We start from the raw sequence: 139,851 nt of genomic DNA, 5'->3' as shown, positions 1-139,851 counted from the left end.
GGCAGTTCTGTACTCAGTTGTGCCACCGGCATTGAACCCCCTCATCTACAGCATGAGAAACAAGGAGCTTAAGAGTGCTGTTAGGAAAGTGATTGCATGGATATTTCTGATTAGTGATAAATTTAAATGATCTACACAAATGACTTCCCTTGCAGGCCTGCTCCTTGTTTATCATTATTGAAGTTTTTATCCTCAGTATCATTTGCATTTACTAATTTCTTAGAAATATGTTTCTTTATTCTTCGGCCACCTACTGCGGAATGAAACTGTTCTGTTTACTCTCGAGGCTTTATAATATGTGTATAACAGCAGGCCAGAGTAAACTCTGTGATAGCGTCTGCCTAATAAAATTGCATCTCCCCAGTGCTCTTCTTGAAGACTTGGTTCTTCTTTCAAAGCTGGTGCCAAGACCAGGGCTGAGCAGCTGCTCCCCGAAAAGCCTGTTGCTCCACGGATAAGGCAAAGAAAAAGCTCATTTTGTGAGCTGTGAGAGACCGAGGGTAGGATTTAGGAGTAAGCTGTTGGTGTCTGATGACAGCAGAAATGGTGAACAGTCACTGAGGTACACAGCCGTGACTGTCCCACAACCGTCAGGGCAGAGGACATCGTCCAGGAAATTAATGGGGAGCTGCCTGAAGCTGCCACAACCATGGAACCCAGTGAGAGGGTTTGGCAGCAGTGATCCCAACCCAGCTGGGTCTACTTCTCACCCTGTGCAGCTGTGTCTGTTTGCTTCTGTCCTGCAGTTCCTAGGGCCAGCACGCATCCTTGAGACAGTTTCCCCCAAGCTATCTGTTGGCCCTTACCTCAAAAGTCACCACCGGACGAGGCTTCTCAGCTCACGTACACCTGAAGGACTGGAGTGAAGCTGTGATCACAGAAAGAGCAAGCCCTTGGATCCTTGCAACATCCTTGGATCTCTGCATGGCTGGAAGCCTCTGCAAGCCCCATGGGAAAAGAGAGCCTACTGAGAACATCCTGATGCTCCATATACCATCCCCTCAGGCCATCAAGAAAGGTCCCTCAGCCCTAAGATCCAGCCCAGCTTCTTGTTGCATCAGCAACCAGGAGAAATTGCCCCAGAATACCCAACACTCTTGCGCTAGCAAGCAAATACGCCCATGTGTGTACATAAACACACCGTCTTGTACACACACACAAACGTGCACACACGGATACAGCTGAGCACACACAAACCGGTTCAACTGGGAACAGCATTTGCCCAGGGTAGGCAGTGACTGGAGCCTCACAAAGGGAGAGATCAGTCAAGCTGGAGTCACCCACAGGGACAGTACCGAATTAAGATGTCCACAGGCAAAAGATGACTCTGCAGCTCCTGTGGGATTCAGTGGGAGACAGCATGCACGAGGAAGGGAAGACACACAGGGACTGATGCTGTATAACCTGCCAGGCACCTAAGCACCGCACAGCCATTTTTTCCCCTCTCCCCTCACAGCAGGATGAATGAGAGAATTGAAAAAGGTAAAAGTGTGAGAACTCGGGGGTTCAGATGGGTAACAACTTCATAAGAAAGAAGACAAAGAAATAAACCAACAAATATAAGGGGAAAAACAAATACGAAAAAAACCACCTTCTTCTCGTATTTATAGGCATTGGTGAGATCCCTTCAGACCCTCCTCTGCTCTAGGCTAAAAACGTCCCTTATCACCCTGAGCCCGTGTAGAAACAAGCAAAACAAGGTCCCTATTTAGAGTCTGTTTTCTGGTGAGTGTGTTTGACAGCAACTGCGCAAGAAGACCCAAGCCCTCAGGTGCTATCCCGAGCAGCTTCCCTTCACGTGATGCAAATGCTGTGGCAAAGACTTATCCCTTGCTCGTCCCCGCCTGCAGTCACAGGACTGCCACCCAGCAGCACTGTGCCCAAGCTCCAGGAGCAATCGGGCCCAACCCAACACAAGGCCCAGGAGGAGAGCGCGGAAGTGAGAGCAGAGGAAAGAAGCAGCACCGGTTGCCGGGCGCCGATTGGCTGCCAGAGCCGCCAGGCAAAGGGAGCCCCACCCCCTGCCGGCTGCCTGGGGCTCGCTGCCATGGCAACCGTGCGACCGCCTGACCAGGCAGGGCGGGCGCCGCCATCTTAGGGGTCGTGGGCGGGCTGGGGGCGTCTCGGGGCCTGAGGGGGGGACCCGGCCCGTGTGCCCGGGGCGCCCCTGCCCGCCCCTGCCTTTGCTCGCTCCCTGTGCCTCACCGCCTTGTCTTCCCTTTTCTTTGCGGTGTCGAATGCACGAGAAGCCCGACAGGCTCGGGAAGGCGGCCAGTCACTTGCACAAGAAGCAATAGGGCTGGATGCTCCTGAAATGCTGCTTGTTGCTGGCCGGGGCGGCACCCTGCCACAGTCATGGTGCCAGCCTGGCAGCTTTGTGCCTGGGTATCACTGTGAGATCAGGCTAACAGGATGAAGGCTTTGTTCCTCATCCCTTCTGCTGAGAGAGGGGTTTTGCCTCTCGGCAGCAGCTATCCCCAGGCTCTCAGCATATTTAAGCAAACTAAATGCAGCTACAGCCTCTTCTTTGTCTGAGACCTGATCTCAGCTGATGAGGAAGGAATGGGACCAGCAAACCCTTTCTGGCTGCAGCAGCTCAGGCCCGGCTGCCCTGGCCCTGGGGCAGGAGGAGCTGCCTGAAGACCCCCAGGGATGGCACGGAGGGGCTGCAGGCCTCCCAGGGGCTGGCTTGTGCCTCGGATGTCCCATCTGTGGGGCTGAGCCCTCTGTGCCCCCAGGAGCTGCCGTGCCCTTCAGAGGGACTGGGGCTGTGGTGGCAGTGCCCAGAGCCCTGCAGCAGCCTGCTCCGGACACTGCCCTGGGGCCAGCCCAGCATGAGAAGCTGGGCTGGGCTGGGCAGAGGGCAGGGAGGTGGGCAGAGGGCAGGAAGGTGGGAGTGCCTCCACAGCAGAAAGGGATCCCTCAGCCTCTGTCAGACACCCCTTCTGCCTCTCCCCTCATCCAGACCCTGCAGCCATGCGGTGCCACGTGCACCCACCCTTCCAACCTGTGATGAGTTTTAGGCCTTGGCGGTAACCAAGGTCATGCCCGCTTTAGGAGGAATCAAAGGGTGTCAGAGGCAAGCCCAGGACTCAGGGACCGGGCTCCTGGACATGTCCTGACATCACTCAAGAGCTACTCGAGTGCCCCAGGACGGGAACGGAGCCGGCACACACTTACTCAGGCTGGAGTCTCTCCAGCTTGGCTGCTGCTCCCAACTCCTCTGCTGGGGCAGGGTTCTCAGCCTTCCTCCACCTCTTCCTGACCTCCTTGCTCCTGGGCTGGGCTGGAGGACGGGGAGTCCAAGCATGTTGGCTGTTGAATCGCTGCAAGGAGAAGACGCTCTCATCAAACAGGACTGGACACACAGGTGCTGTTTCCCAGAGGACCTCTTGAAAGGGCCCTGCAACAGGACCTGGGAACCAGGCGACTCGGCGCTGCCAGCCCACGTCTGGCTGCTGCTTTTATCCCTCCCTTTCTGCTGACAACCTCTCCCTCACAGGGAGGAGCAGGCAAAGCCCTGCCCTGCGGCCTGGTGCCCGTCCTGCTCCCACCACCCTGGGACCTGCCGCCCTCGGAGCCCTGGCGGAGAGGATCGCTGCTGTTCTCAGCGCTGTTGATCACTGCCAGTAGCTGGGGTATCTGTTGGTCCTCCCCCTCAGACCAGGCTTCCCATGCAGCCATTTCTGCCCGGGCTTGCTCTTGTAGCTTTCGGTACGTGGGCCATGAGCTGTCTGTTTGGTCCCACTGTGAAGACAGGTTCCAGACCTCCTGGAGGAAAAAAAAACAAAACAAAAACACAACAGCAGACAGGATTGGTCTCAGCTGTCCCTCAGGCCTAACCCGCACTCCTGCCCCCTCGCCTCAGCCGGTCTGTCAGCAGTGCTTCGACCCTCCAGGATGAGGGGCCCTGAAGCTAGGCCAGGCTCCTCAACTCGTGACAAACACAGCTGAACAGCCCGCGGTGACCAAAGCCCTCTGCCATCAATGACCCAGAAAGGCCTTGTTCCTTTTCCATGGCCCCTGGTCAAAATGAAGTGGCTCATGGCAACACGGGAGGCAGTAAGAGGCAGGGAAGGTGTGCGGGACGCCACCTTCTGTCTCCTGAGGAAGAGATGAAGGAGGTAACAAACGTGGAAATGAACGCATCCCAAGGGACCTGCTCGGGATCGCTCCACACAAAGAGGCTTTTGCACAGGCCCAAACAGCACGGTCATTGCAGCAAGGCAGAGCAGGTACCTGCAGCGCTCTCCTGGAGGCTTCAGGAGCAGGGAGCGCAGTGGTGGTTGTAAGGAATGGTCCAGCAATTCGTGCCACTAAGGGATTTGAAGGGTTAACATTGAGGCCTGGGTTTAGGTGATAAGAGAACAAAGGGATTTCTTCAGAGAAAACCTGCTGACTCTGCACGGACGTGCAGTAACTTCTGACAGCCGGCCAAGAGACCACTAGATAAGGAGGAAGAATATGAGCCTCCCCGTCTGAGCGGCCCCCAAGAGACTAACAGAGACTGATAAGCAGGCGCACCTGGGAGGACTTTGGATTCGGGAAACCAATTATAATAACCCTGCCTCTTCTAGAAGTAGTAATGAATATGTATTAGCCTAGGAGCATAAAAACCAGCCGCCTTACGTAACAGGTGTGCGTCCTGGTGGAGCAGAGACTCCCGGCGCACCCAGCGCTGTTTGCTCGCCTCTATTCGTTTAATAAATTGTAAACTTTGATTGTAATCCTATTTGGGACTCAGTCATTTATAACAGTGGTGGACTTGGCTCGAGGAGCTGTTTCCTGCCTGTCTGCCTTCTTCGTCCCGGGGGAGCTGCCCGGACACGGGGGGAGCACACTGCAAACAGACACCAGGAGGAGGCTGCATGAGCCCAGGGGAATTCAGTCTCCAGTCCAAGCTCGCAAGCTGCGTCAGCCTCTGCAGCAGACGGCAGTTCCACAACGAGCGGGCGTATTGGACTGGCTGTGTTCACTTCAGCAGAGACAGAGAGAGCCAAACGCGAAGCTGTGGCACCACCTGCCTTCAGGAAGGCTCGGGATGCCCGCATCCAGGCCCTTTTTGGTGGAAGAAGGAGAGGAGCAGTGTCTTGCGCAAGGACAGGAGCCGAGAGACACCATTATGGCCCACCCGGGCTTTACTTCAGCTTCTCCTCTGTGGCCCTGAAACACGGTGCGCTCATGGGTGGAAAACAGGTTATTGCTGCGGAGCCAGTAGCATCAGAGAAAGCCGTCAGGTAAGGAGGGCAGTCATGCCATCTCCCTACCTCAGCACTCTCTTGTGCCTGCCACAACGTTTGGGATAGCGTTTGAAAAAAATGCCTGAAAGAAACTTTCCCAGGAAGCCTCCCGCTGGGTCAGCCAAGGGCTGCGGAGGAAATGCACTCACCTTGGGAACATCTGGATCCCACGAGCGGTGGTCTCGCCACTGAAGGCGGTCAGATGTGCCGGCCACATTCTCTGCAAAGAGACACAGACCTGCTGGAGGGTTTCTGAGGCGGTTTTCTCACGGCTCTCATTGACAGGAAGCAAACCTGTCTCCCAAGCCAAAAGAAAGCCTTCTCTCCAAAGCCCTCCTCCAAAGCCTCTTCCATGAACCTTTGTTCTGCTCTGGAGGAGCTGCATGGCAGAATATGGAGGCTGTACAGTAACACTGCCAGGCTTTTTGCAGGGGCAAGCGCCCAGATGCTCAGAAGAAACTCTCTTTGTTAACGGAGAAAGCAGCTAAGGGGGCAAGCGAGGGGAAGGGCATTTGACTGGCCTGCCATGTCCGGGCTGGCCAACAGCGGTCGGATTCCTCACCCTTCACTAGGATTCCCAAAGAAATTGAAGTAGCCCTCAAAACCTCACCAACTTACACTGTGGAGCAGTGCAACAAGGCCCGCAGTGCTCTCCAGACGTTTGACACAGTCCAGATAAAACTTCATGCACGGGAAACCATCTTCGCACGTCAGAACACCAATGTCCCTGAAGGCAAAGGGGACGTGCTCCTTGCTCCTCAGGAGGAAGCAGTACAAGAGGATGGTCTCTTGCACACAGTTCTTCACCACGTGCAGTGGGAAGGAGGTGGCTCGCGATAGCTGCACGCAGTTCAGCGGCTCGATCTTGACACCATCTGCAAGGAGAAGCAACATCCTCACTGCCACAGCAAGCCCAAGTTGCTTGCAACATTCAGAACAAGTTCCCAGAGAAAGGGTCGCTCAGACGAACTGCTCCTGGGGCACAGTTTCTTTTGGGGGAACTCAAGCTGTACCCTGACCGTCGGAGACAATCCTCTACTTCTCCCAGGCCTTTCCAAAGAGCAGGGAGAACAAACCGTTGCGGACATGGGGCAGGAAGAGGGGGGCTGCTGCCTTCTCACCAGGGAGGATCTCAGTGGGACAGTAGATCTCCTCCAGCCACAACTCATCGATGTCCAGCTGGAAGAAAGGTCTTTGAATCAAGAGCAGCTCTTCTTTGCCATGGAACTGCTCTCGGACAACACCAAAGGTCCCGAGTCCCGCAACCCAAACGCCCTGCACACAGAAAAGACAGAAAGGCCGAGGAGGGAGTTCTTGAGAGACGGGAAAAGGGATGACTGTCAGAGCAGGGGGACACTGCTCTGTGCCCTGCCCGCTCCTCAGGGACAATGGGGCAAGGTGGGGCACTTTGGAAAGCTTTGCAAAAGAGCCGCATCCTCTGTTTCTTTCGTCACCCCCCCTCACAGGATTTGCCAACATCCCTTGGCTAGAGAAGCGCCCGGAGGTTTCCAGCACACGGATTAGGCCTGGGACTGACTGCCAGCAACTGTCCTAGGCACGGAGCCAGGATATTCCCCCATCTCTCTGCTCGCCCTCCCCACTCAGGCCGCAGGGAAGAGTGAAGCCCTAGGGTGTGCCAAACACCTGAGAGGCAGAGCACATCTGGCCTTGGTTTCTCTCCCAGCTGGCCAAGAAGCTGCTCCGGGCACCCCGGGCAGTCTCAGAGCACTGCCACGGTGCTCGGGCAGGGATTGCTCTGCAGGGCCCAGGACACCAGCCCACCTTACTCCGCTTCAGCTCTTCCAGAATGTACTCGGATACGGAGTACCGAGGCCCCCTCGGGACCCTGGGGTCCCCTCTAGTCCTTGACTAGAGGTGTGGTGCTGAGACCTTGTCCAGGTCCCTTGAGAAAGGCTGGGCATTGACAGATTGGCAGTGGATTCATCTGGTCTCAGCAGCATCTGGCTTCTTTTCAGGGTAACATAAATGTGATTGCCCTCCATCTACAAAAGCTCAGGCAGCTGGGGACAAGTCCAGCCAGCTCCCTCACTCTGCTCTGAGCCACAGGGAATCCCTTTGCCTCTCAGGTCTCACAACCATTCCCTGTGAGTGCAGCAGAAATGCTCAGGATTTCTGACTTCAGAGAACACTGTGTGGGCATGAAGAGGGGGAAGAGAATGTGTATAAAACATTGCCCCTAAAACTCCTTTCTGCCAACTACATTATGTAGCAGCGGAATGCAGATGTTAACATGCTGACATGAAGATGATCAGCATGCTGGAGCACCTCTCCTTCGAAGAAAGGCTGAGAGAGCTGGGGCTGAGCAGGGTGACCTCACTGCAGCTTTTCCGCATTTAAAGGGGTCTTCTAAAAATATGGAGAGCTATTTTTTTGATCAATCAAATCATGACAGGATCAGGGGAATGTTTTTAAACTAAAAGCGGGGAGATTTAGATTAGAGATTAGGAGGAAATTCTTCACTCAGAGGGAGGCGAGGTACTGAAACATATTGCCCAGATAGGCTGGGCATTCATTTCATCTGACAAAATCTGAAAATAAAACCTTGCCCTCCTGCTATGTTCCTGTGTACTCCCTGCACTGGGTCAGGACTGATTCCCTCGCGAGACCAGCAGCAGAGGCCCCTGCTCCTCATCGCACACTGAACCTTAAAAATGAAGCTCATGTCATGGAGCTAAATGAAAGATTCCAGCAGAGAAACAAAAAGCATTGGAGTATGGCAGGGGGAGGTCTACAAGGAATGGCATAGGGTTCACTCAGAGAAACCTGTCCTAACTTTTCATTGCCTTTTACTACATGTACAGATCTCCATACCCAACAGGCATCAGATGTCCAACAGCAGCTCCATCAGCGAGTTCCTCCTCCTGCCATTCGCAGACACGCGGGAGCTGCAGCTCCTGCACTTCGCGCTCTTCCTGGCCATCTACCTGGCTGCCCTCCTGGGCAACGGCCTCATCCTCACCGCCGCAGCCTGCGACCACCGCCTCCACACCCCCATGTACTTCTTCCTCCTCGACCTCGCCCTCCTCGACCTGGGCTGCATCTCCACCACTCTCCCCAAAGCCGTGGTCAATTCCCTCTGGGACACCAGGGCCATTTCCTACACAGGATGTGCTGCCCAGGTCTTTTTCTTTTTCTTTTTGTTTTCAGCAGAGTGTTATCTTCTCACTGTCATGTCCTACGACCGCTACGTTGCCATCTGCAAGCCCCTGCACTACGGGAGCCTCCTGGGCAGCAGAGCTTGTGCCCAGATGGCAGCAGCTGCCTGGGGCAGTGGCTTTCTCCATGCTGTGCTGCACACTGCTAATGCATTTTCTCTGACACTTTGCCAAGGCAATGCTGTGGACCAGTTCTTCTGTGAAGTTCCAAAGATCCTCAAGCTCTCCTGCTCAAACTCCTACCTCAGGGAAGTTTGGATAATTATGGTTGGATTCTGTTTAGCGTCTGGCTGTTTCGTTTTCATCGTGCTGTCCTATGTGCAGATTTTCAGGGCTGTACTGAGGATGCCCTCTGAGCAGGGACAGCTCAAAGCCTTTTCCACGTGCCTCCCTCACCTGGCCGTGGCCTCCCTGTTTCTCAGCATGACCATATTTGCCTACCTGAAGTCCCCCTCCATCTCACCATCTCTGGACCTGGTGGTGGCAGTTCTGTACTCAGTTGTGCCACCGGCATTGAACCCCCTCATCTACAGCATGAGAAACAAGGAGCTTAAGAGTGCTGTTAGGAAAGTGATTGCATGGATATTTCTGATTAGTGATAAATTTAAATGATCTACACAAATGACTTCCCTTGCAGGCCTGCTCCTTGTTTATCATTATTGAAGTTTTTATCCTCAGTATCATTTGCATTTACTAATTTCTTAGAAATATGTTTCTTTATTCTTCGGCCACCTACTGCGGAATGAAACTGTTCTGTTTACTCTCGAGGCTTTATAATATGTGTATAACAGCAGGCCAGAGTAAACTCTGTGATAGCGTCTGCCTAATAAAATTGCATCTCCCCAGTGCTCTTCTTGAAGACTTGGTTCTTCTTTCAAAGCTGGTGCCAAGACCAGGGCTGAGCAGCTGCTCCCCGAAAAGCCTGTTGCTCCACGGATAAGGCAAAGAAAAAGCTCATTTTGTGAGCTGTGAGAGACCGAGGGTAGGATTTAGGAGTAAGCTGTTGGTGTCTGATGACAGCAGAAATGGTGAACAGTCACTGAGGTACACAGCCGTGACTGTCCCACAACCGTCAGGGCAGAGGACATCGTCCAGGAAATTAATGGGGAGCTGCCTGAAGCTGCCACAACCATGGAACCCAGTGAGAGGGTTTGGCAGCAGTGATCCCAACCCAGCTGGGTCTACTTCTCACCCTGTGCAGCTGTGTCTGTTTGCTTCTGTCCTGCAGTTCCTAGGGCCAGCACGCATCCTTGAGACAGTTTCCCCCAAGCTATCTGTTGGCCCTTACCTCAAAAGTCACCACCGGACGAGGCTTCTCAGCTCACGTACACCTGAAGGACTGGAGTGAAGCTGTGATCACAGAAAGAGCAAGCCCTTGGATCCTTGCAACATCCTTGGATCTCTGCATGGCTGGAAGCCTCTGCAAGCCCCATGGGAAAAGAGAGCCTACTGAGAACATCCTGATGCTCCATATACCATCCCCTCAGGCCATCAAGAAAGGTCCCTCAGCCCTAAGATCCAGCCCAGCTTCTTGTTGCATCAGCAACCAGGAGAAATTGCCCCAGAATACCCAACACTCTTGCGCTAGCAAGCAAATACGCCCATGTGTGTACATAAACACACCGTCTTGTACACACACACAAACGTGCACACACGGATACAGCTGAGCACACACAAACCGGTTCAACTGGGAACAGCATTTGCCCAGGGTAGGCAGTGACTGGAGCCTCACAAAGGGAGAGATCAGTCAAGCTGGAGTCACCCACAGGGACAGTACCGAATTAAGATGTCCACAGGCAAAAGATGACTCTGCAGCTCCTGTGGGATTCAGTGGGAGACAGCATGCACGAGGAAGGGAAGACACACAGGGACTGATGCTGTATAACCTGCCAGGCACCTAAGCACCGCACAGCCATTTTTTCCCCTCTCCCCTCACAGCAGGATGAATGAGAGAATTGAAAAAGGTAAAAGTGTGAGAACTCGGGGGTTCAGATGGGTAACAACTTCATAAGAAAGAAGACAAAGAAATAAACCAACAAATATAAGGGGAAAAACAAATACGAGAAAAACCACCTTCTTCTCGTATTTATAGGCATTGGTGAGATCCCTTCAGACCCTCCTCTGCTCTAGGCTAAAAACGTCCCTTATCAGCTTGAGCCCGTGTAGAAACAAGCAAAACAAGGTCCCTATTTAGAGTCTGTTTTCTGGTGAGTGTGTTTGACAGCAACTGCGCAAGAAGACCCAAGCCCTCAGGTGCTATCCCGAGCAGCTTCCCTTCACGTGATGCAAATGCTGTGGCAAAGACTCATCCCTTGCTCGTCCCCGCCTGCAGTCACAGGACTGCCACCCAGCAGCACTGTGCCCAAGCTCCAGGAGCAATCGGGCCCAACCCAACACAAGGCCCAGGAGGAGAGCGCGGAAGTGAGAGCAGAGGAAAGAAGCAGCACCGGTTGCCGGGCGCCGATTGGCTGCCAGAGCCGCCAGGCAAAGGGAGCCCCACCCCCTGCCGGCTGCCTGGGGCTCGCTGCCATGGCAACCGTGCGACCGCCTGACCAGGCAGGGCGGGCGCCGCCATCTTAGGGGTCGTGGGCGGGCTGGGGGCGTCTCGGGGCCTGAGGGGGGGACCCGGCCCGTGTGCCCGGGGCGCCCCTGCCCGCCCCTGCCCGCCCCTGCCCGCCCCTGCCTTTGCTCGCTCCCTGTGCCTCACCGCCTTGTCTTCCCTTTTCTTTGCGGTGTCGAATGCACGAGAAGCCCGACAGGCTCGGGAAGGCGGCCAGTCACTTGCACAAGAAGCAATAGGGCTGGATGCTCCTGAAATGCTGCTTGTTGCTGGCCGGGGCGGCACCCTGCCACAGTCATGGTGCCAGCCTGGCAGCTTTGTGCCTGGGTATCACTGTGAGATCAGGCTAACAGGATGAAGGCTTTGTTCCTCATCCCTTCTGCTGAGAGAGGGGTTTTGCCTCTCGGCAGCAGCTATCCCCAGGCTCTCAGCATATTTAAGCAAACTAAATGCAGCTACAGCCTCTTCTTTGTCTGAGACCTGATCTCAGCTGATGAGGAAGGAATGGGACCAGCAAACCCTTTCTGGCTGCAGCAGCTCAGGCCCGGCTGCCCTGGCCCTGGGGCAGGAGGAGCTGCCTGAAGACCCCCAGGGATGGCACGGAGGGGCTGCAGGCCTCCCAGGGGCTGGCTTGTGCCTCGGATGTCCCATCTGTGGGGCTGAGCCCTCTGTGCCCCCAGGAGCTGCCGTGCCCTTCAGAGGGACTGGGGCTGTGGTGGCAGTGCCCAGAGCCCTGCAGCAGCCTGCTCCGGACACTGCCCTGGGGCCAGCCCAGCATGAGAAGCTGGGCTGGGCTGGGCAGAGGGCAGGGAGGTGGGCAGAGGGCAGGAAGGTGGGAGTGCCTCCACAGCAGAAAGGGATCCCTCAGCCTCTGTCAGACACCCCTTCTGCCTCTCCCCTCATCCAGACCCTGCAGCCATGCGGTGCCACGTGCACCCACCCTTCCAACCTGTGATGAGTTTTAGGCCTTGGCGGTAACCAAGGTCATGCCCGCTTTAGGAGGAATCAAAGGGTGTCAGAGGCAAGCCCAGGACTCAGGGACCGGGCTCCTGGACATGTCCTGACATCACTCAAGAGCTACTCGAGTGCCCCAGGACGGGAACGGAGCCGGCACACACTTACTCAGGCTGGAGTCTCTCCAGCTTGGCTGCTGCTCCCAACTCCTCTGCTGGGGCAGGGTTCTCAGCCTTCCTCCACCTCTTCCTGACCTCCTTGCTCCTGGGCTGGGCTGGAGGACGGGGAGTCCAAGCATGTTGGCTGTTGAATCGCTGCAAGGAGAAGACGCTCTCATCAAACAGGACTGGACACACAGGTGCTGTTTCCCAGAGGACCTCTTGAAAGGGCCCTGCAACAGGACCTGGGAACCAGGCGACTCGGCGCTGCCAGCCCACGTCTGGCTGCTGCTTTTATCCCTCCCTTTCTGCTGACAACCTCTCCCTCACAGGGAGGAGCAGGCAAAGCCCTGCCCTGCGGCCTGGTGCCCGTCCTGCTCCCACCACCCTGGGACCTGCCGCCCTCGGAGCCCTGGCGGAGAGGATCGCTGCTGTTCTCAGCGCTGTTGATCACTGCCAGTAGCTGGGGTATCTGTTGGTCCTCCCCCTCAGACCAGGCTTCCCATGCAGCCATTTCTGCCCGGGCTTGCTCTTGTAGCTTTCGGTACGTGGGCCATGAGCTGTCTGTTTGGTCCCACTGTGAAGACAGGTTCCAGACCTCCTGGAGGAAAAAAAAACAAAACAAAAACACAACAGCAGACAGGATTGGTCTCAGCTGTCCCTCAGGCCTAACCCGCACTCCTGCCCCCTCGCCTCAGCCGGTCTGTCAGCAGTGCTTCGACCCTCCAGGATGAGGGGCCCTGAAGCTAGGCCAGGCTCCTCAACTCGTGACAAACACAGCTGAACAGCCCGCGGTGACCAAAGCCCTCTGCCATCAATGACCCAGAAAGGCCTTGTTCCTTTTCCATGGCCCCTGGTCAAAATGAAGTGGCTCATGGCAACACGGGAGGCAGTAAGAGGCAGGGAAGGTGTGCGGGACGCCACCTTCTGTCTCCTGAGGAAGAGATGAAGGAGGTAACAAACGTGGAAATGAACGCATCCCAAGGGACCTGCTCGGGATCGCTCCACACAAAGAGGCTTTTGCACAGGCCCAAACAGCACGGTCATTGCAGCAAGGCAGAGCAGGTACCTGCAGCGCTCTCCTGGAGGCTTCAGGAGCAGGGAGCGCAGTGGTGGTTGTAAGGAATGGTCCAGCAATTCGTGCCACTAAGGGATTTGAAGGGTTAACATTGAGGCCTGGGTTTAGGTGATAAGAGAACAAAGGGATTTCTTCAGAGAAAACCTGCTGACTCTGCACGGACGTGCAGTAACTTCTGACAGCCGGCCAAGAGACCACTAGATAAGGAGGAAGAATATGAGCCTCCCCGTCTGAGCGGCCCCCAAGAGACTAACAGAGACTGATAAGCAGGCGCACCTGGGAGGACTTTGGATTCGGGAAACCAATTATAATAACCCTGCCTCTTCTAGAAGTAGTAATGAATATGTATTAGCCTAGGAGCATAAAAACCAGCCGCCTTACGTAACAGGTGTGCGTCCTGGTGGAGCAGAGACTCCCGGCGCACCCAGCGCTGTTTGCTCGCCTCTATTCGTTTAATAAATTGTAAACTTTGATTGTAATCCTATTTGGGACTCAGTCATTTATAACAGTGGTGGACTTGGCTCGAGGAGCTGTTTCCTGCCTGTCTGCCTTCTTCGTCCCGGGGGAGCTGCCCGGACACGGGGGGAGCACACTGCAAACAGACACCAGGAGGAGGCTGCATGAGCCCAGGGGAATTCAGTCTCCAGTCCAAGCTCGCAAGCTGCGTCAGCCTCTGCAGCAGACGGCAGTTCCACAACGAGCGGGCGTATTGGACTGGCTGTGTTCACTTCAGCAGAGACAGAGAGAGCCAAACGCGAAGCTGTGGCACCACCTGCCTTCAGGAAGGCTCGGGATGCCCGCATCCAGGCCCTTTTTGGTGGAAGAAGGAGAGGAGCAGTGTCTTGCGCAAGGACAGGAGCCGAGAGACACCATTATGGCCCACCCGGGCTTTACTTCAGCTTCTCCTCTGTGGCCCTGAAACACGGTGCGCTCATGGGTGGAAAACAGGTTATCGCTGCGGAGCCAGTAGCATCAGAGAAAGCCGTCAGGTAAGGAGGGCAGTCATGCCATCTCCCTACCTCAGCACTCTCTTGTGCCTGCCACAACGTTTGGGATAGCGTTTGAAAAAAATGCCTGAAAGAAACTTTCCCAGGAAGCCTCCCGCTGGGTCAGCCAAGGGCTGCGGAGGAAATGCACTCACCTTGGGAACATCTGGATCCCACGAGCGGTGGTCTCGCCACTGAAGGCGGTCAGATGTGCCGGCCACATTCTCTGCAAAGAGACACAGACCTGCTGGAGGGTTTCTGAGGCGGTTTTCTCACGGCTCTCATTGACAGGAAGCAAACCTGTCTCCCAAGCCAAAAGAAAGCCTTCTCTCCAAAGCCCTCCTCCAAAGCCTCTTCCATGAACCTTTGTTCTGCTCTGGAGGAGCTGCATGGCAGAATATGGAGGCTGTACAGTAACACTGCCAGGCTTTTTGCAGGGGCAAGCGCCCAGATGCTCAGAAGAAACTCTCTTTGTTAACGGAGAAAGCAGCTAAGGGGGCAAGCGAGGGGAAGGGCATTTGACTGGCCTGCCATGTCCGGGCTGGCCAACAGCGGTCGGATTCCTCACCCTTCACTAGGATTCCCAAAGAAATTGAAGTAGCCCTCAAAACCTCACCAACTTACACTGTGGAGCAGTGCAACAAGGCCCGCAGTGCTCTCCAGACGTTTGACACAGTCCAGATAAAACTTCATGCACGGGAAACCATCTTCGCACGTCAGAACACCAATGTCCCTGAAGGCAAAGGGGACGTGCTCCTTGCTCCTCAGGAGGAAGCAGTACAAGAGGATGGTCTCTTGCACACAGTTCTTCACCACGTGCAGTGGGAAGGAGGTGGCTCGCGATAGCTGCACGCAGTTCAGCGGCTCGATCTTGACACCATCTGCAAGGAGAAGCAACATCCTCACTGCCACAGCAAGCCCAAGTTGCTTGCAACATTCAGAACAAGTTCCCAGAGAAAGGGTCGCTCAGAGGAACTGCTCCTGGGGCACAGTTTCTTTTGGGGGAACTCAAGCTGTACCCTGACCGTCGGAGACAATCCTCTACTTCTCCCAGGCCTTTCCAAAGAGCAGGGAGAACAAACCGTTGCGGACATGGGGCAGGAAGAGGGGGGCTGCTGCCTTCTCACCAGGGAGGATCTCAGTGGGACAGTAGATCTCCTCCAGCCACAACTCATCGATGTCCAGCTGGAAGAAAGGTCTTCGAATCAAGAGCAGCTCTTCTTTGCCATGGAACTGCTCTCGGACAACACCAAAGGTCCCGAGTCCCGCAACCCAAACGCCCTGCACACAGAAAAGACAGAAAGGCCGAGGAGGGAGTTCTTGAGAGACGGGAAAAGGGATGACTGTCAGAGCAGGGGGACACTGCTCTGTGCCCTGCCCGCTCCTCAGGGACAATGGGGCAAGGTGGGGCACTTTGGAAAGCTTTGCAAAAGAGCCGCATCCTCTGTTTCTTTCGTCACCCCCCTCACAGGATTTGCCAACATCCCTTGGCTAGAGAAGCGCCCGGAGGTTTCCAGCACACGGATTAGGCCTGGGACTGACTGCCAGCAACTGTCCTAGGCACGGAGCCAGGATATTCCCCCATCTCTCTGCTCGCCCTCCCCACTCAGGCCGCAGGGAAGAGTGAAGCCCTAGGGTGTGCCAAACACCTGAGAGGCAGAGCACATCTGGCCTTGGTTTCTCTCCCAGCTGGCCAAGAAGCTGCTCCGGGCACCCCGGGCAGTCTCAGAGCACTGCCATGGTGCTCGAGCAGGGATTGCTCTGCAGGGCCCAGGACACCAGCCCACCTTACTCCGCTTCAGCTCTTCCAGAATGTACTCGGATACGGAGTACCGAGGCCCCCTCGGGACCCTGGGGTCCCCTCTAGTCCTTGACTAGAGGTGTGGTGCTGAGACCTTGTTCAGGTCCCTTGAGAAAGGCTGGGCATTGACAGATTGGCAGTGGATTCATCTGGTCTCAGCAGCATCTGGCTTCTTTTCAGGGTAACATAAATGTGATTGCCCTCCATCTACAAAAGCTCAGGCAGCTGGGGACAAGTCCAGCCAGCTCCCTCACTCTGCTCTGAGCCACAGGGAATCCCTTTGCCTCTCAGGTCTCACAACCATTCCCTGTGAGTGCAGCAGAAATGCTCAGGATTTCTGACTTCAGAGAACACTGTGTGGGCATGAAGAGGGGGAAGAGAATGTGTATAAAACATTGCCCCTAAAACTCCTTTCTGCCAACTACAATTATGTAGCAGCGGAATGCAGATGTTAACATGCTGACATGAAGATGATCAGCATGCTGGAGCACCTCTCCTTCGAAGAAAGGCTGAGAGAGCTGGGGCTGAGCAGGGTGACCTCACTGCAGCTTTTCCGCATTTAAAGGGGTCTTCTAAAAATATGGAGAGCTATTTTTTTGATCAATCAAATCATGACAGGATCAGGGGAATGTTTTTAAACTAAAAGCGGGGAGATTTAGATTAGAGATTAGGAGGAAATTCTTCACTCAGAGGGAGGCGAGGTACTGAAACATATTGCCCAGATAGGCTGGGCATTCATTTCATCTGACAAAATCTGAAAATAAAACCTTGCCCTCCTGCTATGTTCCTGTGTACTCCCTGCACTGGGTCAGGACTGATTCCCTCGCGAGACCAGCAGCAGAGGCCCCTGCTCCTCATCGCACACTGAACCTTAAAAATGAAGCTCATGTCATGGAGCTAAATGAAAGATTCCAGCAGAGAAACAAAAAGCATTGGAGTATGGCAGGGGGAGGTCTACAAGGAATGGCATAGGGTTCACTCAGAGAAACCTGTCCTAACTTTTCATTGCCTTTTACTACATGTACAGATCTCCATACCCAACAGGCATCAGATGTCCAACAGCAGCTCCATCAGCGAGTTCCTCCTCCTGCCATTCGCAGACACGCGGGAGCTGCAGCTCCTGCACTTCGCGCTCTTCCTGGCCATCTACCTGGCTGCCCTCCTGGGCAACGGCCTCATCCTCACCGCCGCAGCCTGCGACCACCGCCTCCACACCCCCATGTACTTCTTCCTCCTCGACCTCGCCCTCCTCGACCTGGGCTGCATCTCCACCACTCTCCCCAAAGCCGTGGTCAATTCCCTCTGGGACACCAGGGCCATTTCCTACACAGGATGTGCTGCCCAGGTCTTTTTCTTTTTCTTTTTGTTTTCAGCAGAGTGTTATCTTCTCACTGTCATGTCCTACGACCGCTACGTTGCCATCTGCAAGCCCCTGCACTACGGGAGCCTTCTGGGCAGCAGAGCTTGTGCCCAGATGGCAGCAGCTGCCTGGGGCAGTGGCTTTCTCCATGCTGTGCTGCACAGTGCTAATGCATTTTCTCTGACACTTTGCCAAGGCAATGCTGTGGACCAGTTCTTCTGTGAAGTTCCAAAGATCCTCAAGCTCTCCTGCTCAAACTCCTACCTCAGGGAAGTTTGGATAATTATGGTTGGATTCTGTTTAGCGTCTGGGTGTTTTGTTTTCATCGTGCTGTCCTATGTGCAGATTTTCAGGGCTGTACTGAGGATGCCCTCTGAGCAGGGACAGCTCAAAGCCTTTTCCATGTGTCTCCCTCACCTGGCCGTGGCCTCCCTGTTTCTCAGCATGACCATATTTGCCTACCTGAAGTCCCCCTCCATCTCACCATCTCTGGACCTGGTGGTGGCAGTTCTGTACTCAGTTGTGCCACCGGCATTGAACCCCCTCATCTACAGCATGAGAAACAAGGAGCTTAAGGGTGCTGTTAGGAAAGTGATTGCATGGATATTTCTGATTAGTGATAAATTTAAATGATCTACACAAATGACTTCCCTTGCAGGCCTGCTCCTTGTTTATCATTATTGAAGTTTTTATCCTCAGTATCATTTGCATTTACTAATTTCTTAGAAATATGTTTCTTTATTCTTCGGCCACCTACTGCGGAATGAAACTGTTCTGTTTACTCTCGAGGCTTTATAATATGTGTATAACAGCAGGCCAGAGTAAACTCTGTGATAGCGTCTGCCTAATAAAATTGCATCTCCCCAGTGCTCTTCTTGAAGACTTGGTTCTTCTTTCAAAGCTGGTGCCAAGACCAGGGCTGAGCAGCTGCTCCCCGAAAAGCCTGTTGCTCCACGGATAAGGCAAAGAAAAAGCTCATTTTGTGAGCTGTGAGAGACCGAGGGTAGGATTTAGGAGTAAGCTGTTGGTGTCTGATGACAGCAGAAATGGTGAACAGTCACTGAGGTACACAGCCGTGACTGTCCCACAACTGTCAGGGCAGAGGACATCCTCCAGGAAATTAACGGGGAGCTGCCTGAAGCTGCCACAACCATGGAACCCAGTGAGAGGGTTTGGCAGCAGTGATCCCAACCCAGCTGGGTCTACTTCTCACCCTGTGCAGCTGTGTCTGTTTGCTTCTGTCCTGCAGTTCCTAGGGCCAGCACGCATCCTTGAGACAGTTTCCCCCAAGCTATCTGTTGGCCCTTACCTCAAAAGTCACCACCGGACGAGGCTTCTCAGCTCACGTACACCTGAAGGACTGGAGTGAAGCTGTGATCACAGAAAGAGCAAGCCCTTGGATCCTTGCAACATCCTTGGATCTCTGCATGGCTGGAAGCCTCTGCAAGCCCCATGGGAAAAGAGAGCCTACTGAGAACATCCTGATGCTCCATATACCATCCCCTCAGGCCATCAAGAAAGGTCCCTCAGCCCTAAGATCCAGCCCAGCTTCTTGTTGCATCAGCAGCCAGGAGAAATTGCCCCAGAATACCCAACACTCTTGCGCTAGCAAGCAAATACGCCCATGTGTGTACATAAACACACCGTCTTGTACACACACACAAACGTGCACACACGGATACAGCTGAGCACACACAAACCGGTTCAACTGGGAACAGCATTTGCCCAGGGTAGGCAGTGACTGGAGCCTCACAAAGGGAGGGATCAGTCAAGCTGGAGTCACCCACAGGGACAGTACCGAATTAAGATGTCCACAGGCAAAAGATGACTCTGCAGCTCCTGTGGGATTCAGTGGGAGACAGCATGCACGAGGAAGGGAAGACACACAGGGACTGATGCTGTATAACCTGCCAGGCACCTAAGCACCGCACAGCCATTTTTTCCCCTCTCCCCTCACAGCAGGATGAATGAGAGAATTGAAAAAGGTAAAAGTGTGAGAACTCGGGGGTTCAGATGGGTAACAACTTCATAAGAAAGAAGACAAAGAAATAAACCAACAAATATAAGGGGAAAAACAAATACGAAAAAAACCACCTTCTTCTCGTATTTATAGGCATTGGTGAGATCCCTTCAGACCCTCCTCTGCTCTAGGCTAAAAACGTCCCTTATCACCCTGAGCCCGTGTAGAAACAAGCAAAACAAGGTCCCTATTTAGAGTCTGTTTTCTGGTGAGTGTGTTTGACAGCAACTGCGCAAGAAGACCCAAGCCCTCAGGTGCTATCCCGAGCAGCTTCCCTTCACGTGATGCAAATGCTGTGGCAAAGACTTATCCCTTGCTCGTCCCCGCCTGCAGTCACAGGACTGCCACCCAGCAGCACTGTGCCCAAGCTCCAGGAGCAATCGGGCCCAACCCAACACAAGGCCCAGGAGGAGAGCGCGGAAGTGAGAGCAGAGGAAAGAAGCAGCACCGGTTGCCGGGCGCCGATTGGCTGCCAGAGCCGCCAGGCAAAGGGAGCCCCACCCCCTGCCGGCTGCCTGGGGCTCGCTGCCATGGCAACCGTGCGACCGCCTGACCAGGCAGGGCGGGCGCCGCCATCTTAGGGGTCGTGGGCGGGCTGGGGGCGTCTCGGGGCCTGAGGGGGGGACCCGGCCCGTGTGCCCGGGGCGCCCCTGCCCGCCCCTGCCCGCCCCTGCCTTTGCTCGCTCCCTGTGCCTCACCGCCTTGTCTTCCCTTTTCTTTGCGGTGTCGAATGCACGAGAAGCCCGACAGGCTCGGGAAGGCGGCCAGTCACTTGCACAAGAAGCAATAGGGCTGGATGCTCCTGAAATGCTGCTTGTTGCTGGCCGGGGCGGCACCCTGCCACAGTCATGGTGCCAGCCTGGCAGCTTTGTGCCTGGGTATCACTGTGAGATCAGGCTAACAGGATGAAGGCTTTGTTCCTCATCCCTTCTGCTGAGAGAGGGGTTTTGCCTCTCGGCAGCAGCTATCCCCAGGCTCTCAGCATATTTAAGCAAACTAAATGCAGCTACAGCCTCTTCTTTGTCTGAGACCTGATCTCAGCTGATGAGGAAGGAATGGGACCAGCAAACCCTTTCTGGCTGCAGCAGCTCAGGCCCGGCTGCCCTGGCCCTGGGGCAGGAGGAGCTGCCTGAAGACCCCCAGGGATGGCACGGAGGGGCTGCAGGCCTCCCAGGGGCTGGCTTGTGCCTCGGATGTCCCATCTGTGGGGCTGAGCCCTCTGTGCCCCCAGGAGCTGCCGTGCCCTTCAGAGGGACTGGGGCTGTGGTGGCAGTGCCCAGAGCCCTGCAGCAGCCTGCTCCGGACACTGCCCTGGGGCCAGCCCAGCATGAGAAGCTGGGCTGGGCTGGGCAGAGGGCAGGGAGGTGGGCAGAGGGCAGGAAGGTGGGAGTGCCTCCACAGCAGAAAGGGATCCCTCAGCCTCTGTCAGACACCCCTTCTGCCTCTCCCCTCATCCAGACCCTGCAGCCATGCGGTGCCACGTGCACCCACCCTTCCAACCTGTGATGAGTTTTAGGCCTTGGCGGTAACCAAGGTCATGCCCGCTTTAGGAGGAATCAAAGGGTGTCAGAGGCAAGCCCAGGACTCAGGGACCGGGCTCCTGGACATGTCCTGACATCACTCAAGAGCTACTCGAGTGCCCCAGGACGGGAACGGAGCCGGCACACACTTACTCAGGCTGGAGTCTCTCCAGCTTGGCTGCTGCTCCCAACTCCTCTGCTGGGGCAGGGTTCTCAGCCTTCCTCCACCTCTTCCTGACCTCCTTGCTCCTGGGCTGGGCTGGAGGACGGGGAGTCCAAGCATGTTGGCTGTTGAATCGCTGCAAGGAGAAGACGCTCTCATCAAACAGGACTGGACACACAGGTGCTGTTTCCCAGAGGACCTCTTGAAAGGGCCCTGCAACAGGACCTGGGAACCAGGCGACTCGGCGCTGCCAGCCCACGTCTGGCTGCTGCTTTTATCCCTCCCTTTCTGCTGACAACCTCTCCCTCACAGGGAGGAGCAGGCAAAGCCCTGCCCTGCGGCCTGGTGCCCGTCCTGCTCCCACCACCCTGGGACCTGCCGCCCTCGGAGCCCTGGCGGAGAGGATCGCTGCTGTTCTCAGCGCTGTTGATCACTGCCAGTAGCTGGGGTATCTGTTGGTCCTCCCCCTCAGACCAGGCTTCCCATGCAGCCATTTCTGCCCGGGCTTGCTCTTGTAGCTTTCGGTACGTGGGCCATGAGCTGTCTGTTTGGTCCCACTGTGAAGACAGGTTCCAGACCTCCTGGAGGAAAAAAAAACAAAACAAAAACACAACAGCAGACAGGATTGGTCTCAGCTGTCCCTCAGGCCTAACCCGCACTCCTGCCCCCTCGCCTCAGCCGGTCTGTCAGCAGTGCTTCGACCCTCCAGGATGAGGGGCCCTGAAGCTAGGCCAGGCTCCTCAACTCGTGACAAACACAGCTGAACAGCCCGCGGTGACCAAAGCCCTCTGCCATCAATGACCCAGAAAGGCCTTGTTCCTTTTCCATGGCCCCTGGTCAAAATGAAGTGGCTCATGGCAACACGGGAGGCAGTAAGAGGCAGGGAAGGTGTGCGGGACGCCACCTTCTGTCTCCTGAGGAAGAGATGAAGGAGGTAACAAACGTGGAAATGAACGCATCCCAAGGGACCTGCTCGGGATCGCTCCACACAAAGAGGCTTTTGCACAGGCCCAAACAGCACGGTCATTGCAGCAAGGCAGAGCAGGTACCTGCAGCGCTCTCCTGGAGGCTTCAGGAGCAGGGAGCGCAGTGGTGGTTGTAAGGAATGGTCCAGCAATTCGTGCCACTAAGGGATTTGAAGGGTTAACATTGAGGCCTGGGTTTAGGTGATAAGAGAACAAAGGGATTTCTTCAGAGAAAACCTGCTGACTCTGCACGGACGTGCAGTAACTTCTGACAGCCGGCCAAGAGACCACTAGATAAGGAGGAAGAATATGAGCCTCCCCGTCTGAGCGGCCCCCAAGAGACTAACAGAGACTGATAAGCAGGCGCACCTGGGAGGACTTTGGATTCGGGAAACCAATTATAATAACCCTGCCTCTTCTAGAAGTAGTAATGAATATGTATTAGCCTAGGAGCATAAAAACCAGCCGCCTTACGTAACAGGTGTGCGTCCTGGTGGAGCAGAGACTCCCGGCGCACCCAGCGCTGTTTGCTCGCCTCTATTCGTTTAATAAATTGTAAACTTTGATTGTAATCCTATTTGGGACTCAGTCATTTATAACAGTGGTGGACTTGGCTCGAGGAGCTGTTTCCTGCCTGTCTGCCTTCTTCGTCCCGGGGGAGCTGCCCGGACACGGGGGGAGCACACTGCAAACAGACACCAGGAGGAGGCTGCATGAGCCCAGGGGAATTCAGTCTCCAGTCCAAGCTCGCAAGCTGCGTCAGCCTCTGCAGCAGACGGCAGTTCCACAACGAGCGGGCGTATTGGACTGGCTGTGTTCACTTCAGCAGAGACAGAGAGAGCCAAACGCGAAGCTGTGGCACCACCTGCCTTCAGGAAGGCTCGGGATGCCCGCATCCAGGCCCTTTTTGGTGGAAGAAGGAGAGGAGCAGTGTCTTGCGCAAGGACAGGAGCCGAGAGACACCATTATGGCCCACCCGGGCTTTACTTCAGCTTCTCCTCTGTGGCCCTGAAACACGGTGCGCTCATGGGTGGAAAACAGGTTATCGCTGCGGAGCCAGTAGCATCAGAGAAAGCCGTCAGGTAAGGAGGGCAGTCATGCCATCTCCCTACCTCAGCACTCTCTTGTGCCTGCCACAACGTTTGGGATAGCGTTTGAAAAAAATGCCTGAAAGAAACTTTCCCAGGAAGCCTCCCGCTGGGTCAGCCAAGGGCTGCGGAGGAAATGCACTCACCTTGGGAACATCTGGATCCCACGAGCGGTGGTCTCGCCACTGAAGGCGGTCAGATGTGCCGGCCACATTCTCTGCAAAGAGACACAGACCTGCTGGAGGGTTTCTGAGGCGGTTTTCTCACGGCTCTCATTGACAGGAAGCAAACCTGTCTCCCAAGCCAAAAGAAAGCCTTCTCTCCAAAGCCCTCCTCCAAAGCCTCTTCCATGAACCTTTGTTCTGCTCTGGAGGAGCTGCATGGCAGAATATGGAGGCTGTACAGTAACACTGCCAGGCTTTTTGCAGGGGCAAGCGCCCAGATGCTCAGAAGAAACTCTCTTTGTTAACGGAGAAAGCAGCTAAGGGGGCAAGCGAGGGGAAGGGCATTTGACTGGCCTGCCATGTCCGGGCTGGCCAACAGCGGTCGGATTCCTCACCCTTCACTAGGATTCCCAAAGAAACTGAAGTAGCCCTCAAAACCTCACCAACTTACACTGTGGAGCAGTGCAACAAGGCCCGCAGTGCTCTCCAGACGTTTGACACAGTCCAGATAAAACTTCATGCACGGGAAACCATCTTCGCACGTCAGAACACCAATGTCCCTGAAGGCAAAGGGGACGTGCTCCTTGCTCCTCAGGAGGAAGCAGTACAAGAGGATGGTCTCTTGCACACAGTTCTTCACCACGTGCAGTGGGAAGGAGGTGGCTCGCGATAGCTGCACGCAGTTCAGCGGCTCGATCTTGACACCATCTGCAAGGAGAAGCAACATCCTCACTGCCACAGCAAGCCCAAGTTGCTTGCAACATTCAGAACAAGTTCCCAGAGAAAGGGTCGCTCAGACGAACTGCTCCTGGGGCACAGTTTCTTTTGGGGGAACTCAAGCTGTACCCTGACCGTCGGAGACAATCCTCTACTTCTCCCAGGCCTTTCCAAAGAGCAGGGAGAACAAACCGTTGCGGACATGGGGCAGGAAGAGGGGGGCTGCTGCCTTCTCACCAGGGAGGATCTCAGTGGGACAGTAGATCTCCTCCAGCCACAACTCATCGATGTCCAGCTGGAAGAAAGGTCTTTGAATCAAGAGCAGCTCTTCTTTGCCATGGAACTGCTCTCGGACAACACCAAAGGTCCCGAGTCCCGCAACCCAAACGCCCTGCACACAGAAAAGACAGAAAGGCCGAGGAGGGAGTTCTTGAGAGACGGGAAAAGGGATGACTGTCAGAGCAGGGGGACACTGCTCTGTGCCCTGCCCGCTCCTCAGGGACAATGGGGCAAGGTGGGGCACTTTGGAAAGCTTTGCAAAAGAGCCGCATCCTCTGTTTCTTTCGTCACCCCCCTCACAGGATTTGCCAACATCCCTTGGCTAGAGAAGCGCCCGGAGGTTTCCAGCACACGGATTAGGCCTGGGACTGACTGCCAGCAACTGTCCTAGGCACGGAGCCAGGATATTCCCCCATCTCTCTGCTCGCCCTCCCCACTCAGGCCGCAGGGAAGAGTGAAGCCCTAGGGTGTGCCAAACACCTGAGAGGCAGAGCACATCTGGCCTTGGTTTCTCTCCCAGCTGGCCAAGAAGCTGCTCCGGGCACCCCGGGCAGTCTCAGAGCACTGCCATGGTGCTCGAGCAGGGATTGCTCTGCAGGGCCCAGGACACCAGCCCACCTTACTCCGCTTCAGCTCTTCCAGAATGTACTCGGATACGGAGTACCGAGGCCCCCTCGGGACCCTGGGGTCCCCTCTAGTCCTTGACTAGAGGTGTGGTGCTGAGACCTTGTTCAGGTCCCTTGAGAAAGGCTGGGCATTGACAGATTGGCAGTGGATTCATCTGGTCTCAGCAGCATCTGGCTTCTTTTCAGGGTAACATAAATGTGATTGCCCTCCATCTACAAAAGCTCAGGCAGCTGGGGACAAGTCCAGCCAGCTCCCTCACTCTGCTCTGAGCCACAGGGAATCCCTTTGCCTCTCAGGTCTCACAACCATTCCCTGTGAGTGCAGCAGAAATGCTCAGGATTTCTGACTTCAGAGAACACTGTGTGGGCATGAAGAGGGGGAAGAGAATGTGTATAAAACATTGCCCCTAAAACTCCTTTCTGCCAACTACATTATGTAGCAGCGGAATGCAGATGTTAACATGCTGACATGAAGATGATCAGCATGCTGGAGCACCTCTCCTTCGAAGAAAGGCTGAGAGAGCTGGGGCTGAGCAGGGTGACCTCACTGCAGCTTTTCCGCATTTAAAGGGGTCTTCTAAAAATATGGAGAGCTATTTTTTTGATCAATCAAATCATGACAGGATCAGGGGAATGTTTTTAAACTAAAAGCGGGGAGATTTAGATTAGAGATTAGGAGGAAATTCTTCACTCAGAGGGAGGCGAGGTACTGAAACATATTGCCCAGATAGGCTGGGCATTCATTTCATCTGACAAAATCTGAAAATAAAACCTTGCCCTCCTGCTATGTTCCTGTGTACTCCCTGCACTGGGTCAGGACTGATTCCCTCGCGAGACCAGCAGCAGAGGCCCCTGCTCCTCATCGCACACTGAACCTTAAAAATGAAGCTCATGTCATGGAGCTAAATGAAAGATTCCAGCAGAGAAACAAAAAGCATTGGAGTATGGCAGGGGGAGGTCTACAAGGAATGGCATAGGGTTCACTCAGAGAAACCTGTCCTAACTTTTCATTGCCTTTTACTACATGTACAGATCTCCATACCCAACAGGCATCAGATGTCCAACAGCAGCTCCATCAGCGAGTTCCTCCTCCTGCCATTCGCAGACACGCGGGAGCTGCAGCTCCTGCACTTCGCGCTCTTCCTGGCCATCTACCTGGCTGCCCTCCTGGGCAACGGCCTCATCCTCACCGCCGCAGCCTGCGACCACCGCCTCCACACCCCCATGTACTTCTTCCTCCTCGACCTCGCCCTCCTCGACCTGGGCTGCATCTCCACCACTCTCCCCAAAGCCGTGGTCAACTCCCTCTGGGACACCAGGGCCATTTCCTTATACAGGATGTGCTGCCCAGGTCTTTTTCTTTTTCTTTTTGTTTTCAGCAGAGTGTTATCTTCTCACTGTCATGTCCTACGACCGCTACGTTGCCATCTGCAAGCCCCTGCACTATGGGAGCCTCCTGGGCAGCAGAGCTTGTGCCCAGATGGCAGCAGCTGCCTGGGGCAGTGGCTTTCTCCATGCTGTGCTGCACACTGCTAATGCATTTTCTCTGACACTTTGCCAAGGCAATGCTGTGGACCAGTTCTTCTGTGAAGTTCCAAAGATCCTCAAGCTCTCCTGCTCAAACTCCTACCTCAGGGAAGTTTGGATAATTATGGTTGGATTCTGTTTAGCGTCTGGGTGTTTTGTTTTCATCGTGCTGTCCTATGTGCAGATTTTCAGGGCTGTACTGAGGATGCCCTCTGAGCAGGGACAGCTCAAAGCCTTTTCCACGTGCCTCCCTCACCTGGCCGTGGCCTCCCTGTTTCTCAGCATGACCATATTTGCCTACCTGAAGTCCCCCTCCATCTCACCATCTCTGGACCTGGTGGTGGCAGTTCTGTACTCAGTTGTGCCACCGGCATTGAACCCCCTCATCTACAGCATGAGAAACAAGGAGCTTAAGAGTGCTGTTAGGAAAGTGATTGCATGGATATTTCTGATTAGTGATAAATTTCCCCTCTATCTACACAAATGACTTCCCTTGCAGGCCTGCTCCTTGTTTATCATTATTGAAGTTTTTATCCTCAGTATCATTTGCATTTACTAATTTCTTAGAAATATGTTTCTTTATTCATCGGCCACCTACTGCGGAATGAAACTGTTCTGTTTACTCTCGAGGCTTTATAATATGTGTATAACAGCAGGCCAGAGTAAACTCTGTGATAGCGTCTGCCTAATAAAATTGCATCTCCCCAGTGCTCTTCTTGAAGACTTGGTTCTTCTTTCAAAGCTGGTGCCAAGACCAGGGCTGAGCAGCTGCTCCCCGAAAAGCCTGTTGCTCCACGGATAAGGCAAAGAAAAAGCTCATTTTGTGAGCTGTGAGAGACCGAGGGTAGGATTTAGGAGTAAGCTGTTGGTGTCTGATGACAGCAGAAATGGTGAACAGTCACTGAGGTACACAGCCGTGACTGTCCCACAACTGTCAGGGCAGAGGACATCCTCCAGGAAATTAACGGGGAGCTGCCTGAAGCTGCCACAACCATGGAACCCAGTGAGAGGGTTTGGCAGCAGTGATCCCAACCCAGCTGGGTCTACTTCTCACCCTGTGCAGCTGTGTCTGTTTGCTTCTGTCCTGCAGTTCCTAGGGCCAGCACGCATCCTTGAGACAGTTTCCCCCAAGCTATCTGTTGGCCCTTACCTCAAAAGTCACCACCGGACGAGGCTTCTCAGCTCACGTACACCTGAAGGACTGGAGTGAAGCTGTGATCACAGAAAGAGCAAGCCCTTACATCCTTGCAACATCCTTGGATCTCTGCATGGCTGGAAGCCTCTGCAAGCCCCATGGGAAAAGAGAGCCTACTGAGAACATCCTGATGCTCCATATACCATCCCCTCAGGCCATCAAGAAAGGTCCCTCAGCCCTAAGATCCAGCCCAGCTTCTTGTTGCATCAGCAGCCAGGAGAAATTGCCCCAGAATACCCAACACTCTTGCGCTAGCAAGCAAATACGCCCATGTGTGTACATAAACACACCGTCTTGTACACACACACAAACGTGCACACACGGATACAGCTGAGCACACACAAACCGGTTCAACTGGGAACAGCATTTGCCCAGGGTAGGCAGTGACTGGAGCCTCACAAAGGGAGGGATCAGTCAAGCTGGAGTCACCCACAGGGACAGTACCGAATTAAGATGTCCACAGGCAAAAGATGACTCTGCAGCTCCTGTGGGATTCAGTGGGAGACAGCATGCACAAGGAAGGGAAGACACACAGGGACTGATGCTGTATAACCTGCCAGGCACCTAAGCACCGCACAGCCGTTTTTTCCCCTCTCCCCTCACAGCAGGATGAATGAGATGTTATAAATGACTGAGTCCCAAATAAGATTACAATCAAAGTTTACAATTTATTAAACGAATAGAGGCGAGCAAACAGCGCTGGGTGCGCCGGGAGTCTCTGCTCCACCAGGACGCACACCTGTTACTTAAGGCGGCTGGTTTTTATGCTCCTAGGCTAATACATATTCATTACTACTTCTAGAAGAGGCAGGGTTATTATAATTGGTTTCCCGAATCCAAAGTCCTCCCAGGTGCGCCTGCTTATCAGTCTCTGTTGGTTTCTCGGGGGCCGCTCAGACGGGGAGGCTCATATTCTTCCTCCTTATCTAGTGGTCTCTTGGGTGGCTGTCAGAAGTTACTGCACGTCTGTGCAAAGTCAGCAGTTTTTCTCTGAAGAAATCCCTTTGTTCTCTTCTCGCCTAAACCCAGGCCTCAATGTTAACCCTTCACACCCCTTAGTGGCACGAATTGCTGGACTATTCCTTACAATTCCTCCCTTTTTTTTTTTTTAATATCATCAATTCGTGTCTCTTCTTCAACTTTTGTTAGTAGCAGTTGGATTTCATCAGTCAGTTCTCGGGGTGTCCATTTCTTAAGCATCATTATCGACACATCACCTTTTCTCTCCCAAAGTCATCACAAATTGGGTGCTATTTATTATCCGCCGTATCAACAACGTAAAGCAAGGTATCATACAAGGTATAAACAATAATGTCATTACACCACATAAAAATAAAAATAGCATTCTTTTAACCCATGGTCCACCGGGCAACCATGGAAAGAAATCCCAATCCATACCCTTCCAAGTTTGTACTGGGACGTGGGCTAGCTTTTTAATTTCTTTTGTTATCTGCTGAACCACTTTTCCATTATCATCAATTTGTAAACAACAATTAGAATCGTTCAGTTTTCCACACACTCCCCCTTCTTCTGCTAGTAAATAGTCTAAGACCATTCTACGTTGAAAGATAGCATTCCTCATCTGAGTGGATTGATCAGCCAGAAGATCCAAGGTCGTCGCTGTTTGATTGGTTACAACTTCGAGGATAGCTTGCGACCTAATTGTTCGGTTCAAATTATAAATAGGTTCTCGGGCTCCTGATACCAACTCATTCGGGTTCCACGTAGCTGGCCCATAATGCTGTATGATTCTTTCAGGAGGCCATTCATCCTTTCCCCATTTTTGGGCACTATCCCCGGATAAGGAAGTATCAATAGATCGTTTTACTCTGTTCAGGTCATCATATAATCTTATTCCTAAATGATTTCCTTGTGTTTGTGACAATAAAAAGAACAAGGGTCTTATGTACCCCACATAGCATATTCCCGACCAGTTTCCGGGTAGCCTCTTGTAAGCATGTTTGCCACACACCCAATAATGTCTCTTTAGGGCCCACGTCCCGTTTGGAAAATGGCCATCCCATCCATCTTTACCCTTTGGGGCGTGATAATACAGAGTGTCCTTGTTACCGAGTGGTCCTGTTACAATGTCTGCCCCGTTTGTACTCGTATATGCACGCTTCCAAGCTCCCACGTTGGGTTTCCACTTACAGTCACAATTCAGTTCTCTTTGGCGACCTGTCATATTATAAGCCTTTTTCGCCGTCCAATCTTGAAAGTGTGGGAAGCGCCTTCAATCATGGGGTTGGGCCCGCTTTCAGAGCTTGTGTTACCATTCAACCCTTCAGGGTGATCCAGCTCCTGGAAAAACTAATCACAATTTTATTATGGGTTTAAAAGGTTCTCATGTTATTTTTCTCAGGACAAACTGATCTTGGTGTGGGAGAAGTCCGGTCGAGGCACTCTCACTTGGCGGTCAATACCCATAGGGGTTGCCTCCCTCGGTAGACCATACACGCCGCAGTGGAGGGTCCTACCCCAGTCTTGCCTTCTCCCTTTCCTCCCTTCAGCCTTGTCCTCTTTATCCAGTGCCCTTAATTCATGCAGAACCTCATTGCTGGGATATCAGTTCCTCTTTAGTCTCAGTTTCAGTTCCCCAGGAGTGGACTCAACCCTCCAGGCTTCGGTAGTTATTGGTCCTTTTATTCTGGATGCGTGGGTCCAACCCCTTTCTGCTGTTCTCACAGCTGTTTCAGTAGTAAGTAAAACAAGGTACAGTCCCTCCCATCGGGGGTTCAATGATTCTTCTCTCCAGGTTTTTATTAAGACCTTGTCTCCTGGTTGTATTTTATGAATAGCAAATCCTAAAGGTGGTGTCTGAGTCATCATCCCAATTTCTCTTATCTCCTGTAATCTCCTTCCAATGGTAATTATGTATTTCTGGATACTATGATCCTCAACTACATTGTTCCCTAGGGGCATCCCTTGAGAATAAGGCATACCATATAACATTTCATATGATGATAACCAGTCTCACTGTGTGGTTTAGTTCTTATGTTTAAAAGTGCCAATGGTAAGCATTTCGTCCAGGGCAGCTGTGTCTTGATCATTAACTTAGCCAATTGTTGTTTTATTGTTTGATTCATCCTTTCTACTTTCCCTGAGCTTTGTGGGTGCCACGGAGTGTGGTATTCCCACTGAATACCTTTCAAGGGGTACATCCTTCAAATCTTTGTGGCTGGCGTATGTTCGATTATTTCCACACAACTGTGTTCCAACGGTCCTTCTTCTGGAACGGTTCCTAGAAATACTGCTGGATATAACAGGTTAGTCGTTTTCAAGGTTATGTCATCTTGTTCAGTTAGGATTGCCTGATATTTCATCATCCAGCTGGGTGATAACCAGTGCCCCCCCCCCCTTTGTTCCAAAACGGTTGTTACCATATGTGGTCCAAAAACTTCAATACGTTTTCCCATTTGAAGGCAAATAATTTTCTACTATCTTTATCAAGAGGTATGCAAAAGAAGGCATCCTTTAAATCTATCACGGTAAACCATTTATATTTCCCTTTCACAGATGTTAACAATGTGTAAGGATTAGCTACTACCGGGTGAATGTCCTTTGTTATTTCATTTATTGCTCTAAGATCTTGTACAAATCTATACTCGCCATTCGGCTTCTTTACTGGAAAAATTGGAGTATTGTATTCCGATTTACATTCTTCCAGAATCTGATATTTGAGAAATTTGTCAATAATTTTCACCATTCCTGTGCCTAGCTTCTATCTTAAGTGGATATTGTTTGATTCAAACAGGTTTGGCTCCTTCCTTTAATTCCACCTTTACCAGTTGTGCCAGTTTCGACTTCCCTGGTACATCTGTTTCCCGTACTGTTGCTATAACTGCATTTTCTGCTTCTCTTGGAATATTAACAAAGGGTTTATCTTTGATCATTAGGATTTGGCCTACTTTGGACTCAGGTACCTTCATTATTAATTCTCCATCCTCAAAGGTTATTGTTGCATCTAATTTGGCTAATAGATCCCGTCCCAAGAGTGGCATCGGGCATTCTGGTACATACTAAAATTCATGGGTTAGTTCCTTACCCCCAAAACGCAAATCAAGGGGTCGTAAGAATGACCATTCCTCCTCTTTCCCTGTGGCTCCAATTATTGTAGTTGTCTTAGTTCCTAATCGTCCTTTTAAACTATTTAACACTGAATATGTTGCTCCTATTACATTTACAGCCTAATTAACACAGAGAAAGAAGCTCCCATAACCAACAAAAAATTCAAGCCTCTGTCTTCGTTTCCTAGCTTTATTTCAACTAGTGGACCTGCTAGGGTAGATGCCCCAGGTCCCCATCATTCCTGACTGTTGTAAGTTTGTCCTGCAGCCTAAGACAATTTCTTTCTGATATCAGGGGCTGATTGCCCTGGAAAGAGGCTAGCCAGTTGCCTCTCTCTCTCTCTTTTTTTTTTTTTTTTTAAGCCAGGTCCATTTTTTTTTTCCATTGCATTTCAAAGTTGGTCCAGAAATTCAAAAATTCCATAAATTCCATAGGGGTTTCTTTTGGACCTTGTTGGAACAGATTCTCATTTCCCAATTTAACCAGATTTTAGTATTTACATAATTTCCGGGGTGATTAGGGTCTCAGTGAGGGGGTCGGTCAGGGGAATGCAATCGTTGAAAGTTCCCTGAGCGGTCCCATTGGCAATCTGAGCTCACACAGGAACTCAGGTTGTTTCAAGAGTTAGCTGCTTTTCTGTTTCCACGACAACTCTCTCGGACCCATCACGGTCCCCCTGCCCCAGAGGGTTCACACCCGCGATTTAGAGATCTCAGCCTCGGGTTGAGACGGAACTATTAACATTCCTACATCCTCTTTCCCTGATCTCAGCCTCGGGTTGAGACGGAACTATTAACATTCCTACATCCTCTTTCCCTGCTCATTCAACTTCAAACAGCTCTGTTAAATACTACATGCCACACAACCTTTAACACCTTCAACAATCCTTTTAACACTTCCTTTATCTTTCTCCAGCCCGTACTTTTCTAATGCCAACACCAAAGGCTCAGTCAGGGGCCAACTTAATTCCAAACCTTTTCCCTCCAACATGCTGAAACAACATATCACTATACAACATTTCATCCTATTTTCCTTCTCTCCTCAAAAACATTAATTGCAAGACACTGTTATAGTCGATTGATCCATAAAGTGGCCATTTAGTTTATATAGTGGCCACCATTGATTGCAATACTTAGTGAAAGTCCTCTTGCTTTCTGTGCCCCCATTTCTAACAATATCCTTCCAATGTGCCAATATGCACCCAAGGAGGCTTTTTTTTTTTTTTTAGGACGTCTTTTTTTTTGGATTTTCCCCTTTTCCTTGATTTCCCATTCCCTTTTATTTATTTATATTAGTTACTGTCCCTTGTTTCAATTTCCACGCAAACCTTTTTATTGCAGGTTTTTACTATCTTTTCCTAATCTTCTTCCCAAATGTCCCAATTCTCTGGGATTAAACTCTTCTTTCCACATACAAACTTTACTATTTCAGATTATTAATGAGCCCCTTTCCAATCATAAATCCGCAGGACTTCGGAAAAAACACCTGAAGCACTCAGCCTTCTGTCTTCTAGACAAACAATACCACCTTTTCCACAAAATTTACATTTCAATAAGACCGAATTTCAAGCCAAATGCTAATTTTTCTCATGCACTTTGTTAGTAAGCCTACACAAAACAAGGAATCACTCCTGTGTATCCGTCAAGATGGGGGTTTAAAAAGGTATTGAGGCCTAAATAAATTCGCTCTCCCCCTTCTTACCGAATTCCCAGGGCTCAGGCCCGAACCACCAAAGAAGTGGCTCTCCGTTCTACCACTTTGATAATCAGTCAGCCCCCCTCCCCCGATACTTGGGAAACTGACCGAACACCACCGCGAATATACCCAAACTTCTAAACTGTTACTTAGATAATGCTCCCACCTTCCTCCTTGACACAGTCAAAACATTTAAGAACAAAACAGGATTACAAGATGCACCACCGGGGGTGGATTGTTAGGATATAGAGGTGGTAGGTTATCCAATGACTCCCATTCATCATCTTTTTCTTTTTCCTTTTTTTTTTATTTTTTACTTTTTTGTTCTCTTCTTCGTCAAACTTCTCATCTGCTTTTAGTGTAAATATTGAGGCTGGAAAAGGACGTGAGATCCTGATCCATAATCCTGCATAATCACTTTCCTCCTGGCTAAAAGGTTCCTTTGAATTAACATGTATATTTAAGGCCTGGCAAACCCAGTCTTCAAAGGATCCGAAAACGGGCCAAAAGACATGTGGTCTTAAAGGCTCCTTTGGCCATTCTGTCATACAATACTGAACCATTTTTAATTTACTTTTTCCCTTTTCTGGGGCCCCTATCGTTCCAATTTCTAATCATTATCGCTAATGAACTTTCTGGTGGTATGTCTGGTAATTTGCTCCCTTTTCTCTGGTCCCAGGTCTTCAATTTTGTCTGACCCATCTAGGAATTTTACTGTGGCAATTCCTACAGCCCTTGGTTGCCTTAGTGAGAGTGTCTTGCAGGGGGTTTAGGACCTATCACCCACCCACGAATCCTATAGGAATCGCTTCGGTCCTTCACCGGCCAAGTCCCTCGCGGGAGATTGGAACCGCGGCTAGAAGACCTCCACAATCGCTTCGGAACTACGTTCCGTCTCAGTCACACTCTCACACACACAGGCAACCGAATCCCACCCAACCGAACGGTATACGCCTTAAATACTTACGACTCCGTCGTCTTCATTCGGATCTTCGCGCGCAGAATTACGGGCAAAATATAGTGCTGCAGCCGGCAAAGGGAGCTCATAAAAAAATCTAAATCTTTGCTTGCCCTTATTCAGGTTCAAGATGGCATTAGCCCCGACCTGACTCGAACAGGAGCCACCAAATGGTGGGGGCGCCCCTCCTAGATCAAGTCAGAATTCAGGAACCAAGACCATACCGGACGAGCCCCCAGTTGTTATAAATGACTGAGTCCCAAATAGGATTACAATCAAAGTTTACAATTTATTAAATGAATAGAGGCAAGCAAACAGCGCTGGGTGCGTCCTGGTGGAGCAGAGACTCCCGGCGCACCCAGCGCTGTTTGCTTGCCTCTATTCATTTAATAAATTGTAAACTTTGATTGTAATCCTATTTGGGACTCAGTCATTTATAACAGAGAGAATTGAAAAAGCAAAAAGTGTGAGAACTCGGGGGTTCAGATAGTTAACAACTTCATAAGAAAGAAAACAAAGAAATAAACCAACAAATATAAGGGGAAAAACAAATACGAAAAAAACCACCTTCTTCTCGTATTTATAGGCATTGGTGAGATCCCTTCAGACCCTCCTCTGCTCTAGGCTAAAAACGTCCCTTATCACCCTGAGCCCGTGTAGAAACAAGCAAAACAAGGTCCCTATTTAGAGTCTGTTTTCTGGTGAGTGTGTTTGACAGCAACTGCGCAAGAAGACCCAAGCCCTCAGGTGCTATCCCGAGCAGCTTCCCTTCACATGATGCAAATGCTGTGGCAAAGACTTATCCCTTGCTCGTCCCCGCCTGCAGTCACAGGACTGCCACACAGCAGGGCCCTGCAACAGGACCTGGGAACCAGGCGACTCGGCGCTGCCAGCCCACGTCTGGCTGCTGCTTTTATCCCTCCCTTTCTGCTGACAACCTCTCCCTCACAGGGAGGAGCAGGCAAAGCCCTGCCCTGCGGCCTGGTGCCCGTCCTGCTCCCACCACCCTGGGACCTGCCGCCCTCGGAGCCCTGGCGGAGAGGATCGCTGCTGTTCTCAGCGCTGTTGATCACTGCCAGTACCTGGGGTATCTGTTGGTCCTCCCCCTCAGACCAGGCTTCCCATGCAGCCATTTCTGCCCGGGCTTGCTCTTGTCGCTTTCGGTACGTGGGCCATGAGCTGTCTGTTTGGTCCCACTTTGAAGACAGGTTCCAGACCTCCTGGAGGAAAAAAAAAAACAAAAACAAAACAAAAACACAACAGCAGACAGGATTGGTCTCAGCTGTCCCTCAGGCCTAACCCGCACTCCTGCCCCCTCGCCTCAGCCGGTCTGTCAGCAGTGCTTCGACCCTCCAGGATGAGGGGCCCTGAAGCTAGGCCAGGCTCCTCAACTCGTGACAAACACAGCTGAACAGCCCGCGGTGACCAAAGCCCTCTGCCATCAATGACCCAGAAAGGCCTTGTTCCTTTTCCATGGCCCCTGGTCAAAATGAAGTGGCTCATGGCAACACGGGAGGCAGTAAGAAGCAGGGAAGCTGTGCGGGACGCCACCTTCTGTCTCCTGAGGAAGAGATGAAGGAGGTAACAAACGTGGAAATGAACGCATCCCAAGGGACCTGCTCGGGATCGCTCCACACAAAGAGGCTTTTGCACAGGCCCAAACAGCACGGTCATTGCAGCAAGGCAGAGCAGGTACCTGCAGCGCTCTCCTGGAGGCTTCAGGAGCAGGGAGCGCAGTGGTGGTTGTAAGGAATGGTCCAGCAATTCGTGCCACTAAGGGATTTGAAGGGTTAACATTGAGGCCTGGGTTTAGGTGATAAGAGAACAAAGGGATTTCTTCAGAGAAAACCTGCTGACTCTGCACGGACGTGCAGTAACTTCTGACAGCCGGCCAAGAGACCACTAGATAAGGAGGAAGAATATGAGCCTCCCCGTCTGAGCGGCCCCCAAGAGACTAACAGAGACTGATAAGCAGGCGCACCTGGGAGGACTTTGGATTCGGGAAACCAATTATAATAACCCTGCCTCTTCTAGAAGTAGTAATGAATATGTATTAGCCTAGGAGCATAAAAACCAGCCGCCTTACGTAACAGGTGTGCGTCCTGGTGGAGCAGAGACTCCCGGCGCACCCAGCGCTGTTTGCTCGCCTCTATTCGTTTAATAAATTGTAAACTTTGATTGTAATCCTATTTGGGACTCAGTCATTTATAACAGTGGTGGACTTGGCTCGAGGAGCTGTTTCCTGCCTGTCTGCCTTCTTCGTCCCGGGGGAGCTGCCCGGACACGGGGGGAGCACACTGCAAACAGACACCAGGAGGAGGCTGCATGAGCCCAGGGGAATTCAGTCTCCAGTCCAAGCTCGCAAGCTGCGTCAGCTGGCCAACAGCGGTCGGATTCCTCACCCTTCACTAGGATTCCCAAAGAAATTGAAGTAGCCCTCAAAACCTCACCAACTTACACTGTGGAGCAGTGCAACAAGGCCCGCAGTGCTCTCCAGACGTTTGACACAGTCCAGATAAAACTTCATGCACGGGAAACCATCTTCGCACGTCAGAACACCAATGTCCCTGAAGGCAAAGGGGACGTGCTCCTTGCTCCTCAGGAGGAAGCAGTACAAGAGGATGGTCTCTTGCACACAGTTCTTCACCACGTGCAGTGGGAAGGAGGTGGCTCGCGATAGCTGCACGCAGTTCAGCGGCTCGATCTTGACACCATCTGCAAGGAGAAGCAACATCCTCACTGCCACAGCAAGCCCAAGTTGCTTGCAACATTCAGAACAAGTTCCCAGAGAAAGGGTCGCTCAGACGAACTGCTCCTGGGGCACAGTTTCTTTTGGGGGAACTCAAGCTGTACCCTGACCGTCGGAGACAATCCTCTACTTCTCCCAGGCCTTTCCAAAGAGCAGGGAGAACAAACCGTTGCGGACATGGGGCAGGAAGAGGGGGGCTGCTGCCTTCTCACCAGGGAGGATCTCAGTGGGACAGTAGATCTCCTCCAGCCACAACTCATCGATGTCCAGCTGGAAGAAAGGTCTTCGAATCAAGAGCAGCTCTTCTTTGCCATGGAACTGCTCTCGGACAACACCAAAGGTCCCGAGTCCCGCAACCCAAACGCCCTGCACACAGAAAAGACAGAAAGGCCGAGGAGGGAGTTCTTGAGAGACGGGAAAAGGGATGACTGTCAGAGCAGGGGGACACTGCTCTGTGCCCTGCCCGCTCCTCAGGGACAATGGGGCAAGGTGGGGCACTTTGGAAAGCTTTGCAAAAGAGCCGCATCCTCTGTTTCTTTCGTCACCCCCCTCACAGGATTTGCCAACATCCCTTGGCTAGAGAAGCGCCCGGAGGTTTCCAGCACACGGATTAGGCCTGGGACTGACTGCCAGCAACTGTCCTAGGCACGGAGCCAGGATATTCCCCCATCTCTCTGCTCGCCCTCCCCACTCAGGCCGCAGGGAAGAGTGAAGCCCTAGGGTGTGCCAAACACCTGAGAGGCAGAGCACATCTGGCCTTGGTTTCTCTCCCAGCTGGCCAAGAAGCTGCTCCGGGCACCCCGGGCAGTCTCAGAGCACTGCCATGGTGCTCGAGCAGGGATTGCTCTGCAGGGCCCAGGACACCAGCCCACCTTACTCCGCTTCAGCTCTTCCAGAATGTACTCGGATACGGAGTACCGAGGCCCCCTCGGGACCCTGGGGTCCCCTCTAGTCCTTGACTAGAGGTGTGGTGCTGAGACCTTGTTCAGGTCCCTTGAGAAAGGCTGGGCATTGACAGATTGGCAGTGGATTCATCTGGTCTCAGCAGCATCTGGCTTCTTTTCAGGGTAACATAAATGTGATTGCCCTCCATCTACAAAAGCTCAGGCAGCTGGGGACAAGTCCAGCCAGCTCCCTCACTCTGCTCTGAGCCACAGGGAATCCCTTTGCCTCTCAGGTCTCACAACCATTCCCTGTGAGTGCAGCAGAAATGCTCAGGATTTCTGACTTCAGAGAACACTGTGTGGGCATGAAGAGGGGGAAGAGAATGTGTGTAAAACATTGCCCCTAAAACTCCTTTCTGCCAACTACATTATGTAGCAGCGGAATGCAGATGTTAACATGCTGACATGAAGATGATCAGCATGCTGGAGCACCTCTCCTTCGAAGAAAGGCTGAGAGAGCTGGGGCTGAGCAGGGTGACCTCACTGCAGCTTTTCCGCATTTAAAGGGGTCTTCTAAAAATATGGAGAGCTATTTTTTTGATCAATCAAATCATGACAGGATCAGGGGAATGTTTTTAAACTAAAAGCGGGGAGATTTAGATTAGAGATTAGGAGGAAATTCTTCACTCAGAGGGAGGCGAGGTACTGAAACATATTGCCCAGATAGGCTGGGCATTCATTTCATCTGACAAAATCTGAAAATAAAACCTTGCCCTCCTGCTATGTTCCTGTGTACTCCCTGCACTGGGTCAGGACTGATTCCCTCGCGAGACCAGCAGCAGAGGCCCCTGCTCCTCATCGCACACTGAACCTTAAAAATGAAGCTCATGTCATGGAGCTAAATGAAAGATTCCAGCAGAGAAACAAAAAGCATTGGAGTATGGCAGGGGGAGGTCTACAAGGAATGGCATAGGGTTCACTCAGAGAAACCTGTCCTAACTTTTCATTGCCTTTTACTACATGTACAGATCTCCATACCCAACAGGCATCAGATGTCCAACAGCAGCTCCATCAGCGAGTTCCTCCTCCTGCCATTCGCAGACACGCGGGAGCTGCAGCTCCTGCACTTCGCGCTCTTCCTGGCCATCTACCTGGCTGCCCTCCTGGGCAACGGCCTCATCCTCACCGCCGCAGCCTGCGACCACCGCCTCCACACCCCCATGTACTTCTTCCTCCTCGACCTCGCCCTCCTCGACCTGGGCTGCATCTCCACCACTCTCCCCAAAGCCGTGGTCAATTCCCTCTGGGACACCAGGGCCATTTCCTACACAGGATGTGCTGCCCAGGTCTTTTTCTTTTTCTTTTTGTTTTCAGCAGAGTGTTATCTTCTCACTGTCATGTCCTACGACCGCTACGTTGCCATCTGCAAGCCCCTGCACTACGGGAGCCTCCTGGGCAGCAGAGCTTGTGCCCAGATGGCAGCAGCTGCCTGGGGCAGTGGCTTTCTCCATGCTGTGCTGCACACTGCTAATGCATTTTCTCTGACACTTTGCCAAGGCAATGCTGTGGACCAGTTCTTCTGTGAAGTTCCAAAGATCCTCAAGCTCTCCTGCTCAAACTCCTACCTCAGGGAAGTTTGGATAATTATGGTTGGATTCTGTTTAGCGTCTGGCTGTTTCGTTTTCATCGTGCTGTCCTATGTGCAGATTTTCAGGGCTGTACTGAGGATGCCCTCTGAGCAGGGACAGCTCAAAGCCTTTTCCACGTGCCTCCCTCACCTGGCCGTGGCCTCCCTGTTTCTCAGCATGACCATATTTGCCTACCTGAAGTCCCCCTCCATCTCACCATCTCTGGACCTGGTGGTGGCAGTTCTGTACTCAGTTGTGCCACCGGCATTGAACCCCCTCATCTACAGCATGAGAAACAAGGAGCTTAAGAGTGCTGTTAGGAAAGTGATTGCATGGATATTTCTGATTAGTGATAAATTTCCCCTCTATCTACACAAATGACTTCCCTTGCAGGCCTGCTCCTTGTTTATCATTATTGAAGTTTTTATCCTCAGTATCATTTGCATTTACTAATTTCTTAGAAATATGTTTCTTTATTCTTCGGCCACCTACTGCGGAATGAAACTGTTCTGTTTACTCTCGAGGCTTTATAATATGTGTATAACAGCAGGCCAGAGTAAACTCTGTGATAGCGTCTGCCTAATAAAATTGCATCTCCCCAGTGCTCTTCTTGAAGACTTGGTTCTTCTTTCAAAGCTGGTGCCAAGACCAGGGCTGAGCAGCTGCTCCCCGAAAAGCCTGTTGCTCCACGGATAAGGCAAAGAAAAAGCTCATTTTGTGAGCTGTGAGAGACCGAGGGTAGGATTTAGGAGTAAGCTGTTGGTGTCTGATGACAGCAGAAATGGTGAACAGTCACTGAGGTACACAGCCGTGACTGTCCCACAACCGTCAGGGCAGAGGACATCGTCCAGGAAATTAATGGGGAGCTGCCTGAAGCTGCCACAACCATGGAACCCAGTGAGAGGGTTTGGCAGCAGTGATCCCAACCCAGCTGGGTCTACTTCTCACCCTGTGCAGCTGTGTCTGTTTGCTTCTGTCCTGCAGTTCCTAGGGCCAGCACGCATCCTTGAGACAGTTTCCCCCAAGCTATCTGTTGGCCCTTACCTCAAAAGTCACCACCGGACGAGGCTTCTCAGCTCACGTACACCTGAAGGACTGGAGTGAAGCTGTGATCACAGAAAGAGCAAGCCCTTGGATCCTTGCAACATCCTTGGATCTCTGCATGGCTGGAAGCCTCTGCAAGCCCCATGGGAAAAGAGAGCCTACTGAGAACATCCTGATGCTCCATATACCATCCCCTCAGGCCATCAAGAAAGGTCCCTCAGCCCTAAGATCCAGCCCAGCTTCTTGTTGCATCAGCAACCAGGAGAAATTGCCCCAGAATACCCAACACTCTTGCGCTAGCAAGCAAATACGCCCATGTGTGTACATAAACACACCGTCTTGTACACACACACAAACGTGCACTCACGGATACAGCTGAGCACACACAAACCGGTTCAACTGGGAACAGCATTTGCCCAGGGTAGGCAGTGACTGGAGCCTCACAAAGGGAGAGATCAGTCAAGCTGGAGTCACCCACAGGGACAGTACCGAATTAAGATGTCCACAGGCAAAAGATGACTCTGCAGCTCCTGTGGGATTCAGTGGGAGACAGCATGCACGAGGAAGGGAAGACACACAGGGACTGATGCTGTATAACCTGCCAGGCACCTAAGCACCGCACAGCCGTTTTTTCCCCTCTCCCCTCACAGCAGGATGAATGAGAGAATTGAAAAAGGTAAAAGTGTGAGAACTCGGGGGTTCAGATGGGTAACAACTTCATAAGAAAGAAGACAAAGAAATAAACCAACAAATATAAGGGGAAAAACAAATACGAAAAAAACCACCTTCTTCTCGTATTTATAGGCATTGGTGAGATCCCTTCAGACCCTCCTCTGCTCTAGGCTAAAAACGTCCCTTATCACCCTGAGCCCGTGTAGAAACAAGCAAAACAAGGTCCCTATTTAGAGTCTGTTTTCTGGTGAGTGTGTTTGACAGCAACTGCGCAAGAAGACCCAAGCCCTCAGGTGCTATCCCGAGCAGCTTCCCTTCACGTGATGCAAATGCTGTGGCAAAGACTTATCCCTTGCTCGTCCCCGCCTGCAGTCACAGGACTGCCACCCAGCAGCACTGTGCCCAAGCTCCAGGAGCAATCGGGCCCAACCCAACACAAGGCCCAGGAGGAGAGCGCGGAAGTGAGAGCAGAGGAAAGAAGCAGCACCGGTTGCCGGGCGCCGATTGGCTGCCAGAGCCGCCAGGCAAAGGGAGCCCCACCCCCTGCCGGCTGCCTGGGGCTCGCTGCCATGGCAACCGTGCGACCGCCTGACCAGGCAGGGCGGGCGCCGCCATCTTAGGGGTCGTGGGCGGGCTGGGGGCGTCTCGGGGCCTGAGGGGGGGACCCGGCCCGTGTGCCCGGGGCGCCCCTGCCCGCCCCTGCCCGCCCCTGCCTTTGCTCTCTCCCTGTGCCTCACCGCCTTGTCTTCCCTTTTCTTTGCGGTGTCGAATGCACGAGAAGCCCGACAGGCTCGGGAAGGCGGCCAGTCACTTGCACAAGAAGCAATAGGGCTGGATGCTCCTGAAATGCTGCTTGTTGCTGGCCGGGGCGGCACCCTGCCACAGTCATGGTGCCAGCCTGGCAGCTTTGTGCCTGGGTATCACTGTGAGATCAGGCTAACAGGATGAAGGCTTTGTTCCTCATCCCTTCTGCTGAGAGAGGGGTTTTGCCTCTCGGCAGCAGCTATCCCCAGGCTCTCAGCATATTTAAGCAAACTAAATGCAGCTACAGCCTCTTCTTTGTCTGAGACCTGATCTCAGCTGATGAGGAAGGAATGGGACCAGCAAACCCTTTCTGGCTGCAGCAGCTCAGGCCCGGCTGCCCTGGCCCTGGGGCAGGAGGAGCTGCCTGAAGACCCCCAGGGATGGCACGGAGGGGCTGCAGGCCTCCCAGGGGCTGGCTTGTGCCTCGGATGTCCCATCTGTGGGGCTGAGCCCTCTGTGCCCCCAGGAGCTGCCGTGCCCTTCAGAGGGACTGGGGCTGTGGTGGCAGTGCCCAGAGCCCTGCAGCAGCCTGCTCCGGACACTGCCCTGGGGCCAGCCCAGCATGAGAAGCTGGGCTGGGCTGGGCAGAGGGCAGGGAGGTGGGCAGAGGGCAGGAAGGTGGGAGTGCCTCCACAGCAGAAAGGGATCCCTCAGCCTCTGTCAGACACCCCTTCTGCCTCTCCCCTCATCCAGACCCTGCAGCCATGCGGTGCCACGTGCACCCACCCTTCCAACCTGTGATGAGTTTTAGGCCTTGGCGGTAACCAAGGTCATGCCCGCTTTAGGAGGAATCAAAGGGTGTCAGAGGCAAGCCCAGGACTCAGGGACCGGGCTCCTGGACATGTCCTGACATCACTCAAGAGCTACTCGAGTGCCCCAGGACGGGAACGGAGCCGGCACACACTTACTCAGGCTGGAGTCTCTCCAGCTTGGCTGCTGCTCCCAACTCCTCTGCTGGGGCAGGGTTCTCAGCCTTCCTCCACCTCTTCCTGACCTCCTTGCTCCTGGGCTGGGCTGGAGGACGGGGAGTCCAAGCATGTTGGCTGTTGAATCGCTGCAAGGAGAAGACGCTCTCATCAAACAGGACTGGACACACAGGTGCTGTTTCCCAGAGGACCTCTTGAAAGGGCCCTGCAACAGGACCTGGGAACCAGGCGACTCGGCGCTGCCAGCCCACGTCTGGCTGCTGCTTTTATCCCTCCCTTTCTGCTGACAACCTCTCCCTCACAGGGAGGAGCAGGCAAAGCCCTGCCCTGCGGCCTGGTGCCCGTCCTGCTCCCACCACCCTGGGACCTGCCGCCCTCGGAGCCCTGGCGGAGAGGATCGCTGCTGTTCTCAGCGCTGTTGATCACTGCCAGTAGCTGGGGTATCTGTTGGTCCTCCCCCTCAGACCAGGCTTCCCATGCAGCCATTTCTGCCCGGGCTTGCTCTTGTAGCTTTCGGTACGTGGGCCATGAGCTGTCTGTTTGGTCCCACTGTGAAGACAGGTTCCAGACCTCCTGGAGGAAAAAAAAACAAAACAAAAACACAACAGCAGACAGGATTGGTCTCAGCTGTCCCTCAGGCCTAACCTGCACTCCTGCCCCCTCGCCTCAGCCGGTCTGTCAGCAGTGCTTCGACCCTCCAGGATGAGGGGCCCTGAAGCTAGGCCAGGCTCCTCAACTCGTGACAAACACAGCTGAACAGCCCGCGGTGACCAAAGCCCTCTGCCATCAATGACCCAGAAAGGCCTTGTTCCTTTTCCATGGCCCCTGGTCAAAATGAAGTGGCTCATGGCAACACGGGAGGCAGTAAGAGGCAGGGAAGGTGTGCGGGACGCCACCTTCTGTCTCCTGAGGAAGAGATGAAGGAGGTAACAAACGTGGAAATGAACGCATCCCAAGGGACCTGCTCGGGATCGCTCCACACAAAGAGGCTTTTGCACAGGCCCAAACAGCACGGTCATTGCAGCAAGGCAGAGCAGGTACCTGCAGCGCTCTCCTGGAGGCTTCAGGAGCAGGGAGCGCAGTGGTGGTTGTAAGGAATGGTCCAGCAATTCGTGCCACTAAGGGATTTGAAGGGTTAACATTGAGGCCTGGGTTTAGGTGATAAGAGAACAAAGGGATTTCTTCAGAGAAAACCTGCTGACTCTGCACGGACGTGCAGTAACTTCTGACAGCCGGCCAAGAGACCACTAGATAAGGAGGAAGAATATGAGCCTCCCCGTCTGAGCGGCCCCCAAGAGACTAACAGAGACTGATAAGCAGGCGCACCTGGGAGGACTTTGGATTCGGGAAACCAATTATAATAACCCTGCCTCTTCTAGAAGTAGTAATGAATATGTATTAGCCTAGGAGCATAAAAACCAGCCGCCTTACGTAACAGGTGTGCGTCCTGGTGGAGCAGAGACTCCCGGCGCACCCAGCGCTGTTTGCTCGCCTCTATTCGTTTAATAAATTGTAAACTTTGATTGTAATCCTATTTGGGACTCAGTCATTTATAACAGTGGTGGACTTGGCTCGAGGAGCTGTTTCCTGCCTGTCTGCCTTCTTCGTCCCGGGGGAGCTGCCCGGACACGGGGGGAGCACACTGCAAACAGACACCAGGAGGAGGCTGCATGAGCCCAGGGGAATTCAGTCTCCAGTCCAAGCTCGCAAGCTGCGTCAGCCTCTGCAGCAGACGGCAGTTCCACAACGAGCGGGCGTATTGGACTGGCTGTGTTCACTTCAGCAGAGACAGAGAGAGCCAAACGCGAAGCTGTGGCACCACCTGCCTTCAGGAAGGCTCGGGATGCCCGCATCCAGGCCCTTTTTGGTGGAAGAAGGAGAGGAGCAGTGTCTTGCGCAAGGACAGGAGCCGAGAGACACCATTATGGCCCACCGGGGCTTTACTTCAGCTTCTCCTCTGTGGCCCTGAAACACGGTGCGCTCATGGGTGGAAAACAGGTTATCGCTGCGGAGCCAGTAGCATCAGAGAAAGCCGTCAGGTAAGGAGGGCAGTCATGCCATCTCCCTACCTCAGCACTCTCTTGTGCCTGCCACAACGTTTGGGATAGCGTTTGAAAAAAATGCCTGAAAGAAACTTTCCCAGGAAGCCTCCCGCTGGGTCAGCCAAGGGCTGCGGAGGAAATGCACTCACCTTGGGAACATCTGGATCCCACGAGCGGTGGTCTCGCCACTGAAGGCGGTCAGATGTGCCGGCCACATTCTCTGCAAAGAGACACAGACCTGCTGGAGGGTTTCTGAGGCGGTTTTCTCACGGCTCTCATTGACAGGAAGCAAACCTGTCTCCCAAGCCAAAAGAAAGCCTTCTCTCCAAAGCCCTCCTCCAAAGCCTCTTCCATGAACCTTTGTTCTGCTCTGGAGGAGCTGCATGGCAGAATATGGAGGCTGTACAGTAACACTGCCAGGCTTTTTGCAGGGGCAAGCGCCCAGATGCTCAGAAGAAACTCTCTTTGTTAACGGAGAAAGCAGCTAAGGGGGCAAGCGAGGGGAAGGGCATTTGACTGGCCTGCCATGTCCGGGCTGGCCAACAGCGGTCGGATTCCTCACCCTTCACTAGGATTCCCAAAGAAATTGAAGTAGCCCTCAAAACCTCACCAACTTACACTGTGGAGCAGTGCAACAAGGCCCGCAGTGCTCTCCAGACGTTTGACACAGTCCAGATAAAACTTCATGCACGGGAAACCATCTTCGCACGTCAGAACACCAATGTCCCTGAAGGCAAAGGGGACGTGCTCCTTGCTCCTCAGGAGGAAGCAGTACAAGAGGATGGTCTCTTGCACACAGTTCTTCACCACGTGCAGTGGGAAGGAGGTGGCTCGCGATAGCTGCACGCAGTTCAGCGGCTCGATCTTGACACCATCTGCAAGGAGAAGCAACATCCTCACTGCCACAGCAAGCCCAAGTTGCTTGCAACATTCAGAACAAGTTCCCAGAGAAAGGGTCGCTCAGACGAACTGCTCCTGGGGCACAGTTTCTTTTGGGGGAACTCAAGCTGTACCCTGACCGTCGGAGACAATCCTCTACTTCTCCCAGGCCTTTCCAAAGAGCAGGGAGAACAAACCGTTGCGGACATGGGGCAGGAAGAGGGGGGCTGCTGCCTTCTCACCAGGGAGGATCTCAGTGGGACAGTAGATCTCCTCCAGCCACAACTCATCGATGTCCAGCTGGAAGAAAGGTCTTCGAATCAAGAGCAGCTCTTCTTTGCCATGGAACTGCTCTCGGACAACACCAAAGGTCCCGAGTCCCGCAACCCAAACGCCCTGCACACAGAAAAGACAGAAAGGCCGAGGAGGGAGTTCTTGAGAGACGGGAAAAGGGATGACTGTCAGAGCAGGGGGACACTGCTCTGTGCCCTGCCCGCTCCTCAGGGACAATGGGGCAAGGTGGGGCACTTTGGAAAGCTTTGCAAAAGAGCCGCATCCTCTGTTTCTTTCGTCACCCCCCTCACAGGATTTGCCAACATCCCTTGGCTAGAGAAGCGCCCGGAGGTTTCCAGCACACGGATTAGGCCTGGGACTGACTGCCAGCAACTGTCCTAGGCACGGAGCCAGGATATTCCCCCATCTCTCTGCTCGCCCTCCCCACTCAGGCCGCAGGGAAGAGTGAAGCCCTAGGGTGTGCCAAACACCTGAGAGGCAGAGCACATCTGGCCTTGGTTTCTCTCCCAGCTGGCCAAGAAGCTGCTCCGGGCACCCCGGGCAGTCTCAGAGCACTGCCATGGTGCTCGAGCAGGGATTGCTCTGCAGGGCCCAGGACACCAGCCCACCTTACTCCGCTTCAGCTCTTCCAGAATGTACTCGGATACGGAGTACCGAGGCCCCCTCGGGACCCTGGGGTCCCCTCTAGTCCTTGACTAGAGGTGTGGTGCTGAGACCTTGTTCAGGTCCCTTGAGAAAGGCTGGGCATTGACAGATTGGCAGTGGATTCATCTGGTCTCAGCAGCATCTGGCTTCTTTTCAGGGTAACATAAATGTGATTGCCCTCCATCTACAAAAGCTCAGGCAGCTGGGGACAAGTCCAGCCAGCTCCCTCACTCTGCTCTGAGCCACAGGGAATCCCTTTGCCTCTCAGGTCTCACAACCATTCCCTGTGAGTGCAGCAGAAATGCTCAGGATTTCTGACTTCAGAGAACACTGTGTGGGCATGAAGAGGGGGAAGAGAATGTGTATAAAACATTGCCCCTAAAACTCCTTTCTGCCAACTACATTATGTAGCAGCGGAATGCAGATGTTAACATGCTGACATGAAGATGATCAGCATGCTGGAGCACCTCTCCTTCGAAGAAAGGCTGAGAGAGCTGGGGCTGAGCAGGGTGACCTCACTGCAGCTTTTCCGCATTTAAAGGGGTCTTCTAAAAATATGGAGAGCTATTTTTTTGATCAATCAAATCATGACAGGATCAGGGGAATGTTTTTAAACTAAAAGCGGGGAGATTTAGATTAGAGATTAGGAGGAAATTCTTCACTCAGAGGGAGGCGAGGTACTGAAACATATTGCCCAGATAGGCTGGGCATTCATTTCATCTGACAAAATCTGAAAATAAAACCTTGCCCTCCTGCTATGTTCCTGTGTACTCCCTGCACTGGGTCAGGACTGATTCCCTCGCGAGACCAGCAGCAGAGGCCCCTGCTCCTCATCGCACACTGAACCTTAAAAATGAAGCTCATGTCATGGAGCTAAATGAAAGATTCCAGCAGAGAAACAAAAAGCATTGGAGTATGGCAGGGGGAGGTCTACAAGGAATGGCATAGGGTTCACTCAGAGAAACCTGTCCTAACTTTTCATTGCCTTTTACTACATGTACAGATCTCCATACCCAACAGGCATCAGATGTCCAACAGCAGCTCCATCAGCGAGTTCCTCCTCCTGCCATTCGCAGACACGCGGGAGCTGCAGCTCCTGCACTTCGCGCTCTTCCTGGCCATCTACCTGGCTGCCCTCCTGGGCAACGGCCTCATCCTCACCGCCGCAGCCTGCGACCACCGCCTCCACACCCCCATGTACTTCTTCCTCCTCGACCTCGCCCTCCTCGACCTGGGCTGCATCTCCACCACTCTCCCCAAAGCCGTGGTCAATTCCCTCTGGGACACCAGGGCCATTTCCTACACAGGATGTGCTGCCCAGGTCTTTTTCTTTTTCTTTTTGTTTTCAGCAGAGTGTTATCTTCTCACTGTCATGTCCTACGACCGCTACGTTGCCATCTGCAAGCCCCTGCACTACGGGAGCCTCCTGGGCAGCAGAGCTTGTGCCCAGATGGCAGCAGCTGCCTGGGGCAGTGGCTTTCTCCATGCTGTGCTGCACACTGCTAATGCATTTTCTCTGACACTTTGCCAAGGCAATGCTGTGGACCAGTTCTTCTGTGAAGTTCCAAAGATCCTCAAGCTCTCCTGCTCAAACTCCTACCTCAGGGAAGTTTGGATAATTATGGTTGGATTCTGTTTAGCGTCTGGCTGTTTCGTTTTCATCGTGCTGTCCTATGTGCAGATTTTCAGGGCTGTACTGAGGATGCCCTCTGAGCAGGGACAGCTCAAAGCCTTTTCCACGTGCCTCCCTCACCTGGCCGTGGCCTCCCTGTTTCTCAGCATGACCATATTTGCCTACCTGAAGTCCCCCTCCATCTCACCATCTCTGGACCTGGTGGTGGCAGTTCTGTACTCAGTTGTGCCACCGGCATTGAACCCCCTCATCTACAGCATGAGAAACAAGGAGCTTAAGGGTGCTGTTAGGAAAGTGATTGCATGGATATTTCTGATTAGTGATAAATTTAAATGATCTACACAAATGACTTCCCTTGCAGGCCTGCTCCTTGTTTATCATTATTGAAGTTTTTATCCTCAGTATCATTTGCATTTACTAATTTCTTAGAAATATGTTTCTTTATTCTTCGGCCACCTACTGCGGAATGAAACTGTTCTGTTTACTCTCGAGGCTTTATAATATGTGTATAACAGCAGGCCAGAGTAAACTCTGTGATAGCGTCTGCCTAATAAAATTGCATCTCCCCAGTGCTCTTCTTGAAGACTTGGTTCTTCTTTCAAAGCTGGTGCCAAGACCAGGGCTGAGCAGCTGCTCCCCGAAAAGCCTGTTGCTCCACGGATAAGGCAAAGAAAAAGCTCATTTTGTGAGCTGTGAGAGACCGAGGGTAGGATTTAGGAGTAAGCTGTTGGTGTCTGATGACAGCAGAAATGGTGAACAGTCACTGAGGTACACAGCCGTGACTGTCCCACAACCGTCAGGGCAGAGGACATCGTCCAGGAAATTAATGGGGAGCTGCCTGAAGCTGCCACAACCATGGAACCCAGTGAGAGGGTTTGGCAGCAGTGATCCCAACCCAGCTGGGTCTACTTCTCACCCTGTGCAGCTGTGTCTGTTTGCTTCTGTCCTGCAGTTCCTAGGGCCAGCACGCATCCTTGAGACAGTTTCCCCCAAGCTATCTGTTGGCCCTTACCTCAAAAGTCACCACCGGACGAGGCTTCTCAGCTCACGTACACCTGAAGGACTGGAGTGAAGCTGTGATCACAGAAAGAGCAAGCCCTTGGATCCTTGCAACATCCTTGGATCTCTGCATGGCTGGAAGCCTCTGCAAGCCCCATGGGAAAAGAGAGCCTACTGAGAACATCCTGATGCTCCATATACCATCCCCTCAGGCCATCAAGAAAGGTCCCTCAGCCCTAAGATCCAGCCCAGCTTCTTGTTGCATCAGCAACCAGGAGAAATTGCCCCAGAATACCCAACACTCTTGCGCTAGCAAGCAAATACGCCCATGTGTGTACATAAACACACCGTCTTGTACACACACACAAACGTGCACACACGGATACAGCTGAGCACACACAAACCGGTTCAACTGGGAACAGCATTTGCCCAGGGTAGGCAGTGACTGGAGCCTCACAAAGGGAGAGATCAGTCAAGCTGGAGTCACCCACAGGGACAGTACCGAATTAAGATGTCCACAGGCAAAAGATGACTCTGCAGCTCCTGTGGGATTCAGTGGGAGACAGCATGCACGAGGAAGGGAAGACACACAGGGACTGATGCTGTATAACCTGCCAGGCACCTAAGCACCGCACAGCCATTTTTTCCCCTCTCCCCTCACAGCAGGATGAATGAGAGAATTGAAAAAGGTAAAAGTGTGAGAACTCGGGGGTTCAGATGGGTAACAACTTCATAAGAAAGAAGACAAAGAAATAAACCAACAAATATAAGGGGAAAAACAAATACGAAAAAAACCACCTTCTTCTCGTATTTATAGGCATTGGTGAGATCCCTTCAGACCCTCCTCTGCTCTAGGCTAAAAACGTCCCTTATCACCCTGAGCCCGTGTAGAAACAAGCAAAACAAGGTCCCTATTTAGAGTCTGTTTTCTGGTGAGTGTGTTTGACAGCAACTGCGCAAGAAGACCCAAGCCCTCAGGTGCTATCCCGAGCAGCTTCCCTTCACGTGATGCAAATGCTGTGGCAAAGACTCATCCCTTGCTCGTCCCCGCCTGCAGTCACAGGACTGCCACCCAGCAGCACTGTGCCCAAGCTCCAGGAGCAATCGGGCCCAACCCAACACAAGGCCCAGGAGGAGAGCGCGGAAGTGAGAGCAGAGGAAAGAAGCAGCACCGGTTGCCGGGCGCCGATTGGCTGCCAGAGCCGCCAGGCAAAGGGAGCCCCACCCCCTGCCGGCTGCCTGGGGCTCGCTGCCATGGCAACCGTGCGACCGCCTGACCAGGCAGGGCGGGCGCCGCCATCTTAGGGGTCGTGGGCGGGCTGGGGGCGTCTCGGGGCCTGAGGGGGGGACCCGGCCCGTGTGCCCGGGGCGCCCCTGCCCGCCCCTGCCCGCCCCTGCCCGCCCCTGCCTTTGCTCGCTCCCTGTGCCTCACCGCCTTGTCTTCCCTTTTCTTTGCGGTGTCGAATGCACGAGAAGCCCGACAGGCTCGGGAAGGCGGCCAGTCACTTGCACAAGAAGCAATAGGGCTGGATGCTCCTGAAATGCTGCTTGTTGCTGGCCGGGGCGGCACCCTGCCACAGTCATGGTGCCAGCCTGGCAGCTTTGTGCCTGGGTATCACTGTGAGATCAGGCTAACAGGATGAAGGCTTTGTTCCTCATCCCTTCTGCTGAGAGAGGGGTTTTGCCTCTCGGCAGCAGCTATCCCCAGGCTCTCAGCATATTTAAGCAAACTAAATGCAGCTACAGCCTCTTCTTTGTCTGAGACCTGATCTCAGCTGATGAGGAAGGAATGGGACCAGCAAACCCTTTCTGGCTGCAGCAGCTCAGGCCCGGCTGCCCTGGCCCTGGGGCAGGAGGAGCTGCCTGAAGACCCCCAGGGATGGCACGGAGGGGCTGCAGGCCTCCCAGGGGCTGGCTTGTGCCTCGGATGTCCCATCTGTGGGGCTGAGCCCTCTGTGCCCCCAGGAGCTGCCGTGCCCTTCAGAGGGACTGGGGCTGTGGTGGCAGTGCCCAGAGCCCTGCAGCAGCCTGCTCCGGACACTGCCCTGGGGCCAGCCCAGCATGAGAAGCTGGGCTGGGCTGGGCAGAGGGCAGGGAGGTGGGCAGAGGGCAGGAAGGTGGGAGTGCCTCCACAGCAGAAAGGGATCCCTCAGCCTCTGTCAGACACCCCTTCTGCCTCTCCCCTCATCCAGACCCTGCAGCCATGCGGTGCCACGTGCACCCACCCTTCCAACCTGTGATGAGTTTTAGGCCTTGGCGGTAACCAAGGTCATGCCCGCTTTAGGAGGAATCAAAGGGTGTCAGAGGCAAGCCCAGGACTCAGGGACCGGGCTCCTGGACATGTCCTGACATCACTCAAGAGCTACTCGAGTGCCCCAGGACGGGAACGGAGCCGGCACACACTTACTCAGGCTGGAGTCTCTCCAGCTTGGCTGCTGCTCCCAACTCCTCTGCTGGGGCAGGGTTCTCAGCCTTCCTCCACCTCTTCCTGACCTCCTTGCTCCTGGGCTGGGCTGGAGGACGGGGAGTCCAAGCATGTTGGCTGTTGAATCGCTGCAAGGAGAAGACGCTCTCATCAAACAGGACTGGACACACAGGTGCTGTTTCCCAGAGGACCTCTTGAAAGGGCCCTGCAACAGGACCTGGGAACCAGGCGACTCGGCGCTGCCAGCCCACGTCTGGCTGCTGCTTTTATCCCTCCCTTTCTGCTGACAACCTCTCCCTCACAGGGAGGAGCAGGCAAAGCCCTGCCCTGCGGCCTGGTGCCCGTCCTGCTCCCACCACCCTGGGACCTGCCGCCCTCGGAGCCCTGGCGGAGAGGATCGCTGCTGTTCTCAGCGCTGTTGATCACTGCCAGTAGCTGGGGTATCTGTTGGTCCTCCCCCTCAGACCAGGCTTCCCATGCAGCCATTTCTGCCCGGGCTTGCTCTTGTAGCTTTCGGTACGTGGGCCATGAGCTGTCTGTTTGGTCCCACTGTGAAGACAGGTTCCAGACCTCCTGGAGGAAAAAAAAACAAAACAAAAACACAACAGCAGACAGGATTGGTCTCAGCTGTCCCTCAGGCCTAACCCGCACTCCTGCCCCCTCGCCTCAGCCGGTCTGTCAGCAGTGCTTCGACCCTCCAGGATGAGGGGCCCTGAAGCTAGGCCAGGCTCCTCAACTCGTGACAAACACAGCTGAACAGCCCGCGGTGACCAAAGCCCTCTGCCATCAATGACCCAGAAAGGCCTTGTTCCTTTTCCATGGCCCCTGGTCAAAATGAAGTGGCTCATGGCAACACGGGAGGCAGTAAGAGGCAGGGAAGGTGTGCGGGACGCCACCTTCTGTCTCCTGAGGAAGAGATGAAGGAGGTAACAAACGTGGAAATGAACGCATCCCAAGGGACCTGCTCGGGATCGCTCCACACAAAGAGGCTTTTGCACAGGCCCAAACAGCACGGTCATTGCAGCAAGGCAGAGCAGGTACCTGCAGCGCTCTCCTGGAGGCTTCAGGAGCAGGGAGCGCAGTGGTGGTTGTAAGGAATGGTCCAGCAATTCGTGCCACTAAGGGATTTGAAGGGTTAACATTGAGGCCTGGGTTTAGGTGATAAGAGAACAAAGGGATTTCTTCAGAGAAAACCTGCTGACTCTGCACGGACGTGCAGTAACTTCTGACAGCCGGCCAAGAGACCACTAGATAAGGAGGAAGAATATGAGCCTCCCCGTCTGAGCGGCCCCCAAGAGACTAACAGAGACTGATAAGCAGGCGCACCTGGGAGGACTTTGGATTCGGGAAACCAATTATAATAACCCTGCCTCTTCTAGAAGTAGTAATGAATATGTATTAGCCTAGGAGCATAAAAACCAGCCGCCTTACGTAACAGGTGTGCGTCCTGGTGGAGCAGAGACTCCCGGCGCACCCAGCGCTGTTTGCTCGCCTCTATTCGTTTAATAAATTGTAAACTTTGATTGTAATCCTATTTGGGACTCAGTCATTTATAACAGTGGTGGACTTGGCTCGAGGAGCTGTTTCCTGCCTGTCTGCCTTCTTCGTCCCGGGGGAGCTGCCCGGACACGGGGGGAGCACACTGCAAACAGACACCAGGAGGAGGCTGCATGAGCCCAGGGGAATTCAGTCTCCAGTCCAAGCTCGCAAGCTGCGTCAGCCTCTGCAGCAGACGGCAGTTCCACAACGAGCGGGCGTATTGGACTGGCTGTGTTCACTTCAGCAGAGACAGAGAGAGCCAAACGCGAAGCTGTGGCACCACCTGCCTTCAGGAAGGCTCGGGATGCCCGCATCCAGGCCCTTTTTGGTGGAAGAAGGAGAGGAGCAGTGTCTTGCGCAAGGACAGGAGCCGAGAGACACCATTATGGCCCACCCGGGCTTTACTTCAGCTTCTCCTCTGTGGCCCTGAAACACGGTGCGCTCATGGGTGGAAAACAGGTTATCGCTGCGGAGCCAGTAGCATCAGAGAAAGCCGTCAGGTAAGGAGGGCAGTCATGCCATCTCCCTACCTCAGCACTCTCTTGTGCCTGCCACAACGTTTGGGATAGCGTTTGAAAAAAATGCCTGAAAGAAACTTTCCCAGGAAGCCTCCCGCTGGGTCAGCCAAGGGCTGCGGAGGAAATGCACTCACCTTGGGAACATCTGGATCCCACGAGCGGTGGTCTCGCCACTGAAGGCGGTCAGATGTGCCGGCCACATTCTCTGCAAAGAGACACAGACCTGCTGGAGGGTTTCTGAGGCGGTTTTCTCACGGCTCTCATTGACAGGAAGCAAACCTGTCTCCCAAGCCAAAAGAAAGCCTTCTCTCCAAAGCCCTCCTCCAAAGCCTCTTCCATGAACCTTTGTTCTGCTCTGGAGGAGCTGCATGGCAGAATATGGAGGCTGTACAGTAACACTGCCAGGCTTTTTGCAGGGGCAAGCGCCCAGATGCTCAGAAGAAACTCTCTTTGTTAACGGAGAAAGCAGCTAAGGGGGCAAGCGAGGGGAAGGGCATTTGACTGGCCTGCCATGTCCGGGCTGGCCAACAGCGGTCGGATTCCTCACCCTTCACTAGGATTCCCAAAGAAATTGAAGTAGCCCTCAAAACCTCACCAACTTACACTGTGGAGCAGTGCAACAAGGCCCGCAGTGCTCTCCAGACGTTTGACACAGTCCAGATAAAACTTCATGCACGGGAAACCATCTTCGCACGTCAGAACACCAATGTCCCTGAAGGCAAAGGGGACGTGCTCCTTGCTCCTCAGGAGGAAGCAGTACAAGAGGATGGTCTCTTGCACACAGTTCTTCACCACGTGCAGTGGGAAGGAGGTGGCTCGCGATAGCTGCACGCAGTTCAGCGGCTCGATCTTGACACCATCTGCAAGGAGAAGCAACATCCTCACTGCCACAGCAAGCCCAAGTTGCTTGCAACATTCAGAACAAGTTCCCAGAGAAAGGGTCGCTCAGACGAACTGCTCCTGGGGCACAGTTTCTTTTGGGGGAACTCAAGCTGTACCCTGACCGTCGGAGACAATCCTCTACTTCTCCCAGGCCTTTCCAAAGAGCAGGGAGAACAAACCGTTGCGGACATGGGGCAGGAAGAGGGGGGCTGCTGCCTTCTCACCAGGGAGGATCTCAGTGGGACAGTAGATCTCCTCCAGCCACAACTCATCGATGTCCAGCTGGAAGAAAGGTCTTTGAATCAAGAGCAGCTCTTCTTTGCCATGGAACTGCTCTCGGACAACACCAAAGGTCCCGAGTCCCGCAACCCAAACGCCCTGCACACAGAAAAGACAGAAAGGCCGAGGAGGGAGTTCTTGAGAGACGGGAAAAGGGATGACTGTCAGAGCAGGGGGACACTGCTCTGTGCCCTGCCCGCTCCTCAGGGACAATGGGGCAAGGTGGGGCACTTTGGAAAGCTTTGCAAAAGAGCCGCATCCTCTGTTTCTTTCGTCACCCCCCTCACAGGATTTGCCAACATCCCTTGGCTAGAGAAGCGCCCGGAGGTTTCCAGCACACGGATTAGGCCTGGGACTGACTGCCAGCAACTGTCCTAGGCACGGAGCCAGGATATTCCCCCATCTCTCTGCTCGCCCTCCCCACTCAGGCCGCAGGGAAGAGTGAAGCCCTAGGGTGTGCCAAACACCTGAGAGGCAGAGCACATCTGGCCTTGGTTTCTCTCCCAGCTGGCCAAGAAGCTGCTCCGGGCACCCCGGGCAGTCTCAGAGCACTGCCATGGTGCTCGAGCAGGGATTGCTCTGCAGGGCCCAGGACACCAGCCCACCTTACTCCGCTTCAGCTCTTCCAGAATGTACTCGGATACGGAGTACCGAGGCCCCCTCGGGACCCTGGGGTCCCCTCTAGTCCTTGACTAGAGGTGTGGTGCTGAGACCTTGTTCAGGTCCCTTGAGAAAGGCTGGGCATTGACAGATTGGCAGTGGATTCATCTGGTCTCAGCAGCATCTGGCTTCTTTTCAGGGTAACATAAATGTGATTGCCCTCCATCTACAAAAGCTCAGGCAGCTGGGGACAAGTCCAGCCAGCTCCCTCACTCTGCTCTGAGCCACAGGGAATCCCTTTGCCTCTCAGGTCTCACAACCATTCCCTGTGAGTGCAGCAGAAATGCTCAGGATTTCTGACTTCAGAGAACACTGTGTGGGCATGAAGAGGGGGAAGAGAATGTGTATAAAACATTGCCCCTAAAACTCCTTTCTGCCAACTACATTATGTAGCAGCGGAATGCAGATGTTAACATGCTGACATGAAGATGATCAGCATGCTGGAGCACCTCTCCTTCGAAGAAAGGCTGAGAGAGCTGGGGCTGAGCAGGGTGACCTCACTGCAGCTTTTCCGCATTTAAAGGGGTCTTCTAAAAATATGGAGAGCTATTTTTTTGATCAATCAAATCATGACAGGATCAGGGGAATGTTTTTAAACTAAAAGCGGGGAGATTTAGATTAGAGATTAGGAGGAAATTCTTCACTCAGAGGGAGGCGAGGTACTGAAACATATTGCCCAGATAGGCTGGGCATTCATTTCATCTGACAAAATCTGAAAATAAAACCTTGCCCTCCTGCTATGTTCCTGTGTACTCCCTGCACTGGGTCAGGACTGATTCCCTCGCGAGACCAGCAGCAGAGGCCCCTGCTCCTCATCGCACACTGAACCTTAAAAATGAAGCTCATGTCATGGAGCTAAATGAAAGATTCCAGCAGAGAAACAAAAAGCATTGGAGTATGGCAGGGGGAGGTCTACAAGGAATGGCATAGGGTTCACTCAGAGAAACCTGTCCTAACTTTTCATTGCCTTTTACTACATGTACAGATCTCCATACCCAACAGGCATCAGATGTCCAACAGCAGCTCCATCAGCGAGTTCCTCCTCCTGCCATTCGCAGACACGCGGGAGCTGCAGCTCCTGCACTTCGCGCTCTTCCTGGCCATCTACCTGGCTGCCCTCCTGGGCAACGGCCTCATCCTCACCGCCGCAGCCTGCGACCACCGCCTCCACACCCCCATGTACTTCTTCCTCCTCGACCTCGCCCTCCTCGACCTGGGCTGCATCTCCACCACTCTCCCCAAAGCCGTGGTCAATTCCCTCTGGGACACCAGGGCCATTTCCTACACAGGATGTGCTGCCCAGGTCTTTTTCTTTTTCTTTTTGTTTTCAGCAGAGTGTTATCTTCTCACTGTCATGTCCTACGACCGCTACGTTGCCATCTGCAAGCCCCTGCACTACGGGAGCCTCCTGGGCAGCAGAGCTTGTGCCCAGATGGCAGCAGCTGCCTGGGGCAGTGGCTTTCTCCATGCTGTGCTGCACACTGCTAATGCATTTTCTCTGACACTTTGCCAAGGCAATGCTGTGGACCAGTTCTTCTGTGAAGTTCCAAAGATCCTCAAGCTCTCCTGCTCAAACTCCTACCTCAGGGAAGTTTGGATAATTATGGTTGGATTCTGTTTAGCGTCTGGCTGTTTCGTTTTCATCGTGCTGTCCTATGTGCAGATTTTCAGGGCTGTACTGAGGATGCCCTCTGAGCAGGGACAGCTCAAAGCCTTTTCCACGTGCCTCCCTCACCTGGCCGTGGCCTCCCTGTTTCTCAGCATGACCATATTTGCCTACCTGAAGTCCCCCTCCATCTCACCATCTCTGGACCTGGTGGTGGCAGTTCTGTACTCAGTTGTGCCACCGGCATTGAACCCCCTCATCTACAGCATGAGAAACAAGGAGCTTAAGGGTGCTGTTAGGAAAGTGATTGCATGGATATTTCTGATTAGTGATAAATTTAAATGATCTACACAAATGACTTCCCTTGCAGGCCTGCTCCTTGTTTATCATTATTGAAGTTTTTATCCTCAGTATCATTTGCATTTACTAATTTCTTAGAAATATGTTTCTTTATTCTTCGGCCACCTACTGCGGAATGAAACTGTTCTGTTTACTCTCGAGGCTTTATAATATGTGTATAACAGCAGGCCAGAGTAAACTCTGTGATAGCGTCTGCCTAATAAAATTGCATCTCCCCAGTGCTCTTCTTGAAGACTTGGTTCTTCTTTCAAAGCTGGTGCCAAGACCAGGGCTGAGCAGCTGCTCCCCGAAAAGCCTGTTGCTCCACGGATAAGGCAAAGAAAAAGCTCATTTTGTGAGCTGTGAGAGACCGAGGGTAGGATTTAGGAGTAAGCTGTTGGTGTCTGATGACAGCAGAAATGGTGAACAGTCACTGAGGTACACAGCCGTGACTGTCCCACAACCGTCAGGGCAGAGGACATCGTCCAGGAAATTAATGGGGAGCTGCCTGAAGCTGCCACAACCATGGAACCCAGTGAGAGGGTTTGGCAGCAGTGATCCCAACCCAGCTGGGTCTACTTCTCACCCTGTGCAGCTGTGTCTGTTTGCTTCTGTCCTGCAGTTCCTAGGGCCAGCACGCATCCTTGAGACAGTTTCCCCCAAGCTATCTGTTGGCCCTTACCTCAAAAGTCACCACCGGACGAGGCTTCTCAGCTCACGTACACCTGAAGGACTGGAGTGAAGCTGTGATCACAGAAAGAGCAAGCCCTTGGATCCTTGCAACATCCTTGGATCTCTGCATGGCTGGAAGCCTCTGCAAGCCCCATGGGAAAAGAGAGCCTACTGAGAACATCCTGATGCTCCATATACCATCCCCTCAGGCCATCAAGAAAGGTCCCTCAGCCCTAAGATCCAGCCCAGCTTCTTGTTGCATCAGCAACCAGGAGAAATTGCCCCAGAATACCCAACACTCTTGCGCTAGCAAGCAAATACGCCCATGTGTGTACATAAACACACCGTCTTGTACACACACACAAACGTGCACACACGGATACAGCTGAGCACACACAAACCGGTTCAACTGGGAACAGCATTTGCCCAGGGTAGGCAGTGACTGGAGCCTCACAAAGGGAGAGATCAGTCAAGCTGGAGTCACCCACAGGGACAGTACCGAATTAAGATGTCCACAGGCAAAAGATGACTCTGCAGCTCCTGTGGGATTCAGTGGGAGACAGCATGCACGAGGAAGGGAAGACACACAGGGACTGATGCTGTATAACCTGCCAGGCACCTAAGCACCGCACAGCCATTTTTTCCCCTCTCCCCTCACAGCAGGATGAATGAGAGAATTGAAAAAGGTAAAAGTGTGAGAACTCGGGGGTTCAGATGGGTAACAACTTCATAAGAAAGAAGACAAAGAAATAAACCAACAAATATAAGGGGAAAAACAAATATGAGAAAAACCACCTTCTTCTCGTATTTATAGGCATTGGTGAGATCCCTTCAGACCCTCCTCTGCTCTAGGCTAAAAACGTCCCTTATCACCCTGAGCCCGTGTAGAAACAAGCAAAACAAGGTCCCTATTTAGAGTCTGTTTTCTGGTGAGTGTGTTTGACAGCAACTGCGCAAGAAGACCCAAGCCCTCAGGTGCTATCCCGAGCAGCTTCCCTTCACGTGATGCAAATGCTGTGGCAAAGACTTATCCCTTGCTCGTCCCCGCCTGCAGTCACAGGACTGCCACCCAGCAGCACTGTGCCCAAGCTCCAGGAGCAATCGGGCCCAACCCAACACAAGGCCCAGGAGGAGAGCGCGGAAGTGAGAGCAGAGGAAAGAAGCAGCACCGGTTGCCGGGCGCCGATTGGCTGCCAGAGCCGCCAGGCAAAGGGAGCCCCACCCCCTGCCGGCTGCCTGGGGCTCGCTGCCATGGCAACCGTGCGACCGCCTGACCAGGCAGGGCGGGCGCCGCCATCTTAGGGGTCGTGGGCGGGCTGGGGGCGTCTCGGGGCCTGAGGGGGGGACCCGGCCCGTGTGCCCGGGGCGCCCCTGCCCGCCCCTGCCTTTGCTCGCTCCCTGTGCCTCACCGCCTTGTCTTCCCTTTTCTTTGCGGTGTCGAATGCACGAGAAGCCCGACAGGCTCGGGAAGGCGGCCAGTCACTTGCACAAGAAGCAATAGGGCTGGATGCTCCTGAAATGCTGCTTGTTGCTGGCCGGGGCGGCACCCTGCCACAGTCATGGTGCCAGCCTGGCAGCTTTGTGCCTGGGTATCACTGTGAGATCAGGCTAACAGGATGAAGGCTTTGTTCCTCATCCCTTCTGCTGAGAGAGGGGTTTTGCCTCTCGGCAGCAGCTATCCCCAGGCTCTCAGCATATTTAAGCAAACTAAATGCAGCTACAGCCTCTTCTTTGTCTGAGACCTGATCTCAGCTGATGAGGAAGGAATGGGACCAGCAAACCCTTTCTGGCTGCAGCAGCTCAGGCCCGGCTGCCCTGGCCCTGGGGCAGGAGGAGCTGCCTGAAGACCCCCAGGGATGGCACGGAGGGGCTGCAGGCCTCCCAGGGGCTGGCTTGTGCCTCGGATGTCCCATCTGTGGGGCTGAGCCCTCTGTGCCCCCAGGAGCTGCCGTGCCCTTCAGAGGGACTGGGGCTGTGGTGGCAGTGCCCAGAGCCCTGCAGCAGCCTGCTCCGGACACTGCCCTGGGGCCAGCCCAGCATGAGAAGCTGGGCTGGGCTGGGCAGAGGGCAGGGAGGTGGGCAGAGGGCAGGAAGGTGGGAGTGCCTCCACAGCAGAAAGGGATCCCTCAGCCTCTGTCAGACACCCCTTCTGCCTCTCCCCTCATCCAGACCCTGCAGCCATGCGGTGCCACGTGCACCCACCCTTCCAACCTGTGATGAGTTTTAGGCCTTGGCGGTAACCAAGGTCATGCCCGCTTTAGGAGGAATCAAAGGGTGTCAGAGGCAAGCCCAGGACTCAGGGACCGGGCTCCTGGACATGTCCTGACATCACTCAAGAGCTACTCGAGTGCCCCAGGACGGGAACGGAGCCGGCACACACTTACTCAGGCTGGAGTCTCTCCAGCTTGGCTGCTGCTCCCAACTCCTCTGCTGGGGCAGGGTTCTCAGCCTTCCTCCACCTCTTCCTGACCTCCTTGCTCCTGGGCTGGGCTGGAGGACGGGGAGTCCAAGCATGTTGGCTGTTGAATCGCTGCAAGGAGAAGACGCTCTCATCAAACAGGACTGGACACACAGGTGCTGTTTCCCAGAGGACCTCTTGAAAGGGCCCTGCAACAGGACCTGGGAACCAGGCGACTCGGCGCTGCCAGCCCACGTCTGGCTGCTGCTTTTATCCCTCCCTTTCTGCTGACAACCTCTCCCTCACAGGGAGGAGCAGGCAAAGCCCTGCCCTGCGGCCTGGTGCCCGTCCTGCTCCCACCACCCTGGGACCTGCCGCCCTCGGAGCCCTGGCGGAGAGGATCGCTGCTGTTCTCAGCGCTGTTGATCACTGCCAGTAGCTGGGGTATCTGTTGGTCCTCCCCCTCAGACCAGGCTTCCCATGCAGCCATTTCTGCCCGGGCTTGCTCTTGTAGCTTTCGGTACGTGGGCCATGAGCTGTCTGTTTGGTCCCACTGTGAAGACAGGTTCCAGACCTCCTGGAGGAAAAAAAAACAAAACAAAAACACAACAGCAGACAGGATTGGTCTCAGCTGTCCCTCAGGCCTAACCCGCACTCCTGCCCCCTCGCCTCAGCCGGTCTGTCAGCAGTGCTTCGACCCTCCAGGATGAGGGGCCCTGAAGCTAGGCCAGGCTCCTCAACTCGTGACAAACACAGCTGAACAGCCCGCGGTGACCAAAGCCCTCTGCCATCAATGACCCAGAAAGGCCTTGTTCCTTTTCCATGGCCCCTGGTCAAAATGAAGTGGCTCATGGCAACACGGGAGGCAGTAAGAGGCAGGGAAGGTGTGCGGGACGCCACCTTCTGTCTCCTGAGGAAGAGATGAAGGAGGTAACAAACGTGGAAATGAACGCATCCCAAGGGACCTGCTCGGGATCGCTCCACACAAAGAGGCTTTTGCACAGGCCCAAACAGCACGGTCATTGCAGCAAGGCAGAGCAGGTACCTGCAGCGCTCTCCTGGAGGCTTCAGGAGCAGGGAGCGCAGTGGTGGTTGTAAGGAATGGTCCAGCAATTCGTGCCACTAAGGGATTTGAAGGGTTAACATTGAGGCCTGGGTTTAGGTGATAAGAGAACAAAGGGATTTCTTCAGAGAAAACCTGCTGACTCTGCACGGACGTGCAGTAACTTCTGACAGCCGGCCAAGAGACCACTAGATAAGGAGGAAGAATATGAGCCTCCCCGTCTGAGCGGCCCCCAAGAGACTAACAGAGACTGATAAGCAGGCGCACCTGGGAGGACTTTGGATTCGGGAAACCAATTATAATAACCCTGCCTCTTCTAGAAGTAGTAATGAATATGTATTAGCCTAGGAGCATAAAAACCAGCCGCCTTACGTAACAGGTGTGCGTCCTGGTGGAGCAGAGACTCCCGGCGTACCCAGCGCTGTTTGCTCGCCTCTATTCGTTTAATAAATTGTAAACTTTGATTGTAATCCTATTTGGGACTCAGTCATTTATAACAGTGGTGGACTTGGCTCGAGGAGCTGTTTCCTGCCTGTCTGCCTTCTTCGTCCCGGGGGAGCTGCCCGGACACGGGGGGAGCACACTGCAAACAGACACCAGGAGGAGGCTGCATGAGCCCAGGGGAATTCAGTCTCCAGTCCAAGCTCGCAAGCTGCGTCAGCCTCTGCAGCAGACGGCAGTTCCACAACGAGCGGGCGTATTGGACTGGCTGTGTTCACTTCAGCAGAGACAGAGAGAGCCAAACGCGAAGCTGTGGCACCACCTGCCTTCAGGAAGGCTCGGGATGCCCGCATCCAGGCCCTTTTTGGTGGAAGAAGGAGAGGAGCAGTGTCTTGCGCAAGGACAGGAGCCGAGAGACACCATTATGGCCCACCCGGGCTTTACTTCAGCTTCTCCTCTGTGGCCCTGAAACACGGTGCGCTCATGGGTGGAAAACAGGTTATCGCTGCGGAGCCAGTAGCATCAGAGAAAGCCGTCAGGTAAGGAGGGCAGTCATGCCATCTCCCTACCTCAGCACTCTCTTGTGCCTGCCACAACGTTTGGGATAGCGTTTGAAAAAAATGCCTGAAAGAAACTTTCCCAGGAAGCCTCCCGCTGGGTCAGCCAAGGGCTGCGGAGGAAATGCACTCACCTTGGGAACATCTGGATCCCACGAGCGGTGGTCTCGCCACTGAAGGCGGTCAGATGTGCCGGCCACATTCTCTGCAAAGAGACACAGACCTGCTGGAGGGTTTCTGAGGCGGTTTTCTCACGGCTCTCATTGACAGGAAGCAAACCTGTCTCCCAAGCCAAAAGAAAGCCTTCTCTCCAAAGCCCTCCTCCAAAGCCTCTTCCATGAACCTTTGTTCTGCTCTGGAGGAGCTGCATGGCAGAATATGGAGGCTGTACAGTAACACTGCCAGGCTTTTTGCAGGGGCAAGCGCCCAGATGCTCAGAAGAAACTCTCTTTGTTAACGGAGAAAGCAGCTAAGGGGGCAAGCGAGGGGAAGGGCATTTGACTGGCCTGCCATGTCCGGGCTGGCCAACAGCGGTCGGATTCCTCACCCTTCACTAGGATTCCCAAAGAAATTGAAGTAGCCCTCAAAACCTCACCAACTTACACTGTGGAGCAGTGCAACAAGGCCCGCAGTGCTCTCCAGACGTTTGACACAGTCCAGATAAAACTTCATGCACGGGAAACCATCTTCGCACGTCAGAACACCAATGTCCCTGAAGGCAAAGGGGACGTGCTCCTTGCTCCTCAGGAGGAAGCAGTACAAGAGGATGGTCTCTTGCACACAGTTCTTCACCACGTGCAGTGGGAAGGAGGTGGCTCGCGATAGCTGCACGCAGTTCAGCGGCTCGATCTTGACACCATCTGCAAGGAGAAGCAACATCCTCACTGCCACAGCAAGCCCAAGTTGCTTGCAACATTCAGAACAAGTTCCCAGAGAAAGGGTCGCTCAGACGAACTGCTCCTGGGGCACAGTTTCTTTTGGGGGAACTCAAGCTGTACCCTGACCGTCGGAGACAATCCTCTACTTCTCCCAGGCCTTTCCAAAGAGCAGGGAGAACAAACCGTTGCGGACATGGGGCAGGAAGAGGGGGGCTGCTGCCTTCTCACCAGGGAGGATCTCAGTGGGACAGTAGATCTCCTCCAGCCACAACTCATCGATGTCCAGCTGGAAGAAAGGTCTTCGAATCAAGAGCAGCTCTTCTTTGCCATGGAACTGCTCTCGGACAACACCAAAGGTCCCGAGTCCCGCAACCCAAACGCCCTGCACACAGAAAAGACAGAAAGGCCGAGGAGGGAGTTCTTGAGAGACGGGAAAAGGGATGACTGTCAGAGCAGGGGGACACTGCTCTGTGCCCTGCCCGCTCCTCAGGGACAATGGGGCAAGGTGGGGCACTTTGGAAAGCTTTGCAAAAGAGCCGCATCCTCTGTTTCTTTCGTCACCCCCCTCACAGGATTTGCCAACATCCCTTGGCTAGAGAAGCGCCCGGAGGTTTCCAGCACACGGATTAGGCCTGGGACTGACTGCCAGCAACTGTCCTAGGCACGGAGCCAGGATATTCCCCCATCTCTCTGCTCGCCCTCCCCACTCAGGCCGCAGGGAAGAGTGAAGCCCTAGGGTGTGCCAAACACCTGAGAGGCAGAGCACATCTGGCCTTGGTTTCTCTCCCAGCTGGCCAAGAAGCTGCTCCGGGCACCCCGGGCAGTCTCAGAGCACTGCCATGGTGCTCGAGCAGGGATTGCTCTGCAGGGCCCAGGACACCAGCCCACCTTACTCCGCTTCAGCTCTTCCAGAATGTACTCGGATACGGAGTACCGAGGCCCCCTCGGGACCCTGGGGTCCCCTCTAGTCCTTGACTAGAGGTGTGGTGCTGAGACCTTGTTCAGGTCCCTTGAGAAAGGCTGGGCATTGACAGATTGGCAGTGGATTCATCTGGTCTCAGCAGCATCTGGCTTCTTTTCAGGGTAACATAAATGTGATTGCCCTCCATCTACAAAAGCTCAGGCAGCTGGGGACAAGTCCAGCCAGCTCCCTCACTCTGCTCTGAGCCACAGGGAATCCCTTTGCCTCTCAGGTCTCACAACCATTCCCTGTGAGTGCAGCAGAAATGCTCAGGATTTCTGACTTCAGAGAACACTGTGTGGGCATGAAGAGGGGGAAGAGAATGTGTATAAAACATTGCCCCTAAAACTCCTTTCTGCCAACTACATTATGTAGCAGCGGAATGCAGATGTTAACATGCTGACATGAAGATGATCAGCATGCTGGAGCACCTCTCCTTCGAAGAAAGGCTGAGAGAGCTGGGGCTGAGCAGGGTGACCTCACTGCAGCTTTTCCGCATTTAAAGGGGTCTTCTAAAAATATGGAGAGCTATTTTTTTGATCAATCAAATCATGACAGGATCAGGGGAATGTTTTTAAACTAAAAGCGGGGAGATTTAGATTAGAGATTAGGAGGAAATTCTTCACTCAGAGGGAGGCGAGGTACTGAAACATATTGCCCAGATAGGCTGGGCATTCATTTCATCTGACAAAATCTGAAAATAAAACCTTGCCCTCCTGCTATGTTCCTGTGTACTCCCTGCACTGGGTCAGGACTGATTCCCTCGCGAGACCAGCAGCAGAGGCCCCTGCTCCTCATCGCACACTGAACCTTAAAAATGAAGCTCATGTCATGGAGCTAAATGAAAGATTCCAGCAGAGAAACAAAAAGCATTGGAGTATGGCAGGGGGAGGTCTACAAGGAATGGCATAGGGTTCACTCAGAGAAACCTGTCCTAACTTTTCATTGCCTTTTACTACATGTACAGATCTCCATACCCAACAGGCATCAGATGTCCAACAGCAGCTCCATCAGCGAGTTCCTCCTCCTGCCATTCGCAGACACGCGGGAGCTGCAGCTCCTGCACTTCGCGCTCTTCCTGGCCATCTACCTGGCTGCCCTCCTGGGCAACGGCCTCATCCTCACCGCCGCAGCCTGCGACCACCGCCTCCACACCCCCATGTACTTCTTCCTCCTCGACCTCGCCCTCCTCGACCTGGGCTGCATCTCCACCACTCTCCCCAAAGCCGTGGTCAATTCCCTCTGGGACACCAGGGCCATTTCCTACACAGGATGTGCTGCCCAGGTCTTTTTCTTTTTCTTTTTGTTTTCAGCAGAGTGTTATCTTCTCACTGTCATGTCCTACGACCGCTACGTTGCCATCTGCAAGCCCCTGCACTACGGGAGCCTCCTGGGCAGCAGAGCTTGTGCCCAGATGGCAGCAGCTGCCTGGGGCAGTGGCTTTCTCCATGCTGTGCTGCACACTGCTAATGCATTTTCTCTGACACTTTGCCAAGGCAATGCTGTGGACCAGTTCTTCTGTGAAGTTCCAAAGATCCTCAAGCTCTCCTGCTCAAACTCCTACCTCAGGGAAGTTTGGATAATTATGGTTGGATTCTGTTTAGCGTCTGGCTGTTTCGTTTTCATCGTGCTGTCCTATGTGCAGATTTTCAGGGCTGTACTGAGGATGCCCTCTGAGCAGGGACAGCTCAAAGCCTTTTCCACGTGCCTCCCTCACCTGGCCGTGGCCTCCCTGTTTCTCAGCATGACCATATTTGCCTACCTGAAGTCCCCCTCCATCTCACCATCTCTGGACCTGGTGGTGGCAGTTCTGTACTCAGTTGTGCCACCGGCATTGAACCCCCTCATCTACAGCATGAGAAACAAGGAGCTTAAGGGTGCTGTTAGGAAAGTGATTGCATGGATATTTCTGATTAGTGATAAATTTAAATGATCTACACAAATGACTTCCCTTGCAGGCCTGCTCCTTGTTTATCATTATTGAAGTTTTTATCCTCAGTATCATTTGCATTTACTAATTTCTTAGAAATATGTTTCTTTATTCTTCGGCCACCTACTGCGGAATGAAACTGTTCTGTTTACTCTCGAGGCTTTATAATATGTGTATAACAGCAGGCCAGAGTAAACTCTGTGATAGCGTCTGCCTAATAAAATTGCATCTCCCCAGTGCTCTTCTTGAAGACTTGGTTCTTCTTTCAAAGCTGGTGCCAAGACCAGGGCTGAGCAGCTGCTCCCCGAAAAGCCTGTTGCTCCACGGATAAGGCAAAGAAAAAGCTCATTTTGTGAGCTGTGAGAGACCGAGGGTAGGATTTAGGAGTAAGCTGTTGGTGTCTGATGACAGCAGAAATGGTGAACAGTCACTGAGGTACACAGCCGTGACTGTCCCACAACCGTCAGGGCAGAGGACATCGTCCAGGAAATTAATGGGGAGCTGCCTGAAGCTGCCACAACCATGGAACCCAGTGAGAGGGTTTGGCAGCAGTGATCCCAACCCAGCTGGGTCTACTTCTCACCCTGTGCAGCTGTGTCTGTTTGCTTCTGTCCTGCAGTTCCTAGGGCCAGCACGCATCCTTGAGACAGTTTCCCCCAAGCTATCTGTTGGCCCTTACCTCAAAAGTCACCACCGGACGAGGCTTCTCAGCTCACGTACACCTGAAGGACTGGAGTGAAGCTGTGATCACAGAAAGAGCAAGCCCTTGGATCCTTGCAACATCCTTGGATCTCTGCATGGCTGGAAGCCTCTGCAAGCCCCATGGGAAAAGAGAGCCTACTGAGAACATCCTGATGCTCCATATACCATCCCCTCAGGCCATCAAGAAAGGTCCCTCAGCCCTAAGATCCAGCCCAGCTTCTTGTTGCATCAGCAACCAGGAGAAATTGCCCCAGAATACCCAACACTCTTGCGCTAGCAAGCAAATACGCCCATGTGTGTACATAAACACACCGTCTTGTACACACACACAAACGTGCACACACGGATACAGCTGAGCACACACAAACCGGTTCAACTGGGAACAGCATTTGCCCAGGGTAGGCAGTGACTGGAGCCTCACAAAGGGAGAGATCAGTCAAGCTGGAGTCACCCACAGGGACAGTACCGAATTAAGATGTCCACAGGCAAAAGATGACTCTGCAGCTCCTGTGGGATTCAGTGGGAGACAGCATGCACGAGGAAGGGAAGACACACAGGGACTGATGCTGTATAACCTGCCAGGCACCTAAGCACCGCACAGCCATTTTTTCCCCTCTCCCCTCACAGCAGGATGAATGAGAGAATTGAAAAAGGTAAAAGTGTGAGAACTCGGGGGTTCAGATGGGTAACAACTTCATAAGAAAGAAGACAAAGAAATAAACCAACAAATATAAGGGGAAAAACAAATATGAGAAAAACCACCTTCTTCTCGTATTTATAGGCATTGGTGAGATCCCTTCAGACCCTCCTCTGCTCTAGGCTAAAAACGTCCCTTATCACCCTGAGCCCGTGTAGAAACAAGCAAAACAAGGTCCCTATTTAGAGTCTGTTTTCTGGTGAGTGTGTTTGACAGCAACTGCGCAAGAAGACCCAAGCCCTCAGGTGCTATCCCGAGCAGCTTCCCTTCACGTGATGCAAATGCTGTGGCAAAGACTTATCCCTTGCTCGTCCCCGCCTGCAGTCACAGGACTGCCACCCAGCAGCACTGTGCCCAAGCTCCAGGAGCAATCGGGCCCAACCCAACACAAGGCCCAGGAGGAGAGCGCGGAAGTGAGAGCAGAGGAAAGAAGCAGCACCGGTTGCTGGGCGCCGATTGGCTGCCAGAGCCGCCAGGCAAAGGGAGCCCCACCCCCTGCCGGCTGCCTGGGGCTCGCTGCCATGGCAACCGTGCGACCGCCTGACCAGGCAGGGCGGGCGCCGCCATCTTAGGGGTCGTGGGCGGGCTGGGGGCGTCTCGGGGCCTGAGGGGGGGACCCGGCCCGTGTGCCCGGGGCGCCCCTGCCCGCCCCTGCCCGCCCCTGCCTTTGCTCGCTCCCTGTGCCTCACCGCCTTGTCTTCCCTTTTCTTTGCGGTGTCGAATGCACGAGAAGCCCGACAGGCTCGGGAAGGCGGCCAGTCACTTGCACAAGAAGCAATAGGGCTGGATGCTCCTGAAATGCTGCTTGTTGCTGGCCGGGGCGGCACCCTGCCACAGTCATGGTGACAGCCTGGCAGCTTTGTGCCTGGGTATCACTGTGAGATCAGGCTAACAGGATGAAGGCTTTGTTCCTCATCCCTTCTGCTGAGAGAGGGGTTTTGCCTCTCGGCAGCAGCTATCCCCAGGCTCTCAGCATATTTAAGCAAACTAAATGCAGCTACAGCCTCTTCTTTGTCTGAGACCTGATCTCAGCTGATGAGGAAGGAATGGGACCAGCAAACCCTTTCTGGCTGCAGCAGCTCAGGCCCGGCTGCCCTGGCCCTGGGGCAGGAGGAGCTGCCTGAAGACCCCCAGGGATGGCACGGAGGGGCTGCAGGCCTCCCAGGGGCTGGCTTGTGCCTCGGATGTCCCATCTGTGGGGCTGAGCCCTCTGTGCCCCCAGGAGCTGCCGTGCCCTTCAGAGGGACTGGGGCTGTGGTGGCAGTGCCCAGAGCCCTGCAGCAGCCTGCTCCGGACACTGCCCTGGGGCCAGCCCAGCATGAGAAGCTGGGCTGGGCTGGGCAGAGGGCAGGGAGGTGGGCAGAGGGCAGGAAGGTGGGAGTGCCTCCACAGCAGAAAGGGATCCCTCAGCCTCTGTCAGACACCCCTTCTGCCTCTCCCCTCACCCAGACCCTGCAGCCATGCGGTGCCACGTGCACCCACCCTTCCAACCTGTGATGAGTTTTAGGCCTTGGCGGTAACCAAGGTCATGCCTGCTTTAGGAGGAATCAAAGGGTGTCAGAGGCAAGCCCAGGACTCAGGGACCGGGCTCCTGGACATGTCCTGACATCACTCAAGAGCTACTCGAGTGCCCCAGGACGGGAACGGAGCCGGCACACACTTACTCAGGCTGGAGTCTCTCCAGCTTGGCTGCTGCTCCCAACTCCTCTGCTGGGGCAGGGTTCTCAGCCTTCCTCCACCTCTTCCTGACCTCCTTGCTCCTGGGCTGGGCTGGAGGACGGGGAGTCCAAGCATGTTGGCTGTTGAATCGCTGCAAGGAGAAGACGCTCTCATCAAACAGGACTGGACACACAGGTGCTGTTTCCCAGAGGACCTCTTGAAAGGGCCCTGCAACAGGACCTGGGAACCAGGCGACTCGGCGCTGCCAGCCCACGTCTGGCTGCTGCTTTTATCCCTCCCTTTCTGCTGACAACCTCTCCCTCACAGGGAGGAGCAGGCAAAGCCCTGCCCTGCGGCCTGGTGCCCGTCCTGCTCCCACCACCCTGGGACCTGCCGCCCTCGGAGCCCTGGCGGAGAGGATCGCTGCTGTTCTCAGCGCTGTTGATCACTGCCAGTAGCTGGGGTATCTGTTGGTCCTCCCCCTCAGACCAGGCTTCCCATGCAGCCATTTCTGCCCGGGCTTGCTCTTGTAGCTTTCGGTACGTGGGCCATGAGCTGTCTGTTTGGTCCCACTGTGAAGACAGGTTCCAGACCTCCTGGAGGAAAAAAAAACAAAACAAAAACACAACAGCAGACAGGATTGGTCTCAGCTGTCCCTCAGGCCTAACCCGCACTCCTGCCCCCTCGCCTCAGCCGGTCTGTCAGCAGTGCTTCGACCCTCCAGGATGAGGGGCCCTGAAGCTAGGCCAGGCTCCTCAACTCGTGACAAACACAGCTGAACAGCCCGCGGTGACCAAAGCCCTCTGCCATCAATGACCCAGAAAGGCCTTGTTCCTTTTCCATGGCCCCTGGTCAAAATGAAGTGGCTCATGGCAACACGGGAGGCAGTAAGAGGCAGGGAAGGTGTGCGGGACGCCACCTTCTGTCTCCTGAGGAAGAGATGAAGGAGGTAACAAACGTGGAAATGAACGCATCCCAAGGGACCTGCTCGGGATCGCTCCACACAAAGAGGCTTTTGCACAGGCCCAAACAGCACGGTCATTGCAGCAAGGCAGAGCAGGTACCTGCAGCGCTCTCCTGGAGGCTTCAGGAGCAGGGAGCGCAGTGGTGGTTGTAAGGAATGGTCCAGCAATTCGTGCCACTAAGGGATTTGAAGGGTTAACATTGAGGCCTGGGTTTAGGTGATAAGAGAACAAAGGGATTTCTTCAGAGAAAACCTGCTGACTCTGCACGGACGTGCAGTAACTTCTGACAGCCGGCCAAGAGACCACTAGATAAGGAGGAAGAATATGAGCCTCCCCGTCTGAGCGGCCCCCAAGAGACTAACAGAGACTGATAAGCAGGCGCACCTGGGAGGACTTTGGATTCGGGAAACCAATTATAATAACCCTGCCTCTTCTAGAAGTAGTAATGAATATGTATTAGCCTAGGAGCATAAAAACCAGCCGCCTTACGTAACAGGTGTGCGTCCTGGTGGAGCAGAGACTCCCGGCGCACCCAGCGCTGTTTGCTCGCCTCTATTCGTTTAATAAATTGTAAACTTTGATTGTAATCCTATTTGGGACTCAGTCATTTATAACAGTGGTGGACTTGGCTCGAGGAGCTGTTTCCTGCCTGTCTGCCTTCTTCGTCCCGGGGGAGCTGCCCGGACACGGGGGGAGCACACTGCAAACAGACACCAGGAGGAGGCTGCATGAGCCCAGGGGAATTCAGTCTCCAGTCCAAGCTCGCAAGCTGCGTCAGCCTCTGCAGCAGACGGCAGTTCCACAACGAGCGGGCGTATTGGACTGGCTGTGTTCACTTCAGCAGAGACAGAGAAAGCCAAACGCGAAGCTGTGGCACCACCTGCCTTCAGGAAGGCTCGGGATGCCCGCATCCAGGCCCTTTTTGGTGGAAGAAGGAGAGGAGCAGTGTCTTGCGCAAGGACAGGAGCCGAGAGACACCATTATGGCCCACCGGGGCTTTACTTCAGCTTCTCCTCTGTGGCCCTGAAACACGGTGCGCTCATGGGTGGAAAACAGGTTATCGCTGCGGAGCCAGTAGCATCAGAGAAAGCCGTCAGGTAAGGAGGGCAGTCATGCCATCTCCCTACCTCAGCACTCTCTTGTGCCTGCCACAACGTTTGGGATAGCGTTTGAAAAAAATGCCTGAAAGAAACTTTCCCAGGAAGCCTCCCGCTGGGTCAGCCAAGGGCTGCGGAGGAAATGCACTCACCTTGGGAACATCTGGATCCCACGAGCGGTGGTCTCGCCACTGAAGGCGGTCAGATGTGCCGGCCACATTCTCTGCAAAGAGACACAGACCTGCTGGAGGGTTTCTGAGGCGGTTTTCTCACGGCTCTCATTGACAGGAAGCAAACCTGTCTCCCAAGCCAAAAGAAAGCCTTCTCTCCAAAGCCCTCCTCCAAAGCCTCTTCCATGAACCTTTGTTCTGCTCTGGAGGAGCTGCATGGCAGAATATGGAGGCTGTACAGTAACACTGCCAGGCTTTTTGCAGGGGCAAGCGCCCAGATGCTCAGAAGAAACTCTCTTTGTTAACGGAGAAAGCAGCTAAGGGGGCAAGCGAGGGGAAGGGCATTTGACTGGCCTGCCATGTCCGGGCTGGCCAACAGCGGTCGGATTCCTCACCCTTCACTAGGATTCCCAAAGAAATTGAAGTAGCCCTCAAAACCTCACCAACTTACACTGTGGAGCAGTGCAACAAGGCCCGCAGTGCTCTCCAGACGTTTGACACAGTCCAGATAAAACTTCATGCACGGGAAACCATCTTCGCACGTCAGAACACCAATGTCCCTGAAGGCAAAGGGGACGTGCTCCTTGCTCCTCAGGAGGAAGCAGTACAAGAGGATGGTCTCTTGCACACAGTTCTTCACCACGTGCAGTGGGAAGGAGGTGGCTCGCGATAGCTGCACGCAGTTCAGCGGCTCGATCTTGACACCATCTGCAAGGAGAAGCAACATCCTCACTGCCACAGCAAGCCCAAGTTGCTTGCAACATTCAGAACAAGTTCCCAGAGAAAGGGTCGCTCAGACGAACTGCTCCTGGGGCACAGTTTCTTTTGGGGGAACTCAAGCTGTACCCTGACCGTCGGAGACAATCCTCTACTTCTCCCAGGCCTTTCCAAAGAGCAGGGAGAACAAACCGTTGCGGACATGGGGCAGGAAGAGGGGGGCTGCTGCCTTCTCACCAGGGAGGAGCTCAGTGGGACAGTAGATCTCCTCCAGCCACAACTCATCGATGTCCAGCTGGAAGAAAGGTCTTCGAATCAAGAGCAGCTCTTCTTTGCCATGGAACTGCTCTCGGACAACACCAAAGGTCCCGAGTCCCGCAACCCAAACGCCCTGCACACAGAAAAGACAGAAAGGCCGAGGAGGGAGTTCTTGAGAGACGGGAAAAGGGATGACTGTCAGAGCAGGGGGACACTGCTCTGTGCCCTGCCCGCTCCTCAGGGACAATGGGGCAAGGTGGGGCACTTTGGAAAGCTTTGCAAAAGAGCCGCATCCTCTGTTTCTTTCGTCACCCCCCTCACAGGATTTGCCAACATCCCTTGGCTAGAGAAGCGCCCGGAGGTTTCCAGCACACGGATTAGGCCTGGGACTGACTGCCAGCAACTGTCCTAGGCACGGAGCCAGGATATTCCCCCATCTCTCTGCTCGCCCTCCCCACTCAGGCCGCAGGGAAGAGTGAAGCCCTAGGGTGTGCCAAACACCTGAGAGGCAGAGCACATCTGGCCTTGGTTTCTCTCCCAGCTGGCCAAGAAGCTGCTCCGGGCACCCCGGGCAGTCTCAGAGCACTGCCATGGTGCTCGAGCAGGGATTGCTCTGCAGGGCCCAGGACACCAGCCCACCTTACTCCGCTTCAGCTCTTCCAGAATGTACTCGGATACGGAGTACCGAGGCCCCCTCGGGACCCTGGGGTCCCCTCTAGTCCTTGACTAGAGGTGTGGTGCTGAGACCTTGTTCAGGTCCCTTGAGAAAGGCTGGGCATTGACAGATTGGCAGTGGATTCATCTGGTCTCAGCAGCATCTGGCTTCTTTTCAGGGTAACATAAATGTGATTGCCCTCCATCTACAAAAGCTCAGGCAGCTGGGGACAAGTCCAGCCAGCTCCCTCACTCTGCTCTGAGCCACAGGGAATCCCTTTGCCTCTCAGGTCTCACAACCATTCCCTGTGAGTGCAGCAGAAATGCTCAGGATTTCTGACTTCAGAGAACACTGTGTGGGCATGAAGAGGGGGAAGAGAATGTGTATAAAACATTGCCCCTAAAACTCCTTTCTGCCAACTACATTATGTAGCAGCGGAATGCAGATGTTAACATGCTGACATGAAGATGATCAGCATGCTGGAGCACCTCTCCTTCGAAGAAAGGCTGAGAGAGCTGGGGCTGAGCAGGGTGACCTCACTGCAGCTTTTCCGCATTTAAAGGGGTCTTCTAAAAATATGGAGAGCTATTTTTTTGATCAATCAAATCATGACAGGATCAGGGGAATGTTTTTAAACTAAAAGCGGGGAGATTTAGATTAGAGATTAGGAGGAAATTCTTCACTCAGAGGGAGGCGAGGTACTGAAACATATTGCCCAGATAGGCTGGGCATTCATTTCATCTGACAAAATCTGAAAATAAAACCTTGCCCTCCTGCTATGTTCCTGTGTACTCCCTGCACTGGGTCAGGACTGATTCCCTCGCGAGACCAGCAGCAGAGGCCCCTGCTCCTCATCGCACACTGAACCTTAAAAACGAAGCTCATGTCATGGAGCTAAATGAAAGATTCCAGCAGAGAAACAAAAAGCATTGGAGTATGGCAGGGGGAGGTCTACAAGGAATGGCATAGGGTTCACTCAGAGAAACCTGTCCTAACTTTTCATTGCCTTTTACTACATGTACAGATCTCCATACCCAACAGGCATCAGATGTCCAACAGCAGCTCCATCAGCGAGTTCCTCCTCCTGCCATTCGCAGACACGCGGGAGCTGCAGCTCCTGCACTTCGCGCTCTTCCTGGCCATCTACCTGGCTGCCCTCCTGGGCAACGGCCTCATCCTCACCGCCGCAGCCTGCGACCACCGCCTCCACACCCCCATGTACTTCTTCCTCCTCGACCTCGCCCTCCTCGACCTGGGCTGCATCTCCACCACTCTCCCCAAAGCCGTGGTCAATTCCCTCTGGGACACCAGGGCCATTTCCTACACAGGATGTGCTGCCCAGGTCTTTTTCTTTTTCTTTTTGTTTTCAGCAGAGTGTTATCTTCTCACTGTCATGTCCTACGACCGCTACGTTGCCATCTGCAAGCCCCTGCACTACGGGAGCCTCCTGGGCAGCAGAGCTTGTGCCCAGATGGCAGCAGCTGCCTGGGGCAGTGGCTTTCTCCATGCTGTGCTGCACACTGCTAATGCATTTTCTCTGACACTTTGCCAAGGCAATGCTGTGGACCAGTTCTTCTGTGAAGTTCCAAAGATCCTCAAGCTCTCCTGCTCAAACTCCTACCTCAGGGAAGTTTGGATAATTATGGTTGGATTCTGTTTAGCGTCTGGCTGTTTCGTTTTCATCGTGCTGTCCTATGTGCAGATTTTCAGGGCTGTACTGAGGATGCCCTCTGAGCAGGGACAGCTCAAAGCCTTTTCCACGTGCCTCCCTCACCTGGCCGTGGCCTCCCTGTTTCTCAGCATGACCATATTTGCCTACCTGAAGTCCCCCTCCATCTCACCATCTCTGGACCTGGTGGTGGCAGTTCTGTACTCAGTTGTGCCACCGGCATTGAACCCCCTCATCTACAGCATGAGAAACAAGGAGCTTAAGAGTGCTGTTAGGAAAGTGATTGCATGGATATTTCTGATTAGTGATAAATTTAAATGATCTACACAAATGACTTCCCTTGCAGGCCTGCTCCTTGTTTATCATTATTGAAGTTTTTATCCTCAGTATCATTTGCATTTACTAATTTCTTAGAAATATGTTTCTTTATTCTTCGGCCACCTACTGCGGAATGAAACTGTTCTGTTTACTCTCGAGGCTTTATAATATGTGTATAACAGCAGGCCAGAGTAAACTCTGTGATAGCGTCTGCCTAATAAAATTGCATCTCCCCAGTGCTCTTCTTGAAGACTTGGTTCTTCTTTCAAAGCTGGTGCCAAGACCAGGGCTGAGCAGCTGCTCCCCGAAAAGCCTGTTGCTCCACGGATAAGGCAAAGAAAAAGCTCATTTTGTGAGCTGTGAGAGACCGAGGGTAGGATTTAGGAGTAAGCTGTTGGTGTCTGATGACAGCAGAAATGGTGAACAGTCACTGAGGTACACAGCCGTGACTGTCCCACAACCGTCAGGGCAGAGGACATCGTCCAGGAAATTAACGGGGAGCTGCCTGAAGCTGCCACAACCATGGAACCCAGTGAGAGGGTTTGGCAGCAGTGATCCCAACCCAGCTGGGTCTACTTCTCACCCTGTGCAGCTGTGTCTGTTTGCTTCTGTCCTGCAGTTCCTAGGGCCAGCACGCATCCTTGAGACAGTTTCCCCCAAGCTATCTGTTGGCCCTTACCTCAAAAGTCACCACCGGACGAGGCTTCTCAGCTCACGTACACCTGAAGGACTGGAGTGAAGCTGTGATCACAGAAAGAGCAAGCCCTTGGATCCTTGCAACATCCTTGGATCTCTGCATGGCTGGAAGCCTCTGCAAGCCCCATGGGAAAAGAGAGCCTACTGAGAACATCCTGATGCTCCATATACCATCCCCTCAGGCCATCAAGAAAGGTCCCTCAGCCCTAAGATCCAGCCCAGCTTCTTGTTGCATCAGCAACCAGGAGAAATTGCCCCAGAATACCCAACACTCTTGCGCTAGCAAGCAAATACGCCCATGTGTGTACATAAACACACCGTCTTGTACACACACACAAACGTGCACACACGGATACAGCTGAGCACACACAAACCGGTTCAACTGGGAACAGCATTTGCCCAGGGTAGGCAGTGACTGGAGCCTCACAAAGGGAGAGATCAGTCAAGCTGGAGTCACCCACAGGGACAGTACCGAATTAAGATGTCCACAGGCAAAAGATGACTCTGCAGCTCCTGTGGGATTCAGTGGGAGACAGCATGCACGAGGAAGGGAAGACACACAGGGACTGATGCTGTATAACCTGCCAGGCACCTAAGCACCGCACAGCCATTTTTTCCCCTCTCCCCTCACAGCAGGATGAATGAGAGAATTGAAAAAGGTAAAAGTGTGAGAACTCGGGGGTTCAGATGGGTAACAACTTCATAAGAAAGAAGACAAAGAAATAAACCAACAAATATAAGGGGAAAAACAAATACGAAAAAAACCACCTTCTTCTCGTATTTATAGGCATTGGTGAGATCCCTTCAGACCCTCCTCTGCTCTAGGCTAAAAACGTCCCTTATCACCCCGAGCCCGTGTAGAAACAAGCAAAACAAGGTCCCTATTTAGAGTCTGTTTTCTGGTGAGTGTGTTTGACAGCAACTGCGCAAGAAGACCCAAGCCCTCAGGTGCTATCCCGAGCAGCTTCCCTTCACGTGATGCAAATGCTGTGGCAAAGACTTATCCCTTGCTCGTCCCCGCCTGCAGTCACAGGACTGCCACCCAGCAGCACTGTGCCCAAGCTCCAGGAGCAATCGGGCCCAACCCAACACAAGGCCCAGGAGGAGAGCGCGGAAGTGAGAGCAGAGGAAAGAAGCAGCACCGGTTGCCGGGCGCCGATTGGCTGCCAGAGCCGCCAGGCAAAGGGAGCCCCACCCCCTGCCGGCTGCCTGGGGCTCGCTGCCATGGCAACCGTGCGACCGCCTGACCAGGCAGGGCGGGCGCCGCCATCTTAGGGGTCGTGGGCGGGCTGGGGGCGTCTCGGGGCCTGAGGGGGGGACCCGGCCCGTGTGCCCGGGGCGCCCCTGCCCGCCCCTGCCCGCCCCTGCCTTTGCTCGCTCCCTGTGCCTCACCGCCTTGTCTTCCCTTTTCTTTGCGGTGTCGAATGCACGAGAAGCCCGACAGGCTCGGGAAGGCGGCCAGTCACTTGCACGAGAAGCAATAGGGCTGGATGCTCCTGAAATGCTGCTTGTTGCTGGCCGGGGCGGCACCCTGCCACAGTCATGGTGCCAGCCTGGCAGCTTTGTGCCTGGGTATCACTGTGAGATCAGGCTAACAGGATGAAGGCTTTGTTCCTCATCCCTTCTGCTGAGAGAGGGGTTTTGCCTCTCGGCAGCAGCTATCCCCAGGCTCTCAGCATATTTAAGCAAACTAAATGCAGCTACAGCCTCTTCTTTGTCTGAGACCTGATCTCAGCTGATGAGGAAGGAATGGGACCAGCAAACCCTTTCCGGCTGCAGCAGCTCAGGCCCGGCTGCCCTGGCCCTGGGGCAGGAGGAGCTGCCTGAAGACCCCCAGGGATGGCACGGAGGGGCTGCAGGCCTCCCAGGGGCTGGCTTGTGCCTCGGATGTCCCATCTGTGGGGCTGAGCCCTCTGTGCCCCCAGGAGCTGCCGTGCCCTTCAGAGGGACTGGGGCTGTGGTGGCAGTGCCCAGAGCCCTGCAGCAGCCTGCTCCGGACACTGCCCTGGGGCCAGCCCAGCATGAGAAGCTGGGCTGGGCTGGGCAGAGGGCAGGGAGGTGGGCAGAGGGCAGGAAGGTGGGAGTGCCTCCACAGCAGAAAGGGATCCCTCAGCCTCTGTCAGACACCCCTTCTGCCTCTCCCCTCATCCAGACCCTGCAGCCATGCGGTGCCACGTGCACCCACCCTTCCAACCTGTGATGAGTTTTAGGCCTTGGCGGTAACCAAGGTCATGCCCGCTTTAGGAGGAATCAAAGGGTGTCAGAGGCAAGCCCAGGACTCAGGGACCGGGCTCCTGGACATGTCCTGACATCACTCAAGAGCTACTCGAGTGCCCCAGGACGGGAACGGAGCCGGCACACACTTACTCAGGCTGGAGTCTCTCCAGCTTGGCTGCTGCTCCCAACTCCTCTGCTGGGGCAGGGTTCTCAGCCTTCCTCCACCTCTTCCTGACCTCCTTGCTCCTGGGCTGGGCTGGAGGACGGGGAGTCCAAGCATGTTGGCTGTTGAATCGCTGCAAGGAGAAGACGCTCTCATCAAACAGGACTGGACACACAGGTGCTGTTTCCCAGAGGACCTCTTGAAAGGGCCCTGCAACAGGACCTGGGAACCAGGCGACTCGGCGCTGCCAGCCCACGTCTGGCTGCTGCTTTTATCCCTCACTTTCTGCTGACAACCTCTCCCTCACAGGGAGGAGCAGGCAAAGCCCTGCCCTGCGGCCTGGTGCCCGTCCTGCTCCCACCACCCTGGGACCTGCCGCCCTCGGAGCCCTGGCGGAGAGGATCGCTGCTGTTCTCAGCGCTGTTGATCACTGCCAGTAGCTGGGGTATCTGTTGGTCCTCCCCCTCAGACCAGGCTTCCCATGCAGCCATTTCTGCCCGGGCTTGCTCTTGTAGCTTTCGGTACGTGGGCCATGAGCTGTCTGTTTGGTCCCACTGTGAAGACAGGTTCCAGACCTCCTGGAGGAAAAAAAAACAAAACAAAAACACAACAGCAGACAGGATTGGTCTCAGCTGTCCCTCAGGCCTAACCCGCACTCCTGCCCCCTCGCCTCAGCCGGTCTGTCAGCAGTGCTTCGACCCTCCAGGATGAGGGGCCCTGAAGCTAGGCCAGGCTCCTCAACTCGTGACAAACACAGCTGAACAGCCCGCGGTGACCAAAGCCCTCTGCCATCAATGACCCAGAAAGGCCTTGTTCCTTTTCCATGGCCCCTGGTCAAAATGAAGTGGCTCATGGCAACACGGGAGGCAGTAAGAGGCAGGGAAGGTGTGCGGGACGCCACCTTCTGTCTCCTGAGGAAGAGATGAAGGAGGTAACAAACGTGAAAAAGAACGCATCCCAAGGGACCTGCTCGGGATCGCTCCACACAAAGAGGCTTTTGCACAGGCCCAAACAGCACGGTCATTGCAGCAAGGCAGAGCAGGTACCTGCAGCGCTCTCCTGGAGGCTTCAGGAGCAGGGAGCGCAGTGGTGGTTGTAAGGAATGGTCCAGCAATTCGTGCCACTAAGGGATTTGAAGGGTTAACATTGAGGCCTGGGTTTAGGTGATAAGAGAACAAAGGGATTTCTTCAGAGAAAACCTGCTGACTCTGCACGGACGTGCAGTAACTTCTGACAGCCGGCCAAGAGACCACTAGATAAGGAGGAAGAATATGAGCCTCCCCGTCTGAGCGGCCCCCAAGAGACTAACAGAGACTGATAAGCAGGCGCACCTGGGAGGACTTTGGATTCGGGAAACCAATTATAATAACCCTGCCTCTTCTAGAAGTAGTAATGAATATGTATTAGCCTAGGAGCATAAAAACCAGCCGCCTTACGTAACAGGTGTGCGTCCTGGTGGAGCAGAGACTCCCGGCGCACCCAGCGCTGTTTGCTCGCCTCTATTCGTTTAATAAATTGTAAACTTTGATTGTAATCCTATTTGGGACTCAGTCATTTATAACAGTGGTGGACTTGGCTCGAGGAGCTGTTTCCTGCCTGTCTGCCTTCTTCGTCCCGGGGGAGCTGCCCGGACACGGGGGGAGCACACTGCAAACAGACACCAGGAGGAGGCTGCATGAGCCCAGGGGAATTCAGTCTCCAGTCCAAGCTCGCAAGCTGCGTCAGCTGGCCAACAGCGGTCGGATTCCTCACCCTTCACTAGGATTCCCAAAGAAATTGAAGTAGCCCTCAAAACCTCACCAACTTACACTGTGGAGCAGTGCAACAAGGCCCGCAGTGCTCTCCAGACGTTTGACACAGTCCAGATAAAACTTCATGCACGGGAAACCATCTTCGCACGTCAGAACACCAATGTCCCTGAAGGCAAAGGGGACGTGCTCCTTGCTCCTCAGGAGGAAGCAGTACAAGAGGATGGTCTCTTGCACACAGTTCTTCACCACGTGCAGTGGGAAGGAGGTGGCTCGCGATAGCTGCACGCAGTTCAGCGGCTCGATCTTGACACCATCTGCAAGGAGAAGCAACATCCTCACTGCCACAGCAAGCCCAAGTTGCTTGCAACATTCAGAACAAGTTCCCAGAGAAAGGGTCGCTCAGACGAACTGCTCCTGGGGCACAGTTTCTTTTGGGGGAACTCAAGCTGTACCCTGACCGTCGGAGACAATCCTCTACTTCTCCCAGGCCTTTCCAAAGAGCAGGGAGAACAAACCGTTGCGGACATGGGGCAGGAAGAGGGGGGCTGCTGCCTTCTCACCAGGGAGGATCTCAGTGGGACAGTAGATCTCCTCCAGCCACAACTCATCGATGTCCAGCTGGAAGAAAGGTCTTCGAATCAAGAGCAGCTCTTCTTTGCCATGGAACTGCTCTCGGACAACACCAAAGGTCCCGAGTCCCGCAACCCAAACGCCCTGCACACAGAAAAGACAGAAAGGCCGAGGAGGGAGTTCTTGAGAGACGGGAAAAGGGATGACTGTCAGAGCAGGGGGACACTGCTCTGTGCCCTGCCCGCTCCTCAGGGACAATGGGGCAAGGTGGGGCACTTTGGAAAGCTTTGCAAAAGAGCCGCATCCTCTGTTTCTTTCGTCACCCCCCTCACAGGATTTGCCAACATCCCTTGGCTAGAGAAGCGCCCGGAGGTTTCCAGCACACGGATTAGGCCTGGGACTGACTGCCAGCAACTGTCCTAGGCACGGAGCCAGGATATTCCCCCATCTCTCTGCTCGCCCTCCCCACTCAGGCCGCAGGGAAGAGTGAAGCCCTAGGGTGTGCCAAACACCTGAGAGGCAGAGCACATCTGGCCTTGGTTTCTCTCCCAGCTGGCCAAGAAGCTGCTCCGGGCACCCCGGGCAGTCTCAGAGCACTGCCATGGTGCTCGAGCAGGGATTGCTCTGCAGGGCCCAGGACACCAGCCCACCTTACTCCGCTTCAGCTCTTCCAGAATGTACTCGGATACGGAGTACCGAGGCCCCCTCGGGACCCTGGGGTCCCCTCTAGTCCTTGACTAGAGGTGTGGTGCTGAGACCTTGTTCAGGTCCCTTGAGAAAGGCTGGGCATTGACAGATTGGCAGTGGATTCATCTGGTCTCAGCAGCATCTGGCTTCTTTTCAGGGTAACATAAATGTGATTGCCCTCCATCTACAAAAGCTCAGGCAGCTGGGGACAAGTCCAGCCAGCTCCCTCACTCTGCTCTGAGCCACAGGGAATCCCTTTGCCTCTCAGGTCTCACAACCATTCCCTGTGAGTGCAGCAGAAATGCTCAGGATTTCTGACTTCAGAGAACACTGTGTGGGCATGAAGAGGGGGAAGAGAATGTGTATAAAACATTGCCCCTAAAACTCCTTTCTGCCAACTACATTATGTAGCAGCGGAATGCAGATGTTAACATGCTGACATGAAGATGATCAGCATGCTGGAGCACCTCTCCTTCGAAGAAAGGCTGAGAGAGCTGGGGCTGAGCAGGGTGACCTCACTGCAGCTTTTCCGCATTTAAAGGGGTCTTCTAAAAATATGGAGAGCTATTTTTTTGATCAATCAAATCATGACAGGATCAGGGGAATGTTTTTAAACTAAAAGCGGGGAGATTTAGATTAGAGATTAGGAGGAAATTCTTCACTCAGAGGGAGGCGAGGTACTGAAACATATTGCCCAGATAGGCTGGGCATTCATTTCATCTGACAAAATCTGAAAATAAAACCTTGCCCTCCTGCTATGTTCCTGTGTACTCCCTGCACTGGGTCAGGACTGATTCCCTCGCGAGACCAGCAGCAGAGGCCCCTGCTCCTCATCGCACACTGAACCTTAAAAACGAAGCTCATGTCATGGAGCTAAATGAAAGATTCCAGCAGAGAAACAAAAAGCATTGGAGTATGGCAGGGGGAGGTCTACAAGGAATGGCATAGGGTTCACTCAGAGAAACCTGTCCTAACTTTTCATTGCCTTTTACTACATGTACAGATCTCCATACCCAACAGGCATCAGATGTCCAACAGCAGCTCCATCAGCGAGTTCCTCCTCCTGCCATTCGCAGACACGCGGGAGCTGCAGCTCCTGCACTTCGCGCTCTTCCTGGCCATCTACCTGGCTGCCCTCCTGGGCAACGGCCTCATCCTCACCGCCGCAGCCTGCGACCACCGCCTCCACACCCCCATGTACTTCTTCCTCCTCGACCTCGCCCTCCTCGACCTGGGCTGCATCTCCACCACTCTCCCCAAAGCCGTGGTCAATTCCCTCTGGGACACCAGGGCCATTTCCTACACAGGATGTGCTGCCCAGGTCTTTTTCTTTTTCTTTTTGTTTTCAGCAGAGTGTTATCTTCTCACTGTCATGTCCTACGACCGCTACGTTGCCATCTGCAAGCCCCTGCACTACGGGAGCCTCCTGGGCAGCAGAGCTTGTGCCCAGATGGCAGCAGCTGCCTGGGGCAGTGGCTTTCTCCATGCTGTGCTGCACACTGCTAATGCATTTTCTCTGACACTTTGCCAAGGCAATGCTGTGGACCAGTTCTTCTGTGAAGTTCCAAAGATCCTCAAGCTCTCCTGCTCAAACTCCTACCTCAGGGAAGTTTGGATAATTATGGTTGGATTCTGTTTAGCGTCTGGCTGTTTCGTTTTCATCGTGCTGTCCTATGTGCAGATTTTCAGGGCTGTACTGAGGATGCCCTCTGAGCAGGGACAGCTCAAAGCCTTTTCCACGTGCCTCCCTCACCTGGCCGTGGCCTCCCTGTTTCTCAGCATGACCATATTTGCCTACCTGAAGTCCCCCTCCATCTCACCATCTCTGGACCTGGTGGTGGCAGTTCTGTACTCAGTTGTGCCACCGGCATTGAACCCCCTCATCTACAGCATGAGAAACAAGGAGCTTAAGAGTGCTGTTAGGAAAGTGATTGCATGGATATTTCTGATTAGTGATAAATTTAAATGATCTACACAAATGACTTCCCTTGCAGGCCTGCTCCTTGTTTATCATTATTGAAGTTTTTATCCTCAGTATCATTTGCATTTACTAATTTCTTAGAAATATGTTTCTTTATTCTTCGGCCACCTACTGCGGAATGAAACTGTTCTGTTTACTCTCGAGGCTTTATAATATGTGTATAACAGCAGGCCAGAGTAAACTCTGTGATAGCGTCTGCCTAATAAAATTGCATCTCCCCAGTGCTCTTCTTGAAGACTTGGTTCTTCTTTCAAAGCTGGTGCCAAGACCAGGGCTGAGCAGCTGCTCCCCGAAAAGCCTGTTGCTCCACGGATAAGGCAAAGAAAAAGCTCATTTTGTGAGCTGTGAGAGACCGAGGGTAGGATTTAGGAGTAAGCTGTTGGTGTCTGATGACAGCAGAAATGGTGAACAGTCACTGAGGTACACAGCCGTGACTGTCCCACAACCGTCAGGGCAGAGGACATCGTCCAGGAAATTAACGGGGAGCTGCCTGAAGCTGCCACAACCATGGAACCCAGTGAGAGGGTTTGGCAGCAGTGATCCCAACCCAGCTGGGTCTACTTCTCACCCTGTGCAGCTGTGTCTGTTTGCTTCTGTCCTGCAGTTCCTAGGGCCAGCACGCATCCTTGAGACAGTTTCCCCCAAGCTATCTGTTGGCCCTTACCTCAAAAGTCACCACCGGACGAGGCTTCTCAGCTCACGTACACCTGAAGGACTGGAGTGAAGCTGTGATCACAGAAAGAGCAAGCCCTTGGATCCTTGCAACATCCTTGGATCTCTGCATGGCTGGAAGCCTCTGCAAGCCCCATGGGAAAAGAGAGCCTACTGAGAACATCCTGATGCTCCATATACCATCCCCTCAGGCCATCAAGAAAGGTCCCTCAGCCCTAAGATCCAGCCCAGCTTCTTGTTGCATCAGCAACCAGGAGAAATTGCCCCAGAATACCCAACACTCTTGCGCTAGCAAGCAAATACGCCCATGTGTGTACATAAACACACCGTCTTGTACACACACACAAACGTGCACACACGGATACAGCTGAGCACACACAAACCGGTTCAACTGGGAACAGCATTTGCCCAGGGTAGGCAGTGACTGGAGCCTCACAAAGGGAGAGATCAGTCAAGCTGGAGTCACCCACAGGGACAGTACCGAATTAAGATGTCCACAGGCAAAAGATGACTCTGCAGCTCCTGTGGGATTCAGTGGGAGACAGCATGCACGAGGAAGGGAAGACACACAGGGACTGATGCTGTATAACCTGCCAGGCACCTAAGCACCGCACAGCCATTTTTTCCCCTCTCCCCTCACAGCAGGATGAATGAGAGAATTGAAAAAGGTAAAAGTGTGAGAACTCGGGGGTTCAGATGGGTAACAACTTCATAAGAAAGAAGACAAAGAAATAAACCAACAAATATAAGGGGAAAAACAAATACGAAAAAAACCACCTTCTTCTCGTATTTATAGGCATTGGTGAGATCCCTTCAGACCCTCCTCTGCTCTAGGCTAAAAACGTCCCTTATCACCCTGAGCCCGTGTAGAAACAAGCAAAACAAGGTCCCTATTTAGAGTCTGTTTTCTGGTGAGTGTGTTTGACAGCAACTGCGCAAGAAGACCCAAGCCCTCAGGTGCTATCCCGAGCAGCTTCCCTTCACGTGATGCAAATGCTGTGGCAAAGACTCATCCCTTGCTCGTCCCCGCCTGCAGTCACAGGACTGCCACCCAGCAGCACTGTGCCCAAGCTCAAGGAGCAATCGGGCCCAACCCAACACAAGGCCCAGGAGGAGAGCGCGGAAGTGAGAGCAGAGGAAAGAAGCAGCACCGGTTGCCGGGCGCCGATTGGCTGCCAGAGCCGCCAGGCAAACGGAGCCCCACCCCCTGCCGGCTGCCTGGGGCTCGCTGCCATGGCAACCGTGCGACCGCCTGACCAGGCAGGGCGGGCGCCGCCATCTTAGGGGTCGTGGGCGGGCTGGGGGCGTCTCGGGGCCTGAGGGGGGGACCCGGCCCGTGTGCCCGGGGCGCCCCTGCCTTTGCTCGCTCCCTGTGCCTCACCGCCTTGTCTTCCCTTTTCTTTGCGGTGTCGAATGCACGAGAAGCCCGACAGGCTCGGGAAGGCGGCCAGTCACTTGCACGAGAAGCAATAGGGCTGGATGCTCCTGAAATGCTGCTTGTTGCTGGCCGGGGCGGCACCCTGCCACAGTCATGGTGCCAGCCTGGCAGCTTTGTGCCTGGGTATCACTGTGAGATCAGGCTAACAGGATGAAGGCTTTGTTCCTCATCCCTTCTGCTGAGAGAGGGGTTTTGCCTCTCGGCAGCAGCTATCCCCAGGCTCTCAGCATATTTAAGCAAACTAAATGCAGCTACAGCCTCTTCTTTGTCTGAGACCTGATCTCAGCTGATGAGGAAGGAATGGGACCAGCAAACCCTTTCCGGCTGCAGCAGCTCAGGCCCGGCTGCCCTGGCCCTGGGGCAGGAGGAGCTGCCTGAAGACCCCCAGGGATGGCACGGAGGGGCTGCAGGCCTCCCAGGGGCTGGCTTGTGCCTCGGATGTCCCATCTGTGGGGCTGAGCCCTCTGTGCCCCCAGGAGCTGCCGTGCCCTTCAGAGGGACTGGGGCTGTGGTGGCAGTGCCCAGAGCCCTGCAGCAGCCTGCTCCGGACACTGCCCTGGGGCCAGCCCAGCATGAGAAGCTGGGCTGGGCTGGGCAGAGGGCAGGGAGGTGGGCAGAGGGCAGGAAGGTGGGAGTGCCTCCACAGCAGAAAGGGATCCCTCAGCCTCTGTCAGACACCCCTTCTGCCTCTCCCCTCATCCAGACCCTGCAGCCATGCGGTGCCACGTGCACCCACCCTTCCAACCTGTGATGAGTTTTAGGCCTTGGCGGTAACCAAGGTCATGCCCGCTTTAGGAGGAATCAAAGGGTGTCAGAGGCAAGCCCAGGACTCAGGGACCGGGCTCCTGGACATGTCCTGACATCACTCAAGAGCTACTCGAGTGCCCCAGGACGGGAACGGAGCCGGCACACACTTACTCAGGCTGGAGTCTCTCCAGCTTGGCTGCTGCTCCCAACTCCTCTGCTGGGGCAGGGTTCTCAGCCTTCCTCCACCTCTTCCTGACCTCCTTGCTCCTGGGCTGGGCTGGAGGACGGGGAGTCCAAGCATGTTGGCTGTTGAATCGCTGCAAGGAGAAGACGCTCTCATCAAACAGGACTGGACACACAGGTGCTGTTTCCCAGAGGACCTCTTGAAAGGGCCCTGCAACAGGACCTGGGAACCAGGCGACTCGGCGCTGCCAGCCCACGTCTGGCTGCTGCTTTTATCCCTCACTTTCTGCTGACAACCTCTCCCTCACAGGGAGGAGCAGGCAAAGCCCTGCCCTGCGGCCTGGTGCCCGTCCTGCTCCCACCACCCTGGGACCTGCCGCCCTCGGAGCCCTGGCGGAGAGGATCGCTGCTGTTCTCAGCGCTGTTGATCACTGCCAGTAGCTGGGGTATCTGTTGGTCCTCCCCCTCAGACCAGGCTTCCCATGCAGCCATTTCTGCCCGGGCTTGCTCTTGTAGCTTTCGGTACGTGGGCCATGAGCTGTCTGTTTGGTCCCACTGTGAAGACAGGTTCCAGACCTCCTGGAGGAAAAAAAAACAAAACAAAAACACAACAGCAGACAGGATTGGTCTCAGCTGTCCCTCAGGCCTAACCCGCACTCCTGCCCCCTCGCCTCAGCCGGTCTGTCAGCAGTGCTTCGACCCTCCAGGATGAGGGGCCCTGAAGCTAGGCCAGGCTCCTCAACTCGTGACAAACACAGCTGAACAGCCCGCGGTGACCAAAGCCCTCTGCCATCAATGACCCAGAAAGGCCTTGTTCCTTTTCCATGGCCCCTGGTCAAAATGAAGTGGCTCATGGCAACACGGGAGGCAGTAAGAGGCAGGGAAGGTGTGCGGGACGCCACCTTCTGTCTCCTGAGGAAGAGATGAAGGAGGTAACAAACGTGAAAAAGAACGCATCCCAAGGGACCTGCTCGGGATCGCTCCACACAAAGAGGCTTTTGCACAGGCCCAAACAGCACGGTCATTGCAGCAAGGCAGAGCAGGTACCTGCAGCGCTCTCCTGGAGGCTTCAGGAGCAGGGAGCGCAGTGGTGGTTGTAAGGAATGGTCCAGCAATTCGTGCCACTAAGGGATTTGAAGGGTTAACATTGAGGCCTGGGTTTAGGTGATAAGAGAACAAAGGGATTTCTTCAGAGAAAACCTGCTGACTCTGCACGGACGTGCAGTAACTTCTGACAGCCGGCCAAGAGACCACTAGATAAGGAGGAAGAATATGAGCCTCCCCGTCTGAGCGGCCCCCAAGAGACTAACAGAGACTGATAAGCAGGCGCACCTGGGAGGACTTTGGATTCGGGAAACCAATTATAATAACCCTGCCTCTTCTAGAAGTAGTAATGAATATGTATTAGCCTAGGAGCATAAAAACCAGCCGCCTTACGTAACAGGTGTGCGTCCTGGTGGAGCAGAGACTCCCGGCGCACCCAGCGCTGTTTGCTCGCCTCTATTCGTTTAATAAATTGTAAACTTTGATTGTAATCCTATTTGGGACTCAGTCATTTATAACAGTGGTGGACTTGGCTCGAGGAGCTGTTTCCTGCCTGTCTGCCTTCTTCGTCCCGGGGGAGCTGCCCGGACACGGGGGGAGCACACTGCAAACAGACACCAGGAGGAGGCTGCATGAGCCCAGGGGAATTCAGTCTCCAGTCCAAGCTCGCAAGCTGCGTCAGCCTCTGCAGCAGACGGCAGTTCCACAACGAGCGGGCGTATTGGACTGGCTGTGTTCACTTCAGCAGAGACAGAGAGAGCCAAACGCGAAGCTGTGGCACCACCTGCCTTCAGGAAGGCTCGGGATGCCCGCATCCAGGCCCTTTTTGGTGGAAGAAGGAGAGGAGCAGTGTCTTGCGCAAGGACAGGAGCCGAGAGACACCATTATGGCCCACCCGGGCTTTACTTCAGCTTCTCCTCTGTGGCCCTGAAACACGGTGCGCTCATGGGTGGAAAACAGGTTATCGCTGCGGAGCCAGTAGCATCAGAGAAAGCCGTCAGGTAAGGAGGGCAGTCATGCCATCTCCCTACCTCAGCACTCTCTTGTGCCTGCCACAACGTTTGGGATAGCGTTTGAAAAAAATGCCTGAAAGAAACTTTCCCAGGAAGCCTCCCGCTGGGTCAGCCAAGGGCTGCGGAGGAAATGCACTCACCTTGGGAACATCTGGATCCCACGAGCGGTGGTCTCGCCACTGAAGGCGGTCAGATGTGCCGGCCACATTCTCTGCAAAGAGACACAGACCTGCTGGAGGGTTTCTGAGGCGGTTTTCTCACGGCTCTCATTGACAGGAAGCAAACCTGTCTCCCAAGCCAAAAGAAAGCCTTCTCTCCAAAGCCCTCCTCCAAAGCCTCTTCCATGAACCTTTGTTCTGCTCTGGAGGAGCTGCATGGCAGAATATGGAGGCTGTACAGTAACACTGCCAGGCTTTTTGCAGGGGCAAGCGCCCAGATGCTCAGAAGAAACTCTCTTTGTTAACGGAGAAAGCAGCTAAGGGGGCAAGCGAGGGGAAGGGCATTTGACTGGCCTGCCATGTCCGGGCTGGCCAACAGCGGTCGGATTCCTCACCCTTCACTAGGATTCCCAAAGAAATTGAAGTAGCCCTCAAAACCTCACCAACTTACACTGTGGAGCAGTGCAACAAGGCCCGCAGTGCTCTCCAGACGTTTGACACAGTCCAGATAAAACTTCATGCACGGGAAACCATCTTCGCACGTCAGAACACCAATGTCCCTGAAGGCAAAGGGGACGTGCTCCTTGCTCCTCAGGAGGAAGCAGTACAAGAGGATGGTCTCTTGCACACAGTTCTTCACCACGTGCAGTGGGAAGGAGGTGGCTCGCGATAGCTGCACGCAGTTCAGCGGCTCGATCTTGACACCATCTGCAAGGAGAAGCAACATCCTCACTGCCACAGCAAGCCCAAGTTGCTTGCAACATTCAGAACAAGTTCCCAGAGAAAGGGTCGCTCAGACGAACTGCTCCTGGGGCACAGTTTCTTTTGGGGGAACTCAAGCTGTACCCTGACCGTCGGAGACAATCCTCTACTTCTCCCAGGCCTTTCCAAAGAGCAGGGAGAACAAACCGTTGCGGACATGGGGCAGGAAGAGGGGGGCTGCTGCCTTCTCACCAGGGAGGATCTCAGTGGGACAGTAGATCTCCTCCAGCCACAACTCATCGATGTCCAGCTGGAAGAAAGGTCTTCGAATCAAGAGCAGCTCTTCTTTGCCATGGAACTGCTCTCGGACAACACCAAAGGTCCCGAGTCCCGCAACCCAAACGCCCTGCACACAGAAAAGACAGAAAGGCCGAGGAGGGAGTTCTTGAGAGACGGGAAAAGGGATGACTGTCAGAGCAGGGGGACACTGCTCTGTGCCCTGCCCGCTCCTCAGGGACAATGGGGCAAGGTGGGGCACTTTGGAAAGCTTTGCAAAAGAGCCGCATCCTCTGTTTCTTTCGTCACCCCCCTCACAGGATTTGCCAACATCCCTTGGCTAGAGAAGCGCCCGGAGGTTTCCAGCACACGGATTAGGCCTGGGACTGACTGCCAGCAACTGTCCTAGGCACGGAGCCAGGATATTCCCCCATCTCTCTGCTCGCCCTCCCCACTCAGGCCGCAGGGAAGAGTGAAGCCCTAGGGTGTGCCAAACACCTGAGAGGCAGAGCACATCTGGCCTTGGTTTCTCTCCCAGCTGGCCAAGAAGCTGCTCCGGGCACCCCGGGCAGTCTCAGAGCACTGCCATGGTGCTCGAGCAGGGATTGCTCTGCAGGGCCCAGGACACCAGCCCACCTTACTCCGCTTCAGCTCTTCCAGAATGTACTCGGATACGGAGTACCGAGGCCCCCTCGGGACCCTGGGGTCCCCTCTAGTCCTTGACTAGAGGTGTGGTGCTGAGACCTTGTTCAGGTCCCTTGAGAAAGGCTGGGCATTGACAGATTGGCAGTGGATTCATCTGGTCTCAGCAGCATCTGGCTTCTTTTCAGGGTAACATAAATGTGATTGCCCTCCATCTACAAAAGCTCAGGCAGCTGGGGACAAGTCCAGCCAGCTCCCTCACTCTGCTCTGAGCCACAGGGAATCCCTTTGCCTCTCAGGTCTCACAACCATTCCCTGTGAGTGCAGCAGAAATGCTCAGGATTTCTGACTTCAGAGAACACTGTGTGGGCATGAAGAGGGGGAAGAGAATGTGTATAAAACATTGCCCCTAAAACTCCTTTCTGCCAACTACATTATGTAGCAGCGGAATGCAGATGTTAACATGCTGACATGAAGATGATCAGCATGCTGGAGCACCTCTCCTTCGAAGAAAGGCTGAGAGAGCTGGGGCTGAGCAGGGTGACCTCACTGCAGCTTTTCCGCATTTAAAGGGGTCTTCTAAAAATATGGAGAGCTATTTTTTTGATCAATCAAATCATGACAGGATCAGGGGAATGTTTTTAAACTAAAAGCGGGGAGATTTAGATTAGAGATTAGGAGGAAATTCTTCACTCAGAGGGAGGCGAGGTACTGAAACATATTGCCCAGATAGGCTGGGCATTCATTTCATCTGACAAAATCTGAAAATAAAACCTTGCCCTCCTGCTATGTTCCTGTGTACTCCCTGCACTGGGTCAGGACTGATTCCCTCGCGAGACCAGCAGCAGAGGCCCCTGCTCCTCATCGCACACTGAACCTTAAAAATGAAGCTCATGTCATGGAGCTAAATGAAAGATTCCAGCAGAGAAACAAAAAGCATTGGAGTATGGCAGGGGGAGGTCTACAAGGAATGGCATAGGGTTCACTCAGAGAAACCTGTCCTAACTTTTCATTGCCTTTTACTACATGTACAGATCTCCATACCCAACAGGCATCAGATGTCCAACAGCAGCTCCATCAGCGAGTTCCTCCTCCTGCCATTCGCAGACACGCGGGAGCTGCAGCTCCTGCACTTCGCGCTCTTCCTGGCCATCTACCTGGCTGCCCTCCTGGGCAACGGCCTCATCCTCACCGCCGCAGCCTGCGACCACCGCCTCCACACCCCCATGTACTTCTTCCTCCTCGACCTCGCCCTCCTCGACCTGGGCTGCATCTCCACCACTCTCCCCAAAGCCGTGGTCAATTCCCTCTGGGACACCAGGGCCATTTCCTACACAGGATGTGCTGCCCAGGTCTTTTTCTTTTTCTTTTTGTTTTCAGCAGAGTGTTATCTTCTCACTGTCATGTCCTACGACCGCTACGTTGCCATCTGCAAGCCCCTGCACTACGGGAGCCTCCTGGGCAGCAGAGCTTGTGCCCAGATGGCAGCAGCTGCCTGGGGCAGTGGCTTTCTCCATGCTGTGCTGCACACTGCTAATGCATTTTCTCTGACACTTTGCCAAGGCAATGCTGTGGACCAGTTCTTCTGTGAAGTTCCAAAGATCCTCAAGCTCTCCTGCTCAAACTCCTACCTCAGGGAAGTTTGGATAATTATGGTTGGATTCTGTTTAGCGTCTGGCTGTTTCGTTTTCATCGTGCTGTCCTATGTGCAGATTTTCAGGGCTGTACTGAGGATGCCCTCTGAGCAGGGACAGCTCAAAGCCTTTTCCACGTGCCTCCCTCACCTGGCCGTGGCCTCCCTGTTTCTCAGCATGACCATATTTGCCTACCTGAAGTCCCCCTCCATCTCACCATCTCTGGACCTGGTGGTGGCAGTTCTGTACTCAGTTGTGCCACCGGCATTGAACCCCCTCATCTACAGCATGAGAAACAAGGAGCTTAAGAGTGCTGTTAGGAAAGTGATTGCATGGATATTTCTGATTAGTGATAAATTTAAATGATCTACACAAATGACTTCCCTTGCAGGCCTGCTCCTTGTTTATCATTATTGAAGTTTTTATCCTCAGTATCATTTGCATTTACTAATTTCTTAGAAATATGTTTCTTTATTCTTCGGCCACCTACTGCGGAATGAAACTGTTCTGTTTACTCTCGAGGCTTTATAATATGTGTATAACAGCAGGCCAGAGTAAACTCTGTGATAGCGTCTGCCTAATAAAATTGCATCTCCCCAGTGCTCTTCTTGAAGACTTGGTTCTTCTTTCAAAGCTGGTGCCAAGACCAGGGCTGAGCAGCTGCTCCCCGAAAAGCCTGTTGCTCCACGGATAAGGCAAAGAAAAAGCTCATTTTGTGAGCTGTGAGAGACCGAGGGTAGGATTTAGGAGTAAGCTGTTGGTGTCTGATGACAGCAGAAATGGTGAACAGTCACTGAGGTACACAGCCGTGACTGTCCCACAACCGTCAGGGCAGAGGACATCGTCCAGGAAATTAACGGGGAGCTGCCTGAAGCTGCCACAACCATGGAACCCAGTGAGAGGGTTTGGCAGCAGTGATCCCAACCCAGCTGGGTCTACTTCTCACCCTGTGCAGCTGTGTCTGTTTGCTTCTGTCCTGCAGTTCCTAGGGCCAGCACGCATCCTTGAGACAGTTTCCCCCAAGCTATCTGTTGGCCCTTACCTCAAAAGTCACCACCGGACGAGGCTTCTCAGCTCACGTACACCTGAAGGACTGGAGTGAAGCTGTGATCACAGAAAGAGCAAGCCCTTGGATCCTTGCAACATCCTTGGATCTCTGCATGGCTGGAAGCCTCTGCAAGCCCCATGGGAAAAGAGAGCCTACTGAGAACATCCTGATGCTCCATATACCATCCCCTCAGGCCATCAAGAAAGGTCCCTCAGCCCTAAGATCCAGCCCAGCTTCTTGTTGCATCAGCAACCAGGAGAAATTGCCCCAGAATACCCAACACTCTTGCGCTAGCAAGCAAATACGCCCATGTGTGTACATAAACACACCGTCTTGTACACACACACAAACGTGCACACACGGATACAGCTGAGCACACACAAACCGGTTCAACTGGGAACAGCATTTGCCCAGGGTAGGCAGTGACTGGAGCCTCACAAAGGGAGAGATCAGTCAAGCTGGAGTCACCCACAGGGACAGTACCGAATTAAGATGTCCACAGGCAAAAGATGACTCTGCAGCTCCTGTGGGATTCAGTGGGAGACAGCATGCACGAGGAAGGGAAGACACACAGGGACTGATGCTGTATAACCTGCCAGGCACCTAAGCACCGCACAGCCGTTTTTTCCCCTCTCCCCTCACAGCAGGATGAATGAGAGAATTGAAAAAGGTAAAAGTGTGAGAACTCGGGGGTTCAGATGGGTAACAACTTCATAAGAAAGAAGACAAAGAAATAAACCAACAAATATAAGGGGAAAAACAAATACGAGAAAAACCACCTTCTTCTCGTATTTATAGGCATTGGTGAGATCCCTTCAGACCCTCCTCTGCTCTAGGCTAAAAACGTCCCTTATCACCCTGAGCCCGTGTAGAAACAAGCAAAACAAGGTCCCTATTTAGAGTCTGTTTTCTGGTGAGTGTGTTTGACAGCAACTGCGCAAGAAGACCCAAGCCCTCAGGTGCTATCCCGAGCAGCTTCCCTTCACGTGATGCAAATGCTGTGGCAAAGACTTATCCCTTGCTCGTCCCCGCCTGCAGTCACAGGACTGCCACCCAGCAGCACTGTGCCCAAGCTCCAGGAGCAATCGGGCCCAACCCAACACAAGGCCCAGGAGGAGAGCGCGGAAGTGAGAGCAGAGGAAAGAAGCAGCACCGGTTGCCGGGCGCCGATTGGCTGCCAGAGCCGCCAGGCAAAGGGAGCCCCACCCCCTGCCGGCTGCCTGGGGCTCGCTGCCATGGCAACCGTGCGACCGCCTGACCAGGCAGGGCGGGCGCCGCCATCTTAGGGGTCGTGGGCGGGCTGGGGGCGTCTCGGGGCCTGAGGGGGGGACCCGGCCCGTGTGCCCGGGGCGCCCCTGCCCGCCCCTGCCTTTGCTCGCTCCCTGTGCCTCACCGCCTTGTCTTCCCTTTTCTTTGCGGTGTCGAATGCACGAGAAGCCCGACAGGCTCGGGAAGGCGGCCAGTCACTTGCACAAGAAGCAATAGGGCTGGATGCTCCTGAAATGCTGCTTGTTGCTGGCCGGGGCGGCACCCTGCCACAGTCATGGTGCCAGCCTGGCAGCTTTGTGCCTGGGTATCACTGTGAGATCAGGCTAACAGGATGAAGGCTTTGTTCCTCATCCCTTCTGCTGAGAGAGGGGTTTTGCCTCTCGGCAGCAGCTATCCCCAGGCTCTCAGCATATTTAAGCAAACTAAATGCAGCTACAGCCTCTTCTTTGTCTGAGACCTGATCTCAGCTGATGAGGAAGGAATGGGACCAGCAAACCCTTTCTGGCTGCAGCAGCTCAGGCCCGGCTGCCCTGGCCCTGGGGCAGGAGGAGCTGCCTGAAGACCCCCAGGGATGGCACGGAGGGGCTGCAGGCCTCCCAGGGGCTGGCTTGTGCCTCGGATGTCCCATCTGTGGGGCTGAGCCCTCTGTGCCCCCAGGAGCTGCCGTGCCCTTCAGAGGGACTGGGGCTGTGGTGGCAGTGCCCAGAGCCCTGCAGCAGCCTGCTCCGGACACTGCCCTGGGGCCAGCCCAGCATGAGAAGCTGGGCTGGGCTGGGCAGGGGGCAGGGAGGTGGGCAGAGGGCAGGAAGGTGGGAGTGCCTCCACAGCAGAAAGGGATCCCTCAGCCTCTGTCAGACACCCCTTCTGCCTCTCCCCTCATCCAGACCCTGCAGCCATGCGGTGCCACGTGCACCCACCCTTCCAACCTGTGATGAGTTTTAGGCCTTGGCGGTAACCAAGGTCATGCCCGCTTTAGGAGGAATCAAAGGGTGTCAGAGGCAAGCCCAGGACTCAGGGACCGGGCTCCTGGACATGTCCTGACATCACTCAAGAGCTACTCGAGTGCCCCAGGACGGGAACGGAGCCGGCACACACTTACTCAGGCTGGAGTCTCTCCAGCTTGGCTGCTGCTCCCAACTCCTCTGCTGGGGCAGGGTTCTCAGCCTTCCTCCACCTCTTCCTGACCTCCTTGCTCCTGGGCTGGGCTGGAGGACGGGGAGTCCAAGCATGTTGGCTGTTGAATCGCTGCAAGGAGAAGACGCTCTCATCAAACAGGACTGGACACACAGGTGCTGTTTCCCAGAGGACCTCTTGAAAGGGCCCTGCAACAGGACCTGGGAACCAGGCGACTCGGCGCTGCCAGCCCACGTCTGGCTGCTGCTTTTATCCCTCCCTTTCTGCTGACAACCTCTCCCTCACAGGGAGGAGCAGGCAAAGCCCTGCCCTGCGGCCTGGTGCCCGTCCTGCTCCCACCACCCTGGGACCTGCCGCCCTCGGAGCCCTGGCGGAGAGGATCGCTGCTGTTCTCAGCGCTGTTGATCACTGCCAGTAGCTGGGGTATCTGTTGGTCCTCCCCCTCAGACCAGGCTTCCCATGCAGCCATTTCTGCCCGGGCTTGCTCTTGTAGCTTTCGGTACGTGGGCCATGAGCTGTCTGTTTGGTCCCACTGTGAAGACAGGTTCCAGACCTCCTGGAGGAAAAAAAAACAAAACAAAAACACAACAGCAGACAGGATTGGTCTCAGCTGTCCCTCAGGCCTAACCCGCACTCCTGCCCCCTCGCCTCAGCCGGTCTGTCAGCAGTGCTTCGACCCTCCAGGATGAGGGGCCCTGAAGCTAGGCCAGGCTCCTCAACTCGTGACAAACACAGCTGAACAGCCCGCGGTGACCAAAGCCCTCTGCCATCAATGACCCAGAAAGGCCTTGTTCCTTTTCCATGGCCCCTGGTCAAAATGAAGTGGCTCATGGCAACACGGGAGGCAGTAAGAGGCAGGGAAGGTGTGCGGGACGCCACCTTCTGTCTCCTGAGGAAGAGATGAAGGAGGTAACAAACGTGGAAATGAACGCATCCCAAGGGACCTGCTCGGGATCGCTCCACACAAAGAGGCTTTTGCACAGGCCCAAACAGCACGGTCATTGCAGCAAGGCAGAGCAGGTACCTGCAGCGCTCTCCTGGAGGCTTCAGGAGCAGGGAGCGCAGTGGTGGTTGTAAGGAATGGTCCAGCAATTCGTGCCACTAAGGGATTTGAAGGGTTAACATTGAGGCCTGGGTTTAGGTGATAAGAGAACAAAGGGATTTCTTCAGAGAAAACCTGCTGACTCTGCACGGACGTGCAGTAACTTCTGACAGCCGGCCAAGAGACCACTAGATAAGGAGGAAGAATATGAGCCTCCCCGTCTGAGCGGCCCCCAAGAGACTAACAGAGACTGATAAGCAGGCGCACCTGGGAGGACTTTGGATTCGGGAAACCAATTATAATAACCCTGCCTCTTCTAGAAGTAGTAATGAATATGTATTAGCCTAGGAGCATAAAAACCAGCCGCCTTACGTAACAGGTGTGCGTCCTGGTGGAGCAGAGACTCCCGGCGTACCCAGCGCTGTTTGCTCGCCTCTATTCGTTTAATAAATTGTAAACTTTGATTGTAATCCTATTTGGGACTCAGTCATTTATAACAGTGGTGGACTTGGCTCGAGGAGCTGTTTCCTGCCTGTCTGCCTTCTTCGTCCCGGGGGAGCTGCCCGGACACGGGGGGAGCACACTGCAAACAGACACCAGGAGGAGGCTGCATGAGCCCAGGGGAATTCAGTCTCCAGTCCAAGCTCGCAAGCTGCGTCAGCCTCTGCAGCAGACGGCAGTTCCACAACGAGCGGGCGTATTGGACTGGCTGTGTTCACTTCAGCAGAGACAGAGAGAGCCAAACGCGAAGCTGTGGCACCACCTGCCTTCAGGAAGGCTCGGGATGCCCGCATCCAGGCCCTTTTTGGTGGAAGAAGGAGAGGAGCAGTGTCTTGCGCAAGGACAGGAGCCGAGAGACACCATTATGGCCCACCCGGGCTTTACTTCAGCTTCTCCTCTGTGGCCCTGAAACACGGTGCGCTCATGGGTGGAAAACAGGTTATCGCTGCGGAGCCAGTAGCATCAGAGAAAGCCGTCAGGTAAGGAGGGCAGTCATGCCATCTCCCTACCTCAGCACTCTCTTGTGCCTGCCACAACGTTTGGGATAGCGTTTGAAAAAAATGCCTGAAAGAAACTTTCCCAGGAAGCCTCCCGCTGGGTCAGCCAAGGGCTGCGGAGGAAATGCACTCACCTTGGGAACATCTGGATCCCACGAGCGGTGGTCTCGCCACTGAAGGCGGTCAGATGTGCCGGCCACATTCTCTGCAAAGAGACACAGACCTGCTGGAGGGTTTCTGAGGCGGTTTTCTCACGGCTCTCATTGACAGGAAGCAAACCTGTCTCCCAAGCCAAAAGAAAGCCTTCTCTCCAAAGCCCTCCTCCAAAGCCTCTTCCATGAACCTTTGTTCTGCTCTGGAGGAGCTGCATGGCAGAATATGGAGGCTGTACAGTAACACTGCCAGGCTTTTTGCAGGGGCAAGCGCCCAGATGCTCAGAAGAAACTCTCTTTGTTAACGGAGAAAGCAGCTAAGGGGGCAAGCGAGGGGAAGGGCATTTGACTGGCCTGCCATGTCCGGGCTGGCCAACAGCGGTCGGATTCCTCACCCTTCACTAGGATTCCCAAAGAAACTGAAGTAGCCCTCAAAACCTCACCAACTTACACTGTGGAGCAGTGCAACAAGGCCCGCAGTGCTCTCCAGACGTTTGACACAGTCCAGATAAAACTTCATGCACGGGAAACCATCTTCGCACGTCAGAACACCAATGTCCCTGAAGGCAAAGGGGACGTGCTCCTTGCTCCTCAGGAGGAAGCAGTACAAGAGGATGGTCTCTTGCACACAGTTCTTCACCACGTGCAGTGGGAAGGAGGTGGCTCGCGATAGCTGCACGCAGTTCAGCGGCTCGATCTTGACACCATCTGCAAGGAGAAGCAACATCCTCACTGCCACAGCAAGCCCAAGTTGCTTGCAACATTCAGAACAAGTTCCCAGAGAAAGGGTCGCTCAGACGAACTGCTCCTGGGGCACAGTTTCTTTTGGGGGAACTCAAGCTGTACCCTGACCGTCGGAGACAATCCTCTACTTCTCCCAGGCCTTTCCAAAGAGCAGGGAGAACAAACCGTTGCGGACATGGGGCAGGAAGAGGGGGGCTGCTGCCTTCTCACCAGGGAGGATCTCAGTGGGACAGTAGATCTCCTCCAGCCACAACTCATCGATGTCCAGCTGGAAGAAAGGTCTTCGAATCAAGAGCAGCTCTTCTTTGCCATGGAACTGCTCTCGGACAACACCAAAGGTCCCGAGTCCCGCAACCCAAACGCCCTGCACACAGAAAAGACAGAAAGGCCGAGGAGGGAGTTCTTGAGAGACGGGAAAAGGGATGACTGTCAGAGCAGGGGGACACTGCTCTGTGCCCTGCCCGCTCCTCAGGGACAATGGGGCAAGGTGGGGCACTTTGGAAAGCTTTGCAAAAGAGCCGCATCCTCTGTTTCTTTCGTCACCCCCCTCACAGGATTTGCCAACATCCCTTGGCTAGAGAAGCGCCCGGAGGTTTCCAGCACACGGATTAGGCCTGGGACTGACTGCCAGCAACTGTCCTAGGCACGGAGCCAGGATATTCCCCCATCTCTCTGCTCGCCCTCCCCACTCAGGCCGCAGGGAAGAGTGAAGCCCTAGGGTGTGCCAAACACCTGAGAGGCAGAGCACATCTGGCCTTGGTTTCTCTCCCAGCTGGCCAAGAAGCTGCTCCGGGCACCCCGGGCAGTCTCAGAGCACTGCCATGGTGCTCGAGCAGGGATTGCTCTGCAGGGCCCAGGACACCAGCCCACCTTACTCCGCTTCAGCTCTTCCAGAATGTACTCGGATACGGAGTACCGAGGCCCCCTCGGGACCCTGGGGTCCCCTCTAGTCCTTGACTAGAGGTGTGGTGCTGAGACCTTGTTCAGGTCCCTTGAGAAAGGCTGGGCATTGACAGATTGGCAGTGGATTCATCTGGTCTCAGCAGCATCTGGCTTCTTTTCAGGGTAACATAAATGTGATTGCCCTCCATCTACAAAAGCTCAGGCAGCTGGGGACAAGTCCAGCCAGCTCCCTCACTCTGCTCTGAGCCACAGGGAATCCCTTTGCCTCTCAGGTCTCACAACCATTCCCTGTGAGTGCAGCAGAAATGCTCAGGATTTCTGACTTCAGAGAACACTGTGTGGGCATGAAGAGGGGGAAGAGAATGTGTATAAAACATTGCCCCTAAAACTCCTTTCTGCCAACTACATTATGTAGCAGCGGAATGCAGATGTTAACATGCTGACATGAAGATGATCAGCATGCTGGAGCACCTCTCCTTCGAAGAAAGGCTGAGAGAGCTGGGGCTGAGCAGGGTGACCTCACTGCAGCTTTTCCGCATTTAAAGGGGTCTTCTAAAAATATGGAGAGCTATTTTTTTGATCAATCAAATCATGACAGGATCAGGGGAATGTTTTTAAACTAAAAGCGGGGAGATTTAGATTAGAGATTAGGAGGAAATTCTTCACTCAGAGGGAGGCGAGGTACTGAAACATATTGCCCAGATAGGCTGGGCATTCATTTCATCTGACAAAATCTGAAAATAAAACCTTGCCCTCCTGCTATGTTCCTGTGTACTCCCTGCACTGGGTCAGGACTGATTCCCTCGCGAGACCAGCAGCAGAGGCCCCTGCTCCTCATCGCACACTGAACCTTAAAAATGAAGCTCATGTCATGGAGCTAAATGAAAGATTCCAGCAGAGAAACAAAAAGCATTGGAGTATGGCAGGGGGAGGTCTACAAGGAATGGCATAGGGTTCACTCAGAGAAACCTGTCCTAACTTTTCATTGCCTTTTACTACATGTACAGATCTCCATACCCAACAGGCATCAGATGTCCAACAGCAGCTCCATCAGCGAGTTCCTCCTCCTGCCATTCGCAGACACGCGGGAGCTGCAGCTCCTGCACTTCGCGCTCTTCCTGGCCATCTACCTGGCTGCCCTCCTGGGCAACGGCCTCATCCTCACCGCCGCAGCCTGCGACCACCGCCTCCACACCCCCATGTACTTCTTCCTCCTCGACCTCGCCCTCCTCGACCTGGGCTGCATCTCCACCACTCTCCCCAAAGCCGTGGTCAATTCCCTCTGGGACACCAGGGCCATTTCCTACACAGGATGTGCTGCCCAGGTCTTTTTCTTTTTCTTTTTGTTTTCAGCAGAGTGTTATCTTCTCACTGTCATGTCCTACGACCGCTACGTTGCCATCTGCAAGCCCCTGCACTACGGGAGCCTCCTGGGCAGCAGAGCTTGTGCCCAGATGGCAGCAGCTGCCTGGGGCAGTGGCTTTCTCCATGCTGTGCTGCACACTGCTAATGCATTTTCTCTGACACTTTGCCAAGGCAATGCTGTGGACCAGTTCTTCTGTGAAGTTCCAAAGATCCTCAAGCTCTCCTGCTCAAACTCCTACCTCAGGGAAGTTTGGATAATTATGGTTGGATTCTGTTTAGCGTCTGGCTGTTTCGTTTTCATCGTGCTGTCCTATGTGCAGATTTTCAGGGCTGTACTGAGGATGCCCTCTGAGCAGGGACAGCTCAAAGCCTTTTCCACGTGCCTCCCTCACCTGGCCGTGGCCTCCCTGTTTCTCAGCATGACCATATTTGCCTACCTGAAGTCCCCCTCCATCTCACCATCTCTGGACCTGGTGGTGGCAGTTCTGTACTCAGTTGTGCCACCGGCATTGAACCCCCTCATCTACAGCATGAGAAACAAGGAGCTTAAGAGTGCTGTTAGGAAAGTGATTGCATGGATATTTCTGATTAGTGATAAATTTAAATGATCTACACAAATGACTTCCCTTGCAGGCCTGCTCCTTGTTTATCATTATTGAAGTTTTTATCCTCAGTATCATTTGCATTTACTAATTTCTTAGAAATATGTTTCTTTATTCTTCGGCCACCTACTGCGGAATGAAACTGTTCTGTTTACTCTCGAGGCTTTATAATATGTGTATAACAGCAGGCCAGAGTAAACTCTGTGATAGCGTCTGCCTAATAAAATTGCATCTCCCCAGTGCTCTTCTTGAAGACTTGGTTCTTCTTTCAAAGCTGGTGCCAAGACCAGGGCTGAGCAGCTGCTCCCCGAAAAGCCTGTTGCTCCACGGATAAGGCAAAGAAAAAGCTCATTTTGTGAGCTGTGAGAGACCGAGGGTAGGATTTAGGAGTAAGCTGTTGGTGTCTGATGACAGCAGAAATGGTGAACAGTCACTGAGGTACACAGCCGTGACTGTCCCACAACCGTCAGGGCAGAGGACATCGTCCAGGAAATTAACGGGGAGCTGCCTGAAGCTGCCACAACCATGGAACCCAGTGAGAGGGTTTGGCAGCAGTGATCCCAACCCAGCTGGGTCTACTTCTCACCCTGTGCAGCTGTGTCTGTTTGCTTCTGTCCTGCAGTTCCTAGGGCCAGCACGCATCCTTGAGACAGTTTCCCCCAAGCTATCTGTTGGCCCTTACCTCAAAAGTCACCACCGGACGAGGCTTCTCAGCTCACGTACACCTGAAGGACTGGAGTGAAGCTGTGATCACAGAAAGAGCAAGCCCTTGGATCCTTGCAACATCCTTGGATCTCTGCATGGCTGGAAGCCTCTGCAAGCCCCATGGGAAAAGAGAGCCTACTGAGAACATCCTGATGCTCCATATACCATCCCCTCAGGCCATCAAGAAAGGTCCCTCAGCCCTAAGATCCAGCCCAGCTTCTTGTTGCATCAGCAACCAGGAGAAATTGCCCCAGAATACCCAACACTCTTGCGCTAGCAAGCAAATACGCCCATGTGTGTACATAAACACACCGTCTTGTACACACACACAAACGTGCACACACGGATACAGCTGAGCACACACAAACCGGTTCAACTGGGAACAGCATTTGCCCAGGGTAGGCAGTGACTGGAGCCTCACAAAGGGAGAGATCAGTCAAGCTGGAGTCACCCACAGGGACAGTACCGAATTAAGATGTCCACAGGCAAAAGATGACTCTGCAGCTCCTGTGGGATTCAGTGGGAGACAGCATGCACGAGGAAGGGAAGACACACAGGGACTGATGCTGTATAACCTGCCAGGCACCTAAGCACCGCACAGCCATTTTTTCCCCTCTCCCCTCACAGCAGGATGAATGAGAGAATTGAAAAAGGTAAAAGTGTGAGAACTCGGGGGTTCAGATGGGTAACAACTTCATAAGAAAGAAGACAAAGAAATAAACCAACAAATATAAGGGGAAAAACAAATACGAGAAAAACCACCTTCTTCTCGTATTTATAGGCATTGGTGAGATCCCTTCAGACCCTCCTCTGCTCTAGGCTAAAAACGTCCCTTATCACCCTGAGCCCGTGTAGAAACAAGCAAAACAAGGTCCCTATTTAGAGTCTGTTTTCTGGTGAGTGTGTTTGACAGCAACTGCGCAAGAAGACCCAAGCCCTCAGGTGCTATCCCGAGCAGCTTCCCTTCACGTGATGCAAATGCTGTGGCAAAGACTTATCCCTTGCTCGTCCCCGCCTGCAGTCACAGGACTGCCACCCAGCAGCACTGTGCCCAAGCTCCAGGAGCAATCGGGCCCAACCCAACACAAGGCCCAGGAGGAGAGCGCGGAAGTGAGAGCAGAGGAAAGAAGCAGCACCGGTTGCCGGGCGCCGATTGGCTGCCAGAGCCGCCAGGCAAAGGGAGCCCCACCCCCTGCCGGCTGCCTGGGGCTCGCTGCCATGGCAACCGTGCGACCGCCTGACCAGGCAGGGCGGGCGCCGCCATCTTAGGGGTCGTGGGCGGGCTGGGGGCGTCTCGGGGCCTGAGGGGGGGACCCGGCCCGTGTGCCCGGGGCGCCCCTGCCCGCCCCTGCCTTTGCTCGCTCCCTGTGCCTCACCGCCTTGTCTTCCCTTTTCTTTGCGGTGTCGAATGCACGAGAAGCCCGACAGGCTCGGGAAGGCGGCCAGTCACTTGCACAAGAAGCAATAGGGCTGGATGCTCCTGAAATGCTGCTTGTTGCTGGCCGGGGCGGCACCCTGCCACAGTCATGGTGCCAGCCTGGCAGCTTTGTGCCTGGGTATCACTGTGAGATCAGGCTAACAGGATGAAGGCTTTGTTCCTCATCCCTTCTGCTGAGAGAGGGGTTTTGCCTCTCGGCAGCAGCTATCCCCAGGCTCTCAGCATATTTAAGCAAACTAAATGCAGCTACAGCCTCTTCTTTGTCTGAGACCTGATCTCAGCTGATGAGGAAGGAATGGGACCAGCAAACCCTTTCTGGCTGCAGCAGCTCAGGCCCGGCTGCCCTGGCCCTGGGGCAGGAGGAGCTGCCTGAAGACCCCCAGGGATGGCACGGAGGGGCTGCAGGCCTCCCAGGGGCTGGCTTGTGCCTCGGATGTCCCATCTGTGGGGCTGAGCCCTCTGTGCCCCCAGGAGCTGCCGTGCCCTTCAGAGGGACTGGGGCTGTGGTGGCAGTGCCCAGAGCCCTGCAGCAGCCTGCTCCGGACACTGCCCTGGGGCCAGCCCAGCATGAGAAGCTGGGCTGGGCTGGGCAGGGGGCAGGGAGGTGGGCAGAGGGCAGGAAGGTGGGAGTGCCTCCACAGCAGAAAGGGATCCCTCAGCCTCTGTCAGACACCCCTTCTGCCTCTCCCCTCATCCAGACCCTGCAGCCATGCGGTGCCACGTGCACCCACCCTTCCAACCTGTGATGAGTTTTAGGCCTTGGCGGTAACCAAGGTCATGCCCGCTTTAGGAGGAATCAAAGGGTGTCAGAGGCAAGCCCAGGACTCAGGGACCGGGCTCCTGGACATGTCCTGACATCACTCAAGAGCTACTCGAGTGCCCCAGGACGGGAACGGAGCCGGCACACACTTACTCAGGCTGGAGTCTCTCCAGCTTGGCTGCTGCTCCCAACTCCTCTGCTGGGGCAGGGTTCTCAGCCTTCCTCCACCTCTTCCTGACCTCCTTGCTCCTGGGCTGGGCTGGAGGACGGGGAGTCCAAGCATGTTGGCTGTTGAATCGCTGCAAGGAGAAGACGCTCTCATCAAACAGGACTGGACACACAGGTGCTGTTTCCCAGAGGACCTCTTGAAAGGGCCCTGCAACAGGACCTGGGAACCAGGCGACTCGGCGCTGCCAGCCCACGTCTGGCTGCTGCTTTTATCCCTCCCTTTCTGCTGACAACCTCTCCCTCACAGGGAGGAGCAGGCAAAGCCCTGCCCTGCGGCCTGGTGCCCGTCCTGCTCCCACCACCCTGGGACCTGCCGCCCTCGGAGCCCTGGCGGAGAGGATCGCTGCTGTTCTCAGCGCTGTTGATCACTGCCAGTAGCTGGGGTATCTGTTGGTCCTCCCCCTCAGACCAGGCTTCCCATGCAGCCATTTCTGCCCGGGCTTGCTCTTGTAGCTTTCGGTACGTGGGCCATGAGCTGTCTGTTTGGTCCCACTGTGAAGACAGGTTCCAGACCTCCTGGAGGAAAAAAAAACAAAACAAAAACACAACAGCAGACAGGATTGGTCTCAGCTGTCCCTCAGGCCTAACCCGCACTCCTGCCCCCTCGCCTCAGCCGGTCTGTCAGCAGTGCTTCGACCCTCCAGGATGAGGGGCCCTGAAGCTAGGCCAGGCTCCTCAACTCGTGACAAACACAGCTGAACAGCCCGCGGTGACCAAAGCCCTCTGCCATCAATGACCCAGAAAGGCCTTGTTCCTTTTCCATGGCCCCTGGTCAAAATGAAGTGGCTCATGGCAACACGGGAGGCAGTAAGAGGCAGGGAAGGTGTGCGGGACGCCACCTTCTGTCTCCTGAGGAAGAGATGAAGGAGGTAACAAACGTGGAAATGAACGCATCCCAAGGGACCTGCTCGGGATCGCTCCACACAAAGAGGCTTTTGCACAGGCCCAAACAGCACGGTCATTGCAGCAAGGCAGAGCAGGTACCTGCAGCGCTCTCCTGGAGGCTTCAGGAGCAGGGAGCGCAGTGGTGGTTGTAAGGAATGGTCCAGCAATTCGTGCCACTAAGGGATTTGAAGGGTTAACATTGAGGCCTGGGTTTAGGTGATAAGAGAACAAAGGGATTTCTTCAGAGAAAACCTGCTGACTCTGCACGGACGTGCAGTAACTTCTGACAGCCGGCCAAGAGACCACTAGATAAGGAGGAAGAATATGAGCCTCCCCGTCTGAGCGGCCCCCAAGAGACTAACAGAGACTGATAAGCAGGCGCACCTGGGAGGACTTTGGATTCGGGAAACCAATTATAATAACCCTGCCTCTTCTAGAAGTAGTAATGAATATGTATTAGCCTAGGAGCATAAAAACCAGCCGCCTTACGTAACAGGTGTGCGTCCTGGTGGAGCAGAGACTCCCGGCGCACCCAGCGCTGTTTGCTCGCCTCTATTCGTTTAATAAATTGTAAACTTTGATTGTAATCCTATTTGGGACTCAGTCATTTATAACAGTGGTGGACTTGGCTCGAGGAGCTGTTTCCTGCCTGTCTGCCTTCTTCGTCCCGGGGGAGCTGCCCGGACACGGGGGGAGCACACTGCAAACAGACACCAGGAGGAGGCTGCATGAGCCCAGGGGAATTCAGTCTCCAGTCCAAGCTCGCAAGCTGCGTCAGCCTCTGCAGCAGACGGCAGTTCCACAACGAGCGGGCGTATTGGACTGGCTGTGTTCACTTCAGCAGAGACAGAGAGAGCCAAACGCGAAGCTGTGGCACCACCTGCCTTCAGGAAGGCTCGGGATGCCCGCATCCAGGCCCTTTTTGGTGGAAGAAGGAGAGGAGCAGTGTCTTGCGCAAGGACAGGAGCCGAGAGACACCATTATGGCCCACCCGGGCTTTACTTCAGCTTCTCCTCTGTGGCCCTGAAACACGGTGCGCTCATGGGTGGAAAACAGGTTATCGCTGCGGAGCCAGTAGCATCAGAGAAAGCCGTCAGGTAAGGAGGGCAGTCATGCCATCTCCCTACCTCAGCACTCTCTTGTGCCTGCCACAACGTTTGGGATAGCGTTTGAAAAAAATGCCTGAAAGAAACTTTCCCAGGAAGCCTCCCGCTGGGTCAGCCAAGGGCTGCGGAGGAAATGCACTCACCTTGGGAACATCTGGATCCCACGAGCGGTGGTCTCGCCACTGAAGGCGGTCAGATGTGCCGGCCACATTCTCTGCAAAGAGACACAGACCTGCTGGAGGGTTTCTGAGGCGGTTTTCTCACGGCTCTCATTGACAGGAAGCAAACCTGTCTCCCAAGCCAAAAGAAAGCCTTCTCTCCAAAGCCCTCCTCCAAAGCCTCTTCCATGAACCTTTGTTCTGCTCTGGAGGAGCTGCATGGCAGAATATGGAGGCTGTACAGTAACACTGCCAGGCTTTTTGCAGGGGCAAGCGCCCAGATGCTCAGAAGAAACTCTCTTTGTTAACGGAGAAAGCAGCTAAGGGGGCAAGCGAGGGGAAGGGCATTTGACTGGCCTGCCATGTCCGGGCTGGCCAACAGCGGTCGGATTCCTCACCCTTCACTAGGATTCCCAAAGAAACTGAAGTAGCCCTCAAAACCTCACCAACTTACACTGTGGAGCAGTGCAACAAGGCCCGCAGTGCTCTCCAGACGTTTGACACAGTCCAGATAAAACTTCATGCACGGGAAACCATCTTCGCACGTCAGAACACCAATGTCCCTGAAGGCAAAGGGGACGTGCTCCTTGCTCCTCAGGAGGAAGCAGTACAAGAGGATGGTCTCTTGCACACAGTTCTTCACCACGTGCAGTGGGAAGGAGGTGGCTCGCGATAGCTGCACGCAGTTCAGCGGCTCGATCTTGACACCATCTGCAAGGAGAAGCAACATCCTCACTGCCACAGCAAGCCCAAGTTGCTTGCAACATTCAGAACAAGTTCCCAGAGAAAGGGTCGCTCAGACGAACTGCTCCTGGGGCACAGTTTCTTTTGGGGGAACTCAAGCTGTACCCTGACCGTCGGAGACAATCCTCTACTTCTCCCAGGCCTTTCCAAAGAGCAGGGAGAACAAACCGTTGCGGACATGGGGCAGGAAGAGGGGGGCTGCTGCCTTCTCACCAGGGAGGATCTCAGTGGGACAGTAGATCTCCTCCAGCCACAACTCATCGATGTCCAGCTGGAAGAAAGGTCTTTGAATCAAGAGCAGCTCTTCTTTGCCATGGAACTGCTCTCGGACAACACCAAAGGTCCCGAGTCCCGCAACCCAAACGCCCTGCACACAGAAAAGACAGAAAGGCCGAGGAGGGAGTTCTTGAGAGACGGGAAAAGGGATGACTGTCAGAGCAGGGGGACACTGCTCTGTGCCCTGCCCGCTCCTCAGGGACAATGGGGCAAGGTGGGGCACTTTGGAAAGCTTTGCAAAAGAGCCGCATCCTCTGTTTCTTTCGTCACCCCCCTCACAGGATTTGCCAACATCCCTTGGCTAGAGAAGCGCCCGGAGGTTTCCAGCACACGGATTAGGCCTGGGACTGACTGCCAGCAACTGTCCTAGGCACGGAGCCAGGATATTCCCCCATCTCTCTGCTCGCCCTCCCCACTCAGGCCGCAGGGAAGAGTGAAGCCCTAGGGTGTGCCAAACACCTGAGAGGCAGAGCACATCTGGCCTTGGTTTCTCTCCCAGCTGGCCAAGAAGCTGCTCCGGGCACCCCGGGCAGTCTCAGAGCACTGCCATGGTGCTCGAGCAGGGATTGCTCTGCAGGGCCCAGGACACCAGCCCACCTTACTCCGCTTCAGCTCTTCCAGAATGTACTCGGATATGGAGTACCGAGGCCCCCTCGGGACCCTGGGGTCCCCTCTAGTCCTTGACTAGAGGTGTGGTGCTGAGACCTTGTTCAGGTCCCTTGAGAAAGGCTGGGCATTGACAGATTGGCAGTGGATTCATCTGGTCTCAGCAGCATCTGGCTTCTTTTCAGGGTAACATAAATGTGATTGCCCTCCATCTACAAAAGCTCAGGCAGCTGGGGACAAGTCCAGCCAGCTCCCTCACTCTGCTCTGAGCCACAGGGAATCCCTTTGCCTCTCAGGTCTCACAACCATTCCCTGTGAGTGCAGCAGAAATGCTCAGGATTTCTGACTTCAGAGAACACTGTGTGGGCATGAAGAGGGGGAAGAGAATGTGTATAAAACATTGCCCCTAAAACTCCTTTCTGCCAACTACATTATGTAGCAGCGGAATGCAGATGTTAACATGCTGACATGAAGATGATCAGCATGCTGGAGCACCTCTCCTTCGAAGAAAGGCTGAGAGAGCTGGGGCTGAGCAGGGTGACCTCACTGCAGCTTTTCCGCATTTAAAGGGGTCTTCTAAAAATATGGAGAGCTATTTTTTTGATCAATCAAATCATGACAGGATCAGGGGAATGTTTTTAAACTAAAAGCGGGGAGATTTAGATTAGAGATTAGGAGGAAATTCTTCACTCAGAGGGAGGCGAGGTACTGAAACATATTGCCCAGATAGGCTGGGCATTCATTTCATCTGACAAAATCTGAAAATAAAACCTTGCCCTCCTGCTATGTTCCTGTGTACTCCCTGCACTGGGTCAGGACTGATTCCCTCGCGAGACCAGCAGCAGAGGCCCCTGCTCCTCATCGCACACTGAACCTTAAAAATGAAGCTCATGTCATGGAGCTAAATGAAAGATTCCAGCAGAGAAACAAAAAGCATTGGAGTATGGCAGGGGGAGGTCTACAAGGAATGGCATAGGGTTCACTCAGAGAAACCTGTCCTAACTTTTCATTGCCTTTTACTACATGTACAGATCTCCATACCCAACAGGCATCAGATGTCCAACAGCAGCTCCATCAGCGAGTTCCTCCTCCTGCCATTCGCAGACACGCGGGAGCTGCAGCTCCTGCACTTCGCGCTCTTCCTGGCCATCTACCTGGCTGCCCTCCTGGGCAACGGCCTCATCCTCACCGCCGCAGCCTGCGACCACCGCCTCCACACCCCCATGTACTTCTTCCTCCTCGACCTCGCCCTCCTCGACCTGGGCTGCATCTCCACCACTCTCCCCAAAGCCGTGGTCAATTCCCTCTGGGACACCAGGGCCATTTCCTACACAGGATGTGCTGCCCAGGTCTTTTTCTTTTTCTTTTTGTTTTCAGCAGAGTGTTATCTTCTCACTGTCATGTCCTACGACCGCTACGTTGCCATCTGCAAGCCCCTGCACTACGGGAGCCTCCTGGGCAGCAGAGCTTGTGCCCAGATGGCAGCAGCTGCCTGGGGCAGTGGCTTTCTCCATGCTGTGCTGCACACTGCTAATGCATTTTCTCTGACACTTTGCCAAGGCAATGCTGTGGACCAGTTCTTCTGTGAAGTTCCAAAGATCCTCAAGCTCTCCTGCTCAAACTCCTACCTCAGGGAAGTTTGGATAATTATGGTTGGATTCTGTTTAGCGTCTGGCTGTTTCGTTTTCATCGTGCTGTCCTATGTGCAGATTTTCAGGGCTGTACTGAGGATGCCCTCTGAGCAGGGACAGCTCAAAGCCTTTTCCACGTGCCTCCCTCACCTGGCCGTGGCCTCCCTGTTTCTCAGCATGACCATATTTGCCTACCTGAAGTCCCCCTCCATCTCACCATCTCTGGACCTGGTGGTGGCAGTTCTGTACTCAGTTGTGCCACCGGCATTGAACCCCCTCATCTACAGCATGAGAAACAAGGAGCTTAAGAGTGCTGTTAGGAAAGTGATTGCATGGATATTTCTGATTAGTGATAAATTTAAATGATCTACACAAATGACTTCCCTTGCAGGCCTGCTCCTTGTTTATCATTATTGAAGTTTTTATCCTCAGTATCATTTGCATTTACTAATTTCTTAGAAATATGTTTCTTTATTCTTCGGCCACCTACTGCGGAATGAAACTGTTCTGTTTACTCTCGAGGCTTTATAATATGTGTATAACAGCAGGCCAGAGTAAACTCTGTGATAGCGTCTGCCTAATAAAATTGCATCTCCCCAGTGCTCTTCTTGAAGACTTGGTTCTTCTTTCAAAGCTGGTGCCAAGACCAGGGCTGAGCAGCTGCTCCCCGAAAAGCCTGTTGCTCCACGGATAAGGCAAAGAAAAAGCTCATTTTGTGAGCTGTGAGAGACCGAGGGTAGGATTTAGGAGTAAGCTGTTGGTGTCTGATGACAGCAGAAATGGTGAACAGTCACTGAGGTACACAGCCGTGACTGTCCCACAACCGTCAGGGCAGAGGACATCGTCCAGGAAATTAACGGGGAGCTGCCTGAAGCTGCCACAACCATGGAACCCAGTGAGAGGGTTTGGCAGCAGTGATCCCAACCCAGCTGGGTCTACTTCTCACCCTGTGCAGCTGTGTCTGTTTGCTTCTGTCCTGCAGTTCCTAGGGCCAGCACGCATCCTTGAGACAGTTTCCCCCAAGCTATCTGTTGGCCCTTACCTCAAAAGTCACCACCGGACGAGGCTTCTCAGCTCACGTACACCTGAAGGACTGGAGTGAAGCTGTGATCACAGAAAGAGCAAGCCCTTGGATCCTTGCAACATCCTTGGATCTCTGCATGGCTGGAAGCCTCTGCAAGCCCCATGGGAAAAGAGAGCCTACTGAGAACATCCTGATGCTCCATATACCATCCCCTCAGGCCATCAAGAAAGGTCCCTCAGCCCTAAGATCCAGCCCAGCTTCTTGTTGCATCAGCAACCAGGAGAAATTGCCCCAGAATACCCAACACTCTTGCGCTAGCAAGCAAATACGCCCATGTGTGTACATAAACACACCGTCTTGTACACACACACAAACGTGCACACACGGATACAGCTGAGCACACACAAACCGGTTCAACTGGGAACAGCATTTGCCCAGGGTAGGCAGTGACTGGAGCCTCACAAAGGGAGAGATCAGTCAAGCTGGAGTCACCCACAGGGACAGTACCGAATTAAGATGTCCACAGGCAAAAGATGACTCTGCAGCTCCTGTGGGATTCAGTGGGAGACAGCATGCACGAGGAAGGGAAGACACACAGGGACTGATGCTGTATAACCTGCCAGGCACCTAAGCACCGCACAGCCATTTTTTCCCCTCTCCCCTCACAGCAGGATGAATGAGAGAATTGAAAAAGGTAAAAGTGTGAGAACTCGGGGGTTCAGATGGGTAACAACTTCATAAGAAAGAAGACAAAGAAATAAACCAACAAATATAAGGGGAAAAACAAATATGAGAAAAACCACCTTCTTCTCGTATTTATAGGCATTGGTGAGATCCCTTCAGACCCTCCTCTGCTCTAGGCTAAAAACGTCCCTTATCACCCTGAGCCCGTGTAGAAACAAGCAAAACAAGGTCCCTATTTAGAGTCTGTTTTCTGGTGAGTGTGTTTGACAGCAACTGCGCAAGAAGACCCAAGCCCTCAGGTGCTATCCCGAGCAGCTTCCCTTCACGTGATGCAAATGCTGTGGCAAAGACTTATCCCTTGCTCGTCCCCGCCTGCAGTCACAGGACTGCCACCCAGCAGCACTGTGCCCAAGCTCCAGGAGCAATCGGGCCCAACCCAACACAAGGCCCAGGAGGAGAGCGCGGAAGTGAGAGCAGAGGAAAGAAGCAGCACCGGTTGCCGGGCGCCGATTGGCTGCCAGAGCCGCCAGGCAAAGGGAGCCCCACCCCCTGCCGGCTGCCTGGGGCTCGCTGCCATGGCAACCGTGCGACCGCCTGACCAGGCAGGGCGGGCGCCGCCATCTTAGGGGTCGTGGGCGGGCTGGGGGCGTCTCGGGGCCTGAGGGGGGGACCCGGCCCGTGTGCCCGGGGCGCCCCTGCCCGCCCCTGCCCGCCCCTGCCTTTGCTCGCTCCCTGTGCCTCACCGCCTTGTCTTCCCTTTTCTTTGCGGTGTCGAATGCACGAGAAGCCCGACAGGCTCGGGAAGGTGGCCAGTCACTTGCACAAGAAGCAATAGGGCTGGATGCTCCTGAAATGCTGCTTGTTGCTGGCCGGGGCGGCACCCTGCCACAGTCATGGTGCCAGCCTGGCAGCTTTGTGCCTGGGTATCACTGTGAGATCAGGCTAACAGGATGAAGGCTTTGTTCCTCATCCCTTCTGCTGAGAGAGGGGTTTTGCCTCTCGGCAGCAGCTATCCCCAGGCTCTCAGCATATTTAAGCAAACTAAATGCAGCTACAGCCTCTTCTTTGTCTGAGACCTGATCTCAGCTGATGAGGAAGGAATGGGACCAGCAAACCCTTTCTGGCTGCAGCAGCTCAGGCCCGGCTGCCCTGGCCCTGGGGCAGGAGGAGCTGCCTGAAGACCCCCAGGGATGGCACGGAGGGGCTGCAGGCCTCCCAGGGGCTGGCTTGTGCCTCGGATGTCCCATCTGTGGGGCTGAGCCCTCTGTGCCCCCAGGAGCTGCCGTGCCCTTCAGAGGGACTGGGGCTGTGGTGGCAGTGCCCAGAGCCCTGCAGCAGCCTGCTCCGGACACTGCCCTGGGGCCAGCCCAGCATGAGAAGCTGGGCTGGGCTGGGCAGGGGGCAGGGAGGTGGGCAGAGGGCAGGAAGGTGGGAGTGCCTCCACAGCAGAAAGGGATCCCTCAGCCTCTGTCAGACACCCCTTCTGCCTCTCCCCTCATCCAGACCCTGCAGCCATGCGGTGCCACGTGCACCCACCCTTCCAACCTGTGATGAGTTTTAGGCCTTGGCGGTAACCAAGGTCATGCCCGCTTTAGGAGGAATCAAAGGGTGTCAGAGGCAAGCCCAGGACTCAGGGACCGGGCTCCTGGACATGTCCTGACATCACTCAAGAGCTACTCGAGTGCCCCAGGACGGGAACGGAGCCGGCACACACTTACTCAGGCTGGAGTCTCTCCAGCTTGGCTGCTGCTCCCAACTCCTCTGCTGGGGCAGGGTTCTCAGCCTTCCTCCACCTCTTCCTGACCTCCTTGCTCCTGGGCTGGGCTGGAGGACGGGGAGTCCAAGCATGTTGGCTGTTGAATCGCTGCAAGGAGAAGACGCTCTCATCAAACAGGACTGGACACACAGGTGCTGTTTCCCAGAGGACCTCTTGAAAGGGCCCTGCAACAGGACCTGGGAACCAGGCGACTCGGCGCTGCCAGCCCACGTCTGGCTGCTGCTTTTATCCCTCCCTTTCTGCTGACAACCTCTCCCTCACAGGGAGGAGCAGGCAAAGCCCTGCCCTGCGGCCTGGTGCCCGTCCTGCTCCCACCACCCTGGGACCTGCCGCCCTCGGAGCCCTGGCGGAGAGGATCGCTGCTGTTCTCAGCGCTGTTGATCACTGCCAGTAGCTGGGGTATCTGTTGGTCCTCCCCCTCAGACCAGGCTTCCCATGCAGCCATTTCTGCCCGGGCTTGCTCTTGTAGCTTTCGGTACGTGGGCCATGAGCTGTCTGTTTGGTCCCACTGTGAAGACAGGTTCCAGACCTCCTGGAGGAAAAAAAAACAAAACAAAAACACAACAGCAGACAGGATTGGTCTCAGCTGTCCCTCAGGCCTAACCCGCACTCCTGCCCCCTCGCCTCAGCCGGTCTGTCAGCAGTGCTTCGACCCTCCAGGATGAGGGGCCCTGAAGCTAGGCCAGGCTCCTCAACTCGTGACAAACACAGCTGAACAGCCCGCGGTGACCAAAGCCCTCTGCCATCAATGACCCAGAAAGGCCTTGTTCCTTTTCCATGGCCCCTGGTCAAAATGAAGTGGCTCATGGCAACACGGGAGGCAGTAAGAGGCAGGGAAGGTGTGCGGGACGCCACCTTCTGTCTCCTGAGGAAGAGATGAAGGAGGTAACAAACGTGGAAATGAACGCATCCCAAGGGACCTGCTCGGGATCGCTCCACACAAAGAGGCTTTTGCACAGGCCCAAACAGCACGGTCATTGCAGCAAGGCAGAGCAGGTACCTGCAGCGCTCTCCTGGAGGCTTCAGGAGCAGGGAGCGCAGTGGTGGTTGTAAGGAATGGTCCAGCAATTCGTGCCACTAAGGGATTTGAAGGGTTAACATTGAGGCCTGGGTTTAGGTGATAAGAGAACAAAGGGATTTCTTCAGAGAAAACCTGCTGACTCTGCACGGACGTGCAGTAACTTCTGACAGCCGGCCAAGAGACCACTAGATAAGGAGGAAGAATATGAGCCTCCCCGTCTGAGCGGCCCCCAAGAGACTAACAGAGACTGATAAGCAGGCGCACCTGGGAGGACTTTGGATTCGGGAAACCAATTATAATAACCCTGCCTCTTCTAGAAGTAGTAATGAATATGTATTAGCCTAGGAGCATAAAAACCAGCCGCCTTACGTAACAGGTGTGCGTCCTGGTGGAGCAGAGACTCCCGGCGCACCCAGCGCTGTTTGCTCGCCTCTATTCGTTTAATAAATTGTAAACTTTGATTGTAATCCTATTTGGGACTCAGTCATTTATAACAGTGGTGGACTTGGCTCGAGGAGCTGTTTCCTGCCTGTCTGCCTTCTTCGTCCCGGGGGAGCTGCCCGGACACGGGGGGAGCACACTGCAAACAGACACCAGGAGGAGGCTGCATGAGCCCAGGGGAATTCAGTCTCCAGTCCAAGCTCGCAAGCTGCGTCAGCCTCTGCAGCAGACGGCAGTTCCACAACGAGCGGGCGTATTGGACTGGCTGTGTTCACTTCAGCAGAGACAGAGAGAGCCAAACGCGAAGCTGTGGCACCACCTGCCTTCAGGAAGGCTCGGGATGCCCGCATCCAGGCCCTTTTTGGTGGAAGAAGGAGAGGAGCAGTGTCTTGCGCAAGGACAGGAGCCGAGAGACACCATTATGGCCCACCCGGGCTTTACTTCAGCTTCTCCTCTGTGGCCCTGAAACACGGTGCGCTCATGGGTGGAAAACAGGTTATCGCTGCGGAGCCAGTAGCATCAGAGAAAGCCGTCAGGTAAGGAGGGCAGTCATGCCATCTCCCTACCTCAGCACTCTCTTGTGCCTGCCACAACGTTTGGGATAGCGTTTGAAAAAAATGCCTGAAAGAAACTTTCCCAGGAAGCCTCCCGCTGGGTCAGCCAAGGGCTGCGGAGGAAATGCACTCACCTTGGGAACATCTGGATCCCACGAGCGGTGGTCTCGCCACTGAAGGCGGTCAGATGTGCCGGCCACATTCTCTGCAAAGAGACACAGACCTGCTGGAGGGTTTCTGAGGCGGTTTTCTCACGGCTCTCATTGACAGGAAGCAAACCTGTCTCCCAAGCCAAAAGAAAGCCTTCTCTCCAAAGCCCTCCTCCAAAGCCTCTTCCATGAACCTTTGTTCTGCTCTGGAGGAGCTGCATGGCAGAATATGGAGGCTGTACAGTAACACTGCCAGGCTTTTTGCAGGGGCAAGCGCCCAGATGCTCAGAAGAAACTCTCTTTGTTAACGGAGAAAGCAGCTAAGGGGGCAAGCGAGGGGAAGGGCATTTGACTGGCCTGCCATGTCCGGGCTGGCCAACAGCGGTCGGATTCCTCACCCTTCACTAGGATTCCCAAAGAAACTGAAGTAGCCCTCAAAACCTCACCAACTTACACTGTGGAGCAGTGCAACAAGGCCCGCAGTGCTCTCCAGACGTTTGACACAGTCCAGATAAAACTTCATGCACGGGAAACCATCTTCGCACGTCAGAACACCAATGTCCCTGAAGGCAAAGGGGACGTGCTCCTTGCTCCTCAGGAGGAAGCAGTACAAGAGGATGGTCTCTTGCACACAGTTCTTCACCACGTGCAGTGGGAAGGAGGTGGCTCGCGATAGCTGCACGCAGTTCAGCGGCTCGATCTTGACACCATCTGCAAGGAGAAGCAACATCCTCACTGCCACAGCAAGCCCAAGTTGCTTGCAACATTCAGAACAAGTTCCCAGAGAAAGGGTCGCTCAGAGGAACTGCTCCTGGGGCACAGTTTCTTTTGGGGGAACTCAAGCTGTACCCTGACCGTCGGAGACAATCCTCTACTTCTCCCAGGCCTTTCCAAAGAGCAGGGAGAACAAACCGTTGCGGACATGGGGCAGGAAGAGGGGGGCTGCTGCCTTCTCACCAGGGAGGATCTCAGTGGGACAGTAGATCTCCTCCAGCCACAACTCATCGATGTCCAGCTGGAAGAAAGGTCTTCGAATCAAGAGCAGCTCTTCTTTGCCATGGAACTGCTCTCGGACAACACCAAAGGTCCCGAGTCCCGCAACCCAAACGCCCTGCACACAGAAAAGACAGAAAGGCCGAGGAGGGAGTTCTTGAGAGACGGGAAAAGGGATGACTGTCAGAGCAGGGGGACACTGCTCTGTGCCCTGCCCGCTCCTCAGGGACAATGGGGCAAGGTGGGGCACTTTGGAAAGCTTTGCAAAAGAGCCGCATCCTCTGTTTCTTTCGTCACCCCCCTCACAGGATTTGCCAACATCCCTTGGCTAGAGAAGCGCCCGGAGGTTTCCAGCACACGGATTAGGCCTGGGACTGACTGCCAGCAACTGTCCTAGGCACGGAGCCAGGATATTCCCCCATCTCTCTGCTCGCCCTCCCCACTCAGGCCGCAGGGAAGAGTGAAGCCCTAGGGTGTGCCAAACACCTGAGAGGCAGAGCACATCTGGCCTTGGTTTCTCTCCCAGCTGGCCAAGAAGCTGCTCCGGGCACCCCGGGCAGTCTCAGAGCACTGCCATGGTGCTCGAGCAGGGATTGCTCTGCAGGGCCCAGGACACCAGCCCACCTTACTCCGCTTCAGCTCTTCCAGAATGTACTCGGATACGGAGTACCGAGGCCCCCTCGGGACCCTGGGGTCCCCTCTAGTCCTTGACTAGAGGTGTGGTGCTGAGACCTTGTTCAGGTCCCTTGAGAAAGGCTGGGCATTGACAGATTGGCAGTGGATTCATCTGGTCTCAGCAGCATCTGGCTTCTTTTCAGGGTAACATAAATGTGATTGCCCTCCATCTACAAAAGCTCAGGCAGCTGGGGACAAGTCCAGCCAGCTCCCTCACTCTGCTCTGAGCCACAGGGAATCCCTTTGCCTCTCAGGTCTCACAACCATTCCCTGTGAGTGCAGCAGAAATGCTCAGGATTTCTGACTTCAGAGAACACTGTGTGGGCATGAAGAGGGGGAAGAGAATGTGTATAAAACATTGCCCCTAAAACTCCTTTCTGCCAACTACATTATGTAGCAGCGGAATGCAGATGTTAACATGCTGACATGAAGATGATCAGCATGCTGGAGCACCTCTCCTTCGAAGAAAGGCTGAGAGAGCTGGGGCTGAGCAGGGTGACCTCACTGCAGCTTTTCCGCATTTAAAGGGGTCTTCTAAAAATATGGAGAGCTATTTTTTTGATCAATCAAATCATGACAGGATCAGGGGAATGTTTTTAAACTAAAAGCGGGGAGATTTAGATTAGAGATTAGGAGGAAATTCTTCACTCAGAGGGAGGCGAGGTACTGAAACATATTGCCCAGATAGGCTGGGCATTCATTTCATCTGACAAAATCTGAAAATAAAACCTTGCCCTCCTGCTATGTTCCTGTGTACTCCCTGCACTGGGTCAGGACTGATTCCCTCGCGAGACCAGCAGCAGAGGCCCCTGCTCCTCATCGCACACTGAACCTTAAAAATGAAGCTCATGTCATGGAGCTAAATGAAAGATTCCAGCAGAGAAACAAAAAGCATTGGAGTATGGCAGGGGGAGGTCTACAAGGAATGGCATAGGGTTCACTCAGAGAAACCTGTCCTAACTTTTCATTGCCTTTTACTACATGTACAGATCTCCATACCCAACAGGCATCAGATGTCCAACAGCAGCTCCATCAGCGAGTTCCTCCTCCTGCCATTCGCAGACACGTGGGAGCTGCAGCTCCTGCACTTCGCGCTCTTCCTGGCCATCTACCTGGCTGCCCTCCTGGGCAACGGCCTCATCCTCACCGCCGCAGCCTGCGACCACCGCCTCCACACCCCCATGTACTTCTTCCTCCTCGACCTCGCCCTCCTCGACCTGGGCTGCATCTCCACCACTCTCCCCAAAGCCGTGGTCAATTCCCTCTGGGACACCAGGGCCATTTCCTACACAGGATGTGCTGCCCAGGTCTTTTTCTTTTTCTTTTTGTTTTCAGCAGAGTGTTATCTTCTCACTGTCATGTCCTACGACCGCTACGTTGCCATCTGCAAGCCCCTGCACTACGGGAGCCTCCTGGGCAGCAGAGCTTGTGCCCAGATGGCAGCAGCTGCCTGGGGCAGTGGCTTTCTCCATGCTGTGCTGCACACTGCTAATGCATTTTCTCTGACACTTTGCCAAGGCAATGCTGTGGACCAGTTCTTCTGTGAAGTTCCAAAGATCCTCAAGCTCTCCTGCTCAAACTCCTACCTCAGGGAAGTTTGGATAATTATGGTTGGATTCTGTTTAGCGTCTGGCTGTTTCGTTTTCATCGTGCTGTCCTATGTGCAGATTTTCAGGGCTGTACTGAGGATGCCCTCTGAGCAGGGACAGCTCAAAGCCTTTTCCACGTGCCTCCCTCACCTGGCCATGGCCTCCCTGTTTCTCAGCATGACCATATTTGCCTACCTGAAGTCCCCCTCCATCTCACCATCTCTGGACCTGGTGGTGGCAGTTCTGTACTCAGTTGTGCCACCGGCATTGAACCCCCTCATCTACAGCATGAGAAACAAGGAGCTTAAGAGTGCTGTTAGGAAAGTGATTGCATGGATATTTCTGATTAGTGATAAATTTCCCCTCTATCTACACAAATGACTTCCCTTGCAGGCCTGCTCCTTGTTTATCATTATTGAAGTTTTTATCCTCAGTATCATTTGCATTTACTAATTTCTTAGAAATATGTTTCTTTATTCTTCGGCCACCTACTGCGGAATGAAACTGTTCTGTTTACTCTCGAGGCTTTATAATATGTGTATAACAGCAGGCCAGAGTAAACTCTGTGATAGCGTCTGCCTAATAAAATTGCATCTCCCCAGTGCTCTTCTTGAAGACTTGGTTCTTCTTTCAAAGCTGGTGCCAAGACCAGGGCTGAGCAGCTGCTCCCCGAAAAGCCTGTTGCTCCACGGATAAGGCAAAGAAAAAGCTCATTTTGTGAGCTGTGAGAGACCGAGGGTAGGATTTAGGAGTAAGCTGTTGGTGTCTGATGACAGCAGAAATGGTGAACAGTCACTGAGGTACACAGCCGTGACTGTCCCACAACCGTCAGGGCAGAGGACATCGTCCAGGAAATTAATGGGGAGCTGCCTGAAGCTGCCACAACCATGGAACCCAGTGAGAGGGTTTGGCAGCAGTGATCCCAACCCAGCTGGGTCTACTTCTCACCCTGTGCAGCTGTGTCTGTTTGCTTCTGTCCTGCAGTTCCTAGGGCCAGCACGCATCCTTGAGACAGTTTCCCCCAAGCTATCTGTTGGCCCTTACCTCAAAAGTCACCACCGGACGAGGCTTCTCAGCTCACGTACACCTGAAGGACTGGAGTGAAGCTGTGATCACAGAAAGAGCAAGCCCTTGGATCCTTGCAACATCCTTGGATCTCTGCATGGCTGGAAGCCTCTGCAAGCCCCATGGGAAAAGAGAGCCTACTGAGAACATCCTGATGCTCCATATACCATCCCCTCAGGCCATCAAGAAAGGTCCCTCAGCCCTAAGATCCAGCCCAGCTTCTTGTTGCATCAGCAACCAGGAGAAATTGCCCCAGAATACCCAACACTCTTGCGCTAGCAAGCAAATACGCCCATGTGTGTACATAAACACACCGTCTTGTACACACACACAAACGTGCACACACGGATACAGCTGAGCACACACAAACCGGTTCAACTGGGAACAGCATTTGCCCAGGGTAGGCAGTGACTGGAGCCTCACAAAGGGAGAGATCAGTCAAGCTGGAGTCACCCACAGGGACAGTACCGAATTAAGATGTCCACAGGCAAAAGATGACTCTGCAGCTCCTGTGGGATTCAGTGGGAGACAGCATGCACGAGGAAGGGAAGACACACAGGGACTGATGCTGTATAACCTGCCAGGCACCTAAGCACCGCACAGCCATTTTTTCCCCTCTCCCCTCACAGCAGGATGAATGAGAGAATTGAAAAAGGTAAAAGTGTGAGAACTCGGGGGTTCAGATGGGTAACAACTTCATAAGAAAGAAGACAAAGAAATAAACCAACAAATATAAGGGGAAAAACAAATATGAGAAAAACCACCTTCTTCTCGTATTTATAGGCATTGGTGAGATCCCTTCAGACCCTCCTCTGCTCTAGGCTAAAAACGTCCCTTATCACCCTGAGCCCGTGTAGAAACAAGCAAAACAAGGTCCCTATTTAGAGTCTGTTTTCTGGTGAGTGTGTTTGACAGCAACTGCGCAAGAAGACCCAAGCCCTCAGGTGCTATCCCGAGCAGCTTCCCTTCACGTGATGCAAATGCTGTGGCAAAGACTTATCCCTTGCTCGTCCCCGCCTGCAGTCACAGGACTGCCACCCAGCAGCACTGTGCCCAAGCTCCAGGAGCAATCGGGCCCAACCCAACACAAGGCCCAGGAGGAGAGCGCGGAAGTGAGAGCAGAGGAAAGAAGCAGCACCGGTTGCCGGGCGCCGATTGGCTGCCAGAGCCGCCAGGCAAAGGGAGCCCCACCCCCTGCCGGCTGCCTGGGGCTCGCTGCCATGGCAACCGTGCGACCGCCTGACCAGGCAGGGCGGGCGCCGCCATCTTAGGGGTCGTGGGCGGGCTGGGGGCGTCTCGGGGCCTGAGGGGGGGACCCGGCCCGTGTGCCCGGGGCGCCCCTGCCCGCCCCTGCCTTTGCTCGCTCCCTGTGCCTCACCGCCTTGTCTTCCCTTTTCTTTGCGGTGTCGAATGCACGAGAAGCCCGACAGGCTCGGGAAGGCGGCCAGTCACTTGCACAAGAAGCAATAGGGCTGGATGCTCCTGAAATGCTGCTTGTTGCTGGCCGGGGCGGCACCCTGCCACAGTCATGGTGCCAGCCTGGCAGCTTTGTGCCTGGGTATCACTGTGAGATCAGGCTAACAGGATGAAGGCTTTGTTCCTCATCCCTTCTGCTGAGAGAGGGGTTTTGCCTCTCGGCAGCAGCTATCCCCAGGCTCTCAGCATATTTAAGCAAACTAAATGCAGCTACAGCCTCTTCTTTGTCTGAGACCTGATCTCAGCTGATGAGGAAGGAATGGGACCAGCAAATCCTTTCTGGCTGCAGCAGCTCAGGCCCGGCTGCCCTGGCCCTGGGGCAGGAGGAGCTGCCTGAAGACCCCCAGGGATGGCACGGAGGGGCTGCAGGCCTCCCAGGGGCTGGCTTGTGCCTCGGATGTCCCATCTGTGGGGCTGAGCCCTCTGTGCCCCCAGGAGCTGCCGTGCCCTTCAGAGGGACTGGGGCTGTGGTGGCAGTGCCCAGAGCCCTGCAGCAGCCTGCTCCGGACACTGCCCTGGGGCCAGCCCAGCATGAGAAGCTGGGCTGGGCTGGGCAGAGGGCAGGGAGGTGGGCAGAGGGCAGGAAGGTGGGAGTGCCTCCACAGCAGAAAGGGATCCCTCAGCCTCTGTCAGACACCCCTTCTGCCTCTCCCCTCATCCAGACCCTGCAGCCATGCGGTGCCACGTGCACCCACCCTTCCAACCTGTGATGAGTTTTAGGCCTTGGCGGTAACCAAGGTCATGCCCGCTTTAGGAGGAATCAAAGGGTGTCAGAGGCAAGCCCAGGACTCAGGGACCGGGCTCCTGGACATGTCCTGACATCACTCAAGAGCTACTCGAGTGCCCCAGGACGGGAACGGAGCCGGCACACACTTACTCAGGCTGGAGTCTCTCCAGCTTGGCTGCTGCTCCCAACTCCTCTGCTGGGGCAGGGTTCTCAGCCTTCCTCCACCTCTTCCTGACCTCCTTGCTCCTGGGCTGGGCTGGAGGACGGGGAGTCCAAGCATGTTGGCTGTTGAATCGCTGCAAGGAGAAGACGCTCTCATCAAACAGGACTGGACACACAGGTGCTGTTTCCCAGAGGACCTCTTGAAAGGGCCCTGCAACAGGACCTGGGAACCAGGCGACTCGGCGCTGCCAGCCCACGTCTGGCTGCTGCTTTTATCCCTCCCTTTCTGCTGACAACCTCTCCCTCACAGGGAGGAGCAGGCAAAGCCCTGCCCTGCGGCCTGGTGCCCGTCCTGCTCCCACCACCCTGGGACCTGCCGCCCTCGGAGCCCTGGCGGAGAGGATCGCTGCTGTTCTCAGCGCTGTTGATCACTGCCAGTAGCTGGGGTATCTGTTGGTCCTCCCCCTCAGACCAGGCTTCCCATGCAGCCATTTCTGCCCGGGCTTGCTCTTGTAGCTTTCGGTACGTGGGCCATGAGCTGTCTGTTTGGTCCCACTGTGAAGACAGGTTCCAGACCTCCTGGAGGAAAAAAAACAAAACAAAACAAAACAAAAACACAACAGCAGACAGGATTGGTCTCAGCTGTCCCTCAGGCCTAACCCGCACTCCTGCCCCCTCGCCTCAGCCAGTCTGTCAGCAGTGCTTCAACACTCAAGGATGAGGGGCCCTGAAGCTAGGCCAGGCTCCTCAACTCGTGACAAACACAGCTGAACAGCCCGCGGTGACCAAAGCCCTCTGCCATCAATGACCCAGAAAGGCCTTGTTCCTTTTCCATGGCCCCTGGTCAAAATGAAGTGGCTCATGGCAACACGGGAGGCAGTAAGAGGCAGGGAATGTGTGCGGGACGTCACCTTCTGTCTCCTGAGGAAGAGATGAAGGAGGTAACAAACGTGGAAATGAACGCATCCCAAGGGACCTGCTCGGGATCGCTCCACACAAAGAGGCTTTTGCACAGGCCCAAACAGCACGGTCATTGCAGCAAGGCAGAGCAGGTACCTGCAGCGCTCTCCTGGAGGCTTCAGGAGCAGGGAGCGCAGTGGTGGTTGTAAGGAATGGTCCAGCAATTCGTGCCACTAAGGGATTTGAAGGGTTAACATTGAGGCCTGGGTTTAGGTGATAAGAGAACAAAGGGATTTCTTCAGAGAAAACCTGCTGACTCTGCACGGACGTGCAGTAACTTCTGACATCCGGCCAAGAGAGCACTAGATAAGGAGGAAGAATATGAGCCTCCCCGTCTGAGCGGCCCCCAAGAGACTAACAGAGACTGATAAGCAGGCGCACCTGGGAGGACTTTGGATTCGGGAAACCAATTATAATAACCCTGCCTCTTCTAGAAGTAGTAATGAATATGTATTAGCCTAGGAGCATAAAAACCAGCCGCCTTACGTAACAGGTGTGCGTCCTGGTGGAGCAGAGACTCCCGGCGCACCCAGCGCTGTTTGCTCGCCTCTATTCGTTTAATAAATTGTAAACTTTGATTGTAATCCTACTTGGGACTCAGTCATTTATAACAGTGGTGGACTTGGCTCGAGGAGCTGTTTCCTGCCTGTCTGCCTTCTTCGTCCCGGGGGAGCTGCCTGGACACGGGGGGAGCACACTGCAAACAGACACCAGGAGGAGGCTGCATGAGCCCAGGGGAATTCGGTCTCCAGTCCGCGCTCGCAAGCTGCGTCAGCCTCTGCAGCAGACGGCAGTTCCGCAGCGAGCGGGCGTATTGGACTGGCCGTGTTCTCTTCAGCAGAGACAGAGAGAGCCAAACGCGAAGCTGTGGCACCACCTGCCTTCAGGAAGGCTCGGGATGCCCGCATCCAGGCCCTTTTTGGTGGAAGAAGGAGAGGAGCGGTGTCTTGTGCAAGGACAGGAGCCGAGAGACACCATTATGGCCCACCCGGGCTTTACTTCAGCTTCTCCTCTGTGGCCCTGAAACACGGTGCGCTTACGGGTGGAAAACAGATTATCGCTGCGGAGGGGAGCCAGTAACATTTGAGAAAGCCGTCAGGTAAGGAGGGCAGTCATGCCATCTCCCTACCTCAGCACTCTCTTGTGCCTGCCACAACGTTTGGGATAGCGTTTGAAAAAAATGCCTGAAAGAAACTTTTCCATCTGGTATCACAGCTCCTTAGGCTGGAAGAAACAGCAGGGGCCACGGCAATCCTAAGCCACGGTGAGACATGTTAGAATGAAGGCAGGGGACATTTGCTCCCACAGACAAGAAGATGGACTCTGCTGCAATGTGGGGGGGCTCCTGAAGGGAGAAGAGCTTCTGCAACAAGGCCCTGCATTCAGCTCCCCCAGGGATCGGGGCCCTGGTGGAAAATGAAGCTGGTGTGCCAGTCTCAGGCAAACGTGCTGCACGCTTGCCATCCGTTGAGAGAGCGGCCTCCGCTGGGACGTGTGTCAGGAGCCACCCTGCGGCTGGTGGGTCCAAAGGGGACATCTCTCCTGTGTGGCTGCAAGTGGCTCCTTCCTCCTTTCCCCCAGGGGTCTCACCTGGTAGACGGCTTCTTCTCCACATCTTGCTGCCTTGTGCCCGGCTCCCAGCTTGTCAGGATGGGGAGGGAAAGCTTCTTCCTCCTCTGCAGCAGCTTGCCAGGATGGCTCTCTGAAACTAGGAAAGGAGGAAGCTCTTCAGAGCAGCCGCGTGGGCACTGCCTTTTAACCTGGTTCAAGTCAGCCAGCATGGGACAGGGACCACCTCCAGACAGCAGGGACCTGTTCCCTTACCTCTTCTGATCCTGCGCTCTCCTGAAGCTTCCTCCTGTGAGGTGGTGGAAGCTTTGGCCTCTGGCCTTCTCCTCACAGTCAGATGAAACCTGGCAACCAAACGATGACACGGGCTTGAAGAAGGCTGGCCTCCTACCCGTTGCAGCTTGCTGGCAGTAATCCTCCTGGTGTTGCACGAGGCATGGCATCCCTTTTCCGTCATGCCCATGCATGGGGTTTGTTGTCAGTCTTCCCGCAGCACCAGAAAAGGTAGCCTAAATTCCCCTCCACATGCAGGCAACTCTCTTTGACGGGAATCGGAACAGCGCGGGCACAAGGAACACAACCACAATGCCCCTCCGCTCCAGGTGAAGACACTCGTAGCCGAAACTCAGCATTAGTTAAGCAGGAACCAGTCTCCCCGGGATTTAGCCCTGACTGGGTGCTGAAGGTGGAGACCCAGCCGCGCACGGTCCAAAGCAGGAGGTGGGAAGCCTCCCGCTGGGTCAGCCAAGGGCTGCAGAGGAAATGCACTCACCTTGGGAACATCTGGATCCCACGAGTGGTGGTCTCGCCACTGAAGGCGGTCAGATGTGCCGGCCACATTCTCTGCAAAGAGACACAGACCTGCTGGAGGGTTTCTGAGGCGGTTTTCTCACGGCTCTCATTGACAGGAAGCAAACCTGTCTTCCAAGCCAAAAGAAAGCCTTCTCTCCAAAGCCCTCCTCCAAAGCCTCTTCCATGAACCTTTGTTCTGCTCTGGAGGAGCTGCATGGCAGAATATGGAGGCTGTACAGTAACACTGCCAGGCTTTTTGCAGGGGCAAGCATCCAGATGCTCAGAAGAAACTCTCTTTGTTAACGGAGAAAGCAGCTAAGGGGGCAAGCGAGGGGAAGGGCATTTGACTGGCCTGCCATGTCCGGGCTGGCCAACAGCGGTCGGATTCCTCACCCTTCACTAGGATTCCCAAAGAAGTTGAAGTAGCCCTCAAAACCTCACCAACTTACACTGTGGAGCAGTGCAACAAGGCCCGCAGTGCTCTCCAGACGTTTGACACAGTCCAGATAAAACTTCACGCACGGGAAACCATCTTCGCACGTCAGAACACCAATGTCCCTGAAGGCAAAGGGGACGTGCTCCTTGCTCCTCAGGAGGAAGCAGTACAAGAGGATGGTCTCTTGCACACAGTTCTTCACCACGTGCAGTGGGAAGGAGGTGGCTCGCGATAGCTGCACGCAGTTCAGCGGCTCGATCTTGACACCATCTGCAAGGAGAAGCAACATCCTCACTGCCACAGCAAGCCCAAGTTGCTTGCAACATTCAGAACAAGTTCCCAGAGAAAGGGTCACTCAGAGGAACTGCTCCTGGGGCACAGTTTCTTTTGGGGGAACTCAAGCTGCACCCTGACCGTCGGAGACAATCCTCTACTTCTCCCAGGCCTTTCCAAAGAGCAGGGAGAACAAACCGTTCCGGACATGGGGCAGGAAGGGGGGGGCTGCTGCCTTCTCACCAGGGAGGAGCTCAGTGGGACAGTAGATCTCCTCCAGCCACAACTCACCGATGTCCAGCTGGAAGAAAGGTCTTCGAATCAAGAGCAGCTCTTCTTTGCCATGGAACTGCTCTCGGACAACACCAAAGGTCCCGAGTCCCGCAACCCAAACTCCCTGCACAGAGAAAAGTCAGAAAGGCCGAGGAGGGAGTTCTTGAGAGACGGGAAAAGGGATGACTGTCAGAGCAGGGGGACACTGCTCTGTGCCCTGCCCGCTCCTCAGGGACAATGGGGCAAGGTGGGGCACTTTGGAAAGCTTTGCAAAAGAGCCGCATCCTCTGTTTCTTTCGTCACCCCCCCTCACAGGATTTGCCAACATCCCTTGGCTAGAGAAGCGCCCGGAGGTTTCCAGCACACGGATTAGGCCTGGGACTGACTGCCAGCAACTGTCCTAGGCACGGAGCCAGGATATTCCCCCATCTCTCTGCTCGCCCTCCCCACTCAGGCCGCAGGGAAGAGTGAAGCCCTAGGGTGTGCCAAACACCTGAGAGGCAGAGCACATCTGGCCTTGGTTTCTCTCCCAGCTGGCCAAGAAGCTGCTCCGGGCACCCCGGGCAGTCTCAGAGCACTGCCACGGTGCTCGGGCAGGGATTGCTCTGCAGGGCCCAGGACACCAGCCCACCTTACTCCGCTTCAGCTCTTCCAGAATGTACTCGGATACGGAGTACCGAGGCCCCCTCGGGACCCTGGGGTCCCCTCTAGTCCTTGACTAGAGGTGTGGTGCTGAGACCTTGTCCAGGTCCCTTGAGAAAGGCTGGGCATTGACAGATTGGCAGTGGATTCATCTGGTCTCAGCAGCATCTGGCTTCTTTTCAGGGTAACATAAATGTGATTGCCCTCCATCTACAAAAGCTCAGGCAGCTGGGGACAAGTCCAGCCAGCTCCCTCACTCTGCTCTGAGCCACAGGGAATCCCTTTGCCTCTCAGGTCTCACAACCATTCCCTGTGAGTGCAGCAGAAATGCTCAGGATTTCTGACTTCAGAGAACACTGTGTGGGCATGAAGAGGGGGAAGAGAATGTGTGTAAAACATTGCCCCTAAAACTCCTTTCTGCCAACTACATTATGTAGCAGCGGAATGCAGATGTTAACATGCTGACATGAAGATGATCAGCATGCTGGAGCACCTCTCCTTCGAAGAAAGGCTGAGAGAGCTGGGGCTGAGCAGGGTGACCTCACTGCAGCTTTTCCGCATTTAAAGGGGTCTTCTAAAAATATGGAGAGCTATTTTTTTGATCAATCAAATCATGACAGGATCAGGGGAATGTTTTTAAACTAAAAGCGGGGAGATTTAGATTAGAGATTAGGAGGAAATTCTTCACTCAGAGGGAGGCGAGGTACTGAAACATATTGCCCAGATAGGCTGGGCATTCATTTCATCTGACAAAATCTGAAAATAAAACCTTGCCCTCCTGCTATGTTCCTGTGTACTCCCTGCACTGGGTCAGGACTGATTCCCTCGCGAGACCAGCAGCAGAGGCCCCTGCTCCTCATCGCACACTGAACCTTAAAAATGAAGCTCATGTCATGGAGCTAAATGAAAGATTCCAGCAGAGAAACAAAAAGCATTGGAGTATGGCAGGGGGAGGTCTACAAGGAATGGCATAGGGTTCACTCAGAGAAACCTGTCCTAACTTTTCATTGCCTTTTACTACATGTACAGATCTCCATACCCAACAGGCATCAGATGTCCAACAGCAGCTCCATCAGCGAGTTCCTCCTCCTGCCATTCGCAGACACGCGGGAGCTGCAGCTCCTGCACTTCGCGCTCTTCCTGGCCATCTACCTGGCTGCCCTCCTGGGCAACGGCCTCATCCTCACCGCCGCAGCCTGCGACCACCGCCTCCACACCCCCATGTACTTCTTCCTCCTCGACCTCGCCCTCCTCGACCTGGGCTGCATCTCCACCACTCTCCCCAAAGCCGTGGTCAATTCCCTCTGGGACACCAGGGCCATTTCCTACACAGGATGTGCTGCCCAGGTCTTTTTCTTTTTCTTTTTGTTTTCAGCAGAGTGTTATCTTCTCACTGTCATGTCCTACGACCGCTACGTTGCCATCTGCAAGCCCCTGCACTACGGGAGCCTCCTGGGCAGCAGAGCTTGTGCCCAGATGGCAGCAGCTGCCTGGGGCAGTGGCTTTCTCCATGCTGTGCTGCACACTGCTAATGCATTTTCTCTGACACTTTGCCAAGGCAATGCTGTGGACCAGTTCTTCTGTGAAGTTCCAAAGATCCTCAAGCTCTCCTGCTCAAACTCCTACCTCAGGGAAGTTTGGATAATTATGGTTGGATTCTGTTTAGCGTCTGGCTGTTTCGTTTTCATCGTGCTGTCCTATGTGCAGATTTTCAGGGCTGTACTGAGGATGCCCTCTGAGCAGGGACAGCTCAAAGCCTTTTCCACGTGCCTCCCTCACCTGGCCGTGGCCTCCCTGTTTCTCAGCATGACCATATTTGCCTACCTGAAGTCCCCCTCCATCTCACCATCTCTGGACCTGGTGGTGGCAGTTCTGTACTCAGTTGTGCCACCGGCATTGAACCCCCTCATCTACAGCATGAGAAACAAGGAGCTTAAGAGTGCTGTTAGGAAAGTGATTGCATGGATATTTCTGATTAGTGATAAATTTCCCCTCTATCTACACAAATGACTTCCCTTGCAGGCCTGCTCCTTGTTTATCATTATTGAAGTTTTTATCCTCAGTATCATTTGCATTTACTAATTTCTTAGAAATATGTTTCTTTATTCATCGGCCACCTACTGCGGAATGAAACTGTTCTGTTTACTCTCGAGGCTTTATAATATGTGTATAACAGCAGGCCAGAGTAAACTCTGTGATAGCGTCTGCCTAATAAAATTGCATCTCCCCAGTGCTCTTCTTGAAGACTTGGTTCTTCTTTCAAAGCTGGTGCCAAGACCAGGGCTGAGCAGCTGCTCCCCGAAAAGCCTGTTGCTCCACGGATAAGGCAAAGAAAAAGCTCATTTTGTGAGCTGTGAGAGACCGAGGGTAGGATTTAGGAGTAAGCTGTTGGTGTCTGATGACAGCAGAAATGGTGAACAGTCACTGAGGTACACAGCCGTGACTGTCCCACAACTGTCAGGGCAGAGGACATCCTCCAGGAAATTAACGGGGAGCTGCCTGAAGCTGCCACAACCATGGAACCCAGTGAGAGGGTTTGGCAGCAGTGATCCCAACCCAGCTGGGTCTACTTCTCACCCTGTGCAGCTGTGTCTGTTTGCTTCTGTCCTGCAGTTCCTAGGGCCAGCACGCATCCTTGAGACAGTTTCCCCCAAGCTATCTGTTGGCCCTTACCTCAAAAGTCACCACCGGACGAGGCTTCTCAGCTCACGTACACCTGAAGGACTGGAGTGAAGCTGTGATCACAGAAAGAGCAAGCCCTTGGATCCTTGCAACATCCTTGGATCTCTGCATGGCTGGAAGCCTCTGCAAGCCCCATGGGAAAAGAGAGCCTACTGAGAACATCCTGATGCTCCATATACCATCCCCTCAGGCCATCAAGAAAGGTCCCTCAGCCCTAAGATCCAGCCCAGCTTCTTGTTGCATCAGCAGCCAGGAGAAATTGCCCCAGAATACCCAACACTCTTGCGCTAGCAAGCAAATACGCCCATGTGTGTACATAAACACACCGTCTTGTACACACACACAAACGTGCACACACGGATACAGCTGAGCACACACAAACCGGTTCAACTGGGAACAGCATTTGCCCAGGGTAGGCAGTGACTGGAGCCTCACAAAGGGAGGGATCAGTCAAGCTGGAGTCACCCACAGGGACAGTACCGAATTAAGATGTCCACAGGCAAAAGATGACTCTGCAGCTCCTGTGGGATTCAGTGGGAGACAGCATGCACAAGGAAGGGAAGACACACAGGGACTGATGCTGTATAACCTGCCAGGCACCTAAGCACCGCACAGCCGTTTTTTCCCCTCTCCCCTCACAGCAGGATGAATGAGATGTTATAAATGACTGAGTCCCAAATAAGATTACAATCAAAGTTTACAATTTATTAAACGAATAGAGGCGAGCAAACAGCGCTGGGTGCGCCGGGAGTCTCTGCTCCACCAGGACGCACACCTGTTACTTAAGGCGGCTGGTTTTTATGCTCCTAGGCTAATACATATTCATTACTACTTCTAGAAGAGGCAGGGTTATTATAATTGGTTTCCCGAATCCAAAGTCCTCCCAGGTGCGCCTGCTTATCAGTCTCTGTTGGTTTCTCGGGGGCCGCTCAGACGGGGAGGCTCATATTCTTCCTCCTTATCTAGTGGTCTCTTGGCTGGCTGTCAGAAGTTACTGCACGTCTGTGCAAAGTCAGCAGTTTTTCTCTGAAGAAATCCCTTTGTTCTCTTCTCGCCTAAACCCAGGCCTCAATGTTAACCCTTCACACCCCTTAGTGGCACGAATTGCTGGACTATTCCTTACAATTCCTCCCTTTTTTTTTTTTTAATATCATCAATTCGTGTCTCTTCTTCAACTTTTGTTAGTAGCAGTTGGATTTCATCAGTCAGTTCTCGGGGTGTCCATTTCTTAAGCATCATTATCGACACATCACCTTTTCTCTCCCAAAGTCATCACAAATTGGGTGCTATTTATTATCCGCCGTATCAACAACGTAAAGCAAGGTATCATACAAGGTATAAACAATAATGTCATTACACCACATAAAAATAAAAATAGCATTCTTTTAACCCATGGTCCACCGGGCAACCATGGAAAGAAATCCCAATCCATACCCTTCCAAGTTTGTACTGGGACGTGGGCTAGCTTTTTAATTTCTTTTGTTATCTGCTGAACCACTTTTCCATTATCATCAATTTGTAAACAACAATTAGAATCGTTCAGTTTTCCACACACTCCCCCTTCTTCTGCTAGTAAATAGTCTAAGACCATTCTACGTTGAAAGATAGCATTCCTCATCTGAGTGGATTGATCAGCCAGAAGATCCAAGGTCGTCGCTGTTTGATTGGTTACAACTTCGAGGATAGCTTGCGACCTAATTGTTCGGTTCAAATTATAAATAGGTTCTCGGGCTCCTGATACCAACTCATTCGGGTTCCACGTAGCTGGCCCATAATGCTGTATGATTCTTTCAGGAGGCCATTCATCCTTTCCCCATTTTTGGGCACTATCCCCGGATAAGGAAGTATCAATAGATCGTTTTACTCTGTTCAGGTCATCATATAATCTTATTCCTAAATGATTTCCTTGTGTTTGTGACAATAAAAAGAACAAGGGTCTTATGTACCCCACATAGCATATTCCCGACCAGTTTCCGGGTAGCCTCTTGTAAGCATGTTTGCCACACACCCAATAATGTCTCTTTAGGGCCCACGTCCCGTTTGGAAAATGGCCATCCCATCCATCTTTACCCTTTGGGGCGTGATAATACAGAGTGTCCTTGTTACCGAGTGGTCCTGTTACAATGTCTGCCCCGTTTGTACTCGTATATGCACGCTTCCAAGCTCCCACGTTGGGTTTCCACTTACAGTCACAATTCAGTTCTCTTTGGCGACCTGTCATATTATAAGCCTTTTTCGCCGTCCAATCTTGAAAGTGTGGGAAGCGCCTTCAATCATGGGGTTGGGCCCGCTTTCAGAGCTTGTGTTACCATTCAACCCTTCAGGGTGATCCAGCTCCTGGAAAAACTAATCACAATTTTATTATGGGTTTAAAAGGTTCTCATGTTATTTTTCTCAGGACAAACTGATCTTGGTGTGGGAGAAGTCCGGTCGAGGCACTCTCACTTGGCGGTCAATACCCATAGGGGTTGCCTCCCTCGGTAGACCATACACGCCGCAGTGGAGGGTCCTACCCCAGTCTTGCCTTCTCCCTTTCCTCCCTTCAGCCTTGTCCTCTTTATCCAGTGCCCTTAATTCATGCAGAACCTCATTGCTGGGATATCAGTTCCTCTTTAGTCTCAGTTTCAGTTCCCCAGGAGTGGACTCAACCCTCCAGGCTTCGGTAGTTATTGGTCCTTTTATTCTGGATGCGTGGGTCCAACCCCTTTCTGCTGTTCTCACAGCTGTTTCAGTAGTAAGTAAAACAAGGTACAGTCCCTCCCATCGGGGGTTCAATGATTCTTCTCTCCAGGTTTTTATTAAGACCTTGTCTCCTGGTTGTATTTTATGAATAGCAAATCCTAAAGGTGGTGTCTGAGTCATCATCCCAATTTCTCTTATCTCCTGTAATCTCCTTCCAATGGTAATTATGTATTTCTGGATACTATGATCCTCAACTACATTGTTCCCTAGGGGCATCCCTTGAGAATAAGGCATACCATATAACATTTCATATGATGATAACCAGTCTCACTGTGTGGTTTAGTTCTTATGTTTAAAAGTGCCAATGGTAAGCATTTCGTCCAGGGCAGCTGTGTCTTGATCATTAACTTAGCCAATTGTTGTTTTATTGTTTGATTCATCCTTTCTACTTTCCCTGAGCTTTGTGGGTGCCACGGAGTGTGGTATTCCCACTGAATACCTTTCAAGGGGTACATCCTTCAAATCTTTGTGGCTGGCGTATGTTCGATTATTTCCACACAACTGTGTTCCAACGGTCCTTCTTCTGGAACGGTTCCTAGAAATACTGCTGGATATAACAGGTTAGTCGTTTTCAAGGTTATGTCATCTTGTTCAGTTAGGATTGCCTGATATTTCATCATCCAGCTGGGTGATAACCAGTGCCCCCCCCCCCTTTGTTCCAAAACGGTTGTTACCATATGTGGTCCAAAAACTTCAATACGTTTTCCCATTTGAAGGCAAATAATTTTCTACTATCTTTATCAAGAGGTATGCAAAAGAAGGCATCCTTTAAATCTATCACGGTAAACCATTTATATTTCCCTTTCACAGATGTTAACAATGTGTAAGGATTAGCTACTACCGGGTGAATGTCCTTTGTTATTTCATTTATTGCTCTAAGATCTTGTACAAATCTATACTCGCCATTCGGCTTCTTTACTGGAAAAATTGGAGTATTGTATTCCGATTTACATTCTTCCAGAATCTGATATTTGAGAAATTTGTCAATAATTTTCACCATTCCTGTGCCTAGCTTCTATCTTAAGTGGATATTGTTTGATTCAAACAGGTTTGGCTCCTTCCTTTAATTCCACCTTTACCAGTTGTGCCAGTTTCGACTTCCCTGGTACATCTGTTTCCCGTACTGTTGCTATAACTGCATTTTCTGCTTCTCTTGGAATATTAACAAAGGGTTTATCTTTGATCATTAGGATTTGGCCTACTTTGGACTCAGGTACCTTCATTATTAATTCTCCATCCTCAAAGGTTATTGTTGCATCTAATTTGGCTAATAGATCCCGTCCCAAGAGTGGCATCGGGCATTCTGGTACATACTAAAATTCATGGGTTAGTTCCTTACCCCCAAAACGCAAATCAAGGGGTTGTAAGAATGACCATTCCTCCTCTTTCCCTGTGGCTCCAATTATTGTAGTTGTCTTAGTTCCTAATCGTCCTTTTAAACTATTTAACACTGAATATGTTGCTCCTATTACATTTACAGCCTAATTAACACAGAGAAAGAAGCTCCCATAACCAACAAAAAATTCAAGCCTCTGTCTTCGTTTCCTAGCTTTATTTCAACTAGTGGACCTGCTAGGGTAGATGCCCCAGGTCCCCATCATTCCTGACTGTTGTAAGTTTGTCCTGCAGCCTAAGACAATTTCTTTCTGATATCAGGGGCTGATTGCCCTGGAAAGAGGCTAGCCAGTTGCCTCTCTCTCTCTCTTTTTTTTTTTTTTTTTAAGCCAGGTCCATTTTTTTTTTCCATTGCATTTCAAAGTTGGTCCAGAAATTCAAAAATTCCATAAATTCCATAGGGGTTTCTTTTGGACCTTGTTGGAACAGATTCTCATTTCCCAATTTAACCAGATTTTAGTATTTACATAATTTCCGGGGTGATTAGGGTCTCAGTGAGGGGGTCGGTCAGGGGAATGCAATCGTTGAAAGTTCCCTGAGCGGTCCCATTGGCAATCTGAGCTCACACAGGAACTCAGGTTGTTTCAAGAGTTAGCTGCTTTTCTGTTTCCACGACAACTCTCTCGGACCCATCACGGTCCCCCTGCCCCAGAGGGTTCACACCCGCGATTTAGAGATCTCAGCCTCGGGTTGAGACGGAACTATTAACATTCCTACATCCTCTTTCCCTGATCTCAGCCTCGGGTTGAGACGGAACTATTAACATTCCTACATCCTCTTTCCCTGCTCATTCAACTTCAAACAGCTCTGTTAAATACTACATGCCACACAACCTTTAACACCTTCAACAATCCTTTTAACACTTCCTTTATCTTTCTCCAGCCCGTACTTTTCTAATGCCAACACCAAAGGCTCAGTCAGGGGCCAACTTAATTCCAAACCTTTTCCCTCCAACATGCTGAAACAACATATCACTATACAACATTTCATCCTATTTTCCTTCTCTCCTCAAAAACATTAATTGCAAGACACTGTTATAGTCGATTGATCCATAAAGTGGCCATTTAGTTTATATAGTGGCCACCATTGATTGCAATACTTAGTGAAAGTCCTCTTGCTTTCTGTGCCCCCATTTCTAACAATATCCTTCCAATGTGCCAATATGCACCCAAGGAGGCTTTTTTTTTTTTTTTAGGACGTCTTTTTTTTTGGATTTTCCCCTTTTCCTTGATTTCCCATTCCCTTTTATTTATTTATATTAGTTACTGTCCCTTGTTTCAATTTCCACGCAAACCTTTTTATTGCAGGTTTTTACTATCTTTTCCTAATCTTCTTCCCAAATGTCCCAATTCTCTGGGATTAAACTCTTCTTTCCACATACAAACTTTACTATTTCAGATTATTAATGAGCCCCTTTCCAATCATAAATCCGCAGGACTTCGGAAAAAACACCTGAAGCACTCAGCCTTCTGTCTTCTAGACAAACAATACCACCTTTTCCACAAAATTTACATTTCAATAAGACCGAATTTCAAGCCAAATGCTAATTTTTCTCATGCACTTTGTTAGTAAGCCTACACAAAACAAGGAATCACTCCTGTGTATCCGTCAAGATGGGGGTTTAAAAAGGTATTGAGGCCTAAATAAATTCGCTCTCCCCCTTCTTACCGAATTCCCAGGGCTCAGGCCCGAACCACCAAAGAAGTGTCTCTCCGTTCTACCACTTTGATAATCAGTCAGCCCCCCTCCCCCGATACTTGGGAAACTGACCGAACACCACCGCGAATATACCCAAACTTCTAAACTGTTACTTAGATAATGCTCCCACCTTCCTCCTTGACACAGTCAAAACATTTAAGAACAAAACAGGATTACAAGATGCACCACCGGGGGTGGATTGTTAGGATATAGAGGTGGTAGGTTATCCAATGACTCCCATTCATCATCTTTTTCTTTTTCCTTTTTTTTTTATTTTTTACTTTTTTGTTCTCTTCTTCGTCAAACTTCTCGTCTGCTTTTAGTGTAAATATTGAGGCTGGAAAAGGACGTGAGATCCTGATCCATAATCCTGCATAATCACTTTCCTCCTGGCTAAAAGGTTCCTTTGAATTAACATGTATATTTAAGGCCTGGCAAACCCAGTCTTCAAAGGATCCGAAAACGGGCCAAAAGACATGTGGTCTTAAAGGCTCCTTTGGCCATTCTGTCATACAATACTGAACCATTTTTAATTTACTTTTTCCCTTTTCTGGGGCCCCTATCGTTCCAATTTCTAATCATTATCGCTAATGAACTTTCTGGTGGTATGTCTGGTAATTTGCTCCCTTTTCTCTGGTCCCAGGTCTTCAATTTTGTCTGACCCATCTAGGAATTTTACTGTGGCAATTCCTACAGCCCTTGGTTGCCTTAGTGAGAGTGTCTTGCAGGGGGTTTAGGACCTATCACCCACCCACGAATCCTATAGGAATCGCTTCGGTCCTTCACCGGCCAAGTCCCTCGCGGGAGATTGGAACCGCGGCTAGAAGACCTCCACAATCGCTTCGGAACTACGTTCCGTCTCAGTCACACTCTCACACACACAGGCAACCGAATCCCACCCAACCGAACGGTATACGCCTTAAATACTTACGACTCCGTCGTCTTCATTCGGATCTTCGCGCGCAGAATTACGGGCAAAATATAGTGCTGCAGCCGGCAAAGGGAGCTCATAAAAAAATCTAAATCTTTGCTTGCCCTTATTCAGGTTCAAGATGGCATTAGCCCCGACCTGACTCGAACAGGAGCCACCAAATGGTGGGGGCGCCCCTCCTAGATCAAGTCAGAATTCAGGAACCAAGACCATACCGGACGAGCCCCCAGTTGTTATAAATGACTGAGTCCCAAATAGGATTACAATCAAAGTTTACAATTTATTAAATGAATAGAGGCAAGCAAACAGCGCTGGGTGCGTCCTGGTGGAGCAGAGACTCCCGGCGCACCCAGCGCTGTTTGCTTGCCTCTATTCATTTAATAAATTGTAAACTTTGATTGTAATCCTATTTGGGACTCAGTCATTTATAACAGAGAGAATTGAAAAAGCAAAAAGTGTGAGAACTCGGGGGTTCAGATAGTTAACAACTTCATAAGAAAGAAAACAAAGAAATAAACCAACAAATATAAGGGGAAAAACAAATACGAAAAAAACCACCTTCTTCTCGTATTTATAGGCATTGGTGAGATCCCTTCAGACCCTCCTCTGCTCTAGGCTAAAAACGTCCCTTATCACCCTGAGCCCGTGTAGAAACAAGCAAAACAAGGTCCCTATTTAGAGTCTGTTTTCTGGTGAGTGTGTTTGACAGCAACTGCGCAAGAAGACCCAAGCCCTCAGGTGCTATCCCGAGCAGCTTCCCTTCACGTGATGCAAATGCTGTGGCAAAGACTTATCCCTTGCTCGTCCCCGCCTGCAGTCACAGGACTGCCACACAGCAGGGCCCTGCAACAGGACCTGGGAACCAGGCGACTCGGCGCTGCCAGCCCACGTCTGGCTGCTGCTTTTATCCCTCCCTTTCTGCTGACAACCTCTCCCTCACAGGGAGGAGCAGGCAAAGCCCTGCCCTGCGGCCTGGTGCCCGTCCTGCTCCCACCACCCTGGGACCTGCCGCCCTCGGAGCCCTGGCGGAGAGGATCGCTGCTGTTCTCAGCGCTGTTGATCACTGCCAGTAGCTGGGGTATCTGTTGGTCCTCCCCCTCAGACCAGGCTTCCCATGCAGCCATTTCTGCCCGGGCTTGCTCTTGTCGCTTTCGGTACGTGGGCCATGAGCTGTCTGTTTGGTCCCACTTTGAAGACAGGTTCCAGACCTCCTGGAGGAAAAAAAAAAACAAAAACAAAACAAAAACACAACAGCAGACAGGATTGGTCTCAGCTGTCCCTCAGGCCTAACCCGCACTCCTGCCCCCTCGCCTCAGCCGGTCTGTCAGCAGTGCTTCGACCCTCCAGGATGAGGGGCCCTGAAGCTAGGCCAGGCTCCTCAACTCGTGACAAACACAGCTGAACAGCCCGCGGTGACCAAAGCCCTCTGCCATCAATGACCCAGAAAGGCCTTGTTCCTTTTCCATGGCCCCTGGTCAAAATGAAGTGGCTCATGGCAACACGGGAGGCAGTAAGAGGCAGGGAAGCTGTGCGGGACGCCACCTTCTGTCTCCTGAGGAAGAGATGAAGGAGGTAACAAACGTGGAAATGAACGCATCCCAAGGGACCTGCTCGGGATCGCTCCACACAAAGAGGCTTTTGCACAGGCCCAAACAGCACGGTCATTGCAGCAAGGCAGAGCAGGTACCTGCAGCGCTCTCCTGGAGGCTTCAGGAGCAGGGAGCGCAGTGGTGGTTGTAAGGAATGGTCCAGCAATTCGTGCCACTAAGGGATTTGAAGGGTTAACATTGAGGCCTGGGTTTAGGTGATAAGAGAACAAAGGGATTTCTTCAGAGAAAACCTGCTGACTCTGCACGGACGTGCAGTAACTTCTGACAGCCGGCCAAGAGACCACTAGATAAGGAGGAAGAATATGAGCCTCCCCGTCTGAGCGGCCCCCAAGAGACTAACAGAGACTGATAAGCAGGCGCACCTGGGAGGACTTTGGATTCGGGAAACCAATTATAATAACCCTGCCTCTTCTAGAAGTAGTAATGAATATGTATTAGCCTAGGAGCATAAAAACCAGCCGCCTTACGTAACAGTTGTGCGTCCTGGTGGAGCAGAGACTCCCGGCGCACCCAGCGCTGTTTGCTCGCCTCTATTCGTTTAATAAATTGTAAACTTTGATTGTAATCCTATTTGGGACTCAGTCATTTATAACAGTGGTGGACTTGGCTCGAGGAGCTGTTTCCTGCCTGTCTGCCTTCTTCGTCCCGGGGGAGCTGCCCGGACACGGGGGGAGCACACTGCAAACAGACACCAGGAGGAGGCTGCATGAGCCCAGGGGAATTCAGTCTCCAGTCCAAGCTCGCAAGCTGCGTCAGCTGGCCAACAGCGGTCGGATTCCTCACCCTTCACTAGGATTCCCAAAGAAATTGAAGTAGCCCTCAAAACCTCACCAACTTACACTGTGGAGCAGTGCAACAAGGCCCGCAGTGCTCTCCAGACGTTTGACACAGTCCAGATAAAACTTCATGCACGGGAAACCATCTTCGCACGTCAGAACACCAATGTCCCTGAAGGCAAAGGGGACGTGCTCCTTGCTCCTCAGGAGGAAGCAGTACAAGAGGATGGTCTCTTGCACACAGTTCTTCACCACGTGCAGTGGGAAGGAGGTGGCTCGCGATAGCTGCACGCAGTTCAGCGGCTCGATCTTGACACCATCTGCAAGGAGAAGCAACATCCTCACTGCCACAGCAAGCCCAAGTTGCTTGCAACATTCAGAACAAGTTCCCAGAGAAAGGGTCGCTCAGACGAACTGCTCCTGGGGCACAGTTTCTTTTGGGGGAACTCAAGCTGTACCCTGACCGTCGGAGACAATCCTCTACTTCTCCCAGGCCTTTCCAAAGAGCAGGGAGAACAAACCGTTGCGGACATGGGGCAGGAAGAGGGGGGCTGCTGCCTTCTCACCAGGGAGGATCTCAGTGGGACAGTAGATCTCCTCCAGCCACAACTCATCGATGTCCAGCTGGAAGAAAGGTCTTCGAATCAAGAGCAGCTCTTCTTTGCCATGGAACTGCTCTCGGACAACACCAAAGGTCCCGAGTCCCGCAACCCAAACGCCCTGCACACAGAAAAGACAGAAAGGCCGAGGAGGGAGTTCTTGAGAGACGGGAAAAGGGATGACTGTCAGAGCAGGGGGACACTGCTCTGTGCCCT

At 53.6% G+C, this 139,851-nt stretch overlaps 8 protein-coding genes across 10 annotated transcripts in view; 7 read left to right on the top strand and 1 right to left on the bottom strand.

Moving 5' to 3' along the window:
• The window catches only part of LOC310890878 (olfactory receptor 14C36-like), a gene marked incomplete at its 5' end in the record, with an annotated part of 1,039 nt that extends 812 nt beyond the window's left edge, over positions 1-227 (top strand). Inside the window, one exon of the mRNA XM_083853188.1 lies at positions 1-227. This exon is cut by the window's left edge and continues 812 nt beyond it. Coding sequence (XP_083709314.1) covers positions 1-130 — 130 coding nt within the window. The 3' untranslated portion in view covers positions 131-227.
• Positions 228-20,728: 20,501 nt separating this feature from the next.
• On the bottom strand, positions 20,729-126,516 carry LOC310890865 (uncharacterized protein). Of its 3 annotated transcripts, XM_083853176.1 has the most exons (4): positions 125,042-126,516; positions 124,808-124,925; positions 35,381-35,518; positions 20,729-21,152 (listed from the first exon to the last, which is right to left on the bottom strand). In XM_083853176.1, exons 1-4 carry the CDS (start codon positions 125,251-125,253, stop codon positions 21,003-21,005), a joined length of 618 nt encoding a protein of 205 aa, XP_083709302.1. In that variant the 5' UTR covers positions 125,254-126,516; the 3' UTR covers positions 20,729-21,002. The 3 variants fall into 3 exon arrangements, 1 of the variants encoding a protein (XP_083709302.1); XR_014577340.1 differs by lacking the exons at positions 20,729-21,152; positions 124,808-124,925; positions 125,042-126,516 and adding an exon at positions 36,757-37,016 and having other exon boundaries at positions 28,623-35,518; XR_014577339.1 differs by lacking the exons at positions 20,729-21,152; positions 35,381-35,518 and adding an exon at positions 115,923-116,281 and having other exon boundaries at positions 124,808-126,516.
• LOC310890877 (olfactory receptor 14C36-like) lies at positions 38,984-40,230 on the top strand (the record flags this gene model as incomplete). Its single annotated transcript, XM_083853187.1, has 1 exon — positions 38,984-40,230. The coding sequence occupies one exon, from the start codon at positions 38,984-38,986 to the stop codon at positions 39,938-39,940; it is 957 nt and encodes a 318-aa protein (XP_083709313.1). The 3' UTR covers positions 39,941-40,230.
• On the top strand, positions 56,810-57,848 carry LOC310890863 (olfactory receptor 14C36-like; the record flags this gene model as incomplete). Its single annotated transcript, XM_083853175.1, has 1 exon — positions 56,810-57,848. The coding sequence occupies one exon, from the start codon at positions 56,810-56,812 to the stop codon at positions 57,749-57,751; it is 942 nt and encodes a 313-aa protein (XP_083709301.1). The 3' UTR covers positions 57,752-57,848.
• On the top strand, positions 74,123-75,652 carry LOC310890871 (olfactory receptor 14C36-like). The gene has a single exon (XM_083853182.1). The coding sequence runs from the start codon at positions 74,464-74,466 to the stop codon at positions 75,553-75,555; it is 1,092 nt and encodes a 363-aa protein (XP_083709308.1). The 5' UTR covers positions 74,123-74,463; the 3' UTR covers positions 75,556-75,652.
• LOC310890866 (olfactory receptor 14C36-like) lies at positions 82,173-83,605 on the top strand (the record flags this gene model as incomplete). Its single annotated transcript, XM_083853177.1, has 1 exon — positions 82,173-83,605. Exon 1 carries the CDS (start codon positions 82,514-82,516, stop codon positions 83,603-83,605), a length of 1,092 nt encoding a protein of 363 aa, XP_083709303.1. The 5' UTR covers positions 82,173-82,513.
• LOC310890875 (olfactory receptor 14C36-like) lies at positions 100,448-101,389 on the top strand (the record flags this gene model as incomplete). Its single annotated transcript, XM_083853185.1, has 1 exon — positions 100,448-101,389. The coding sequence occupies one exon, from the start codon at positions 100,448-100,450 to the stop codon at positions 101,387-101,389; it is 942 nt and encodes a 313-aa protein (XP_083709311.1).
• A 2,020-nt stretch (positions 126,517-128,536) lies between the features above and the next one.
• LOC310890870 (olfactory receptor 14C36-like) lies at positions 128,537-131,131 on the top strand (the record flags this gene model as incomplete). Its single annotated transcript, XM_083853181.1, has 2 exons — positions 128,537-128,549; positions 128,581-131,131. The coding sequence occupies 2 exons, from the start codon at positions 128,537-128,539 to the stop codon at positions 129,210-129,212; spliced, it is 645 nt and encodes a 214-aa protein (XP_083709307.1). The 3' UTR covers positions 129,213-131,131.
• Between the last annotated feature and the right edge of the window lie 8,720 nt (positions 131,132-139,851).

Source organism: Anser anser (genome assembly GCF_964211835.1).
Source record: "Anser anser genome assembly, contig: HAP1_SCAFFOLD_124, whole genome shotgun sequence".
Classification (NCBI taxonomy): Eukaryota; Metazoa; Chordata; class Aves; order Anseriformes; family Anatidae; genus Anser; species Anser anser.
The sequence above is the reverse complement of the archived record's forward strand: the minus strand, read 5'-3'. Positions and strand labels throughout refer to the sequence as shown.

What these genes read in the sequence shown, in the direction of transcription:
- LOC310890871 (XM_083853182.1), top strand. Translation starts at nt 74,464, where the DNA reads ATGAAAGATTCCAGCAGAGAAACAAAAAGCATTGGAGTATGGCAGGGG.
- LOC310890865 (XM_083853176.1), bottom strand. Translation starts at nt 125,253, where the DNA reads ATGCATGGGCATGACGGAAAAGGGATGCCATGCCTCGTGCAACACCAG. An exon ending in GAGAAGAAGCCGTCTACCAG is followed by an intron (nt 35,519 to 124,807) that starts GTGAGACCCCTG and finishes TTTTTCCTCCAG; the next exon opens with GAGGTCTGGAACCTGTCTTC. An exon ending in AGGACCAACAGATACCCCAG is followed by an intron (nt 21,153 to 35,380) that starts GTACTGGCAGTG and finishes TTCTCCTTGCAG; the next exon opens with CGATTCAACAGCCAACATGC.